This window comes from Elgaria multicarinata, chromosome 2, assembly GCF_023053635.1.
Source record: "Elgaria multicarinata webbii isolate HBS135686 ecotype San Diego chromosome 2, rElgMul1.1.pri, whole genome shotgun sequence".
Classification (NCBI taxonomy): Eukaryota; Metazoa; Chordata; class Lepidosauria; order Squamata; family Anguidae; genus Elgaria; species Elgaria multicarinata.
In genome coordinates, this window is record NC_086172.1 from 132,089,320 (window position 1) to 132,228,842 (window position 139,523).

The 139,523-nt window shown below is 44.7% G+C and overlaps 2 protein-coding genes across 2 annotated transcripts; one reads left to right on the forward strand and one right to left on the reverse strand.

Annotated features, from left to right (window-relative positions):
- The first annotated feature begins 33,199 nt into the window (after positions 1-33,199).
- Positions 33,200-113,610, forward strand: CCDC9B (coiled-coil domain containing 9B). The gene is made up of 14 exons (XM_063117729.1): positions 33,200-33,461; positions 41,117-41,230; positions 43,237-43,341; positions 47,660-47,824; positions 53,553-53,705; positions 61,381-61,455; positions 77,379-77,563; positions 79,202-79,257; positions 79,896-79,949; positions 81,307-81,412; positions 89,623-89,680; positions 90,767-91,505; positions 111,933-112,513; positions 113,034-113,610. Exons 1-12 carry the CDS (start codon positions 33,441-33,443, stop codon positions 91,466-91,468), a joined length of 1,794 nt encoding a protein of 597 aa, XP_062973799.1. The 5' UTR covers positions 33,200-33,440; the 3' UTR covers positions 91,469-91,505; positions 111,933-112,513; positions 113,034-113,610.
- Positions 113,611-129,176: 15,566 nt separating this feature from the next.
- On the reverse strand, positions 129,177-129,594 carry INAFM2 (InaF motif containing 2). The gene has a single exon (XM_063118463.1). The coding sequence runs from the start codon at positions 129,531-129,533 to the stop codon at positions 129,177-129,179; it is 357 nt and encodes a 118-aa protein (XP_062974533.1). The 5' UTR covers positions 129,534-129,594.
- Positions 129,595-139,523: the final 9,929 nt, after the last annotated feature.

A 139,523-nucleotide genomic window follows, 5' to 3' on the forward strand; every position in this document is an offset into this window, starting at 1 on the left:
GCTGTATGTCTCAGACATTGGTTAGGGTTGCCAACTTGGTCTTCTTTTTTATTGATTCCTATTCCTTTACCGCTAATAACAGCTTCATAGGCAACAAGTAGCAGGAGACAATCCTGTTTGTCCTGCCCATCTGAACATCCTTTCCTCATGCAAATATCACATCCATTTCCCATCGCCAGCGGTATGGGCTCAGCCCCAAAGTGCTTGTCGGCCGCTTCCCTCAGGAAAGTTTGTTTATCATATTGATGTGAATGTTGGGAACGTGTTCAAGTCCAGAGGAATATCTAATATCTAAAGGTTGTTACCACAAACACTTTAGGAAATTGCCAGGCACCACCATCCGTGTTGACAGGGAGAGGCTCAGAGATTTCAGTGGCCTCTTCTTCGCAATGAATCATTTATATAGACTACACTTTGGCAGCCCATCTCTCATTCAACCTTGGAACTACCACATGAGGTGGGCTTTTATTGGGCTCAGTTAGTTCTACTTGGAGACGGAGGAATTGACAATAATCAGACACAGGTTTGGACCAAGGTATAATATTATTATAACAGTGGGGTTGGGCAACACATGGCCCACATGATGCATGACCTCTGCTGGCCTCTTCTATAGCCCCTGCTGCCCCCAAACTTGCACTGCCAAAAAACTGCTGCATTTTCAGTCACACATGGGGAGTGCATGCCTTGTCTGAATGCAATTTTGGTCTCCCCTGGGGCTTTCAAGAGCATGATTCTGCATTAAAACCATTTGCATGCTCCCCTCACGCCTTGTTCTGAAGTGAAAATGTAGCTTCCCACCACCACCACTCTGCTGCTAAAATTTGGGCATAGTTTGACAGTGGCAGTGGTTTTGGCAGGGTGGTATGCGTATGGGCTGCAGTGGGTTCTGTGGGGTGGCAAATGGGCCTCTGGACCCCCAGACGTTGCCCATCCTGTACAAGGGCATCCCCGTATGAACTGAGAATGACCTTGTACAGGGTGAACTGAGAATGTCTCATGGACTTCTGTACATGCAATAAAAATGTAAGAAGAATCCTGATGTGTGTCATGACTAGGCCTGTTCCCCTTAGGTTGGGGGAAGGAGTTTCAGGTGATCAATCAGAATCAGATTCTGAAGCAGAAGAGATGGTGCCTATACAGGGAGTGGAAGAGGTGACTCTCATGGGCTGTTCACCAGCTAGGAATACACTTTCTCCAGACATTATCTCTGAAAGTGTAAACAAAACACAGTCTGTGGGAAATCAGTATTCTTCTGAGGGGGAGGGCACTGCAAGGCTAGCTGATCCTAGAGTATGCCGCAGACTAAAACGGGTGGAGCTAAAGGAAGGTGAGAGAAGGTCGGCCCGTCTAGCTTCTCACCAGAGGCCTCTCCCTGAAGTTAAAGCGTTCTGGGAAAAGGCTTCCTGTTCTTCTTGAAAGGACAATTGTCTTGCTTAGTTTGCATAGTTTTGCCTAGAGGAAAGTTCCTAGAGCTTAGACTCTCTTCAGGTGGGAATAGATGTTTGTTGCCTGAATAAAGCTTTGTGGATTACATGGCAGACCTCTTTATTGTCTCCCAAGAAAGCGGGAGGTTTCCGGAAGCAGGTGACAGCTGACAGCAGGTCAGATGGAAGGTCTCTCTAGTCCACCACTCTGCCCTACCCCAATATTATCTGGCCCTTCGGATTGGTCCGTGGAGGCAATCCGCCCCCTGGGACCAATCCAGTTCCCCACTCCTGGTCTACATTGACTAGCAGTGGCTCTCGAAGATTTCAGACAGGCGTCTTTCCCAGCCTAACCTAAAGATGCAAAGGACAGAGGCTGCAACCTTTTGCATGCAGAGTACATTCTCTACCCACCGCACTTAGTAATTTCAGATTCAATTTCCCTATTGTGATAGTTTACAGTTTGGTTTCAATATAGCATTGTGTCCTTTTCTTTTGTGCCCAGCATTTGAGCTTTTGGATTGGATGGTATTTTATAAAAGGGTTGTATTCCAAACAGCACAGCACACTTCAAATCCTTCCAGCCTATCATGCAGTAATTCCCCATTTGTGACAGGCAAGGGGTGTGTGAAATGCATGTGAAGCTTACAGCATCCTTGGTTTTAGGGCATATGAAGATTTTGGTTCGCAGTTCAAATGTTCACAAAGTTCCTCTTCCAGCGGGGACAGTTTGAGGAAGAATCTCTTGACTTTGAGGCCCTTGATAATATATGTCAAATCATAGCCAAATTGGATGAACACATGGCCATAACGGATTAACCACCCTAATTCATATTTAAAGGCTAGCTCTATGGAGTCATGTACTGCACTTGTATTACAGGTCTAGGAGGGCAGAGTTGTAAACCACTTCTTTTCAACTTTTGAGATCTCTCTCTCTGTGTGTGTCACACACACACACACACACACACACACACACACACACACACACACACACCCTTCTGAATGCTAAAGAGTTCTTTTGAGCTGTGTGTTCCAGCGGGCTTGCAAATTCCATTTCCTGTCAAACAATCTGAATGGCAGAGCCTTGTTTAAAGGCCCTTTTGTATTGATTAAATGGAAGTACATAATTGCTTATCTGTAAAGATTAATGCAGGAGCCAAGTGAGTCAAGATCTCAAGGCTCTCTGCCAGCCCCAGGGACAGAGTTCAGGGCTTGCAGTGTGTAATAGGCAATGTGTAATGAACCACTGCTTAAAATGCATTTATTTATTCATGACTGTCAGCATGACATCAATGGATCCTGCAGCTTTTGCTCAGATCCTGCAAAGAACCCGGTTTGGAGACCCTTTCCCCCAGTTAGGATGGCCAGGTCACAACCCAGAAAACTAGCCACCACCTCTAATATTAACAATGCAGCCATGAGATTGTGCAGCTGCTAGTTCTTCCCCCAATTCTTCTACTGCACACCTGTCAGGCACACCTGTCTATTGCTCAAGTCCTGCTTGCGGGCTTCCCATAGGCCTGTAGTTAGTAACTAGACCTTGGGAGAGGCATTGCAACCTTTTAGAATGGGGGAAAACAGGGCTGGCCCTACCATTAGGCAGAGTGAGGCAGTTGTCTCTGGCGGCAGATGCTAGGAGGTCGCAGTAAGGTGCTGAAGGAGACAGCTGAGCACCAGGCGGCCTGCCCTGTGTTCCCTAAGCTAACCTGTCCTTCAGGTGCAGTGGAGAATGTTGTTCCATTGTCAGTGTTGAAGAAACAGTGCAGTCAGCTTTTGTACATGGAATGGGAGTGGGTGCCATCTTGTTCTTCACCTCAGACAACAAAATGTCTTGTGGGGGGCGGGAGCAGGGGAAGCACAGCACAAAAGCCAGGAAACCACTAAATGACCAATGGTCTAGGGGAAGGGGGGCTTCTGGGGAACTCCAGAGGTCTAGATTGGGACAGCTGGAGGACCAGATTTGACCCGAGTGTGAGATTCTGCACACCTAGGCCTTGGGTCTGATCCAGCAGCGCTCTTCCTGTGTTCTTATGACCTGATCCTCCCTCAACCACTGTGGAACAACTCTGACGCTCCACTCGCACAGCCGGTGAGGATGTTGATGTGGAACATTGGACAAGGAACGGCTGCACACGGTCCCGCAGCATGTGATCATTAAAGGGAAGAAAGCCTCTCCAGATTGCGTCCTGGCAACCCAATTCATATTCGTCAGTACTCATTATTATGATCACAAAGAGGAGCACTGAAGGGAATGTGACTCTACGACATCTGGGCTGATGGGTAGCAGGTAATATGGATGCGCTCTGATGAAGAACGAGACCAGCAGGGTGAAAGGCAATCATTCCAAAAACATCAAGGGGGCAATAGCGCTGGGGAGGGATATTTCAGCTTTGCTCAGTGTCACATTTTTCCACTGTTCAGTCCATTCTGCCCCATTACCACATTTTTAAAAAAACTCTACATGAAAATTCACATGCATTTTGTGTGCATCTTTTGTAATGTAGGCATTTTTGCATGCATTTTTATCTAATATACACATTTTTGCAAGCAATTTTCTCCAAAATATCATATGTTTACAGAGTTCAAACCCCTATTTATTTGTTGACGTGTGAACATTCCTAAAGGAGCCAGATGGATTATTTATTTCTGGTACGTTCATCAAAGCCGTATTCCAGTCAGCCAATTCTGCTGAGGTTTCTGGTCTAGGGTTTGGGGCTCTGTGGTGAATTCATAAATAAAAAAGAACTTTTATGTTCAGAAAATGCTGGGAAATTAGAAAGCCAGGTTATTTACAAGCTGCTCTTGCAACTATAGTTTGGTTTTACCTGCTTTGCATCCTTCTGTAAAGTGTTTGTCCCCTTTTTCAGTCCCCATCTCTGGCAGTAACACAGGGAAATATATGCAAGGCCCAACTGTGCGATTATGTACAACCTTTTCACCACTGGAAACACAGAATGCCTCCTTCCAGTGCCCCCCCCCCACTAATTCTGCCTTGAGCCCCGACGACTCCAGATTTGGAGCATCTTGCTCTGTCACCCGTGCCGGCGGGGTGCTCTGCCTTCCGCAGGAGAACTGGAACAGCTGAACCGACGGCTTTGCATCCATCACTCTCAACATGCCTTGACTCAGCCACCGCCACTCTAGGCAGCCATCCAAAAAAGCAGTCACTGCCAATGGTGCAGGGAAGGAACAGGCCGATGCAGATGGACAGCCCGCCCCCTCCGCCTTCTCAGCCCGTACTTATGTCACTCTCCAGCTCCCTGACTTTGATAGATGCCAGGACTGTGCAATCTAATAAATGTCACATTACTCACTCTCTCCTGGCAAGCTCTGTGTCTATAGCCGGTTACTCATCCTTCTCCCATGATTCACTTGCCAAGGCACTGGCAGGTGGCCATTTTCTGACTGTCTGCAGACAAAACACCATTGGTGTTTCCTTCATTCTCTACCTGTGGCCGTTTCTCAGTCACCCCCTTTTGGCTCCCAGGAATCCTGGGGAACTCTCTGGCATCATTTTCTGGCAAGGAGAGATGACTTATATCAATTCCCATTTCTCCCCAAGGCAAAGTTACTGCACAGCCCCTTTCTGCATGAGTATGTAAAACGGAGAGGTAGGCCTGATTATGTGAGGCTGAGAAAAAGGCAAGTCTGTGAGAAGAGGGTGACATAATTCCAGGCAGCTGAAACCATTTCACATGGGTTATTGTTGTTGTTTTTCATCTGGGGGAGGGGGGAGAACTGATTTTGCTGTCCTACTGAATGGATCCTGGATAGATAGGCATCATCCCACGTGAAATCTTGTAAGGTCTTTACATGGTTGGGCCCAGCTCGTAGGAATGGATCCTGCTTCCCCAAGGCTAAGAGCTCCTTCAGATGGGGGTGGGGGGAATCATGTTTCCTTACCATCTAGTACCAATGCTCTGCTCCTCGCTTGACTTCCGCATTGAGGACGAGCTCCAATTACATGGGGGAGTGTGCAGAGATCACATGGCCCCAGTAGAACAATGGGAACAGCACCCTCTATAGCAGAACTTTCCTGCACGTGGCAGGAAATCCCGACAAACCCCAACTTATTTTAAAAGAGTTGGGTTTTCTGAGGCTTGTTTTAAAATGGGAAAACTGGCAAAAGGAGTAGGAGAAGAGTGGCAGGATTGCTGCGTCGTCGAAATGTCCCACGAAGAACCGTGAGTGGCCAGTCATGAGCCTGCTATGAAACGCTCATCTGATGATCCTCTCAGGCTTGACTAGCAGACTGAGGTCAATAACCAGGAGATCTTTGGGAGATTAGACAGCAGAGACAAGGCAGCCAGAAAGAGGACCAAGGTACCACCACAACAGGGTTCAGGCAGGAAGCAAGGTCCAAAGGTCCTCATGAGGGGTTCAGTCCAATCAAGAGCCAGGGATGCAAGGGCAAGAACGGCTGCTGTCAGAACAGTAGGGTGGACGTTGTTTCCGGCTCCCAAGTGCTGTTCTCAAGTAGAGGCTGTCAGAACCCCACCCAGGAGCCAGCTGTGGCTTGTTAGTAGCTTCTGGACAGAATCTCCTTGTGAGGAGCTTCTTTACTCCTGACTTCCGAGGAGTCCCCTGCTACAGCCAGGCACTTCTCCCAGGCTTGAGAAGCCTGGCCTGCCTCTTCAAGACTTGGGGGGTCTCTCCTTTTCTGACTCCAAAGCAGATCCCCCTCTCTTCCTGAGTGGGTAGGCCCTGGGTGGACATTACTGTGGGTCCAGGCTCCTCCAGGCCTTCTGAGCTTTAGTAGCTGCTGGAGCCTCTGGGTCTTCCTCTGAGGTGCACTTGACACCCTCAGGGCATGACAGATCAGACATCAGTGGGTATTCAAAATGGGTTCTGTTCTAACTCCATTGAGCTTGCTCTGTTGAACTGGTGATGGTCACCAGAAAGACGGCCATCTTAAAGATTAGGCCGCAATCCTTTGTCCCAGGGGCCAGAAGAGAGGTCATATCTCCCCCTGTCAGGTTGGAGGCAGAGCTGTGACTACAGACGCGGAGACCTGATATCAGATACCGTCTTCCTGGTTCCACGGATTTTTCCACAGCCTTTCCCTCTCTGGTGTCTGAGCTCTGATGTTGCTGGGGCAGAATAGGCAAATTGGAAATGTGACATGAGTGGAGCAGGGGAAGCCCCTGGATGTGCAGTATCCAATATCTTCCCAGCCCTCTGACATGGCCCCTACGTGGGGAAAAATTGGACTAGCCCAAGAATTTATTTTTTATACCGCCCAATAGCCGAAGCTCTCTGGGCGGTTCACAAAAATTAAAACCATCATAGAACAACCAACAAGTTAAAAACACAAATACAAAATACAATATAAAAAGCACAACCAGGATAAAACCACACAGCAAAATTGATATAAGGTTAAAATACAGAGTTAAAACAGTATAATTTAAATTTAAGTTAAAATTAAGTGTTAAAATACTGAGTGAATAAAAAGGTCTCCAGCTGGCGACGAAAGGAGTACAGTGTAGGCACCAGGCGGACCTCTCTGGGGAGCTCATTCCACAACCGGGGTGCCACAGCGGAGAAAGCCCTCCTCCTAGTCTAAGAACTGGTCTAATGCTGAGCAGCTGGAGGACATTGGTGTTTTTTTTTATTTTTGTTTTAAAATGGGATGAAGAGCAGCGAGTGCTTCTCCTCCCTCCATTCTGCCCTGCTGGCAGGAGCCTGACAGGGCTCTGGAAATGTTGGAGTAATCTGGCCTTGAAGCGCTCTCTGAAATGAGGATCAGTTTGCCCTGCCCTTCAGCCACAAAGGATAAAAATATGCAGAGTCGGCAATTAGATAAGAGAGCAGTATATAAATGGAAAAAGTAGGTACATGTCATGATAGACTGGGGGGAAATTAAAATAAACTTCAGGCCTTGCTTTGGCATTAAACAGAAGAAGAAGAAGAAGAAGAAGAAGAAGAAGAAGAAGAAGAAGAGGAGGAGGAGGAGGAGGAGGAGGAGGAGGAGGAGGAGGAGGAGGAGGAGGAGGGATTGGGAGGGAGGAGAAATAAAGCAAAAACTCAGACATTAGTTCTAAGTTTCAAAGTTTTTATAAGGATTGTTTCTGGCAGAGAAGGGTGAAACAAGCTCCCTGAAGCTGTTTCTTCTCTGGTGAATGATTGGGACTGATCGATCTCCCCCTTACCATGAAGGTTCTTTCTGAGAGCCAGAGGGTACGGCTGCCTCCTGGTGGCCCTTGGTTCTCTGGCCAATGGATGAGGCCAGAGTCCGCAGTCCAGTGCCGGGGAACAATTAACTATTTTTTTTTCATAGAATCATAGAACAGTAGAGTTGGAAGGGGCCTATAAGGCCATCGAGTCCAAACCCCTGCTCAACGCAGGAATCCACCTTAGAGCATACCTCATCCATTCTATTCCATAGCCTCCGTCTCCAGTATGCTTCACCCCCTCTGATTTGTATGTACTTGTAGACCTCATGATATCCACCCTCCCAGCCTCTGTACCCTCTTTCTACATCTATACCAGTGCCATGTGCCCCAGCCTCCCCCAACCTGGTGTGCTCCAGATGGGTCATATCCCATGATGTTCCTGGCAGGACAAGCTTGGAACCAGAGGAGGCCTCAGAGGAGGATCCTTGTGTGAGGGTCAGGGGCAGTTGGAGGATGCTGACAGCTCTCCTGAGAACCACCATTACGAGTGACTTGAGGAGGTTGTGCCATCCCCTTACTCCAGGCCACCAAGATCAACCCCATGACCCCAGGAACAAAAACAGCAGTAAGTCCAGACCAAAACCCAGAACTGTCTGGCAGCATATCAAATATCCTTAAGCCCTTCATATGAGGAGGAAGCATTGCCTGGATTGGGGCCCTAATGTCAAATAGAAAGGAGTGGAGCAACAATATCCCCTATAAAGCTGCTCAGTTTCAGCCTACCCCTCGCTGAAACAACATCTCTCTTGCTGTGCTTGTGAAGAAGAAAGGGGGGAGTGTACAGGGCCATTGCGTCCATAGAGGCCACTAAGGCAACTGCTTAGAGCGCCAAGCTCAGAGGGGAGCCGCCGGGCGCAGCTCGCAGCACTCACCTGTGCGTTGGCTGTGAGGGTGGCCTGCCTGGCCCGAGGATTCAGTTGGGGACGCTGGGGGAGGGGCGGCGCTCCATGTTTGGACTTCTGAAATGCACCTAGAAGCTACCCCTCCCCCCCGCTCCCAGAGCCGCTCTAGTCGCTCTAGAGAGAAACGACTGGGCAGGCGAGATTGAGATGGTGCCCTGTGCCTGCCCAGCTGAGCAAAGCAGGGACACTGGCGGGTGGGGGTGGGGGCTCCATTCGTCAGCGCACACGTTCCATTCAGACTTCCGGAATGCGCCCGGAAGCCGCCCTCCCACAGCCGCAATAGCCTCAGAGCAACACGAGGTGACAGGCAAGGGCAGCCAGCCATCGTCGTTCGTCGAAGAAGCGTAAAAAGTAAGCGATTTTCTTGGTTTCTTCCTCGTCGCTGTTAGCTTTGCTCTGGGACTGCCAATAGTGTCATTGGTCCCCCTCGCTTTGACAGTTTCTATCTGGCGGTGCCTCGTGTTACCGGTTGAGCCTGCTGCAGAGAGGGGCTCTGTGATGTGTTAGCCAATCCTGTTATAGCCGTATACTGTTGTTTTTATGTCTCTGATGTTTTTTAAATTTTGTATACATTTTAATGTTTACTGTTTTAACTTTTGTATACTTCTTACCGAGCACATTTTAGTTCAAAATTATTTATGTGCCAAAATATTTTCCTTTGTATTTGTGAAAGATAATCAAAATTTGATTATTACTTATTCTTGCACTTTAAAATAAATTTAGCGGTTTCAAGTTTTGTGCTTCTTATTTTTTTCTACAAAACATCTGTTCTTAAAAATCAAAGTTGGTCATTTTTCGGGTGTGTGTGTGAAAGTAGCTCACCTTGCCTAGGGCGCAAAATAGTCTGGCACCGGCCCTGGGAGTGTAGGAAGGTTAAGAGGGGTTACCCCCAAACATCCAACTGCTCTGTGGACAGCAGGCAAACAAATTACTCAGTAGACTGCCATCACCCCTTAACATCCCAACCTGGCCTGAGCCAGGAGATAATCAGGCCTTTCAGGACACACTTAGGGCACAGAAATAAGGGTTCAAGCTGGCACCCAAGACCAAGGCAGAAGGCTCTGAATTTAGTACTGAAGGTTAAATGGATTAAAGCACACACGAGCTTGAAATGAATGTGAAATTTATTAACAACAAAGAAGGGGAAAAGGAGTTTTAAAAAGGTGTACCAATACCAGGGGAAATCAAGAAACCCAAAACTATCAGAGGAAACTTTTAAACAACAGAACAGCCTTTTGAAGCAATGCTGCAGGCAAAAACAATAAAGTACTACCTATCCTATCCTATCCTATACTTTATATAGGATTCAGGGTCTTCCTATAGGACTGGATCCAAAAAATCCTAGGCCCAAAAGCCAGCTGACAGACAAAGACTGAAGCTCAAAATGAAGACTGGATTGAAGACCAGATTCACAGATGAAAACCAGTGTGAGGACCTGAGTGCAGACCTAGGTGAAGAGCAAGTGGGAACAGTAGCTTCCCCTTGAGACGTGTGAGGTGAGCTTCCATTGCCAATCACTGTTGGTTGGATAACTACCTTGTCTTCCAAGATGAGAGGGGGAAATTAAAAGCTCTCACTGCAACCTGGCTGAAATCAGTCCATCTAATATTGGCAGAAATTCAGGTCTGACCTTGAAGGCCTGGAGACTAGAAAACCTTTCAGTAATGCACACAGGTAATTTTAGCGAGTGTGTGCAAGCCCCTCCTCATGAAATGGAGTTTGTTTTCAGCAGCTAGACCTCAACAAGAAACCGGAATTCTTCACTGTGCTCTCTGTTGAACAGTTCCCTTGCTAACTGGACCCTCCTGTTCCAAGACCAGGTAATTCAGAGATTGACCATCATGGCAGGAATGGGACAAGATGCTTTGGACTACATCACCCAGCATTCCTTGCATTCACAGCTGGCTGGGACCATTGGGAGTCAAAGTCTAAAACATCTGGGAAAGGCTTCTTTGCGCCTCTGACCACCAATGTTGGCTCTGCTGCCTCTCCCACTGCAGAGCACAGTTTCCAACCAGGTAGTCCTGGCAAAATGATTGGCCAGAAGAAAGGTGGCATACCCTTCAAGCCTATAGTCTGAAACAAATGTCCCATCCATATAATGAGCCGGCTGGTGCTATGTACACAAGTGCCAGTCTGGTGGAGCCTTTGCATGGGGAAACTGCACTAATCCATAAGGTTCAGTGTCCATAATCTAGTCACCAAACGAGAAAAAAAGCCACGTATGCCACCTGAGCTCCGTAGAGGATGGATAGACAGACAATTCCTGGAAAAAAAATGTACAAATGAAGAATTCGAGCGTCATCAGATAGGGGGGAAATAATACATCCTTGCAGTCGCTCCCCCCTTTGTTCCACAATACTTCCTCTTTCTTCAAACAGGGGAAGAAAGAGGAAGTAAACAATGACATGTGGCCTGTTCAGCTGTTTTTATCACTCTAGTTTTCCTGCACAGAGCAGGAACTGGAGGTGCATTTTTTTAAAAAAAAAACACGGATTTTGTGACAGGAAGAAGGCAAGTAGGAGTGGGAGACGCATGGGAGGTGAACAGTGTCATCAAAAGGACCCGCGAACATCCATAAGTGGGCAGTAATGAGTAAGCAATAAAATGCTTGTCTGATAACACTCTTCATTGGCCTTGAGTCAACTATATCATTGTCTAGCATCTCTCCTTGGTGCCATTTTATGTATTTGTTCAAGGCTCTAAAGCCGAGGGTAGTTCATAGAAATAGATTTCCTTGCTTGGTTTCACATTTAATATACCACTGAAATCATCCTTGCAGATCTACCCTAAAGTCATCAAAACCATAGAAGCTGAATGAAATGATGTAACTTCGTGACCTTTGTAAGACATTTTGCACCCATGCTCAAAAATCACACTCATTTATTTCAATTAAAAACCTATACCATCTTTAAATGCCAGAGATTCATCTGGAGCCATTTTCATATGTGTGACGTCTTCACTGAAATGATATACTGCTAATTCAGCCTGTACTATGTCCTACAGTGCACAGCTGGCCTTGCGCAATGTCTCCAAAGGTCTGGAAAAACGAACTAGAAACTATGGAAGGAAAGACCCAGAAGGCAATGTAAGAGAAATATCTTGCAGCTCTGCTAAGTCAGGGGTAAATGTAACTTAGATTCCAAGAAAACCAGCATCATTTCCCAAAAATAGATAACTCAATGCAGCAATTTGTTCTGGACATGGATGCTCCATGTGAACCGCCCAGAGAGCTCCGGCTATTGGGCGGTATAGAAATGTAATAAATAAATAAATAAATAAAATGTCCCATGTAAACCAGGGATGTGCGAATCAGCAGTATTCGAGCTCATCATGGGCAGGACCTACACTACTGCTTTAAAGCGCTTTATAACAGTTTTGACAACTGTTGGGGCCCAGGACACACGCCAGATACAGTTGTCAAAACTGTTTATTTATTTATTACATTTCTATACCGCCCAATAGCCGGAGCTCTCTGGGCGGTTCACATGGAGCATTATAAAGTGCTTTAAAGCAGTAGTGTAGATCTGGCCCATGGTTCTACAAATTCCACTTCAAAACATGCATCAATTGTGCACATTTTTTGAAATATGCACATTTTTGCGCATTGCTTAAACCGTACTGATGTGCATATTCAAAAGTACATATTTTCCATGCTTATTTTTTTCAAACCTATGCATTTTTGGAAAAAAAATTTGTTCCATAAATCGCATCGCAAACTTTGAAATGTATGAACTCCAACAGCAGATGTCATTTGGGTCCGCATTTATTTCTGGGAGGTATGAATTCTGGTCCAATATAAATGGATTACTCATATGTCCCTAATGCAGGCACTGAATTCAGGTTCTACAGCTGAGTCTTGTCATTATTATTATTATTATTATTATTACATTATCATTATCATTATCATTTATATACTGCCCCATAGCTGAAGCTTTCTGTGTGGTTTACAAAAATTAAAACATTGAATAAAAAATTTAAAACCATAAAAGCATTTGCATTTAAAACAGCTATCAACTCTCAGCAGATCCGGGGTCAATTACAATCAGCATTTGCTGTTAAATGACTAGGAGAAGAGAAGGTCTTGACCTGGCTCTGAAAAGATAGCAATGTTTCTTAGTGTGACTCACCTCTCTGCTAATTTTTCCAAGGTGGTTTTTCTATGGCTTTTGGGGTGCATATTTCTGCTGGAATGTTTTCCCATGTGACTGAAATGCTGAAGGCCAAGCTGGTGACAACAGGTGGGTTTCATGGCTGCAAGGGGCCACGTCACTCTCACCTAGAGCAGCTGAGAACCAGGTGATAGGCAGAGAGAGTTCTTGGAGGCCTTTGTGGACTTCACAGCTGTAGGAAGGCTGGCTGAGGCACAGGGGCCTGCCATGCAAATCACCTGGGGTGTGTAAGGTGAGAAGAGCGTGTGCCACCCCATGCTGGTTCTAAGATGCAACACTGAGGGCTGGAAACAAGGGTGCTTTAGCATGTATCTGTCACATCTATGGATCTTCAGTTGCGTCTTTATTTATTTATTTATTGCATTTCTATACTGCTAGGGTGACCATATTCTGGAAACCAAAAAGGAGGACAAAATGGCCGCCCTCAGGAGGCGTGGCCACCCCAACGTGCCCACCCCCAAGGTGGAGCCAACTCAACATGTCCGCCCCCCAAGGGGGTGTGGCCTCGGTCACATTTATTTATTTATTACATTTTTATATGCATTATTATTATCATCACCATCCATTATCAGCATCACCAAGAGAAGGAGAAGCATTGTTAATATTACCATCACCATCCATTATCATCATCAACAGCAAGAGAAGGAGCATTATTAATATTAGGATCACCATCCATTATCATCATCAACAGCAACTGGAGGAGCATTATTAACACCATCCATTATCATCAAGGTTATTTTTTTTAGGGACGTCTTGAAAACTTGCAAATAGCCAGTTTTAAAGTGGCTGAAGCAATGAAGCCCCCACTCTCAAGCTCTAGCCTCCCCCCTAGCCCTACGTCCAAGCCTCTCCCCCCTCCTCCTCACCACCCCCATGCCAAGTTAAGGAGGATGGTGGCCTTGCCTCGGCCTACCTTTTCCCACGTTGCAGCTGCCTCCTCTGTGCGCACCTCATGTCCTGCTGCTGCCTGGTCCGTGGCCGTTCGATGTCCTCCTCCTTCCTTCCGCTTCCGCTAGCCTGGTCCCTGTGCTGCTGCTGGCCCTCTCTTCCGGCCTTGCCCCACCACGTTGCCCCGCCACATCCAACACCAGAAATTGTTGCATCACATGACTAGAACTGGATCAGAACAAATAAATATTATAAGGGAAGCCATATTGATCAAATGTGAAGTCAATCCTATATTGTATGTCATGATTATTGCAGCATGCCAAATTCTATTTATAGTGGATATTAAAAAATGACATAGTTAATTAATTATCTGATACCAAATTAGTCTCATTGGATCTGGCTGAGCTGGAACAAATTTATTAATTTAAGGTATTTTTTTTTTATTACACTCCTCAGTCAAAAAGGCTCTCTGAGCAGCTTATGTACCATCAGTAAAGCAAGACAGTCTATAAAGTTAGTTCTTGTATACCAATTATAAGGTATGCAACAAACCATGGATTGCTTAATAAATTGCCATTGAAATCTGTTGAGGGCAACAACCGTATCAAGAACTTTACTGCAAAACATTCATGTCTTAGGCAAGTTAGCGGTGATGAAACTGGTAGGCAGAGCAGAATGTTTTTTTGTTTTAAAAACAAAACAAAACACAGAGACATTCACTGGCTGTTCTGTCCATGCAAAGCCTCACCTATGCCTGTGCTCAGTGGTTTTCCCAGCAGCTGCCAGATACGTAGTTAAAATAGCAGCTATACCTAAACCTCTGATCCATTACCATTATCAATTTAAAATGAGAGGAAAGCTTTAATTGTTTTCAGACTTGGCTCAAGCTCATTAAAGAAGATGGATAATTTAGAATTTCATCATGTTTGATGACCAAGCTGTAAATCCCAAACACATTTACTAAGAAGGAAGTCCCACTGCTGGGGCTGTTTACTCACAAGTAAGTCCCATTGGTGGGGCTTACTTGTGAGCAAATATGGTTAGGATCTAGCTGTAACAACAAACTATGACACTGCTTACATCCAGGCAAGCTTTCAGAAAGTGCTGTGTGCAATAAAACCAGTACTCAAAGGGCTCTCAAGCTATACAATGCTAAAAACTAAGCAGATTTAGTATTGTGTATACATATATATGCATAATGACATGTGTTTGTTTATGCTACCATACAGCTGTCCTAATTAATTGTTGATAATATTTATTTATTTATTATTTATTTATTGCATTTCTATACCGCCGAATAGCTGAAGCTCTCTGGGCGGTTCACAAAAAGGCTTAGCACAGGCACAACAGCCACTTAAAATCAGAACTGCACATCAACTGCACAGAACTGCACAACAAACCATAAATTTGACCCTCACCCACCTCCGTGGCTGCCAGACCGCGTCCCTCTTGCACCGCCTCAGACGCCGCTCCTGCCCAGCCACAAGCCGACGTGCCGCGTGTGTTTCCCAAACAAACCCCCGGCTTAAAACCCGCCTTCCTACCTCATCCAATCCGGTCTCTCCTTATGATGTCGACATCATAGGAGAGACCCGACTGGATGAGGTAGGAAGGCGGGTCTTAAGCCGGGGTGTGTGTTTCCTTGTTTGATTGGGAAACGCGCCGCTCTGGGGGCTTCTATTGGAGCATCTCCTCCATGGAGACGCTCCAATAGAAGCCCCTGAGAGCGACGTGTTTCCCAAACAAGGAAACCCCCCGCCCGGCTTAAGACCCGCCCGCCTTCCTACCTCATCCAATCGGATCTCTCCTATGATGTCGACGTCATAGGAGAGACCCGATTGGATGAGGTAGGAAGGCGGGTCTTAAGCCGGGGTGGGGGTTTCCTTGTTTGATTGGGAAACGCGCTGCTCTGGGGACTTCTATTGGAGCGTCTCCTCCATGGAGACGCCCTAATAGAAGCCCCGAGAGCCGTGTGTTTCCCAAACGAGGAAACACCCGGCTTTAAGACCCGCCCACCTCAGCCATCCAGGTCTCTCCTATGACGTCGACGTCATAGGAGAGACCCGATTGGATGAGGTGGGCGGGTCTTAAGCCGGGTGTTTCCGCGTTTGGGAAACAAGCGTTTTAATGATCCCCCGGCTTCTATTGGGGCCTCTCCTTGGTCGCCATGGTGACAACGACCAAGGAGAGGCCCCGATAGAAGCTGGAGGAGCCTTTTTTTCCAGGGCAAAAGGGGGGGGGGAAGGCCATTTCCGGCCGGATGGGGATTCCCCCCCATTTCCGGTCATGTCCGGGCAGATCCAGACGATTGGTCATCCTATATACCGCCCAATAGCTGATGCTCTCTGGGCAGTTTATGCAACAAAACCTTTTCTTCCATGCCAGTTGGACACTGCAACGTCTTTTTAATAAGGGATTGTCTAATTTGGCTTATTGCAGGTGATGCAATACAGCTATTGCTTTTTTTAACCTTATATTTTGGCAATGTCCAGTCATTCTTGTTCGGAGGAGGCTATTATACAGTTTTGTTTTGTTTTTACTGGAACAGTAAATCTTTAATAATCGCTGATGTACACACTCTTTAAATTATATACTTGCTTCCTGGAAGTTGGGGTCAGTGCAAATGGATTCTCTGTGCCGTTCTCTGACAGCTAAAAGACTGATATTACAACACTGGATGGATAAACGCTCATCTCCTATAATGCAATGGATTGAGGACCTTACAATGCTTTGATATTTGAATAGCTGGCGTATAGATGATGATGATGATGATGATGATGGTGATGATATTTATTTGTATCCCGCCTTTTGCCCAATGCTGGGCCTCAAGGCGGCCTTACAAAGTTGCCACCTTCAAATGGATACATATTTGGATGTCTCCTCCATTTTGTTGAAATGTTTAAACATATATTATATTAGGGAAATTGCTTTCAAAAATGTATATATGAGGCAAAACTATGTACAAAGATGCATGCATCAGGAGGACCACACACACAAAATGCATAGAATGTTTCATGGAACTTTAAAAAAAATCTCAAAGTTAGGATGCAACAAACTTGAGACTGGAAAAGTGAGAAACTGAGAGAAACCAAAATTAACAAATTACACAGGACTTTCTGAAAAAAACTTCTAGTATGTTCACTGCATAGAGTGTTTCATTACAGAAACACTCCCTCCCCTCACAGTATGTTTCTGGGAAGGATCTATACAAGGTCCCAGGCAAATGCCACAGTGCCGAAACTGAAGATCCTAGAGCCAGACATGGAAGCTTATCTCCTCTACCCCTTGGGCCAATGGCACAGAGTCTGCCACAGGTAAGGTCGCAACCTTCTTGCCTTCCTCCTTCTCCCCTGCCTTTAATAGTCCTCACAGCTGAGGGCCAGTTCCTATTTAGAAGCACCATCTTAGGGAACATTAGAAACATTCAAGTCCTTTGAAATCCGCACCTTTATGTGACAATGAAGTCACTAGCAGCCTGGCCTTAACCTTGTTTACTCAGATCTCAGCCCTCCTGATTCTAAATAGGACTTACCTCAAAGCAACACAATCCTATTAATGCTTGCTTAGGAAGTCTGTCCTGCTGTGTTAAGCGGGGCTTAATCACAGCTACTTGAGTAGGATAGGATGGCAGCTTGAGTTCCACCCATTAGGGTGGGATTGAATGCATGTGCTTTCCCTTACATTGTGCCCTTTGTGGTTTCATCCTATGGGGAGCGGTGGCATGAAAAAGATGCTGTGTTCTGACAGACGTGTCACAACGCCTGACCCGGGAATTGCACTAACCTGACTCTCACAGCTTCTGTAGCTCCAGATGCCGGCAGCCTTGGGCCTTGCTAGACCTACCTAGTAATCCAGTGGGGAGTAGGGGCGAGACTGCGCTGCAGCTAGCGCGGGCCGTCGCCCCTAACTAGACGTAACACGCGATGGGGTAAAGGAAAGCCCCGTCGTGTCGGGCATTTTTTTAACACTTAAAGGGGCCATATGCGCAGGAGTGCACCAATGAAAAGGTAAGTCTTTTTTTTAAAAAAATAAAGGGTTCCCCGCTCCCCCTGCTCCCGATTCCCCCCCAAATGTCTGATCCCCCCGCCCTCTCGCTCGCCCATCTGTCTGCCCCCCCCGCTTGCCATGTCCGATGCCCCCTCCACCCCCCCAGCCACTCTTTCCCCCCCGGCTCTGCTCTTCCCCCCATCTCTCTTGCCAGGTCTGCTCTTCCCCCCTGCCTCCCATCTCTCCCCCCCCGCGATTCCCCCCTGGACCGATGGGCACAGCACTCCATAGGAGCGCACTCCATAGTGCGCAGCTTTTCCTGGCTATGCGCGAGTAAGCCACGTAGCCAGGGAAAGCCACGGAACCAGCTAGACCTTCCGGGCTCAGCCTGGGGCTGCGGAAAAACCGGGCCACAAGTGGATCCGGTTATCCCGGGTCATGGGAGGGTTTAGCCTGGGCTGACCCCAGGATCCCCTGTGCATCATCTGCATGCACAGGGGTGAGCCCAGGTATCAACCCAGGCTAAACCCTCGTCTAGCAACGGCCTTGCTCTCTGAGACCTGGCTACACGATCTCCCTTTATGACTCCTGAGGAACCTGCCATCTGTGAACAGCTGCCCTAGAACAGATCTATGGGTCTGCCTAGACAGTGCTCTCTGTTCTGACAGCGGGTCCCCAGGGTTACAGGCAGAGGTCTGTTCCACCACTTTCCACCGGAGTCTTTTCTCTGGAGATGCCAGGAATCAAACCTGGGACCTTCCGCATGCAAAGCATGTGCTCTCCTCGTGAGCTACTTTCCCTATACGCCTCTGACATTCTGCATCAGACTCTCCTGACATCTAAGAATATGATGCCCCCTCCCTGCCACCCGTCAAATGGAAGCAGAGTCCTGATCATTAGGGGTGTGCACAGACCCCCCGCTCCGCCCCGCGGGCTGATCCGAAAATTTCAGATTGGCCCGCTCCGCTCCGCGCTGCTCCGCCCATACTCCGCTCCTCTTCGCTGTGAAGCTCCGGCTCCGAATCGGAGCTCCGCAGTGGAGGGGAGTGGTGCCAGGTAAGGCCGGGAGAGGAGGGCGGGGGGGGGGGGTTACCGGGCCCTGCCACCATCGCCGCCCATGCAGCGACGGCGGCAGAGCCCGGTAAGGGACCAAGGGGGAGGGGGACCAAGGGGGAGGGGGACCAAGGGGCAAGTGCGGCCCAGACTTCCTGATTGAACCGTGGGCTCAATTGAAGAAGCCGACAGACCGCGGACGAAGGCAGGTAAGGGAGAGGAGGGGGGGTTACCGGGCCCTGCCGCTGTCGCCACATGGGCGACAGCGACAGCGGCAGGGCCCGGTAAACTCCACTTACCTTTCCAGCGGAGCTCCGGATCGAGGCGAAGGATCCGCCTTCACCTCGATCCTCTTCGCCACGCTCCGCCGGCCCCCCCAATCCTCTTCGCCTCTGCCTTAAGGGGAGGCGAAGCACCCCGCTCCGCTTCTAATTCGCCGGTCCAATTAGAAGCGGAGCACATCCCTACTGATCGTGTTCCTAAGCTGCAAGGAAATACAAACTGCATCCATCATGAGGGACAACACCTGTAGTGCGGCTTTTGATACAATTATGATGTGAACTACCTAGGCCCCTAATTGCCCTGTCTGTGCTATTCCAGTGCTGACAGAGAAAAGTACAGATATGTGCAGCCCCAGATGAGGGTTTATCTTAGGACTTTACTATCCCTTTAATGCCCCCTTAGATGTCTCTAGTATCTAAAAGAAACCAAACATCGTGACATGCAATAAAATAGAGCCAGAAAAGATTTTACAGACGCATCATCATTGCGATCTTCCTTCCACCATTCAGAATTCAGACCAGTAGAGGCTGATGGCTCTGATATCTGCTCCGGGTTTGAGTCAGAACCAGTCAGAACTCTAAAGGAGATTTCCAAGGTGCTGAAGCCATGGGGGGGGGGGAAGCTCCTTTAGAGTCGTATTTCTGACTGGAACACGGAGCAGATTCATTGTCCCGTCGACTTTGGAAGCACCAGCCTCTACTGGTTCAGACAGTTTTACACTAGAATGTAGCATACAGGTGGCCATGTGTCCTATTGTACAGAAGATGATCCTGTATTTAAAGGCTGTTGGAGGACAGTCTTCTATATAAAGGCATCTTCTATTTGAAGAGTTGTCCAGTCCAAGTTCAATTTAAACCTATGAAGGGAGAGCAGAAGCCTCGAAGTTGCCTATCAAAGCCGACTGAGCAGGCATCCAGGTCATCTGGCCACAGCCTTTCTCACTATAGTAAAATGTATTTTCTCCCATTTAATTTATACTGATTATTTCTAAACATGCATCTATACCTAGTGCATGCATCGTTTTTACAAATCAGAATTCTCTTTTGTCCTCTTTTTCGGTGATGCACTTCCTCCTTTTTCTGGCAAGGTGTTAAGCGGCCGGCCACCCTAGTGCAGAATCTGATCTGAAAAGCCCTATAAACACATGCACGTTAGTTTGTGGCAGGTAATCCCAAAGGCAATCTTTGATGACGATTCGGTTTACAATTTCCTACTCCTTTGGTGCCCTCTGGTGGCTGTAGTATGTAGTTTCATGGCACAGGTTTTAAAATCTGAAAAGGCCGAGTCCGTTGCGGTAAATGTACGTTTTCCTATACGGGGAAGGCAAGACGCAGGGCGCCAGGCAGGGTGCGAGTTGCCCTTGCTGCACAGCTCACATTAGCCGTTATAGACTGGTGGAGGACAACACAGGCTGAAGAACTCTGACATATATTGTGCAAGTTCCCCATTTTAAGTACCATTTTGGCAGTAGGGGTGCAGCCCATGGGAGGCGGGGGGTTTCCAGGAGGCAAAAATGTTCCCCAGAGCTCCTGAAGTTGCCCACCCCCCATCCTACAATATTAGAGCCAAGACTGCCTTTGCTCAATTTGGCTGGTGCACCATCTGTGCCCTTTCCTGTGAAAAGCTGCTCTGGCCCCAGTGGTCAAGCTTGAACCACCTTACGCTTAGATTACTGCAAAGCATTCTACGTGGGGCTGCCCTAGGAAAGTGCTTGGAAACTAGCCAGTGCAAAACACAGTCTGATGTGCATTTTATAGGCCATGAAACAACAGACTTGAAACAGATCCACTGGCTTCCTATTGATTTCTGAGCCTAATTTAAGGTTCTGGTTTGCACCTTTAAAGCCCTAAACTAGGGTGACCGTATGAAAAGCAGGACAGGGCTCCTGTATCTTTAACAGTTGGAAGGAGCAGGGAATTTCATCAGGTATCATTTTTATTTATGGAGAACCTGGTGAAATTCCCTCTTCATCACAGCAGGAGCTATACTAGAGTGACCAGATTTAAAAGAGGGCAGGGCACCTGCAGCTTTAACTGCTGTGATGAAGAGGGGAAATCCCCAGATTCCCCATATATACAAATGACACCTGCTGAAATTCCTTTTCTATGCAACTGTTAAAGATACAGGAGCCCTGTCCTCCTTTTCATATGGTCACCCTACCTAAACAGATTGGAGCCAGGCTATCTGAGAGATCAGGCTATCTGAGAGATCAGGCTATCTGAGAGGCTATCTGAGAGATCAGGCTATCTGAGAGATCGGCCCTGGTTAGGCCTCATCTAGAGTATTGCGTCCAGTTCTGGGCTCCACAATTCAAGAAGGACGCAGACAAGCTGGAGCGTGTTCAGAAGAGGGCAACGAGGATGATCAGAGGTCTAGAAACAAAGCCCTATGAAGAGAGACTGAAAGAACTGGGCATGTTTAGCCTAGAGAAGAGAAGATTGAGGGGAGACATGATAGCACTCTTCAAATACTTAAAAGGTTGTCACACAGAGGAGGGCCAGGATCTCTTCTCGATTCTCCCAGAGTGCAGGACACGGAATAACGGGCTCAAGTTAAAGGAAGCCAGATTCCGGCTGGACATCAGGAAAAACTTCCTGACTGTTAGAGCAGTGCGACAGTGGAATCAGCTACCTAGGGAGGTTGTGGGCTCTCCCACACTAGAGGCATTCAAGAGGCAGCTCGACAACCATCTGTCAGGGATGCTTTAGGGTGGATTCCTGCATTGAGCAGGGGGTTGGACTCGATGGCCTTGTAGGCCCCTTCCAACTCTGCTATTCTATGATTCTATGATTCTATGAACTCCTCCTTTATGAACCTGCCTGGAGCTGATGTTCTTCAGTCAAGGCTCTGTCATGCAGAGCTGGCTCCAGGTTTTGCGGAGTGTCTTTGGCCTGCAATAGCCATTGACACCATTGTCACCATCTGCAATTGCTGCTGCTGCTGCTCTTTCCCATCAGTGTTCGCCTTTGCTTGCTTGACAGGCAGAGAGCAAGTAGGACGTGGCATCTACTTCTCCTCTTTGTCATCATCGCTGTCGTCTGGTCCAGAGTAAGAGGCAGATTGCAACGAAGGAGCACATCCTGAGGGCTCTTGTCAATGGGCTCCTGCTGGAGTGTGGGCCCTCAACAGTTGCCCAACCATGCACACCTTTGATGCGGGGCCTGCTGCTATGTGTCCCACCTCTTGGCAGGGACCTGACAGGGCCTTTTCTGCTGCAGCACCCAGCTGTGGAACTCCCTTCCAAAGGAGGTTAGGCTGGCTCCTTTGTTATTGGCCTTGAGACTATTCATCCGTTTTGTTCTGGCCTATAAAATCATACACAAGACAGAGGAGTAGAACCAGGGAAGACTTCATTCCTTTTGTAGCAATTGCCAACTATATATTTTGAGAACCAAGATATGAGTGTATAATAGTCTGCAAGCATCAGTTCTAGCAGTAATGAACTTCTGTGCAGGCTGAAGTCAAAGAAAGAAAGAAAATAGCTATCTAGTATTTTAAATACATTTTAATGGCCAGATTGCAAGTTACGGCTCTTATTTGGGCACATGATGCTGAAATTGATTGCTAAATACCAGCTCCTTATTTGTGCAAAAGTTTGAAAGAGAGTTCAATCAGCAAATTCAATAAGGACCGAAACTTTATATGCCACTGCACCCCAAAATAAGCTTTAGAGTTGCATTATGGAATTCAATGCCCTTCATAGAAGATGCTGTCCTGGGGTTATGGGTGTATCATTTGGGATGGACCAAAGCCATAGGTCTTTATTTGTAACAGTCATCCGGAGTTATCACACATTAATGATCGTTATGCAAAATCAATGGTTTTGATGGGAGAGAATGACTGTTTATCTTGAAGGGGACAGTGCTACATTCATGAGGATATATAGTATGGGGTAGTCCAAAGCTTATTTTGGGGTGGACAGGTATATCGCATGTAGGTTGCAGGATTTACAAGAGAATTAGCATGGGTCTCTGATTTGGAAGACTTTTCTCTGCACGCAATACAGGCAAGCAAGCAAACCCAGACGAAAAAGAAGACGCTGAAAGACACTCTGAAACTCAGATTTTAAAATATGCTGCCCCCTCCCCCTCACTCACACCCACACCCACACATTTCTGGCAACAGCATATTGTCTTTCTTTTGAAGGTGGAGGAATTTCCCAAGTCTGACCTCTTCATTCCAAATGTGTGTTCTTAAAACCAACTATTAAATTTGGGACAGGATTATCCGGATCTTGATTTGGATATTTGGTACACTTATTTGCTGATGTTTTGTCTCCAGGGCAATAACAAGTGTAACAAGTTTAAGAGAATGTATTAGCCAACTAGTACACTTAACATAACAAACAGGAGTCAAATTTTAATTAACTGCAACACAAGAGTTGACAGAAGTAGCTAACTACAACATATTCACTGTACAAAGACCAAAGTTGGTTGGGATTGTAGCAGAAGTATGAAGATGCCTTTAAGCTATTCCGTCGCCACTGCCCCCCCCACCACGCCTTTATTCATTGCTTTCATTCCCCTCCATCCCTGAGTTGCAACTATGTAATTTTAGCAATTTATTTATTTATTTAAAACATTTATATCCCGCCCTATATCAATAAGTTATCAGGGCGTCGTACAGATAAAAGCATACAGTATAAAACAATAAATATACACAGCTAAAAACAAATTAAACCATAAACTGAGTTAAAATGATATATAATTTAAAAGCAGTAAAACTATTAAAACAGTTAAAACAATGTGCCTAATGAATTCAACCATTAAAAGCTTTGTTAGAAAGCCATGTTTTCACTTGGCACCGGAATGAAATCAGCGTTGGCGCCAGTTGGGCCTCCAAGGGGAGGGCATTCCACAGTCGGGGTGCCACAACAGAGAAAGCCCTCTCCCTTGTCCCAACATAGCAAATGTGTTGTGCTGGTGGGATGTGGAGAAGGGCTCCTCCAACAGATCTCAAGTCTCGGGCAGGCATATATAAGGAGAGACGCTCCCTATCCTTATATATGGACAAACATGGACAAATTCTCTGGAGAACCTACCACCAACACCACTTGCACTCTTGGCTGCTGCAGCTGGGTGCCATTCTTTTTAAACAACTACAAGATTCCAGAATGAGGGCAGGAAGCATTGTCTTCACTCTGTTTTGGCTTCATGACAATATACCACATGGTGATATCTGAAGCCACATCGGAATGAGGGCCATGTTTCCTGTCTCAACTCTGGAGTATTATCAATAACAACAACAAAATCTTGTGCGTAAAAATTAGGTGCCCGGTAGCATCCAGAAATATAAATGTCGCCAACGCCAGGATCACAAAGCATCACCAGCGTGGTAAAGCTGACAGCCACAATTAAATCTTAGATTTAACCTAGTCCTTAACTATTTGTGTTCATTAAACCAGCACTTCCCAAAAGATAGGGCATCTTTGTCTTCATGTTTCAATGATTATATCTTGATCTTCCTAAAACAGGTCTGGAGCTTGTACCGCCAAAGGTCACCCTGAATATACCATTCAAATATTTCCATGAAACGTATGTTTAGGTTTGGTCCTAGATCCTTTAGGATAAAATGGGTAGCGGAGTACCGTGTGTGATATTGAAGGGCGTCATTATCTCTCCCACTTCCCACCTAGCATGTAGGAAGCTGCTTTGGACTACATCCAACTCAAGCCTTTTCTTTCCTTTGCCCTTAGCAGAAACCAGTGCAATACTTTCCACTTTATCTCTGGTATCACCACTCAAGGCCCAATCCTATAGCATCTATCGGTGCACTTATTAGGATGCGGGTAGTCAGGTGCTGAAAGAGTCCAAGAACAGCAAGGGGGCAATCCAGAGATGAGTCAGGCCATGTCAGGTTAGAGTCGAGGGAAACACTCTGCACATTAGGTCTGAAGCTGGTATTTCAATTGTTGTGAGCTGCCAGGGTGCAGTGTAGAATGGTGACGATTACAAACAAACAAGGGTGTGCATATTCTCAAAGCACACCAAGTACAGGTGACTCCACCAAAACCAATCTCCTATATATAAGATAAATGCTTTTAGGGTAGAGGGTGCTGAGAATGGGGCATTTAAACTTTTCCTCACAACGTTTTGCAGCCTGTGTGCTTTCACAGGAACATAGGAAGCTGCTTTGTACCAGTGGTCCATCTAGCTTGGTATTGTCAACGCTAAGTAGCAGTGGCTCTCCAGAGTTTCTCTACACCAGGCTTTTTATCCCACAATTTTACTGGGACGTCTGCATCCAGATTCTTTGCAGGATTAAGATCGACTCTTTACATGGGCTTCCCTCCCACTCCTGGGGATTTCATTTTCCTGCCAGTTCTATATGTTTCATTATTCAGCCACTAGATAGCATTGTGGTTTACCTGAGGTTATAACACAACTCCATAATTAAACGGAGTGATTCAAATCAACATTTTAAAATAGTGCATTTTCCCTGTTCCAAATAAAGCTGTGGAAATGGTCACAAAGCACAGGAGAGGTCCAGGAGGTTGACGATGTCATGTAAAGGACTAACAAACTTCTGTGAGTAACCCATCTCAATTGCAGGATAAAAGCCTAGTGTAAAGAAGCCCACTGAGTGTCAGGCAGGATTTTCCCCAGCTCTGCCTGGAGTTTTTGGGGATTGAACCTGAGACCTTGCACATGCAAGGCACGTGCCCTACTAGTGAGTCATGTCCCCTTTCCTACAGGGACTTCTTTATTTTTCCTCTGTGGATGGGAAAGCAGTTTGGGGGTGATTTTGATCACAAAACTGGCCCACAGGGAAAGGGTTAATCACTTGACCAACTGCTCCCTTCCCTCCCACCATTCTCTCTCTCTCTCTCTCTCTCTCTCTCTCTCACACACACACACACACACACACACACGTACACACACACATACAGAGATTGTTTAGGGACCTCCGTGGTCTGAAGCCACAATCTCCAAACAATTGCAAATATTTGTGGGGGGAAAAACTATTGAAATAAAATGGTATGAGTTGTGTGGTCTTATGTCAACTCCAAACAGCAAGTGAAGCTACCAAATCAAACCCAAGAATTCATTCCAAGGTGTCAAAGCAAGTCACAAAATGAGACTGAAGGAGGTGGGTAGGTGTTCAATGGGGCTGCACTGCTTTCATTGGAAGCTGTATCACATCCTACTGATGACACTCGCGAAAACGTAACATGTCTGCAAGGGCTATGAATGTGCAATACGTGCACCACATTGTCTCAGGTACATGATCTCGCTCTTTGACTGCTGAGGAACCCCACAACTAAGGCTCAGCTTAATCAAAATGCATTTGGACAAATTAAATAAATGGGAAATATCGATGCACCGTCATCATAATAAAACATGGCCACGGTGCATCATAATAAAATGTGATGATGATTTTATCCGCAACCAGATGGAAAACCAGTGGAAAAGAGAGAAGTGTAAAAAAAGTAAAGAAAGAATAAGCATTTGTTTCAAATGAAGTTATACATTTGGGGACGAGAAGCTCAAGCCATATTTTGAATTCAGGCACAAAAGGGGAGGAGGCACGTTCTTCCCAACGCCTGCAGCAGACTCTCTGTAATCTGAGCCTGACATACGTCCCATCGCTGGACTGGTGCTGTAACATGCTGAATCCACACACCTGCTTCTGCCAATATACAAGACAAGTGGGGAAGTGATGAGAATTTTCCATCATGATCACAATGCTACTGGCCCTGAACGGTGGGTTGCTCCTACTCAGGAGACTGTGAGCCGCACCTCGAAATGCCTGTCCCCATCATCACGCTGCGTGGATAATGGCTGTATGTGATTTTCTGTTCACAATAGCACTAAGGAAAGGGAACACAATCTGGCTCTCTCAACGGTCTTTTTAATGACCTGAACCCCCTCCCCAACCCCCGAGAAGAAACAAAAGGAAAGTAAGAGCAAGTCACAGTGGGCCAGGCTAGGTCCCAGCAACAGTCCCCAGGAGGTGCCTTTGATATTTTTGTTTTAATTCGAAGCTGGTGCTGGAGGTTGTGAGTGTGAGTGTAGCAATGGCAGGGGGAAGGGATGCTTGCTTAACCCTTTCCCTCTAGCTTCTCTTCCCACTCAAAATCGCCCCCTTTCCACAAGGGAAAAGTCATGTCTTCTTCCCACAAAGGGAAAATTATGAATGCTGGGGCTCATCTACACCAAGCAGGATATTCCACTATGAAAGTGGTATGAAAGCGGTATATAAAAGGCAGGAGCCACACTACTGCTTTATAGTGGTATATTGAAGTGCACTGACAACTGTTGCAGCCCATGACACATAGCACATACCGCTCTCATTACACTTCCATGGTGTTATATCCTGCTTGGTGTAGATGTGTCAATGGGCCCCAGCAGTGGTCAGTGCACTTCAGTTCCACTATAAAGCAGTAGTGTAGATCCTGCAGTGCACTTCAATACTGCTATAAAGCAGTAGTATGGCACCTGCCTTTTATATACCACTCTCATAGTGGAATATCCTGCTTGGTGTAGATGAGCCCCAGATCTCTTTTTCCCTTGTGAGTGGAAATACAGGGAGTAGGGCTGATCTAGAAGAGCCAAATGGCTAAATGGGGAAGAGTTAAGCACTCCTTCCCCATACTGCTCCTCCACACAAACTCACCGGACGTCTGATGCGTGCATCTACCATCCACCTCAGAGTGTGGTGCTAAGCAGAAGTGCATTGGTGTAGAATAGGGATGGGCAACTTGTGGCCCTCCAGATGTTCTGGGCTACAACTCCCATCAGTCGTGGCCAGCATAGCCAATGGCAGGGGATGATGGGAGTTGTAGACCAAAACATCTGGAGGGCCACAGGTTGCCCATCCCTGGTGTAAAACATATGAAAGGAAAATAAGGCATAAAATAAGTCGCAACGCATTTACTGAGAGACAGAACAAGAAAAGGTTTGACAACGCTGCAGGGTAGGTGGCGGGGTGGGGTGGGGTGAAACAAATGGTGCATTGGGCCCACCTGTTCATTTATTTATTTATTTATTTATTTATTTTATTACATTTATATACCGTCCCATAGCTGAAGCTCTCTGGGCGGTTTACAAAAAATCACCCATGGAGGGGTACTTCAAGGGCTTCTGAATTAATGTTCAAATTGCACATTTGTCCTCTCTGGCTGACATCCTATGAATTGTGTACACACACACAACCAGGGCTTCTCCAAACCTGAAGCTGTTTGCGCTGCTAAGGAGGCGAGCCACTTTTCGGGGTAATTAACAAGCAAAGAAGCAGGTCGCTTCTTCAGGACCTGGCAGAAAACAAACAGCTGTGCTTGTTCAGCATCCTCCTCTTATATTTTCCTTAGGGCCTCATCTGAAATTGTGCTTCCATGGACCATCCGTGGTCCCTCAATCACAGAAGTGTTGTCGACCGAATCAGCTCCCTGTGAGTAGCCACGCGTACAGACAATAGAAACACTCCAGGTGGTTTGAAAGAAAACTTTACTTAGCAACATTTAACTTATATCCTACAATGGGAGGGCTTGGTTCCCCCATCGTGGTCAGCACGCCATGCAGGTGGGTAAAACAGCAGAAATAGGAAGAAGGAGGGAGGAGACAGGAAGTAGTAAGACAAGCATTGTAGCGATCCCCTCCCACCCTGTAGGTGTATGTTAACCCTTTAGCCTCTTATCAGTGACCTGTAGCCTGAATTCTGCTAACACCCCTTCTCGAGGGCTACAGGGCACTGTGCCAGTCCAAATAGGTCATTGCATCAGTCCTATGCCCGTCACATGCCGCTGGTGCAGTTCCTCCGGTAAGGGCTTTGTCAGTACATCTGCCACCATCTCTTCGGTTGGACAGTACTTTAGCTCAATCACTCTTTGCTCTACTAGGTCTCTTATCAGGTGATGCTTCACATCGACGTGCTTTGTCTGTGGTCTCAGCTTCTCACTCGATGCTAGCTTTATGCACCCCTGATTGTCCTCATGCAGCACTGTGGCTTGAGTGATCACCAGCCCCATGTCAGTGAGCAATCGCCTGAGCCAAATCACCTCCTGACATGCACTGGCCACTGCCACGGATTCCGCTTCTGTGGAAGACATGGCTACAACCGCCTGCTTTTTACTGGCCCAACTGATGGCTCCGCCATTGTATATGAATAGGCTTCCCGACGTAGACTTACGGTCTGACTCGTCGCCTGCCCAGTCTGCATCCACAAACCCGACCAGTCCCATGGATGCGCTTCTTGGAAGTTTTAGCCTTGCATCCGCAGTGCCTTTCAGATAGCGCATCACACGCTTCACTCCGTTCCAGTCACGCTGAGATGGGTTGGCTACCTTCCTACTCAGGATGCCCACAGCTGCAGCGATGTCTGGCCTGGTAACTGTTGCAATGAATAACAGCTTACCGATCACCCTTCGATACTGCTGGTTGTCCAGTAGTGGAGTGTCATCGCCTCGACCCTTCAGATGATCTGTGGTCATGGGAGTCTTGACCTGTTTCACCTCTGCCATTCCAAACTCTAGCAGCATCTCTTTGATCATTTGTCTTTGGTTAAGGAGAAAGCTCCCGTCTTTCCCCTTCTCGACCTGTATGCTCAGATAATGTGATATTGGACCCAGATCTTTAATCTCAAAGTTCTGCCTCAACTTGAGCATGATTTCTGTGCTGTTGCTTTCCTGCTCATAGCACAGGACTAAGTCGTCCACATACACCAACACATATGTCCATCTGTCCCCCTTCTGCCTGGTATAGAGGCAAGGGTCTGCTTTCCCCTTGGTGAAACCCAGGTTTACTAGGACTCCATTAATTTTCTCATTCCAGGCTCTGGCTGCCTGTTTAAGTCTATAGATGCTCTTGTGCAATTTACACACTTTCCCTGCCCCTTCTGGATCTGCAAATCCTGGCGGTTGCATCATGTACAGGTCCTCTTCTATCTCACCGTATAGGAATGCAGTCTTAATGTCTAGATGTTTGACTTGCATCTCTCTGCTGGCTGCTATGCTCAGCATGGCTCTGATGGTCATGTGTTTTACTACTGGGGCAAAAGTTTCATCATAGTCCTCCCCATACTTTTGAGAGTATCCCTTTGCTACTAACCTGGCTTTGTAGCGCTCCACTTCGCCGCTTGCGTTGCGTTTCACTTTGAAAGTCCACTTGCAGCCGGTTGCCTTGCGATTGGGTGGGAGCTTGGCCAGGGTCCAGGTCTCATTCTCATGTAATGAGTCCATCTCCTCCTGAGTTGCTTTCCTCCACTTGTCTGCCTCATCTTTAGGCAGGTGGGCAATGTCCTCCCAACTCGCTGGCTCCTGGACCTGTTGTGCCTTGGCTGTGAAGTAATAGTCACCGTATTTGGCTGGTGGCACCCCTTTAGTAGCCCTCTCTGACCTCCTGGGTTCTTGTTGCTCTATTGCCTCCAGGTTGGGCTCCTCGGTGTCGCTGGCCTCGCTGTTGCTTTTGGGCATGTTGGTCGCCCCCTCATCTTGCTTGAACACCTTGGGCTCCCCTTCTCCGCTGTCAGGTGCACTTAGATCCACCTCTATGAACTCCATAGTCCCAGCCTTGCAGTCTCGTCAAACTGCACACTTCGGCTGACTATGATGCTACAGTCTCGTGGAATGAGGATTCTGTAGCCTTTGCTGTAGGGGCTATATCCCGCCAGGAACCCTTCAATGGCTCTGTCACCTAGCTTAGTCCTCTTCTGCTCTGGGATGTGAGCATAGGCCTTGCATCCAAACACTCTCAGGTGGCCCACTTTTGGCTTGGCTCCATGCCACAGCTCAAAGGGTGTCTTATCAGTGGCTCTGGTTGGCAGCCTGTTCTGTACATAGGCTGCCGTCGACACCGCCTCTCCCCAGAATTTGAATGGTAGGTTTGCATCTGACAGCATGCTTCTTACCATGTCTAGGAGTGACCTGTTGCGCCTCTCAGCCACACCGTTCTGTTCCGGCGAGTAGGTGACTGTCGTCTGGTGTCTGATGCCTTGGGCCCGCAAATATGCTCCCATCTCTTTTCCTACATACTCTCCTCCATTGTCAGTGCGAATGGCACCCAATGTCCTATGGAATTTGTTCCTGGCCGCTGCAACAAACTCTTTCAGCTTACTCAGCACCTCATTCTTATGCTTGATGATGTACACTGTTGTGAACCTGGAATAATCATCAATGAAAGTAAGGAAGTACTTACCCCCTGTAGGGGTTACTGCATTCATTGGCCCACAAAGGTCAGAGTGGATGAGCTCCAATGGTTCTTTGGCTCTGCTCTCGCTTGCCTTGGGCAGTGGGGCTCGCGTGAACTTGGTCTTGATGCAGCAAACAGTTCATCTTTGACTTGTACGCTGGGATTTGTAGGTCTGCAGTGAGTCCTTTAGTCACCAACTCTTTTACTGCCTCCATACTTCTGTGCCCCATGCGTCTGTGCCGGAGGTGGATGCAGCTGTCGTGGGGTATGTGCTCTGCCCTTCTGGCCTCTTCTCTGCCGCCGGTGACCTCATACATGGAGTTCCTTGCCACAGCATTGCCCCACAGGCTTCTGTCTCTGCTGATTTGGCATCTGTCCTCTTGGAAAAGCAAGACAAATCCATCCGCTGCAAGCTTTCTCACTGAGAGCAAGTTCCCTTCTAAGTCTGGCACAAACAAGACTTCTGCCAGCTTTGTCTTCCCGCCATGTGGTGGGGCTATGCAGTCTATGGTGCCTTCTCCTACCCCGTCTGTTCTTATCTGTTCTCCATTTGCCAGGCAAACATAACTTTGCCTTCGACGATCCAGTTTGGTGAAGAACTCTCTCTGGCTAGTCATGTGGCAGCTGGCTCCTGAATCCAATATCCAAATCAGATTGTCCCCTTGAGAGAGGCCAATTTGCAAAAGTTTGTCCGGGCATGTTTTTCATTGCCCTTCATCTCCCTCTTGTGGCCATTTTTGGGACAGTCCCTTTTAAAGTGTGTTTTCGCCCTGCACGTATATCATTGCTTGGTCTTTGCCTTGAGGACCTTCTCAGATTCCTTTGCGGCCTTCGTTTCCCGCCCAGCCTTTGTCCTGTTACATGAGGCGTCGGCCATGTTTTCCATCCTGCGAGTCCACTCACTAATCAGCCTGGCCTTCACATGGTCCAATTTTAACTCTGCTTCGGGGCGCACTTCTAAGGCTGTTATGAGGGGTTCGTAGGAGTCATCTAGGCTGCACAAAATGATGGACACGACATCCTCTTCCGAGGTCTCTGAGCCAATTGCTCTTAGTTCTTCAACCACTTGCAGGACTGCATTTACATGGTCTGGAAAACTAGCACCTCTTTCCAGCCTCATTTTAAACAGCTTTCTCTTCAGAAAGAGCTTTGTGTTTATACTGCTAGGCTGATGTATTTTCTGCAATGCTTCCCACATTCCCTTTGCTGTTTTCTCATTTCGCATGTGGAGCAACTGGTCGTCTTGGACCGACAAAGCAATTGTTGCCCATGTTTTTCTGTCCTTTTTATCCCAGTCCTGGGGTTTTTCTGCAGGTCAAGCTGATTCTAAAACTTCCCACAAGTCATCTTTTACTAGCACCATTTCCATCTTGAACTTCCATGTCTGGTAGTTCCTGGTGTCTAACTTTGCCATGGTTGCGTATGTGTTGCTTTCAGCCATCGTCCCACACTCCGAGAGTTTTCTTTTCTTTTCTTGTCTAACCGATAAGCAGTACTCACAGGTTCCCAAGTGATTCCTTTCACGGGTTATTCTTTATTTGCGTCCTGAGCCCATAACCTGTTGTTGACTGAATCAGCTCCCTGTCAGTAGCCACGCGTACAGACAATAGAAACACTCCAGGTGGTTTGAAAGAAAACTTTACTTAGCAACATTTAACTTATATCCTACAATGGGATGCCTTGGTTCCCCCATCGTGGTCAGCACGCCATGCAGGTGGGTAAAACAGCAGAAATGAGAAGAAGGAAGAAGGAGGGAGGAGACAGGAAGTAGTAAGACAAGCATTGTAGCGATCCCCTCCCACTTATCAGTGACCTGTATCCTGAGTTCTGCTAACAAGAAGAACCATTGCTTTAAATACAGGATATCCTACATCATGGGTAGGGGTGTTATTGATCTGCCCAATGGGATTTTGTGATTTTAAAACATGGGGAGAATGAAGAGCAAGCATTTCCTGATGAAAAATGATTTGGTCTCAACTTTGCAAAACTCTCTGGGTTTGCTAGGAACGTTCGCTCACCAGCCAGTCTGTTGTATATTTAACCCACGACACAAACAACCCCCATGAACAGGCCACATGTGAAGTCCAGCCACTGAAAGGCCTGGGTGCCCTTCTGTATCTCCCAGGGTTTCCTCACTCTGAGGTGTGGGTTAGGGAGTGATAAGATGTCACAGGGAGTAGCAAAGAGGTTCAGGATTCCCACAGAAAGGCGGACGAAGAGAGGAGGACACATACGCGGCGCGGTGATTGCCTGCCTGCCTGCCTGCCTCTGCTTTCGTATATTAGGCAGCAGCCAGTGCTTTTGGCTGTGAGCCCAGACAGGGCTTTTGTAATCAAAACATGATCTTGTATGCTGTGCAGCCAGTACTGAGAGAGGCCGACGGATGGCTCTCCTCTTTTAGCTCTGCTCTGGAATCCGCCTCACCTCACCTCTGATGTCCAAAATGCACCGATCTGTGAGTGCCGCCTTTGTTGTCAGCGGGAGGGATCTTAGGGGAGTCGTTTGGGCATCCAGTGAGCCAAGAAATGACTTCTCCTTTCTTTTCTTGTTTCAATTGCAGTGCCGTTTCGGGGTATCTTGTTTTCGGCTAGCAGATATGTGGCCGGCAGATGTGGGAGGTGGTATTCATGCCACAGATTATTATGTGGCTCTCTTTCAGGAGGGCAAGTGAGCTCCCACAAAGGAGGTGGAGGAGAAATTGTGTGTGCGTGTGTGTGTGTGTGTGTGTAGGGGGGGTAATTTAAAAACCATCCAGTTTATAGGGCAATGATGGACATTGCCCACCCCAATACTGGGAGACTGGAGCTGCTGCATCTGTCAGTGCAAAGACCGAGGACATTTATTGTGCATTAGCTGGCACAGCAAATAATACTAATAATCCTGGGCTGCGGCCCTGTCCTTTTCTGCCTTCCCCATCCCCCAGGTTTTCTTTCTCTCGTGAACCTTGCTTCTGGCTGAGTCTTTCATATCATAAATAGCTGACTTTGAAAGCATGCGGGGAAATCCTGTAGCCAGAACCAAAATCTGTGAGAAAATCCCATCCTCCCAGGACTGGCAGTGGGTTTACAGACTCCAAGGGGGTGGATATACCGTGCAAAAAATTAAAATGAAATAAATCTCCACAAAGCTTCGATTAACTGCCCCCTTGCTTTGCTTCCCCCCCCCGCTTCTGTTGCACGTGAATAGAAAAAGATCTCTCTCTGTGTCTGAGTCTCCCTCCCAGCCTCCTCTCCCCTCAGCCCCTCTGTTTCTTTCCATGCAACCAGGCGTGCTTTCTGATTCACAGCCACCGCACGTTTGTTCGGCTGAGCCATTTATAACTCCCCTGCTCTAGTCACTGTGGCCTACGGGTGCCGGACTCCCCGGAAGAGCTTTATGCCGGAGAGGGCGAAGGGAGTGTGGCTTTCCATCCAAGGGAGTGTGGCTTTCCATCCAACGGGGCAGCAGGGCCCACGTTCTTCCCAGCACTGGCTTGGCAGCAGCAGCAGCATTCACTTGTCACTGACAGACTGCAACGCAGCAGCAACAGCCGGGAAGAGAAACGCTGACCATGCTTCAGTGGGCTGGCCGGCGTTCCCCCATGAATCGGTGTCAGGCTGCAAAATGCTGTTTTGCAGTTCTGGGGTAATTCAGTGGGTTTTCTGTTGCTGCTGTGTGTGCATGTATGGAATGGAGGAAGGAATGGAATCTCCTGCAGATTCGTCTTTGGGCCCAAGTATGGGAGAGATTTCAAATAACAAAAGCAGGTGGGGCCTGCAACAAAAGGTTGCAGTAGTATATTATCACCCTCTAACAGGAATGGTCTTTTATAGGGTTCCTGCTAGCTAACCATGCCGTTCTCCAAGATACTGGCCCCATTCAGAAGACGCCTTAAACTATGGCTTTAGCCATGGTGGTTAAGCCAGAAAGCCTTATTCACTGTGGTTAAAGCCATGGTTTAAGGTGTCTTCTGAACATAGCTGGGCTTTCTGGCTTAACCACCATGGTTAAAGCCGTGGTTTAAGGTGTCTTCTGAACGGGGCCACTATATGTTAGGGGCTCAAGTGGGACAATTCACTCTTCCCAGACTGCCCCACCACCACCACCAAGCTTTCCAGTTTTCTTTCACAATGGATGCCCAATATTCGGTGGCTCCTGCAGGCTAGTGCAGCATGTACCGTCCTTATTGGGCTGTTTTGGAGAGTGGTGCAGATGTCACTTTGGGTTTTAGTGTGTGTTTGTTGTTTTAAAAATGCGTACCTTTGATTCACCTGAGCATGCTTATTCTTGCCTCTTGTTTCTCAGTTGTCCTGCTTTGGCTCCAATCCCGTTTGCACAGGGGCACTTAGGAGGAGTAATATCTGCTGTGATGGCCATTCCAATGGAAAACTTAGAGCAGCTTTTCCCAACCTGGCCCTCTCCAGATGTAATAATAATAATAATAATAATAATAATAATAATAATAATAATTTTATTTGTTACCTGCCTCTCCCTCTGGATCAAGGTCGGGTACAACACAAATGCAAACACCATAAAATACATATAATTGATTAAAACATATAAAACTAATACATTATTAAAAGTACCACATTATTAAAAGGCATCTTAAAATTCAGCTGGGTAGGCCTGCTGGAAGAGATCAGTCTTTATGGCTTTCTTAAATTCCGGAAGACTGTTAAGTTGACGAATCTCTCCCGGCAGCCCATTCCACAATCTGGGAGCGGCAGAAGAAAAGGTCCTCTGGGTAATAGTTGTCAGCCTTGTTTTTGTTGGCTGGAGTAAATTCTTCCCAGAGGACCTGAGTGTGCGGGGTGGATTGTACAGGAAAAGGTGATCCCGCAGGTAACCTGGACCCAAACCATGTAGGGCTTTAAAGGTGATAACCAACACTTTATACTTCATCTGGAAACTAATTGGCAACCAGTGAAGTGATTTTAAAGTTGGTGTAATATGGTCACCCCTAGGTGTACCGGTGACCAACCTGGCTGCCATATTTTGAACCAGTTGAAGTTTCCGGACTAGGCACAAAGGTAGCCCTTTGTAGAGTGCATTGCAGAAGTTGAGCCTCGAAGTTACCAGCACATGCACTACTGTCTTTAGGTCTTCCATCAATTCCCATCATCCCCAGCCAACACAGCTAGCAATGGGAATTGAAGTCCAACATTTCTGGAGGGAAACCTGGCTTAGAGGATACACCAGTTAGGAAGCTAGACAGGACCTTTATTTTGTTTCTTAAACAAGAACACAAAGGCAAGAGGAAACTGCTAATTCAACCCAGATATGACTGTGTCCAGTAACATCTAGCGACTAAACCATATAAGGACACTATCCACACATCTCCTCCGCTTTTTTTTAAAGAAAAAACAATGAAGGAGATCAGTAGTGCTGAAATGTTTGGTAGTTCAAGTAATATCGAAGGCTTCCAAACAACTCAAACTTGAGTGAACAACAATCAGGGCTGGTGCCAGGCTTTTTGCACCCTAGGCAAGGTGACCTGCTTTCACCCCCTCCCACCCCACCGTATCCCCCACCACCCCAGGTAGGCGGACAGGTTACCTGTCCCTCTCCCGAAGTCCTCCTGGCTTGGTGGGACACTGCGGTGGGGTGGGTGGGTGGGCAGGCAGCTCCACTTCCGTCTGTTCCCCTCCCCCAACTTGGCTTTGGCTGCGAGGGCCCAGCCGAAACCAAGCCGGGATGCTGGGGGAGGGCAGTCATACGGCTCCATGTTCTGACTTTTGGCGCGCGCCAGAAGTCAGAACGTGGAGCCGTTCCTCCCCCCCCCACAGTGTCCCGGCTTGGCTTGGGTGCTCAGCCGAAACCAAGCCGGGACGCTGGGGGAGGGCTGTCAGACGGCTCCACGTTCTGACTTCCAGCGCGTACCTCCCCCCAGCATCCCGGCTTGGCTTTGGCTGGGAGCGCTCAGCCGGGAAGCTGGGGGAGGGCAGTCAGACGGCTCCACGTTCTGACGTCCGGTGCATGCCGGAAGTCAGAACATGGAGCCGCCCGCCCCCGCCCCCCAGTGTCCCAGGTTGGCTTCGGCTGCTGGGCGAAAGCCCAGCTGAAGCCAAGCCAGGGATGCTGGGGCGGGGCGGAAGGCTTTGGAATGGCGCGCCCGGAAGGTGCCCTCACTCGGCCAGAGCGGCTCTGGGAGTGGGAGGGCGACTTCCGGGCACGCCGTTGGGCACCCCCTTACCACTGTGGCGCTCTAGGCGGCCGCCTAACTGGCCTCTATGGAAGCGCCGGCCCTGACAACAATCTGAACAGCAACACGGCTTTCAGACTTACGAGATGGCTCAGGCCAACTCTTGAAGATGAACTTGGGCTCACACATACTACTTCCACATTTGGTGATTGCACCTTTTCAGGAATACAAAGAAGAGACCAGAGGGTTGTATTTTTACCTTTTGTAATTTCCCTCACAGGTGGGCAAATGAGAAGTGCCTCTCTTTCTGATCTTAAAGTGATATGGCCGATATGGGTGAAGGCGGTCCTTCAAGTAACTTGGTCCCAAACCATTTAGGGCTTTAAAGTCAAACACAGCATGTTGAATTGGGTTCGGAAACACACAGGTACAGCTGGCACAATATAGGTGTTATGTGGTCAAATCGCCTTGCCCCCAGCAATACTCGAGTGGCCACATTCTGCGTAAGAGAAGGAGGATTCTGCACAGTGTTCTTATGCTGTATGATTTGGCATCAGTTCATAAAACTACATGCACGGAATTGCCTTTGGGTAGACTGGGTCTCCAAACACTACCTCCATTTCTCCCTTTCCCCCCATTTCTTCTTCTTTTTTTGGGGGGGGGCAGAACCATTTTGGTCCCATCATCTCCAGCCAGCTTGGCAAACACCTGGAGAGCAGCAAGTTGCTGTAGACAGTATGGAACAAGACAGTCCAATGGTAATGAGGCAGCTTTCTATATTCCTAATAGGTCGTGTTGTTATATGACATTATGTCATCTGCTCAGACTTGATATGTCTTTAGGTAATTTGGATATGTAATCCACCCAGAGAAATATGGTTATTGGGTGGATTATAAATAAATAAATAGACTTTAATGACTACCTCTGCACAGATTCACAATGTCTCCTACACTTATGGAATGTGGCTGGGCCACTCCATATTTTTGTAATGTGCAGAATTAAAGGTGCGTATTTTGGAATGCACATTGCGCTGGTTCCGTTCTGCATATGCGCATTCCTCCCTTCTAGCTCCCCTCCTAATTATGCATGGATGGAGCTCACCCATATAAAGAAGGAGATATGCAAATCAGCAGGGACTCTGAATATTCTGGTCAGGTAGGATTCAAATCTAATTTAAACCAGTTCTGCAAAACTGTCGTGACAATTTATCAACTTGCAAATGTCAGTAACTTGCTTGTGTAGCTGGGATGATTGATTATAATAAGAGAAGCCTATATTTCATTCTCCTGCAGGAAAAAATATTCCTCATAACAAAATTTGCATATTAGACTTAAACTGAGTCAGCACTTATTTATTCATCTATCATCTATCTATGGATCTATCTATTTCTTGGGAGCCTGGAACAAAATAAGAGATTGGTATGTGAAATTTGCAGGTTTGCCCCAGAAAGGCAGGGAACTGGTGCAAATATTTGCTCCAGGCCCCTGTAAAGCCAGCCTCTATGCATACCATTGCCCGCCCCCCTGCCTGGTTGGCCTCTGCTACATTGTTCACCAGGACACCCCACATACATGGGACTTTCTAGGGGGCAGTGGCAAGTCTCCCAACATCATATCTGTCCCAGACCCATAGCCCCCTGGAAACGTGGCCTTTGCCCCTGTGTTTTTTCACCCTAAAGACTTGCCAGGGTTTCCAGACTCAGGCCTTTGCTAGACCTACCTGAAAATCAGGGGGAGAGGAGGGGAGACCACACGTTGTGAATAATGCGAGATCTCACCCTCGTTTACACGTAAGATGCGACGGCCTCAAGAAGAGAGGCGTCGTGCCCGCCATTTTTAATTTTTTTAAAGGGCTGGCTGCACACGAGTGCTGGAGCGACTAAAGGTAGGGATTTAATATATATATATATATATATATATATATATATATATATATATTTCCCCGCTCCCCCCACCCTAGCCCTGATGGGCACAGTTCCCGGCTCCATGTGAGTAATTGCGTGGAGCTGGGAAAAGCCACAGAAACGGGCCACATGCTGGTGGTCTCAGGCTCAGCCTGAGACTGTGGGAAAAACCGGGCCCAAGGTGTAGGGCTTTATCCCGGGGCCAGGGAGGGATGATCCCTCCCTGATCTCAGAATCCCCTGTGCGTCATCTGGACACACAGGGGCGATCCCGTGTATCAGTCTAGCTAAGGCCTCAATGCTTTGGGCTGTAACTATGGGGAAAGGAGGGCCTAATGAACAGCCCTCAAAGGGACGGGACCACTTTCAGCGTGTGGCCTGGCAGTCCTATGCTCCTTCCACTCACAGACCCACAAATATTCTGTTTCCAAATCATCCTTTCCAGTCCAATCGCTTCCTGCCAAGAGTTCACTGCCTCCCGTGCCCAAATCGCCCCCCTTTTTTAGGTTTTCTGCATTTTCTTCTTAGCTCTCTCTTCCTTCAACTGAGTCCACTACTTAGCCAGTCTTACACTTTTCATCCCTCTTGACAACCTTCATGCCTGCTCAGCACTCCTGTCTCCCCTTCCATCCTCTCTCCTGCCAAAATGTGTAGCCATACGTTTGGCCCCCATTTATTGGACATTCTTTCCCCCATTCCACTGGCTTTGTGAACAGCTTATGTCACAAATAGATGCCAGGAGTTCACCAGCATGATGAACAAACATTTAATGCATTAAATACAGATTGAATGTTAAGCACCTTTTTTTTAACGGAGAGATCTCATGACTAGACAACATGTTGACATTTGAGTGCCTCCTGAAATTATAGGGTAATACAACTGCTATCATCTTTTAATGCAAAATTCCAATAACATAGGTGTAACACGCCTTAATTACTGGTGTATAGTTTCTAAAAGGGGTGCGGGATAGTCCTTAAATTGTAGATTCGTTACACCCTAAATGCTTCAGGTGTAAATGAAACATAATTCCTCCACTGCAAAAGGTATGCTATGGGAGAGAACAGGAAAAAAATGCACTCCATTTTTCTGGCTCAAAATCTACATCAAATTAGAAATCTTCATATTTACAGGAGAATATTCAGAATCAGAAGTGCCTTTCAAACTGTGGACACAGACTTCAAACTCTACATTTAACATTAAACTGAGTATTTGGCTAAGGAAGAATGGGGGTACTTACACCCCCAGGGGCCTCACCAATTCCTTTCCACAAACATCACACACTGCTAGTTTCTGGAACAGGACAGGTCAGTGCAGCTTGCATAAGGGAGCTCCATCAACCCAGGAATGAGCATCTCTGCTAGTTTTGGTTAAACAAACTGGAATTCGCCACCATATTCTAAATATTTTACATGAAAGCCATGCTTTGGCCAACAGAGCTTAGCAGTAGTAAACTACTGCTACTATATTCTATGAAATTCAGGTTACATCTTAAGCATGCTTGATTAAAAATGAATGAAAGAAAAAAAGGTGCTGTTCTGTTTCTATATATTTATTATATTATTTTATTTGAAAAATTTCAATTACAGAAAAGCAATACATTAACCAAGATTAGCCACTCATTTCAAATATAACTACCGATTTTTACTTACATATCCTCTTTTCACTGTTAACAGACATCATAATCGTTGATGAAAATCCACCACACAATATAGTATAGATCTGTATCACATTCCCCAACAACTTTTAAACTCGATTTTTTTAAAAATAAATTAAATCTCAGTGTCAATATCACAATAACGGATGGAGTCTAGCTGACCTTTTATATTTGCCTATCTTTATCAATGTATATTTTTTTTCATTTCAGCTTTTAATTAAAACATTACTTTATTACATCACTTCAAAAGTGGATGCCGGGAACTGATTTTCTGTGTCTTAAAACCGTAATACGTAGCAATTTGTTCTTGGCGTGGGTGAAGTAGGGCCACTGGCATTCCCTCTTCCTTCGCCCCTGTTCAAACAAAGACGGTGAACGGTCCTGCCTATTATTGGGCCATATGTGGATACCCACTAAAGCTCTTTCCTATTAGGATGCCACTGTGGATGATGCCGTGCTGCGGAAAAAAGAACAAAAAGATGTTGAATTGGATAAGAAAATCACAGCACTGCGCAAAAAGAACGAAGCTCTTATGAGAAGATATCAGGTATGTTCGATTATAACTTCTTAGACACGGTGCTGCTCTTTTAGTTTATTTTCAGACACTTCGGAGTTAAACTTGGGGGTGTGCCCAATTTGCCAACCATGTCTTAACCCTCCTTTTATTGTGGGCCTGCTTCAAAGCCACATGTTTGTTTAATTTAGCACCAGTAATTTCAAGCATGGTTGAAATGACCCGGGATTGAAATTTGAAATTCACATTCTTTTAATATTGCCCTGTGTGACAAAGCAGAGAAATTATGGGAAGTATATAGGTGTCAGCATCACACTACTTGGAACAAGGCTCATGGGATCTCGCCCCCTCCCTTTAACCTGGTTTGCATTATGTGATAAAATCTTGAAGGGAAATTTTGGACCAGTTTCTGGACCTGCTAACCCAAGAGAGGCACCAGCACGGAAAATAAAGCGAGGGAAACCGTCTCGTTGGTTCAGACCCAAAAATGCTGTGATGCCTCCTCTTTCGATTTGCAAGTGTGGGCTGAAATGTCATTAAGGATGAGGTCTCACTGTGTTATGCACGTTTTTGAATCATGCCCAGCCAGGGCATATTTCTAGCATACAGAAACCAAGCAGGGATAGGAGTGGGGGTGCGTGGGGGTGGGCATTTTATCCAGGCCTACAGGTCCAGGGCCCCCAGTCTATTACCATGTGGAAAGAAGAGGCTAAAATAGTAGATTGTGCTGGGGGGATGTTTATGCAAACCTATTGTTTATTAGAGGTGAAAATAGATGAAGGGCTAAACTACATGCTCTGTTAAAAGTGTCTTGTATAGCCAATCCTAGTTGTTTTAAATTTCAGAATAAATTAGTGGGGGCCCACTCTGGATTAGAACCACAATGCATAAGTAAGGGGGCTTAAACTTTCCCATCCACTTGCCTCCTGAATTTCCCCCTACTCTCTCACTGGTGCAGGGGCTAAAGAAAAAAACACCCTCAATTGGTTCCAATAGAAGTCCCCCCACTTTCTTTAGCCCCTACCTGGGCTGGGGATTTAGGGTGGGAAAGTGGGACCGTGGGAAAGTTTAACTCCACAAACACAGGCGTGGTGGTCCCAATCCAGATTGGCTCTATGTATACTTCCAGTGTCTTGTTGAGGGGTTTGCCCCAGGGTGGATCTGCAGTGGCGGCAGGACATTTATATGACGCAGCCGCCATTGCGGAGCCATCCCAGGGCTTTCCCTCAAAGCTCCAATTTTAAAAACTTGGGGACTTCCCCCAATTTTTTCCAAAGCTGCTTCGGAGGTGTGTCTGGTCAGATGGCGAATCCTGACTGGTCGCCATCTGCCCAGAAAGGGGGGAGGGGGCGGGCCAGCGAGCTGAATGGCCATTGGCCTGCCTCCGCGCTTCTCCGGCACGGGGAGAAGCCCAAAAAAGGTAAAACAAAACAAAAACAAATGGGGATGTGGGGAGGCACAGGTGTGCCTCCTCCAAAGAAAAGGTGAAAACAAAACAAAACTGGGATGCGAGGAGGTGCGGGCGCCCCGGTGCATGGGCGCTCCTCCTCACATGCACCCCCCGCAATCGCTCCTTCCTGTGGGGCCAACACGAAGGAGTGCAAATGTGGGGGGTTGGGGGCTCACGGGCGCCAATGCGCCATCATCAAGATGAGCCCTAAAGTGAAAAAAGGAAGAAAGAAGAAAAGAAGACGGTAGGATTAGCTGCATTTAATGTAGTTTAGCCCTAAGCATCCAAAGCACATGAACTGAAGCCTCCTTCAAAGCACCTGCAACTTTTGGAATAAAACCTGTCACCTGTCCTAGTAAAGTTTTGGTGTATATAGAAGGCACAGGAATATGGCTGTTCTTGTGAAATGTAGCAATGGTGACAGCCCTCTGCTCGAGAATGTGCCACTTCTGAAAGCTTCCCCACTGTTCTCCCTTTGTTTGAGACCATGTGTTTTGTCTCTAGCGTTCAGCTCGTTTTATTGTCGTAATGTGTGTAAACTGATCTGATATTGTTGTAATGTAAGCTGATCTGGATGTCACTTTTTCAGGAAATAGAAGAAGACAGAAAGCGAGCAGAGCAGGAGGGAATGGCTGTAACCTCAAGGAAAGCAAGGCCAGATGGTCTGACCATCACTATCACCAAAGCCCATAACGTAAGGCCTTGCTCCCTTTTCTGCTGAGAAAGGGACTTTTTGACTATTCCTTTCTTACAAGGCCAGAGAAGTCTTAGATTATGTGTTAGATTATTCTGCCTTCCCCAATCTGGCAGCCTCCAGCTATGTTGGACTACATTCCCCAGCATCCCTGGCCGTTGGCCATCTTGGTTGGGGCTGGTGGGAGTGTGGAGGGAAGCCTAGATTACATTAACAGATATTCAGAGCAGCATACTTTGGGTTTTCTCAGCTCTCAGAATGATTTACAGGTTTTTGAATGTAATCGTAACACATGCAAAGGCCTGCAAGGAAGACCATCACAACGTCAGGAAAAGCACACATGCATGAAATCCAAGGTGGAAGGAAAGAGACCTTGCAGATATATTCCAGAGTTTTACAATAGGAATTCAAAAAGCAAGTTCAGGAGGCAAGACATGTGCTAAGCAAGAACATCTTCGATCCAAACAGGATATTCTTCTTATTTAGATCATGGTTGGTCTTTGCAATGAGCCTTTCTACATGAGGCATTTATTGTGTGCTCGTGATTCCCCACTCTCAGTAGTTTGTGGGTGCTTTACACAACGTCATTATCTTCCAGGGCCTCTCCTGTGCTTTGCAACTATTTTAGCATTTTTCCCCTAATGAGGAAAGTCTGGTATATTCATGAATGGCGGCATGAAACCCTAGTGTATTTGTGCAATTCCTCTACACCACAGCTGCACCTAGTGGATGTGTAATGGAACATATAGAAAGGCAGAGAAAGAAAGTCCCTCCCCCCCCGAAGAAAGCACATATAAAGGAGCCAACCTGAATCCCACAAAGAATCCGAAAGCAGAAGCTTTGATAAAGTAGTGGGTTAAAGCCTCATGTAGAAAAGCCCAATGTCATTGAGATGACATGCCTCAGCTTGTTGTGGGTTATTTAACCCACATCAAGCTGCGGTTTCCATGGGCTCCAAGTTGTATAGGCGACCCCCACATGGGGATTCCATATCGTGCAAACGTGGGTTAGGCAAGGGTTATGCAAAGGTTGTTTAACCCTCATGTAATCCAGTTTGCTGGGTTCACATGACATGAAAACCTCTGAGCAGGGTTTGCATATTCATTCCATAATTGGGGGGCCACCACTGAAAAGGCCCTCTACCTTTCCTCCCCCCCCCCGACCTTCTCTTGCATCCTCAAAGCAACCCTGTGAGGTGGGGCAGGCTGAGAAATCGTGACTGGCTCAAGGTCATGGAGTAAGCTTCATGGCTGAGTGGAGATTTGATAGCAACTAACGAGTGCCAAAGGCACACAACTACTATAGTAATATACAATATACTAATTACTAAAAAAGGGGTGAACACTAGGGATGTGCTCAGCTTCTCGAAGCAGGAGCGAGGCGGCCTAATTCGCCTCCGGAAAAGGCGGAGGCAAAGAGAGTCAGGGGGGCTGCAGATCGAGGCGAAGAGGATCGCCTCAATCCGGAGCTTCGCCTGCAGGTAAGTGGGGGGGGGGAGGGGGACTCATCTGGCGCTGCCAGCGCCGCCATCCATGCGGCGGTGGCGGCGCCAGGTAAGGGAGCAGGGAGGAGGGACGCTTACCTTCCTCCGTCGCGGGCTTCAATTGAGGCCCCGGTTGAAGACAGAAGTGAAGGCCGAGGCCTCTTCCGGCTTCAACCGGGGCCTCAATTGAAGCCCGTGACTGAGGAAGGTAAGGGGGCAGGGTGGGTGGGTGGCTTATCTTGCGTCGCCACCGTCCATGTAGTGATGGCGGCGAAGCCGGATCTCGCTCTGCGGAGCGGAGCGAAGAGGATCGGGCCACGAAGCGGATTGGGGGGTCCGTGCACACCCTAGTGAACACTTATATCAAACAAAAGTTTATATAACATAATGAACAACCATAAACGGTCATAGCACACATTAGAATATAACAGGCTACCAGTGTGAATTAATCCTGTTTTCGCTGTTTGCTTCTTCAGAATTACACCAACCATAGGGATAATGCCATGGCCCAAAAGGCAGAGGTTCCGAACTTCATTCTATATGTATCCACTTGAATGCTTAAAGCCCGGCAGAAAAACCTTAAACAGATTTCTTCTTCTAACAGCTGATTCTTTGGTGGTTTCCCAGCTTTTCTGCAGTATTTTCCCATTCCAAAAGGTGGAAATGCTGCCCCTGAGGCTTAGTTACTGGCAGTAAAAGCTTTAAGGTAAAATATGCTGGTATTTTTGGCCCCACCCCTTTTGCTTTTGGCCCCACCCACCACTGTTACGTGGGCCCTGAGAGCTTCTCTGAAATGGAATTTGGCCCTCAGGCTGAGAGAGGTTCAACATGTCTGTTCTAATTCATGGAGGATCATGTTACAGACCTGATCTGTCAAAGCTAAGTAGGAGAGAACAGTGGGGTTGACTCAGGTTACTGTTGTGTGATTTATCACCTTGGGTGGCAGCCAGAACAGCCAATGAAAAATGCAGAGGTAAGTGAAGAGCTGGTGAGGCTGCAACCAGAACCTTGTCATCACAAATGGCTGGTTTATGCAGGGCAACAGACCCCCCTCATTAATACCGTATTTCTTCTATTCTAAGACGCCATCGATTGTAAGACGCACGCTAATTTCAGTACCACCAACAGAAAAAAAAGCTTTGATTCTAAGAAATAATAAACACCTGCGATTCTAAGACACACCCCATTTTTAGAGATGTTTATATGGGGGGAAAAGTGTGTCTTAGAATCGAAGAAATACGGTAGATTCCACTCATCAGCTGCAAGTACGGCGCTGAGGCCATATATTGTGCCATCCCAGCAACTTTTCAGGCCTCAATGAATTCTCCATGAAGCCATGGGCCAAAAGTATATTCACTGATGGGATAGAGGTAGGGTGACCATATGAAAATGAGGACAGGGCTCCTGTGTCTTTAACAGTTGCATAGAAAGGGGGATTTCAGCAGGTCCCTTTTGTATATATGGAGAACCTGGTGAAATTCCCTCTTCATCACACCAGTTAAAGCTGCAGGAGCTATACTAGAGTGACCAGATTTAAAAGAGGGCAGAGCACCTGCAGCTTTAACTGTTGTGATGAAGAGGGAATTTCACCAGGTTCTCCATATATACAAATGACACCTGCTGAAATTCCCTTTTCAACACAACTCTTAAGGATACAGAAGCCCTGTCCTCCTTTTCATATGGTCACCCTAATAGAGGCTAGTTTGATGTAGTGGTTAAAGTGTTAAACTAGGGCCGTAGCTAGACCTAAGGTTTATCCCAGGATCATCCCGTTTTCGTCCCTGCCTGAGCGCTGGATACCCTGTGTGGCACTTAGATGAACAGGTTTGACCCCAGGACAATCCTGGGATAAACCTTAGGTCTAGCTACGGCCTAGGAGTGAGAAGACCTGGATTCAAATCTCCACTCAGCCATGAAGCTTACTCCATGACCTTGGGCCAGTCACAATTTCTCAGCCTGACCCACCTCACCGGATTGCTTTGGGGATGCAAGAGAAGGTTTATACAACTATTAAAGATACAGGAGCCCTGTCCTCCTTTTCATAAGGTCACCCTATATAAAATACAATATAAAAGCACAACCAGGATAAAATCAGCAGTGGTGCAGAAATACAAATTTAAAACAGCAAAGTTAAAATTAAATTTATAGTCTCTTAAAATGGTGAGAGAATAAAAAAGTCTTCACCTGGAGTCTGAAAGAATATAGTGTAGGTGCCAGGCGAACCTCCTTAGGGAGTAAATTCCACAGCTGGGGTGCCACAGCAGAGAAGGCCCTCCTCCTGGTAGCCACCTGCCTCACTTCCTTTGGCAGGGGCTCACGGAGAAGGACCCCTGAGGATGACCTTAGGGTCCGGGCAGGTTGCTCCTACAGGGGATGTCTCTCAAATTGCTTGGCATATTTAAACATGTCTGTGAACCATGGGTCATTGTTTTTATGAGGGGAAAAAAGAGTAGACTATACAAGACTGAAGTCAGCTCAGCACACTCATGCTGTAACACCATCTAGTTCTGATTAGGAAAGCCCCACAGCATGGTGACTCCATCAGTGTCCTCAGCCTTTGACATTTCCATCAAATGTCAGCTTCATAAGTGTGCAATGTGTGTGTTTTTCCAGAGGTTGCTCTGTGATTTGGACAAAAGGACCAGTTTGTTTCTTTGGACAGAATTTCACGGTGTTTGCATCACTGGCCAGAAAAGAAAAGAAGAAAAGTGTGTTGGCGTAGATCCCTGCCTGACATTTTCATCGTTTCTTCTCTCTGATTGTTAAGGCAAAAACAGATTCATAATATGGAAGCTTGACAACCAGTTTTCCTAGCCAGGTGTGTCCCATTTTCAGGAGAAAAGAGTCGTGAGTGAGAAATGGGAACCCAGCTGCCTTCCTCCCTCAGGCTTTGGGATCGGCAGTGAGGAGGAGGAAGATGACGAGGAAGCAGATCATTTGTTTACGTTCAGGATGGGGAAGAGGGTTCAATTGGCAGTTACCATGGACAATAAAGCCAAGGTAAGTCTTTATAATGGAAAAAAGTGGTATATTGCAACAAAAGGAGCTGGGGAGATACCTTTGTTTCCCCCCTCAGTGCAGGCTTCTTTCAGTGCAGGCTTGTGGATCCAATGCCAGTGAGGCAGAGCCAGTCAGAACTCACAAGGCGCTATCCGTTCCATGGTCCTTTGCATCTTAAATAGTTCCTTTCGAGTTCTGACTGATTCTAACTGAAACCCGGAATGGGTTCACCACCCAACTGACACTGGAGCCACCAGCCTCCACTGAACTGCGTTATTTCCCCCATTTTTCCAACGCTCTTGGATTCCATATTAAGTAAAATAATTGATCTATGTATTCATAAAGATTTGCTATTTCAAATGCCTTCCCATATCTAGGAACCACAAATTCAAGAAAAATATTAACAAATTAGTTCCGCCTTCCCCAACCTCATGTGTTGGATTACAGCTCCCTTGATCCCTAGTCATTACTACTTGGATTAGAGCAAGGGCTTCTTTGTAGTGTCAAATACCCTGCTTGGGAGATTGGTCAAGAGCTACCTTTGATTTCCTTTCCCCTGAAGGCAGGGCTGATGAGAGGGTGGGGGGAAGCCGGTACAAATTACTGGGGCCCGGCAGTCCGGAAGGGCCCCTGGGACCCCACTATGTTGCATATGTTTTTGTCTTTCTTGGTAGTATCCTTATTTGTCGATTGTTTTTGACATCCATTGTAAAATCTGTGAGTTTCAAAGAAAATAATAATGATAATATATGAAAATTTGCTTCTGCGTTTTGACAGGAGATGTGGGGGTGGGGTGGGGTGGGGCCTTCTCTGGCACTTGGGGGGTTGGAGGGGCCTGGAAGCACTTGGGGAGCAGGAGAGGGAATGAAGGGGGAAGAGGCAGCCAAGGGCCCTGCCCCGAGGGCCACGGGACTCGCAGCACATCTCTTGCCATGGAGCGTCCCTTGCCAGCCAGCCGTGTGGCCTAGAGGAGGCTGCCACCAAGGGTCTGCCAGTCTTGCTCCCCGGGCTTCATCGAGGGCCGGAGTGGGGGAGTGGGCATCCAAGCAGGCCTGCCCAAAGCAGGGAGAGCAAGTGGCACTGGCAGGCCTTCCAATGGTGCTGGGGGGGGGGGCGCCTGGGTCTCGGGTGGCCTTCCTCCTCCGGGAGCCCTCCTGCTGCTTGGGACAGCCAGCTTCCAGCCCACAGGCCATGCTGGTTAAAGAGTTTTAGCTGGTCTGCCCTTGCTGGGGGGGCCTGAATTTTTTTCCACCAGGGCCCGAACCCCTTCTCAGCTGCCTTGCCTGAAGGTAATGGTTCTCTCCACACTCCCCCCCCTCTCTCTCTCTTGCAAGGTTCTTCTGGTTGCTGCTGTTCTGGTTTACTTATTTTTATTATTTAATTTTTAATGTAACATTCGACTGCTATATTTCTGTTAATTTTCTTTATATTGCAACTTACCCTGACTACAAGTTGCCTATAAAAAGGCAAGTTGTGTTGCTGTTATTGTTTTTTCATCATGCATGTTAATGATATATTATTAATATTAATCATAGATGGTTCAAATTACTTTATTTAGCCTAGTGAGGTTAATCTGAAATCTGAAGTATACTTTCCTGGGAGAAAGTTCCATTGATCATAGAGGTACTTCCTTGTGAGTAAGCATGCATAAGAATGTGTCATTTGTACTCTGCCAAAAGACACCCATTTCACATTTCATATGCAAGCAGGTCCTCTGTTTGGTTCTCCAGTGTACCAACCCAACATCATCCATAAGATCATCCATTGTGTTTCATGTTCGGGCAGGTTCTAAATTTGGTTCTCCAATGCCCTAACTCAGACCAACCTCCAAGGCCACCCAGCAAGCGTCATGTGCAATTGGACTTATTTGCAATTCACACACCACTGATTCAAGAGTAATTTCCATTTTATTGCAGACTAAAATAGCATTTAGATGGTAATCTTTGTGAGAATATTACACCTATATAATAGGGGCAGGCAGAAGGTAGATCAGGATCTACTAGTGGATCCCTAGGCAAGGATTTCCAACTCCCAATGGCTTAACAATAGTGCTAATAAAAAAGCCCCTTTCCCCTTTCTAAATTAGACTGCTAAGAAAGTTTGGAGGAAAATAGGAGTAGATTTCACATGTGAAACGAGTGTGAGCTCCAGTTTTGGAACTGAAAGCAAATTGCTAGTCTGAGCATGTGCTTAGAGGCACCGTGTTCCTAAATTCTACTCTTATACCACTTAGCCTGATGAGGAGTTCTGGAGAATTTAAAAGCTTGTACAATCTTTAGTGGCATTTTAATTGGCCTCAATAAAGGTATTACCTAATTGTGAATTTTGGATCCCCTGCTGCCCCTGGATTATGGATTATTATTGTGTACTCATGGACCAGCACAGCCATCTTTAGGCTTTATTTTGCATCAGACTCTGGTTGGGGGGCGTTGGGATTCTATTGAAAATGTAGATCCTGCAAGCTTAAAGTTTGCTTATTATTGCTCTACAACATGCAGGTTTTAGCCAATTATAGATCGTTGTCATGGATGTGAAACTCCAGCAGTTACAAAAAATGGCTCACACTTAGACAGGCGTGACCCTTCAGTCTTTTACTGCCAGATCGGATTGCAAATTCATTTCAACCACTTCAGAAAACTATCTAGACATCTTTGGGGACTGCTCAGTCGAGACATATGCTCTGTTCACAGTGGCAGTCAAAACAACACATCGCATTAGGCTGTGTTGACATATGAGCAGAGAATTATATGAACATTAGAATAATCGTAAAGCAATAGCAGATCCTTGACTTGAGCAAAATGTTTGGATTCAGCTATCTGATGTCAGAATCAACACATCAAAGGCAGGGAAGAACTCATGAAGGATGACTGATGCTTAGAAGCCCCAAGAGTGTGAACAGTTGCAACAAAAAAGGAAATCTACCAATTCAAACACAGGTTCAAATATGAGAAACGATTGGGAGTTTTCAAAATTGATTATAATATTTGTTGCAATTGAATCAATCCAGGGTGAATCCAGTTATTAATCTTTTAGATATTATATTATAGTAAGGAAATGCTTTCGAATCCCTTAGTTATTTCCATGCATGCCTGTGAAGTAGGTCATAATTATTATCAGAGTACCAATGAACAGGGCTCTTCTCTGAGATCAGATGTGCCTGTTCATGTAAGTCTGGAATCCTCTGCACACTCACTTGGAAGTAAGCCCTATTGAACAAGGTGAGAGCCAGTGTGGTGTAGCGGCTAGAGTGTTGGACTGGAAGTCAGGAGATCTGGGTTCTAGTCCCCACTCAGCAATGGAAGCTCACTGGGTGACTCTGGGCCAGTCAAAGACTCTCAGCCCAACCTACCTCACAGGGTTGTTGTTGTAAGGATAAAATGGAGAGGAGGAGGATTATATATGTTGCCTTGGGTTCCCTGGAGGAAAAAAGGCAGGATATAAATGTAATAATAAATAAATAAAGTGGAACATGCATACGATTGGGCTGCACAGGTGCATTCACACCAGCAGGCCTTTTTGCATGCAATCTGATATTCATATGAGAAGGGGATGTAGTTCGCAGCATATCCTGTGATGTATTTTATTTATTTATTTTAAAATGTTTATATACTGTCTGTCACGCACATCAGATTTAGACAGTTTACAACAATAAAACCATAAGTTAAATACAATATAACTAAAACATACTAAAAGTAATCCATGAACATAAACTACAAATCAAAATGTCAGGCATCACAAATCATCAAATGTCGAAGTGAATAGAAACATCTTCAACTTGCACTAAACTGCGTTAAGGTTGGCACATGTTTTATTTCTGTGGGGAGGGTATTCCAGAGAGTGGGTGCCACCACAAAAAAGGCCCTCATCCATCTGGCAGCAATCAGGAAATCTGCAGGATGTGGCATAACCAGGAGAGCCTCTGATGATGATCGCAGCAGTTGAGTAGCTTCCTATAGGAAATGTTTTATCAACTTGTGTTCTGTGCTTCCTGGTTTGATAAGGAAAAGTACCTATTAAAAGAGGTATTAGCTGGACTGGAGTCTGATTGGACAACTTGTACTGTCCCTCTTCCTTGCTGTTATAGCATGCCTCTTGTAACCTTCATCTCCCTTTATGGTGAATTTGTACCATTGCATCCATGCATCCATTTCCCTACGGCAGAATTAAGCATTACAAGATGCACAGGGCTGCCACCTAAAATGGCAGCCTTATCCGAACCTGTTTGGTGGAAGAGAGAAAGAGAGAGACCAGAATACAATTTTCTCCCAAAATGTTCTTGGCTTCTGAAGATATTGAGGACAAGGGATATAGGAAGAGGAATTGGAAAGTGTCTGTAAAGCCTCTTCCTTTTCTCTGTTCTATTCTGTATAACAACACAACTGCTAGGGCTGTCCCACACTGCTCTTTCTCTTTCTGGAGAACCTCAGATGGGCAGCATGCACAACTGTGTGGATGATCCCCACCATGCTTCTGAGGCACCTGGAACAACTCTGAAGCACAGCACAGTGGCAAGGATGATCCACCAACCCCGGTTCCAAACTCAGGAATACGTCTGTAGTTAGTTGCTGCACTGCACTTTGGCTGTGCTTGTGTGTCCAGCTTAGAGATGAAGTGTGTGTGTGTGTGTGTGTGTACTGTCTCTGATTTCATGCTGTGTTATTGAAGAGAAAAACTTCACCCCCTCCTAGGGTTGCGGGAATGGTTGGAATCCTGGCAAGTATAAATTCTGGCTGGCTGACAAGTCCAGCCCAAATTTGTGGGCTGCTGTGCTTGCCTTAACTTGAGCCTCTGGATGAAGTTTTAACTGTAATATATAGTTGCAAAGATCAAATAAAAACTGGCTTGGTTTTTTGGTGGGCTTGCAAAATCGATGAGTCTTATGTGATCTGTGTGCTGCCATCAGAACCTGTCAAGACTTTCAATTACATGGAATAAAATCAACATCATTTCTGCTGTGTTTTGCTTAGTCATGCCTGTTTTCATCCAGAGAAACAATTCCAATGACGAGAATCTTTTTTGGCATGAAAGCAAAAGAAATTCATCAGCTCTAATGGGCATTAGTTGATCTTTACATCTCTCTAGTAGAGGCCTGGAGCAAGGAAAATTACATGCTGACAAAATTTTAAAATTAGTTTAGTACTGATTAGCTTAGCACAGGGTGGGCAACCTTCAGCCCTAGAGTTGCATGTGGCCCTTGACCTCATTTCAAAAGCCCTCTGCAAACGATCAGTTCAGACCTCTCGAAAGAGTGATCTGTTTCTTCCCATGCCGCTTGCCAGGCAGGGAGGGAGAGGGAAGGAGAGCGGGAGAGAAAGGGGTGGCAGAAAAAGAGAGAGAGAGAAAGGGTTGGCCCTGCCTTCTTTTGGCTCTGGCCCCGCCCACTGCTGGCATGCAGCCCCAACAGATTATATCTGAGGGAATGAGCTACTACAGAATTACAGTGCCATAACAGAGCCATCTATTCATTATAAACATTAGTCCAATCTATTGAGTTTATCACTGAAATATTTTTTTCCTCAGAAATTAAATTGGTTGCAAGTGGTAAATTGGTAACTATCAACTATCCTGCCAAAGTGGAATTTGCTAGCCGTTATTACTGTTTATTTAGCACCAAATACACGTGCTTGCCCTAAATATGTACATTTAAACATGGATTGCATAGGACAGGAAACTGAGTACACCTTTGGGTGTTCTTAAGAATTTGTAACTCTTAATCTGTCCTTTCTAGGGAAAGCGGCTTGTCAGTGAAAAACGGGCGTCAGAGTGTCTTGTGAGCCCTGTGGAGGCCCCGGACATCAGCGAAGAAGAGATGGATCAATTGGTTGCTTTCCGCAGGGGAAGAAGAATGCAGATTGCTATTACGATGGACAACAAGGGCCGGGTGAGTGTTTTCCAAAATGGCTCCCGAGGGTTCTAGTTCTCTGTTTGGACTGTAATGTTAATACATGTTGGCAGGGCTGCCCGCTCCTGATACAGAGATGGTGCTTGTTACCTTGACAGCATCTGGGAAACAAAACATTGTTTGGAAAACTGTCCTCTGCTCCTATGCTGCAATGATCCAATTTCCCAGCTGCCTCTCCCATGTATTGTAGGGTGAAATTGAAGTCTGGCTTTGCTTACTAGAGAAGGAAGAGAAGGAAGATGCATAAATGGATTCTTGCTGGGACATTTGGTACTCATTTTGCCCAGTACAGGCAGCGGTTTGTTTAAAACAGGAATGGGAATTCGCCACCCCTTGGGCCAAAATCAGGCTGTGTATGGTGATCTTGTGACCTCTTTTACAGAGGACACTCTTCAATTTGAAGGAATATCTAGTCCGATTCCGTTTTAAAGATAACCGTAAGAACTGCTGTCCATCCCCAGATAGCACCTGAACAGTAAGGCACCCAGGTCACAGGTGCCATAGTGAGATGTACTGTATTTCTATTTAAATTATAATAATTATTTCTAAATTTGCATTTATCCATACATGTAGATTTTATGCAAGTTTGTGTTCTCCTTTGTCCTCATTTTTGGTGATGCATTTCCCCATGGTGGTGGAAGCGCTTGACAGTTCTTAAGTGCTCACCCTATCTGAATGACACTGTTCAAGTCAGGGGCCTCTGATCGAATGGAGCGCTTCTTTTCTGAGGAAAGCTGCTTCTTCTGGAGTGCATGTTATTATTTTGTGCTTTCTGGGTCAAAGATTTTCAAGCAGATTTTGGAGCTGAGCTCCCGCAGTCTCAAACAGACAGTGCCCGAGTGACATCCTGCTGAAGGAGAAGAGGATTAACGTGAGAACGGCACAATCTGTGCTTCATATTCGGCCAGTGGCAGGCTGTGCCTCAGCTGCTGGGCCTAACTCTCTCAGGCCCACTCTTAGCGAGGGGTGGAAAGGAAGCCTGCTGACATGGTGAGTGGGGGCAGGCAAGGGTTTTATGCTGCCAGATGGGGGCAAGGCTCTTTCTCAGGCAAGATGGATGACGGGCCTGCAGGGACTGCATGGACACATTGAAACGGAGAGTGTAAATCACGCTGAGAGCGGCGGCGAGCTCAAGGCTCTCACTCACAGCCAGCATTTTCCCAATAACAGTGTGCCATTGTCCTCGAGTCCAGGGCCTGTAATGCCTCCCAGCGTGAAGTACATGCACATTTAGGCCTGGAGTTTTAAAAGGGTTTTAACAGTACATTTGACAGTAAATGCCTTTTTGTGTAAAGGCTCTGTGAGAAACAGGGTGGTGCAGACTTTGGCATCCGCTTGACGTATGTTAGAGAAACACAGAGATGTCAAAGAGGGAAGGCAAAAAAGGGGGCAGAGGCAGGACCAGGGACTTTCCTGTTTAGATCCCAAATGGACTCCTGCTAGGGTGGCCACTTGTACATGATCCCCCCAAAAGAGGGCTGAATAATATTGATACAACACTTCATTATTATTTCCCCTAAGTACTGCGATAATTTCCTTGTATCATTCATGTCGCAGAAAACATATCTCCCATTACGTCTGTCTCAGGCCATAGAGCTTCTCGACACGAGCAGTTTATTGCATGATCATGATTTGTCACCTATGGAGCTTTGCAGGTACTTTTCATAATGTTGTCAACCTGTGTCTTGGTAAACCTGGGCTCCTCTACACCACTGCAATCCAAGTCTAACTTTCTGGCCCTTTACTCCATCACCCTGGCTCCTTGAGAGCCAGTGTGGGTGTTTAGTGCAACTTTGAAATATATTGCTTTGTGGCTGCCAGGCTGATAAGTGTATCCTATGCAAACCAATGAACCATTTGCATCGTCTACACACTCCCCCTCCCCCCCCACCCCACCCCCGCTTCAGTGGAGACTAAACAGGATTGGCATCTCATTTCCCTCTCCCATAGAAGGTAATAAAGCAAATCCCCATGGTCTAAGAAGCAGAAACATTATTACGATCATACCCTGCACTCCTTCATTGCCCAGCCAAGACTTTTCCCTGGCACCAGTATCCTCCTTGTCAGCCGAGAGTTGAGTAATTCATCTCTTTCTGGGTCTTTTAGTATCATGTTTCCTGGGAGACCTCTGCACACTGGCGTGGTGTGTGTGTGTGTGTGTGTGTGTGTGTGTGTGTGTGTGTGTGTGTGTGTGTTTAATGGCTGCATTTAATAAGCTGCACTTTTATGCAACAGTGCATTTGAGCTTCAAGTTTCAGTATGTGTATCCAGTGAAGCATAATGGTTAATGAGCATGCTGCAAATCATCTTTAAAATTGGACAACCTATATGGTTTGTGGGCTCCTTAAATGGATATATATATATATATATATATATATATATATATATATATGATGTTTATAGAGTTAATATGCTTCCGTCTAAAGAAATCAGTGCTGTGTGACATGAGGGTAAGGATGCAATGCAGCTTTCCCAAACCTGATGCCCATGCTGGCTGGGAATTATAGGAGTTGTAGTCCAACACATCTGGGTGGCGCCAAGTTGCGGAAGACCTGATGTAATCAAATTGGGGGCTGATAAAGAGCTCCATCACACCAGTGGTTTAGTGCCCTCTCACCATGCCTGGTGTGTGGATTTGCAGCACAGTACTCGCATGACGTGGTGCCTGTCCTGCTGACACCCCGCCTCTTCCCCAGCCTTTTCCGTCTTTTCCTCGAACGCCACAATTCTGGATTACTTCCCTAAGTGCGTTTAATTCACCCTTAAGCCTCCGTGTAGTGCTGTACTCTTATGTTTTCCTTTGTTGGGGGCGTGTGCTGTGACAGGAGACTTGCTGTTGGCTTGAATAGATTGCATCAGGGCCTGGCAAGGAAAAGCGATCTCTCCCAGCAGCCAGCTCCAAGCCTCAATAGAAAACCCAGTCTTGCATCCCAGGCTCAAAAGCTTTTTTTTTTTTTAATCGTAGAATGCCTGAATCTCTGCAGAGACAGGATTGTACTCCCTCAATGGTCCCCAAAGAGCCAGACTAAAGGGTTGTTCCATTTTTGCTGGGCAGAAAAGCAGTCTGGTTGAAGTATTCATCTGACAGGACCTGTCTTGTTAAGGGGGGGGGGGAGAACAACCAATGAACTGGTGGGAGAAAGAGAAGGTGCGGGGTGGAGTGGAAGAGCAAACCAGTGAAAGAGCAGTGTGGGACCATAAGCTTGACACACTTATGCATTGGAGGTAAAAAAAAAAAGTGGAGGGAAAGCAGGGGGGAAAATATGTGTGATCAAGCTCAAAAAATGGAGCATACAGAGGCAAGGCATTCCAGGAGACCCAGCTCACAGGCTTTCACTTTTGAAAAGTTAAAAAAGAAAGGAGGGGTGCTTCCAGATGGAGAGCTGCTAGCACTGACAGTCAGAAAGCATTGTGAGGCCATTCTATCCTTTTATCCTTCATGGATTTTCCGCAGTGTGAAAAAAGATGGAAGCAGCTGTAGGAAAACGTGGGAGGGCTATGAATAGAAGATGACATTACCTGTACCCCTTAAAATTTTTTGCAAATGACTCAAGGTGATTGAACTATAAAAGCCTTGTCTAGAAGCACCCACGGGCTGATTGGGAGGAGGACAAATAAATAGTTAAGTAAACTTTTCTCTGCTCCTCGAATTTGCAAACACCCTTGGCCTGCGTAATGTTGCTATCTTTTCTTCCTGGCATGGCTTTAATAGCGATGTGACTGTCAGAAATCCAACATTTAAAGCTTTCCTCCATTACTGTCCAAGTGTCTTTGACCCTTGGAGGTGGGAAAATGTTTGCCTGTTGAATTCCTGTCTGCCATTCAGCTGCTTACAGGTATGCACAGCAGGCCTACTGGAGAAAATGTTGACAACTCTTAAGACAGCAGTCCTGTGCATGTTTCCTTGGGATAATGCCCAGTTGGGATAACACCCACTTACTACTGAGTAGGGTGACCATATGGAAAGGAGGACAGGGCTCCTGTATCTTTAACAGTTGTATAGATAGAAAAGGGAATTTCAGCAGGTGTCATTTTTATGTATGCAGCACCTGGTGAAGTTCCCTCTTCATCACAACAGTTAAAGCTGCAGAAGCCCTGCCTGGGATGACCAGATACAAAAGAGGACAGGGCTCCTACAGCTTTAACTGCTGTGATGAAGAGGGAATTTCACCAGGTGCTGTGTCCATACCAATGACACCAAATTAAATTCCCTTTTCTACAGGACCCCTGTCCTCCTTTCCATATGGCCACCCAACTACTGAGTAAACATAGGTTCATGCTGGACATCTGTGCCTGTTGAAGTTTTAAAGAGATTCTGGTGGTTCTTAACCCTTTGACCCTGTTACTGTCTCTTATCTCCTTGCTTCCTTTGCCCCTCTGCCCCTAATATCCATGCATTGTGCTTTTGTTTCCTTCAAAGAAAGAAAGAAAGAAAGGGCCTAAGGGTGCTTTATCCAAAAGGAGAGAATAGTCTCAGGATGTTGTAAAAGATTGTATCAATGAAAAGCCCTCAAACAGCAGCTCCTTCTTCCCCATAGATGTCACAATAAACAACAGTGGACATAATCTAGAAGTGGCATAGAAAGACACGTCATGAGAGACAGGAGAAATAGCAACTCTCATGTTTCATGTTTTATTTGGCGAGTCTTGGACTATGCCTCCTGTCTTGATTCTGCATTGTCAGCTCTTTGGGCACAAATCCTCATGAAAAAAGTGGGATACAGATAATGATGGTGATGGTGATGTATACTAATAGCTAGCTTTGTTCTCTGAGTACTTCTCCTTATGTAGCCAAAACAGCTCCATCCACAGAGAAGAGAGAGCTTTCAGCAGGCTTTGGGGAACCCCGAACTTCAGAGAAGTACAATAGAACTTTAGAAAAAAACTAACAGGGGAACCCCAAAAAAACAACCAATGAAGACAGAGCATGCTTAGAGGCCGTGGAATGTTGACAGATTGTTGGGAGGAAATAAACTCCATTAAAACGGGGAGGGGTAAAGGGGAACGGAATAGAATAGAATGGCTGGCACCTGGATCAGAAGCACTCCACGCTGCAACATTTTGTTGCAGGTCCCAGGTTGCCAACTGACTAGAAAACAATGAACTTGCTTGCTTTTGTGCCTTTAGCAGCACCTTGTGGAGCTTTTCACAGCATGGAGATAAAAATTATCACTCGCTGGTTCCTGGACAGCAAATTGCTGGAGCAAAGGTTGGCAACCCTACTATCTTCTGCCACCCATCATCACAGGAACTGGCACAATACTTGATGTCTAAAAAACCCTCCATCTGGAAACACATGGATGAGGAAAAGGACTCTGTACATGCTCAAAGGTGCTCTGTTTCTAATTATTATGTCATATATTCTAGGGTTCTGCCAGGAGGTAGTCATATGTTGCTTCAATACCACTATAAAGCAGTAGTGTGGCTCCTGCCTTTTATATTGCTTTCATGGTGCAATATCCTGCTTGGTGTAGACTAGGACCAAGTCTGATTTAAAGATAAAGGACCATCAGAAGGGAGAGCCCAGGAGCCGTGATGTTAGCACCAGGACAGCAGACTTAGCAGGCACACAGGTTACTGCTTTTCCCACTGTGTGTGTGTACTGTGGTGAGAAGACCTTTACCTCTGTTTAAATTATAGTATATATTTCTAAATTTGCATAAATTAGCACATGCAAATGTTATGCAAATCGGCACCCTGCTTTTGTCCTTTTTTGTCTGATTCACATCTTCTTTTTTGTGTGTGGTGGTGAATAAGGGTCTACCCTAACTTCAGGAGTGTTTTTATATGCTTTTGCTGTAAAGATAGGCTAGTTTATAGGCTATAAAATAAAGTTGTAAACCATCTTTGGGGGAATTTGCACTTTAAAGAGTGCAAAGAATCATAGAATAGTAGAGTTGGAAGGGGCCTATAAGGCCACTGAGTCCAACCCCTGCTCAATGCAGGAATCCACCCTAATGCATACCTGACAGATGGTTGTCCAGCTGCCTCTTAAACTTTAGATATAACCCTGAAATGGTGTTTCTACCAGGCTATTACTCTCTCTCTCTCTCTCTCTCTCTCTCTCTCTCTCTCTCTTTCTGTGTGTGTGTGTGTGTGTGTGTGTATACATATATATATCTGGGTTTTGATGTTCAGCTAAAATAAGGCTGTAAGCAATTAGGAGTAAAGGTTGTTCATTCAAGCTGAGACTTGCCTTCCCAGCACCCTTGGTTTCTCTAAAACGGCTCGAGGGAATTGGCGTCTTTGTATTTTAGCCTTCTCTTCATGTTTAAAGCTTGGGAGAGCTACTGACTTCATACCACATGGAGCTTTCAGAAACTGCCACTTTCAGACGTTGTAAAATCAGTTTAAGAATACTTTTCTTTAGATAGTCTTGAAGCAGTCTAATACATTAACTCATGAAAGGCGCAATCCTATGGAAAAACAACAACCATGACAACTCCATGGCTAACTGGAAAATAGCATGGCTAACTGGAAAATGCATGGTCTAAACATGCATAGGATTGCACCCTAATCCTAAACCTAGGGCAAGGCAGGTGATGACCTTAATTTCCTGCATAGTACAAGGACTACTGTCGATACACTCAGCAGCCTGTCTGTTCATCTCTACAGTACATTTATATCGGGAATGAAATAATCCTAGACTGCTCTGTGCTCTGTTTTGGAGAAAATTATGTGATTCCAGTGTCTTTACCAGCAGCCTACTATGTAGATATTGTAGGAGGAGCTAGATATGGTCTCTTGGTTGATGCATAACCCCAATCTTGCACTGACAGCAATAACAGGAATGTGGTCATGGGCCTTTGCATGGAGGATTGAACAGGTGAGATGCTTAACCCCTCCTGCATCTGCCAATCCTCAGTCTACCTGCCCTACTACTGGAAAACCTAAATAGCATGTTAGACAATAGGGATATTGGAATATGCTGGCAGACAGGAATTATGAACCAGCCAAAACAAATAATGGTTGACCAGTAAAAAGGAGGGGAACAGAATGTCAAAATCTATGGCACAGCTGGGGAACCTCCAGCCTGTGGGCAGAGGTAGCCCCTGGGGGTTGTGCATCTGACCTGCAAGTTACTTTTGCAGTTGTCTCTGACCACTGATCAGAGATATTAGGATATTTAAAGGCAATTAAGCCTGGTCACAGCCTTCCCCAACATGTTGAAATGTGTTGTGTTTCTATTTAAATTACAGTATCTATTTCTAAATTTGCAGCTGTACATATAGATTAGCATATACAAATTGTGTGCAAATTTGTGCTCTCTTTTGTCCTCATTTGGGTGATATGTTCACAGTCACCCTAGTTGTGCAGAAGCTGTTTGTATGCGCTGATTTTGGCTGAAGGTGCTCATATTGATGGTAAAGGCTGAGCTTTTAACTACAGACCTTTCTTCCCCTTTCTGGCAGCAGGGTGGAATAGAAGGAATTTGGTAAGAATTTTGCTCTTCTCCTTCTTTCTTCCCTACACTTTCCTTTTCTCTGTCCTCTCATGGTTACCTTCACCTGACCAATGCCTTGGTCCTTTTGGTTCTGTCTGTTCCTAAACAATGATCCTTGAGTTTTCCTGGCAGGGTCCTCTGGCTCTCGTAGTTTGTACTGAGGCCTTGTTGTTCCTGAATGAATCAATATCCCCTTCCGTGTCCTTGCAGGTAGATGAAAAGAGAACAGTGGAGAGGAGGTGGTCAGAGGGCGACAAGCACTCTGAGAGTGCGCTCGTCAAAAAGGTAAGAGCAGTTTTTAATGACATGGTTTCAGCAAACTGGGAGGGTGGGGGCAGAAGTGACTGTGTCCTAGGAACTTAATTCGCTAAATGCCAATAGCACCTTTGGAGGCTCATAATTTATAGGGCAGTACATTATGCTGGGAATGGAGAATTCGTAAAGTCAGGTTGGAGACATTTCTCTTTCCCCTTTTCTCTTGGTAATCTGTGAACCCTCAGTTCAGATGTGCAGCAGATTCTGCTCCTATGCGCACATTGTAACACACATAGAGGGGGTTCGTGGATCAGAATTCCCCGGTGACATACTAAATGAGGGCTTTACCAGGGTGCCTACATACATCCCCCACATACACCCTTTTGGTATCGTGATGCACCCTGAGTCTGATGAAGCGAGGTCAGGCAATATCTCTGCATGGGCTAATTCATATGATTTGGGCTAATCCATGGAGAGGAGAGAGGACAGGTGTGTCCTCCTTGGGCCTGCAAAAACTTTCCTAGAGCATGTTCTGTCCATCTCTACAAGAAACCCATGCACTTGCAATTTTCTGGATTGTGAATTAGGTATCTTTCATTCCATAGTGCGATATAATAATATTTTGATTTAATAGACAGGAAAGGCTAGTATCAAGATCACTTTGACAGCTCTTCACTTGGGGTTGCTTTACCCTCCTAGCTTTGTACTTAGGATGCAATTGATATTTTCCTGTTTTGATGTTCATGCCAAAAGCAATGCTTTTGGGAGGAATCATTCCCCTAAAAAACCCTAAATTTTGAGAATGCATCAGCACCACCACTTCCTCTGTCCTTGCTCTTTACTCTTTATCTTCTTCTTCTTTGATAAACTATAGGTGATCCTGGCCAGAAAGGGATCAGGTAGTGGATAAGAAGCATCACAAAATTATATGGCCAGTTTGTTGTGTGGAAATGATGCCAATTCTCAGGATCCCAGCCTGCTGACTATCACAATGCTACATAGCTAATCAGATCGGGCTGATGTGACTGAGGGCAAACAAAGCCAGTTCAGAGTGCAGGCAATGCTTCCTGGGTAGGCATCCCCTTTTGGGGGGGGGGAAACACAGAAAGGGGGCATTTTTCAATACTGCTGAAAACATTTGTGAAAAGCATCTCTCTTTTGGTTCAATATAGAGTGTGCATGTCTCTGTCTGTGTGGGTCTGTGTATGTATATGTATCCCACCCAGTAAATGATGTATTCATTTTGGTTCACATGCACAGATGTTTCAATTAGGACAGACCTATTTTGCACTAGCTGGCAAAGCCTCAGCAACAAATAATGCAGCTGAACTGTCCTAAATGAGTGAGAGGGCCTTGTGCTCTGATTTGCTACAGAGCACCCATTGGCTCGTTGGCTCCAGTGTTATCAGGATTACACCGTCAATGGGATGGGAAGAGGGAGCTACATGAATTCCAGCATAAGAATGCTTCCCCCATAAGTGGATTCAGCAGTTTCGCTTGCTGCTATTCAACCCGGATTGAGGTGACTTGAGGGACCTTTCAGAGGCTGAAGAGCAGGGTGGGGTGGGGGAGTAGGAGGTGGGTGGTCCCGTCCACTGCGCCCAGCGAGTCAGGCCTCTGTGTGGCGCAATGCTAACTTATCTTGTTTTAATGGAAAGCTGTCACAGCGCTGTTCCGCACACAGTCCGCCAGAGGGTGCAAGAAGCACAGCACAGCCTAAAGCCGGGCATCTTTACCTGACCGTTACATTTTTACCCACACAGCCAAAGGACAGGAGATGGAAGTTGCTTGCCAAGCCCAGCTGGTTGTGGTTAACTTAACAGTGCTGCAGCCCAGATGCGGCGGTGATGGTGGTGGCGGGAAGATCAGCTTCATTTGAAGTACAGGCGTTTCGCTTGTGGTTTGAAAGGTTTGGGTCGCGTTAGCCCCCAGCTGACAGAAAAAAATGCTCAGGCTGTGCGGAGCAGGTCCTGTGCAGGTTGCTTCCTGCGCCTTTGTTACCGGGCCACAGTCTCAGCTCCTCAAGCCACGTGACTACGAGCTGTCGCATGTGGTTCATTCTCACAGCTGTGGTAAAGCTCTTTGGGAAGTGTGGGGTGACTGGGGAAGAGGGTTGACCCAGAGGCGGTTAAGCGCCGGTGTCAAGACACACCTCCACGCTCAGAATCCGCAGAGGGGGTGGCTTTGCTGTGGTTCTGGCCCACTTGCACTTGAGCCCAGGCCTGGAGGAAGGCCCAGCTCCCTCGAGCCAACCCGCGCTCTTAATTAACGAAGCACAAAGTGAATAAACCTCCCTTTCCCGGTGATGCGATTCATTAGGAGGACGCAGATCAGCCTTGGCAGCAGCTGCAGCCGAGGGAGCGCTGTGAGGAAGGCTTGTTTCGCTCCCTTATGGCCCAGGAAGCACAGCTGTGGCCTAGCCGAGCTGTGCCCCAGGTTGGAATGGTAAACAGCCTCCCCGCCTGTTGGGGACTGTCTGCTGTTCACTTACTTGACCCAAAGCAGAGGCAACCGGTGAATGCTGGGACTCTTTGATCTCATACCGCCCAGCAGATCGGTGACTCAGCCGGCTAGTAGCCCATAAGCGTGAGATTCCTCCTGCAGTCAAGCAATGTTTCAAATTAAGGTTTTATATTTGACTCCGTTCTACAAGCAGCTCATCATCCTACCCGACATCAGCCATGTATTTATTTCCACCCCTATCGCCCTTTTAGACTGAGAAGGGAAGGGCTCTCAGAAGCCATTTCCAGGATGTGTCTATCTAGAGTCCTTATTTCTCCAGGGAAAGAAGAAAATATGATTTTTCCCTGGGAGAGTAATGTGCTCACTGTGGGAAGTGACCGAAATCGATCTCCCTGCCTGGGCTGACTTCTATTGGTCATATGTCCAATTAGGGTGGCCCTATGTTCTGCTTTGCAGAGAACATCATCTGTTTGAAGAGCCGTCCAGTTCAACTGTGGTGTAAAGACAAAGAAGCTAGGAAGGGAGAGCTGCAAAGGGCATGAAGCTGCCCAGCCACAGTAAGCACTGGACAGGAGATTTGAGGTGGCACACAGATCACCCGGTCACAGCCCTTACCTGCTATGGTGTGGTGAATTGTGTTTCCATTTAAATTATAGCCAAGCAGGATATAACACTTTGAAAGTGGTTTGAAAATGGTATATGGAATGTGTCATAGGCCCCAACAGTTGTTAGAGCACTTCAATATCGTTATAAAGCGGTAGTGTATCTTGCTGTAGTTATTATTTCTGTTTTCATTTCAAAACCTCACTCAGGCTTTCCTGTGCAGGTGGGCGGGGGGGCGGGAGTGGTCTACTACCGCCCTGAATTAGCCTGAGGCACCCTGAGGTGCTTTGGAACCAATCTGGTGCCTCGGACCAACCCAGTATCACCTTGTATTTGAGAGTTCGGCCTGGGGCAGTGCACAGCCCTAATACCAGCATACTGCTGATCTTTCTGGTGGCAGCCATGATGAACAATCCACCACTCAACATGGACGCCACTCTATGGCATCCTCTAGAGCTGGGATAGGCATCCTGGTGTGGTGCCCCCCAGATGTTTGGGACTACAATTTCCATAATTCCTGACCATTGGCCATGCTGGCAGTGACTGATGAGAGATATAGTCCAAAACATCCTGTGGCATCAAGTTGCCCAATCTTGCTCTAGGTTCACTAATAATAAGCGTTCATCCCTGGCCCAAATCACAACTTGGTGCCATTCCTGTTGTCTATTGGTGCTCTTAGCTTGACATATCAGGAAGTGCCTGAGTCAGCTCTCAGGCACCGTGCACTCCATTTCCTGTCCAGCCTTGCCTGCAGCAGTCGGCTGTGTGGCCTGTTCTCGGCAAACATTCATTATTCATGCTGTTGGTTTTGCATCCTCTGTGTGGCCTTCCTTTCCCGACCAACTTCAGTTACAGAACAAAATGTACTGTCTCCGACAGTGACGTATGTGCACCTTTACCTCACGTGTCAGCATTTCTCTGTTGTGAGAAGAAATAAATAGGACAGCCCCCAATATTCCATGGAGGGAGGGGGAGTCTGCTGTGACTATGAGGATGCCCCTCCTTTCCTTTTGGGGGTTGCAGTGGAACTCCTGAATGTGAGGATTGGTGCTTCCCGTGTGTGTGTGTGTGTGTTAGAGCAATAGAATTCAAACAAGACACAGCATTCACATAGCGGAAGGGCAGGGAGGATGGGGAGGAGAGTCATGAGAAACTGCGGCAGCCATTACACATCGCAGCATGGATTCCCCCTTCTCTTGCTTACCTGTGTGGGGCGCTCTATCCGGGGGGGGGGGTCTACACTACTGCTTTTAAAGCACTTTAAAGCACTTTGAAAACGTTTTGAAAACTGTATATGCAGTGTGTCCTGGGCCCCAACAGTTGTCAAAACTGTTATAAAGCACTTTAAAGCGCTTTAAAGCAGTAGTGTAGATCCTGCCCTGGTACTCCCAGTTGTTGGAGTGGATTGGGGTTGGGTGTTTGTGCCTTGAGTCCCAAGGTGAGATATCTGTTAGGATTCTAGGTGGAGAAACGTTAGCAAGTGTGCTCAGGTTCCAACGGACATTCTAGTGATTAGCTGTTTTGTGCAAAGTGCCCTTTCTCCATGGTTTCCTTCAACAGTTTCCCCTTATGAGCTCTAAGCATGTATCACATGGAGCCAGAAAAAGACAGCCCCATGCCTGCACTCTGGCGGCAGGTTGCCTTGCTATTGCAGGGTGGCAGTGGCTAATGCATGAAAGCATGGGGGTTCCGCCACTGGGCTCACCCCCTCTCCTCTGCCCAGGCAGACGGCGGCTGATCAGGGGTTGCCATCTGCCCGCCACTCCTCTGCCATGACTCTGGAGTGAGGCTAGACTGTACTGGCCTCACCCTGGAGAAAAAAAATCAGGGTAAATCCCTGACTTTTCTTCAAAGTTTCAAAGGACACAGCGCATATTTGCAGCCACTGTGGGGCTTTGGGCACATATAGCTGCCCCCCGCCCCGTCATCAGAGTGTGGAGTTTACATGGAGATGGTGGTGCTTTATGCCTGGGCGCTAAGTTACACTGTATCTTCTGCTCCATTGTGGCAGTGTGGGTGGGGTGGTTATTGATGAGGGTGACCATTTCTTCTCCCCACTTCCCACTGAAGTCAAAATTCTGGGGTTAGTGTAACGTTGTACTATGTTGAGAAAGGCATGGTTATGGACTGAAAGGTAATGGGATGTGGTATAAATGTTCTGTGTGTTCCCCACCCTGTGCCACCCATGAGTCCACTCTGTTTGGACTGTTCTTCCACTGTATCTTCACATGTGGAGTGTTTCACCATCGTATCTGAGACGTTCCACCAGTGTATCTGTCATGGCAGTGGTATATCTGGCATTCTGCTGGGATAGCAGGGCTTGTACCAAATAATACCGTATTTCTTCGATTGTAAGACGCCATCAATTGTAAGACGCACACTAATTTCAGTACCAACAACAGAAACCCCCCCCTAAGATTCTAAGATGCACCCCATTTTTAGAGATGTTTATATGGGGGAAAAAGTGTGTCTTAGAATAGAAGAAATAGGGTACATTCAGGCTTCAGTAGTAATATAGCGCTTCATCTTCAGTAAATGATTGTGCTTTACCACTATTATTTCTCCCCCCCACCCAAAAAAAAAGAAAGGAAAAAAGCACTTTGAGTTAAGTCCACCAAATTTACAAATTACAAATATTGCCCTGTTGAGATTGTTGTTTATTTGTTCAGTCGCTTCCGACTCTTCGTGACTTCATGGACCAGCCCACACCAGAGCTTTCTGTCGGCTGTCGCCACCCCTAGCTCCCCCAAGGTCAAGTCTGTCACCTCCAGAATATCATCCATCCATCTTGCCCTTGGTCGGCCCCTCTTCCTTTTGCCTTCCACTTTCCCTAGCATCAGCATCTTCTCCAGGGTATCCTGTCTTCTCATTATGTGGCCAAAGTACTTCAGTTTTGCCTTTAATACCATTCCCTCAAGTGAGCAGTCTGGCTTTATTTCCTGGAGTATGGACTGGTTTGATCTTCTTGCAGTCCAAGGCACTCTCAGAATTTTCCTCCAACACCACAGTTCAAAAGCATCTATCTTCCTTCGCTCAGCTTTCCTTATGATCCAGCTCTCGCAGCCATAGGTTACTACGGGGAATACCATTGCTTTAACTATGCAGACCTTTGTTGTCAGTGTGGTGTCTCTGCTCTTAACTATTTTATCAAGATTTGTCATTGCTCTCCTCCCAAGAAGTAAACGTCTTCTGATTTCCTGGCTGCAGTCAGTGCCTGCAGTAATCTTTGCGCCCAGAAATACAAAGTCTGTCACTGCCTCCACATTTTCTCCCTCTATCTGCCAGTTATCAATCAAGCTGGTTGCCATAATCTTGGTTTTGTTGAGGTTTAACTGCAACCCAGCGTTTGCACTTTCTTCTTTCACCTTTGTCATAAGGCTCCTCAGTTCCTCCTCGCTTTCAGCCATCAAAGTGGTGTCATCTGCATATCTGAGATTGTTAATGTTTCTTCCTGCGATTTTAACTCCAGCCTTGGATTCGTCAAGCCCAGCACGTCGCATGATGTGTTCTGCATACAAGTTGAATAGGTAAGGTGAGAGTATACAACCCTGCCGTACTCCTTTCCCAATCTTAAACCAGTCCGTTGTTCCGTGGTCTGTTCTTACCGTTGCTACTTGTTCGTTATACAGATTCCTCAGGAGGCAGACAAGATGACTTGGTATCTCCATACCATCAAGAACTTGCCACAGTTTGTTATGATCCACACAGTCAAAGGCTTTAGAATAGTCAATAAAACAGAAATAGATGTTTTTCTGGAACTCCCTGGCTTTCTCCATTATCCAGTGGATATTGGCAATTTGGTCTCTAGTTCCTCTGCCTTTTCTAAACCCAGCTTGTACATCTGGCAATTCTCGCTCCATGAATTGCTGGAGTCTACCTTGCAGGATCTTGAGCATTACCTTACTGGCATGTGAAATAAGTGCAACTGTCCGATAGTTTGAACATTGAGCACCTCAAATTTGCTGGCATATGGCATGCATCACCTTGACAGCATCATCTTGCAATATTTTAAACAGTTCAGCTGGGATACCGTCGTCTCCTGCTGCCTTGTTATTAGCAATGCTTCTTAAGGCCCATTCAACCTCACTCTTCAGGATGTCTGGCTCTAACTCACTGACCCCACCGTCTGAGCTATCCCCAATATTATTATCCTTCCTATACAGATCTTCCGTATATTCTTGCCACCTTTTCTTGATCTCTTCTGTTTCTGTTAGGTCCTTGCCATCTTTGTTTTTGATCATACCCATTTTTGCCCGGAATTTACCTCCGATGTTTCTAATTTTCTGGAAGAGGTCTCTTGTCCTTCCTATTCTATTGTCTTCTTCCACTTCTGCGCATTGCTTGTTTAAAAATAATTCTTTATCTCTTCTGGCTAACCTCTGGAATTTTGCATTTAATTGGGCATATCTCCCCCTATCACTGTTGCCTTTTGCTTTCCTTCTTTCTTGGGCTACTTCCAGTATCTCAGCAGACAGCCATCTTGCCTTCTTGGTTTTCTGTTTTTGGGGGACGTTTTTTGTTGCCACCTCTTGGACAATGTTGCGAACTTCTGTCCGTAGTTCCTCCGGGACCCTGTCTACTAAATCTAGTCCCTTAAATCTATTCTTCACTTCCACTGCATATTCATTAGGAATATTAGTGAGCTCATATCTAACTGATCTGTGGGTCTTCCCTATTCTCTTTAGTTTGATTCTAAATTGTGCAATAAGAAGTTCGTGATCTGAACTACAGTCAGCTCCAGGTCTTGTTTTTACCGTCTGTATAGATGTCTGCCACCTTTGGCTGCAAAGGATGTAGTCAATCTGATTTCGGTGTCGGCCATCTGGTGAAGTCCATGTATAAAGCCATCTTTTAGGTTGTTGGAAGAGAGTGTTTGTTATGCACAGTGAGTTGTCCTGGCAAAATTCTATCAGCCTATGTCCCGCTTCATTTTGTTCTCCTAGACCATGCTTACCTGTAATTCCAGATGTCATTTGACTGCCCACCTTAGCGTTCCAGTCTCCTGTAATGAAAATAACATCTCTTTTTGGTGTATTATCCAGTAGGTGCTGCAGATCCTCATAGAACTGATCTACTTCTGCTTCTTCAGCATCTGTGGTTGGGGCATATATTTGGATCACTGTGATGTTAAATGGCTTACCCTGAATTCGAATTGAGATCATTCTATCATTTTTTGGATTGTATCCAAGCACTGCTTTAGCCACTTTATTATTAATTATGATGGCTACTCCATTTCTTCTGTGATCCTCTTGTCCACAGTAGTAGATCTGGTGGTGATCTGATGTGAAGTGGCCCATTCCAGTCCATTTCAGTTCACTGACACCCAATATATCTATATTTAATCTTGACATCTCACCAATAACCACATCCAATTTGCCCTGGCTCATAGATCTTACATTCCAGGTTCCTATGGTGTGTTGATCTTTAGAACATCGGATTTGTCGTTCACCACCAGTACTGTCGGCCGCTAGCCGTCCTTTCGGCTTTGAGTTAGCTGCGTCATCACATCTGGGGCTAGTTGAACTTATCCTCTGTTCCTCCCCAGTAGCATTTTTACCATCTTCCGACCTGGGGGTCCCATCTTCCGATGGTATACCAACATATCTCTGGTTGTACTGATCCATTTAGTTTTCATGGCAAGAATACTGGGGTGGGTTGCCATTACCTTCCCCAGGGATCGTATTTAGTCTGACCTCTCTACCATGACCTTCCTGTCTTGGGTGTCCCTTCATGGTTTAGCTCATGGCATCCTTGAGGTGCTCAAGCTCCAGCACCACGACAAGGTAACGATCTCTTTTGCTGGAGCCTGTTGAGATACTTCTAGCCTTTATCATCTTGTTTTAAATACATCTATCTCAACTTTTCTGATGCCTTCTGTACCTATGAATCACATTAAAGTTTTAATTGTCTTTAAATTATTGTTTTACACTTTTGAAAGCTGTCTTAGGCTCTGAAATATGGGCTCCAAATTTATTAAATAATTAAATAAAGCAATTTCCCCTTAAATTGGTTGATATAAAATATTTGATATCCTGTATAAATACAGACTCCCATTCATGTTCCATAACATTACACTTTAAAACTTTTCCTACGGCCAAATTAGATGACACACAAGGGATACATGATCATATCTACCAGTATTTCCTTTTTTCTCCTTTTTCATATAGAACAGCTGAGGTGGACTCTAATTTTGATTTGAAAAGACTTACTAAGGGATGTTTTTTCAGTCTAAGAGTTCCATCACACCAGCGTTTTAGTGCACTCTCACCATGCCTCGTGTGTGAATTTGCACAACGGTACTCACATGACGCTATGCCTGTCCTGCTGACACCCCACCTCTTCCCCAGCCTTTTCCGTCTTTTCCTAGAACGCCTAAAGTCTGGATTATTTTCCCTAAGCACATTTTCCTTGATGGGAGCCTTGCTGTTGGCTTGAATGAATTGCATCGGGACCTGGCAGGGAAAAGCGATCTCTCCCAGCAGCCAGCTCCAAGCCTCAATAGAAAACCCAAATCTTGCATCCCAGGCTCGAAAGTGTTTTTTAAAATCATACAGTGCCCAAATCTCTGCAGAGATAGGATTCTACTCCCACGATGCCCCCAAAGAGCCAGACTAAAGGGTCGTTCCAATTTTGCTGGGAAGAAAGGCGGACTGGTTGAAGTACCTATCTGACAGGACCTGTCTTGTTAAAGTGGGCAGGGGGGGGGAAGGAGCAACCAATGAACTGGAGGGAGAAAGAGAAGGGGTGAGATGGAGTGGAAGAGCAAACCAGCAAAAGAGCATCGGAGGTGAAAACAACAACAACAAGGAGACAAAGCAGGGGGGAAATTATGTGTGATGGAGCCCTAAATCTCCAACAAGTTGCTATTTGTTCCACTGAAGAATACATACTGGAAATGTTTATTTGTTTATTTATTTTATATCCTGCCTTACAACCAAGAAATGCCAGTCAAGGCAACTAACAATAAAGTATATATTAAAAATGAAAACTTAATTAAAATACAACATAAAAACAAATAAATTAAAAGCACAATTAAAAACACAAAAGTAAACATTACCAAGGAATCCAATTTCCCTTCGGCAACAAACCAACTTAGATGCCAGAGGCCTGCCTAAATAAAAACATCTTTGCCTGGCAGTAGGACAACAGAGAAGGAGCCAATTTAACCCCCATTGCCAGAAAGTCCCATAGCCTGGGTACAGTTTCCAAATTTGAAATATTTGTTCCAGCTCTCCTGTTGACACGATTCCAGGCCCAGAGGCACAGCATCACCCAAAGAGTACTCTGAGGGTGATGAGGCTCTGGTCATCTCACTCCAGGGATAACCCCCAGCATCCCCTCATTCACCCTCTGGGCTGAAGGACTTGGCTATCTCCACAACCTCAGCCTTCAAGGACGGCTCTCCCAAAGAATCTCAAGACCCTCAGAAACGGAGGCGTTTGAGGCTACAAAAAGGAGAATGGACCCTTTATGGTTTGCAGTCATTACTGAGCAGGGATGGAGGTTCTGAAGGACCTGAGCTATCAGCCCTCAGTTATTATTATTATTATTATTATTATTATTATTATTATTTATTTATTTATATAGCACCATCAATGTACATGGTGCTGTACAGAGTAAAACAGTAAATAGCAAGACTCTGCCGCATAGGCTTACAATCTAATAAAATCCTAGTAAAAGAATAAGGAGGGGAAGAGAATGCAAACAGGTACAGGGTAGGGTAAGCAGGCACAGGGTAGGGTAAAACTAACAGTATAAAGTCTGCACAACATCAAGTTACTGAGAGTGTCTCAGTAAATCAAACATGATTTCCTTTACTAGACATGACCTCACTGTACCCAATGTGTGTTGGCCTACTGGACATAACTCTTGTCTTACCAGTCATCATTTCTCTATACCAGAACCTTCGCAAGTACCTGAGTGACCGGCCACTTCTGGGTCTCAACCCAGCCAGAACACCTGTAGTATAATATCCTAGATTTCCCCCAAGGACATAATAGATTTCATACGCATAGTGTTTCAGTGCTCCAAAAGTTTCTCTGATATAAATACATCTCTTATTTCTCACACTGCCTTCGTGAGCCCTGAACTCTCAAGTCTGGTGGGTGAGGGGTGTGTGTACAGTCATGGAAAGCAATTAGGAGGACGGCAGAAATTACACTGTTGGAGGGTGTCTTAGAACCAGCATGTCTCCGAGGTGTGAAGAACCGAGGCCTACAAAGCCCAGCAGGGTTTTTCCGGTTGCTCACAATAGAAGTCCTCACCCCTTGCTTCTCCACCCACACGTTTATGGGCCTGCCAGGCCCCTCGGCTCCCTTTGGTAGGGAAGCAAAGCGTTGTTGTTCCTTCCCTCCTTTGCCCACCCACACAGGTGTGTCTCCTTGGCAACAGGTTTCTCAGTCTCTAATTTTCTTCCCGTCTATTTTGCACTGCAATGAAATGGCAAGGCGATTAATTCTTGTTTGGAGGAAGGGTGGAGGTGGCCTCCTTTGAAGGGGAGAAATATGGGATATTGAATTCCCCACAGACAATTAACGTCATTGGATATTCAGTTATTCGCTCTGGGGCCTGACTTGATACCAGAGAGCTGCTGGTTGGCTCCCACCTCTAGTGGAGTACCTAAATACTTGCTGGGTTGATGGCTTCTCTCTCAAATGCATTCTCCTGTGTTCTGAGCAGCCTGTTTTGTTTTATTTTGCTTAAGGTCTTAAACATTCAAGCAAGACGAGTGTTCAGCTGTTATGACACAGGATGGAACAATAAATCATGAGGCCACAGGCAGCACAAGCAAACAATTCCCTGCTCAAAGAACATTGTTCTGACTTGTATACTTAATGCTCATTATGCTGGGTGTTCTGAGCTCACTATACTTAAGGGACTAGGTATACAGGTACACACATTTATATGTCGTGTACCTCGGTAGAATAGAACAGCACCTAAGTACCTGAGCTACGAAGAAGAAAGACCCTAGTTCAAATCCCATCCTCAACTGAGACCTTGTGAGGCTGCCTGCCTCAGTCAACACGCACACACAGCCTTAGTATCCCATCTGTAGTATGGGTATAATTATGCTGGCCCACCTCACCCTATGCACAGATTCTTAAAAGGCAGCTTTCCTCAGCCTGGGATCCACCAGATTTTTGGCCTACAACTCCCATCAGCCTCAGCCAGCATGGCCAATGTCAGGGATGATGGGAGTTGTAGGCCAAAGCATGTGGAGGGCACCAGGTTGGGGAAGGCTGTTGCAAGGGTTAAACAGGCCTGGCCTTGTCATTAGGCAGAGTGAGATGATAGTAGCTGATTTGGGGTGCCATGAATGGGCAGGGGACTATTAGTTATTTAATTTTACAATGATTGTATTTTTACTGCCAGGACTTGTGAGATTTTCTGCCTCAGGGGCCAGGAATAACTTGACCGGCCTTGAGTACTCTGCACCTTAACTTGTGGGGAGAGTGTCATTGCTGCTGTTCCACGTCAAGCAGCAGGGTATCTTGGGCTGGCCCTGGTTACCGAGGCATGCAAAGCACTTTTACTGCAGTAAAATGCTGCAGCAATCTTCCTTAACAAGTCTCATGAATGATAAGCTTTGCAAACTGATTAGAGATATTTTTGATGTCGTAAGCAGTGTATAAACTGATTAAATAAATTAATTATAAATAAAACCCATTAATGTAGCTGGGTAAGCCAAGTGGACTATTAGCCATTTGTATTTTCCACCTCAGATATGGACACTTTCAACTGGTTATTAATCCAGCATTAAATACCTATGCAGAATGACCAGTTCTGACTAGTGATATATGGGTTTCGTTAAATTCGTTCAAGATTAATGATATGAAGGGTCTTTAGCAGGACTGGAATAGGGAACTGGATTGTCCCATTTTACCTACTCAGTAGGGTGTTTTTAGGGATGTACGAGATTTCCCCCCCACCCACTTGCACAAATGCACTTTAGCGCAAGTGCAATTTATGCAAATCCTCCCAAAAAGTTTTTTAAAAAATGTTCTGCAAGTTCACGAAATCTGTAAGTTTTAGAAAAAGCCAGTCCACTGCAGAATCTGCAGGTCGGAATCACTGAAAACTGAACTCACTTAAATCAGTTGCAGATTTTGCCGACATCGCTACTTCTGACATTACATTTTGCAAGTAGGTTCTGAATCCCAGACTTTGATCCCTATGACAAAATTCACACAACTATATGCTGTTGGAATGGATCATTGATGGATATAAACACATTTTTCTTTTCTTGCAGCCTTCCCCAACCTGGTGCCCTCCAGATATACTGTACTACGGCTACCATCAGCCCTAGCCAATATGGCTGATGGTCAAGGATGATGGGAGTTGTAGTCCAAACCATCTGGAGGGCACCAGCATGGGGAAGATTGCTGGGGTCTTGGATTCCTAAAATAGATGCCTCCACCTTGTAGCCTCCCTCTAGCTTAGGGTTAGGCAACCTGAAGGCTGTGTAAATATCTTTTAAGCTGTGCAGTGACTGTGAATTATCACTGCGTCATTGACTTGTGAACATCACAGGGCTTTTCCCTGAAGTTTCACGTTGGAAAAGTCTTTTCCTGAGGAAGGGAGGCTACCACGATACTTCTGCCATGTGACCACACTCCAGGGTTGATCCAGGGGCGTTCTGGGTGGATCCCTGGCAGATGGCGATCGGTGGTTGGTCACCAGAAGCCAGAAAGAGGGTGCTCCCTCCTGGCATGGGGATTTCCCATCCCAATCCCGCAGCAATTTCAGGGGGAAGGAGCAGTGAAGTGGCGCTGTGAAGACAGCCCCCTGGTATTCTCCAGGTCTTTTGGACAACTCCCATCCTACTTGACCATTGGACATGCTGGTTGGGGCTGATGGGAATTGTAGTGTAAAACATCTAGAGAGAACCAGGTTGCCTAGTCCTGCTCTAGCTTCTTTGGCTCAGCCAGCTAAATCATTACTATAACACAATGATGCAATTAGGAAATGAAGAGCCTTTCAGATGCCCAAGGCCCTCTATTTACTCAAGCAGTGGATCTGTATGGTGGATAGGAATAGAAAGAGAGATGATATAAGGCCAGTAAATATGTTTTAATTTCAGTTGGCCTTTTATTTTTATACAGTCTTAAAAGTCATGACACAAGGAAAAAGGAATAGGAGGGGAAGAGGGGGGAAATAGGTTTTTCAGCAGGGATTTTTAGAATTGACTGCTATATTCCTTACTTAATATTGTTTTATTTTCCTCTCCTTTTGTTGTTTTTTCCTTATTGTATTTTTATTGTATTATTGTTATTATGGTTTTGTAAACCACTGTTCGCACAATATATCTATTCATAGAACTATCTCTGAATAGTGGTATATTAATATATTTTAAATAAATAAAAATGAAGTGAAATGAAAAGGTAAACAGTAAATTGAAATGTTTGTTTTAACCATAGATCTCCCAGCTTTTGACCACATAGTCCTTGAAGTAGCTTTGCAATATTAAAAACCCAATAAACTCAAAATTACAATGACATCCAATTAAAACAACATAACACAGTGGGGGGGGGAGATATAAGCAATATAACAATTCCAAAATAGCAGCAGATAAAAATAGCATCCAAAATCACAGCAATGAATAGCAACAGCAGGAGAACAACAGCTTAGCCATGAAATGTCTGGATGTAACCAAACTGCCTTAACTTGTTGTCTAAAAGCTAATACAGTTGCTGCATACAAATATATATGGGGAGGGGATTCTATCAATGGGGCACCATTACAGAGGAGATCTTCTGCTCAGTCCCCACCTACCTAACCTCTGGAGGTGATGGCACCTGGAACAGGGTCTCTGAAGTAAACTGTAAAGGCAGGTAGGTTTATTTGAGGGAAGGCAATCCATGTTTCACAATATTCCCTCCTGTATTTGTAAATCATGAAGAGCAGGGGTGCACAACCAATGGCCCATGTACCCCAGCCTCCAGGTGGTCCCCCAAGCCCTGTTGTCCAGTCCTTCAGCCACTGCTGCTGAAAAAACACCAAGACCACCACTTTACCGCTGCTAATGGTGAGAGTAAAGCGGTGGCCAAGGTTTTCTCCCCAGCAACCCCAAGCAGACCGAATTGCTGCTTGGCCACTGCTAATGGCAGTGATAAAACAGCGATCAGGGTTGCTGGGCTTCCCCAGTGACCCAGAAGGAGCTGGTATCACTGCTTCTGTGCCACTAGTGGAAGCACAAAAGCAGCAATGCCCCTAAGGTCACTAAGAGGAGGGCAACCCCAAAGCTGCCTCCGTCACTACTTTGCTCCTGCTAATGGTGGTGATAAAGAAGCAATCAGGCTCACTGGTGTGAAAAGGAGGCTTTAGCCTCTTCCTCCTCCTGAAGGCCTAATGGGCATTGCTGCTTTAACTCCGCCCCTTCCTATTGACCCTATGGGGGTTGCTTTGGTGTGTGTGTGTGTGCAGCTCCCTGAGGCTTCTGGTAATGTTAGAAAATGATGGGGTGGCCACAGCATAAGAAAAACAGAGGGCTGATCAAAGCAAATGGGAGTAGCGATAAGAGATTGCTCAGTCTCTCGATACTACAGAATTGTTGTTGTTGTTGTTGTCGTCTCTCACTCATGGCGGTTTTTCTAGATGGACATGATGGGCATTGCCAAGTTATGCTGCCTTTTACAGATTCAGGAATTTCCTGACAATTGAGCATGTTTTAATTATGACTGCTTTCTGGATGGTGGTGTGGATATATTTTGGTAGGCCCAGTTTCTGAAGGTTTTCTGATTATTATTATTATTATTATTATTATTATTATTATTATTTTATTGATTTCATAGCCAAAGAATGGCAGCAATAGCGCAATCTCCAACTTCAACTCTGTGCATCCCTGGGGGTGCTGCCATGTTAATTAGCTGCCCTTTTGTTTCAATTAGGAGAGAGGTAAATCTCCCCAGAAGAGCCCAGGGGAGAAGGGTTCAACCCTGACTGGGAGAGAGCGGTCAGAATACATGCGATGGAAGAAAGAACGGGATCAGATCGACCTTGAGCGTCTGGCACGCCACAAGAATTCAAGGGGAGAATGGCGACGGGCTTGGGACATAGAAAAATCAGAGCGCATGTAGGTCGTCTCCACATCCAACCCAACAAACTTTGCTTGCTGTAGCCTGTGCAAAGAGGTCAATGGTAGAAATAATATCCTGGTACGGGCTAGGAAATGGACGGGAAGCAATCTACCTAATTACACTCTTGAGGCTGTGTGTTATATGTGGCATGTGATTGCTAGACAAAGAGGATAGTCTGTCACTGTCTCTGCCTTAATAGATGGCTCAGATTCAATGACCCACAGTGGATCCATTAGAATCCCTGGTGTATCCAAGTGATAGAGGAAGGAGACATCTCAAGTTGTTTAGAGAAGAGCCCCTTAGAAAGGAAGCCTCCATAGTTTATTTTCATTCTAGCAAAAAGTTCATCTGATTTATAACCCCTGTTATTAGTGAATGCCCTTGAGGCATCCTACAATTATTCTGGTGGGGTCTTGATCATGGTGTGTTTGATAACCCAAGTAGCAACACCCACAGATTATTGAGGATTTAGCTGAGACTGACAGTACTAGAACTTGCAGTCACTCAGTGAAACTGATTGGCCGTAGGTTCAGGACAGACAAGTGAAATATTGCCACAAGTCCTGTTGCACCAGCAGGATGGAAGATTGTAAGCCTATGCGGCAGGGTCTTGCTATTTACTGTGTTATCTGTACAGCACCATGTACATCGATGGTGCTATATAAATAAATAATAATAATAATAACTGCTAGTGCAACAGGAACTCGCAGTTCCTGAAACAAACCCGGAAATTATCAGAAATGCTCCCTTCTGTGAGCTCTGCTGATCTGCCCCATTCTGGAAATGAGTATTTCCACTCCTTTCGTGTAGTTTCAAGAATGCTACTTCCTGTTGCGCTAGTGGTCCATTCCACTAGCATGGAGGCAGCATAGGATACTGCCCAATGCCTAAAGTGAGTAGGTAGCTCACAACTGCATGATGTCTTAATAGCCATTGCCATAGATGGCTTTTTAAAAAAGCAGATTTATGGAGGATCAGTCTTTTAGTGGATTATAGCTAGGAATGATAGCTAAATGGAACCTTTCTATTCAAAGGCAGTCTACCTTTGAAATGCAGGTGGTGGGGACATAAAGAAGGGAGGCGTGTAGCAAGAATCCCTTCCTTGTAAGCTTTCCAGAAGCATCTGATTTGCCCTTATTGGAAACAGAGGTTTGGACTAGAATAAGTGGTCCCAACTTTGGGTCCTCAGATGTTGTTAGACTACAAATCCAATTATCCTGATCAAATTATCCCATGCTGACTGGGGATGGTGGAAATTGTAGTTCAGTATCTGGAGACTCAAGGTTGGGAACCACTGGACTAGACTGATCTTGGTCTGGTCTGGCATGGATTATTTTTTTTGGCATTCTTGCAGCATGATTTCCTCGCAACCTTTGCCCTGCTAAGCTATGTTGGGTACAGGTTTTTTTGCAAGAAGGAAAACATTGAGGATTCAGGAGGGGGTGGATTTTGAAGCAGAGTTTATTGCTTACAATATTCAAATGGGTTTAATTTTTTAGGCCAATCCATTACTTGTCATACAGATAGCATGTCAGGTTCACAGTCATTTTTTATGTGTTAAAGTCAACGGGAGTAGACCACTCCGCAGATTTTTTCTGTGGCATCATACCTGAAATGTTTTTTTTTCATTTGCAGGTTTGAGGATGTTAAGGATGGGGAACCAGCCTTGGATTGTCCCCACAGTAAGAAAGGTCAGCAAAAGGACTGGGTACTTCATTGACCCCAATATGTTTACATCAGTTGTGAAGAATGCAATCTTTGGATATCTTCTTTGCTATAGTCAATCTTAGAATTTGGCTGCTATCTATACTGGAAAGATTTATATTTAGAAAAGAGTTTGCAGGCAATGCCTGAACTATGTATGATAGATAAATGTTTAAAATTCCATATCCTAATCCTCATAAGAAAAGATATTTTGAAGGCAAAGTTTCAAGGAAAGCTCAAACCATGAATACAAATACATCACACAAAAATGTTTTGCTCACTTTCTTTGGCTACTGCTATTATACCAGATGTTTTCTCAGTTTTCTCTGTCCTATGGTACCCTTTTTCATGATGGAACCAGTCAAATCTTTCTTTCCTAGATGTTTCCTAGCCTTACCCATCCAGGTGCCCTCCAAATGTGTTGGACTACAACCCCTATGGCTGGAGATTATGGATGCTGTATTCCAACACATCTGGAGGGCATCAAGTTGGGGAAGGTTGTTGTATATACTTCTGTGCAGTCAAATTAGGTGATCTGGGCTATGTTGTATTTCTTTTTTGGTGGGGAAAGAGTGGAATTTGCTGTTTCATGATCTTGTTGTTTTTCGTGCTTTTTTCTTTCCAGGTGGAAGAAATGCCCGCAAATCCCAGCACCGTCCATTGCCTTCTGAAGGAAAAGGTGAGTAGAGCCCAGGAATAGGCTTGAGTTCAGTTCAGCTGTAATGCAGAAGCTGACTTTCTTTTCATAGCAACCAGCCATCAGTAGAAAACCTTATGGAGAGAAGACATTTTATCCTAAGAGCATTTTTTCTTTGCCTGCCACTCCAGGATCAGAGTAACTGTGACCTAGCTAGTTATTGAATTAAGGAGATATATGTTTCTGAATCCTCAGAAGGCAATTTTAAACCTATCCCTGAAGAAGGCCCCTAAAAATATCAGGGCTGAAACATGTTGGGTTTTATTGAAAATATAATAGTATTTTCCAACGTCTTGAGATGTGTTCTCTCTCTGTAGAGCTGGGTTTCCTGCACCTTTCTATGACATCACTTTTTTATGCAACCTTAACATAAAGTAGGAGGACACACACACCCTTCCACAGCCCCAGCAGGTTTGATGAATCCTATAGAGTCTTGTCTCTTTCCCTGGGAGGCCATAGCTGGGCTATCAACCAAAGAGAAATCTGATCAGTAGGACAGCAGAAACCACAGGGGCTGGAAAGCATGATGGAAATAGTACTGTAGGACAGAGAGTGTGGGCACATTGCAGGGATTATAGTTAGATACCACACGTATGTAAAAGAAAGCTGTGCAACCAAGGAGAATGTTGGGAATAGCTGCAGAAGACAACAGCATGAGAGGGTTGCATAGCCTTTGTAGCTGAAGAGCTTCTGGAGAGATGGTGCAAGGTGAGGTGGTAATAACAGTGGTGTTTGGAAAGCCAGAGGGGGGACCTATTTGAAGCAGTAGAGAAAGGACCATGAAGGGCACCCTCCCACCATTTAAGTTTATTATGATATTTATATCTAGCCTTTTTTCCATTCAACTCAATGTGTCAGACATAGGCTATCCAGACAATCTCCCAGACTGGCTTAGCTTCAGCAAGGTTGTTGTAGCGTGTGCTTTCCCTGGGACCCGATCAGGGCCAGCCCGGGATATTTTGCTGCCTGAAGTGAAGAACAAGGTAACGCCCCCTTCTATTCCATGTACAGAAGCTGACTAGACTAGCAGATGAATCTGTCTTCATCACTGATGATAGGAGACCCACCTTCACTCCATCTGAAGGCACAGGTTAAGATAGAGGGTACAGAGTAGGCACATGGCACACAGGTCTCTCCTCCAACACCTTGTTGATGCCTCCCGGCATCTGCTGCCTGAGGTGATGGCTTCACTTTGCTAACTGCAACTTTGTATGATTAAGTGGACGTATTGTTACTGGGCCTTCCTTCAATCATGGGGGTCAGGCTTATAAGGCAAAGCTCTTGTGGCATGGCCTGACATGCCTAGCCTCTTGCTCTATGTATGGCATGTTTTGTTCAGGTGGAGGACAACACAGAAGGAGCACCAGTGAATCTGCCTCCAGAACATTGCCAGTCATGAGCAGTAAAGCCAGAGGGAAGGACAGACTGACCGGCAGAGCCAGAAGGTAGGTCAGCAGCTGTACATGGGATCACTTTATCAGCTACATAAAATGTTGTCCTCAATTGGTCGTTACTGTATATTAGGGGTGTGCACGGACCCCCCAATCTGCTTGGTGGATTTTCCGGATCGGGCCCGATCCTCTTCGCGCCGCTCCGCCCGTCTCCCGCTCCGCTCCGCGGAGCGAGATCCGGCTTCACCGCCGTCACTATATGGGTGGCGGCGGCGGCGGTGCAAGATAAGCCACCCACCCACCCCACCTCCTTACCTTCCTCTGTCGCGGGCTTCAATTGAGGCCCCAGTTGAAGCCGGAAGAGGCCTAGGCCTTCACTTCCGGCTTCAACCAGGGCCTCAATTGAAGCCCGCGACGGAGGAAGGTAAGCGTCCCTCCTCCCTGCTCCCTTACCTGGCGCTGCCGCATGGATGGCGGCGCTGGTGGTGCCAGGCAGGCCAGGCCCCTGCCCCCTTACCTTCCTCCGTCGCGGGCTTCAATTGAGGCCCCGGTTGAAGCCGGAAGAGGCCTCGGCCTTCACTTCCGGCTTCAACCGGGGCCTCAATTGAAGCCCGCGACGGAGGAAGGTAAGTGTCCCTCCTCCCTGCTCCCTTACCTGGTGCTGCCGCCGCCGCTGCATGGATGGCGGCGCCGGCAGTGCCAGATTAGTCCCCCTCCCCCCCCCACTTACCTGCAGGCGAAGCTCCGGATTGAGGCGATCCTCTTCGCCTCGATCCGCAGCCCTCCTGACTCTCTTTGCCTCCGCCTTTTTCGGAGGCGAATTAGGCCGCCTCGCTCCTGCTTCTCTGAACCGAAGAGAAGCGGAGCACATCCCTACTGTATATGTGTACTCTTGAAAGTAAAGACAGAGTAAAATAAACAGTGGGGTCAAAAGACCGTGAAATGCAATTTGTACAGTCTATGCAACACTCAAATATATTCATGATAAGCCAAGTGGCAATTTAAAACAGCTTTGCCAATAACATCTGGTGAGAATTATCACTATGCTTTATTTATTTAAGCTCAAATAGAGATATCCCAGTCTAAACCTTAAATACTTTACTGCATTTGGCCTAATATATACATTTATTCTCACATATGTGGTGTGTGTGTGTATAACACTTCATGCATTTGATGAAGTGGCCTCTAGTCATTGAAAACCCATGACACAATATATCTGTTAGTCTTTACAGTGCCACAAGAGTCTTCTTTGTTATCAAAATATTAAAATAACCAATATTATGCATGCTTGCCTAGTAAATGAGCCTCATGTGGCGCAGAGCGGTAAAGCAGCAGTTTCTGCAGCTGAAACTCTCCCCACGGCCTGAGTTCGATCCCAGCGGAAGCTGGTTTCAGGCAGCCGGCTCGGGTCGACTCAGCCTTCCATCCTCCCGAGGTCGGTAATATGAGTACCCAGTTAGCTGGGGGAAAGGTAATAATGGCCAGGGAAGGCAACGGCAAACCATCCCGCTATAAGGCCTGCCAAGAAAACATCAGCGAAAGCTGGTGTCCCTCCAAGAGTCAGTAATGACTCAGTGCTTGCACGAGAGGTTCCTTTCCTTTTTCTTCTTTGCCTAGTAATATACAAAGATCCATCATAAGTACACCTATAATATGCAATGAGACATGACACAGCTTAGTTTAATGTGTGTTTAACAACAGCCTTTTGGGGCAGTATCCAATGGTACCCCTACATGGAGTAGATCCATTGAAGTGAATGGGCCTAGTTTATGTAGGGCTACTATTGCATACTTCCCTTCATTTTCTTGGTATATTTGCTGGACTGTGGTTGAACTCAAAGGGTGTTAGAAATAGGGATTGTGGGCCATACTGGAAAAAATGATTAGTCAGAGAATACCTGGAAATGTATGATGTTGTCTGTGTGACTTTTCGCTTCTTTTCTTTCTTGTGTTGTGTAATGACAAAATGTACTTTTGCAGCCTAAAGTTTAAGTTAATGAAGGTAATTATGTTGTGTTAGCCTATAATTAGCTTTGGGACATCTCCAAAATTCAGTCAGAAAGGTAGTTGGGTTCTGAGTTGTCTCTTTCAAATCTTGTTCATACTACTTATGAGAATTTTGTCCATACTACTTATGTTGAATTAAGTAAGGGTAGCTTAAGATTTGATTATAACAGCCTATGTTGTAGCTGCAAACAATTAAATTAGTGCAGTCTAATTTTATAGCACTCATTCTTTCTTAGTTACATTAGTTTTTTAATCTGCTCCAAAACTAAAGGTTTCCAATGATGTGTGTGTGTGTGTGTGTGAGAGAGAGAGAGAGAGAGAGAAAGAAAGAAAGAAAAAGAAAAAGAGAGGAATATTTTAAAGATTTTTAAAGCTATTATTCGGTGAAAACAATCAGAAATGTTCTCCATACCTTCTATTGTGTTCCACATGGGCTACTCAGAAACCAAGTTGAGATATCAAAGCACAACAGGAAGGGGATATATTTTTCCATGTGGTCAAAAACTAAATGTTCAGGGTTCAAGTACACACTTGCAAATATATTTTTGTCAGATGATTTAAATGTAAATGAGAATAAGCACTCTCTTATAATGGTAAGAAGCGCAAAAGGGCATGCCTTACTCGAAATGGAGCCTTCAGTTAGATGAAATAGTAGTTCAGAATGCTACTCTCAGTTCTTATCCAAAGTAAAAGTCTAAAACACACGTGAAGAACGTCTGCCCCACAGGTTGAATTAGGCCCAACGAGCCTCCCATCCAGCCTGTGAAGACCTTTAGAGAGGACTCTCCCCTCCTCCACAGAGAAGGGAGAGGGGGCAGGAGAAGGGCTTCCAACTGGGCCACCGTCTCAGAGCTTCATCCCTCTTTCCTCAAATTATCCCCCACAGCGTTAAGCTGTCGCCGTTGTTGTTGTTGTTGCTATCGGGTGGCAAGATCCTTTGCGTACCAGGAGATGGGGTTAAGGGGGGAAATGTATAAAAAAAATCATAAAGAATCAACGGATGACTTGATCCGATTCAAATTTGGTATGCTTAAAGCTCTCCTTAATATCTATTTCTGTGCCAATTTTGATGTCTTTATCTTTAAAGCTTGTGCAGTTGTAAGCATTTGTTTAATTTTCTTCAAATCCTGCTCCCCAGTGGCTGCTCGGATGATATGCTTGAAAACTAGTAGCAAAATACGGCGAGTCTTTTGCCTTTATAGCACAATTAAAGCAGGATGCATGGGAGTACTTCACAATAAAAGCAGATTATAAGCTGGAAAACTTCGGAGTCCTTTGCATGCAATTCGCAGTGATTGCACAGTAGAATGCTACTGTGATAAAGCTGTCAAGGAGCACACCTCAAGGCTGAAGCTAAGTTGGGGAAGGCAAGGGGTGAACCAAGATTGCTCCAGACTGAGCCGGGGTGTGTGTGTGTTTGAATAAGGTGTGAGTGGGAAGTATATACGTGTGTGTGTGTGTGTGTGTGTTAATGGGGTGTGTGAATTGTATGTATGTATGTGTGTGTGAATAGGGTCTAGCCAAGCATGTTGGGACTACATGTGAGCAGTGGGGGGGTGGCCTTGCCCACTTTAGGCTGTGCCCCCCTCGGGCTGAGAAAAGCTCTGCATCCTGTTCCAAAATATCCTTACAGTCTTAAGTCTCAATCCTATACCCACTTACTTTGGGAGTAAAACTAATTAAATTCAGTGGGCTTACTTGTGAGTAAATGCTGGCTGAAGAATGCTGGGAATTGTAGAACTTTTTTCCTGTCTAAACATGCATAAGATTGTGCCCTAATTGGCAGAAGAAACAGTGTTCCACTCATGAAATCATCTAGCACTTCATAGAATGCATACTGTCTTCATATTCACTGCCACTACCTCCAGTACATGATTTGTTTAATTGGTTGCTATTCTCAGAACTTTTGCAGCCCATTCACAAATGTAACTTACAGTGGACAAGGAGTTATTTCTTTAAAATTTACCAATTATAATCTCTATCTTTGTGGAGAGCATGATAGGTGACTAATTGTTTCAAGAATAGATTGTATCACTGAGGGAAATGCCCATAATTCCCTAGGGCTATAGTTCTAGGAAGTTAAATGCAACAAACAAATTTTTATTCACCTTTTTATTCACTCAGTATTTTAACACTTAATTTTAACTTAAATTTAAATGTTACTGTTTTAACTCTGTATTTTAATCTTATATCAATTTTGCTGCATGGTTTTATCCTGGTTGTGCTTTTTATACTGTACTTTGTATTTGTGCTTTTAACCTGTTGGTTGTTTTATTATGGTTTTAATTTTTGTGAACCGCCCAGAGAGCTTCGGCTATTGGGCAGTATAAAAATGTAATAAATAAATAAATAAACAAACAAACAAATTATCCAAGCCATATTCAGTAGTGCAGCTGGGGCTGGACCACGGGGCCAAAGCTCTAGATCTTGGGTAGGGGAAACTCAAATGACCCCCCAGAGAGTGACAGGTGAAGAGGGCAGCAGAAACACTCTCTGTTTTTATTCTTTTTTCTTGTTCTTTGTTTGATTTAATTATTGTGCATAGTACAATGAGCTTAGCCAACCAATGCCATAAAGGCCAACTATTCAAACAAAATAAAAGAAACTGTGTTCCCATTCTTGTCTGAGTTACATTAACAATAGAATTCTCTTAGAGCACCCGTCATTTAATTAGATCCCTCCAGAATGATGCTTGGAGTATTGGAGGCTTACAGGTCACCATCCCTTTGTTAAAAAAAACTCAACAGGGAAACCAGATTTGACAGTTCTATGATTTAAAAAGAGTATAAAATGAAAAAATGCACAAGCTCAGAATGTGTTTTTTTCTGTTTTTAAATCAGGATTGGCAAGCAGTTTTGTTGTTTTTGATCGAACATTTCAGGAAGGTAGAAGCAGTTGTAAAGCATAAATGATGGTTGGGGGTCCAAGAGAAATGTTAGTTGTGTCCTTCACATGAGAGGTATGACACATACTGTAGCTGTTTAAGGGCCAGCCCCCACCCACCCCCAACACCATTAAGTCCAGGGTTTGAAATTACCTAGCTGTACCACTGATTAGTTACACTGAGAATACGAGTTCAACCATATGAACAATTTTCTGTTCCAGTCTACCCCAGAGTTGTTAAACAGCAATCCTGAAAAGGTGGCTCGGTGGGGGGTGTTAGATTCACATAACTTGTAATCAGATTTATATTGATGAATAAAAACTATACATTTATTTGTTTGTTGATAACATTTTAAAACCGCCCAATAATCCCATCCACCCACAGGTGTTGAAATTTATCCAAAGTGGCAAGGAAATAACCAACATTCTCTGGACAATGTACAAATTGTCTCACCCTCCACTTTGGGCCTGATTTTTCTGCGGTCCCGGGCTGAGGCCAAGACCATGGAACGTGTGGCCTGTTGCCGCGGCTTGACCCAACTCCGCGCGATTACTCGTGCGGAGCCGAGAGCCGCGTACAGGCCACAGCACTCCTCAGGAGCGCAGCGCCCATCGGGGGTAGGGTGGGGGAAGTGGGGAAATTAAGTTATTTTTTTTAAAAAAAAAACTTACCTTTGCACATGACCATTCATGTGCTCCGTCTTCTTTTTTTTAAAAAAATGGCAGGCGCGACTCCTCTCCTCCTGAGGTCATCGCGCTTTACGTGTAAATGGAGGAGGGATCTCGTGTTAATCACAATGCGAGATCTTCCCTTCTCCATCGTGGGATAGAAGGTAGGTCTAGCTAAGGCCTGTGTAAATAATAATAATAATAATAATAATAATAATAATAATAATAACAGCCTCAACCTCACCACATCACTTTTTTTTAGCAATCATACAGATGTGATTAGATGCTTTGTAAAATCCAATTAAAGTCTGGTCAAAAACATCAGATCTGTTCTTTAATGTGCCCTTGACACATTACCATCTGTCTGGTATGACTTTTAATCTTAGAATTGTCCACATGTGGACAATAACACAACAGCGGGGGCATTTCAGTAATGTTATGACAAGCTGTTGTTATGCATGGAAAGTAAAACTTATTCCAGGAGAGAGATGATGTTGTTTGGAGTTTTCTGGCCATTAAAAGTAGTCTGTTTGTTATACGAGTACATATGCCCATAATAAATCACACTTGGGTTTTGTGTCATTCCCTTATTTCTAAGTTAGAGTTTTCAAAGGAAATGATTATGTTTGGACTCATCTTTATAAACGAGCTTGTGCCTGAAACTTCAGGCTTGTCTGCATTGTAAACTTAAACCATTTGCTTCTTCCAGTTATTATGATTGTTTCTTCTAGCAATTAGGCCCTATTATATCATTCTCATTTCTCAGAGCATATAAATAGGATAGAAAGAACTTGATATTTAAACAATTTGAATGTGGAAGGAGATGCATGAGTGACAGTAATTCAACTGGCAAACTTTACTCTGGCCTTAGCTAGACCTACTTGTTAGTTCGCGACAGAGGGGTGAAGATCTCACGATGGTTTTATCACGAGATCCCCCCTCTGTTTATAAGTGGCACACGGTGACCTCAGACAGAGAGGCATTGCGCCTGCCATTTTAAATTTTTTCTTAAAGAAGCAGCAGCGCACGAACGCTCGTGCGCAAAAGGTAAGGTTTTTTTTTTAAATTAAAAATTCCCCGCGCCCCCCACCCCCATGAGCGCAGTGTTCCTAAGGAGCTCTGCCCCCGTGTGCGGGTCTCAGCTCCTCGTGAGTAACCATGAGAAGCCGGGACAAACTGTGGTGCCCAGCTACACGTCTGCGGTCTCGGGCTCAGCCTGAGACCATGGAAAAACTGGGCCTAAAGGGGAGGGTGAGATCCTGGGGCAAGGGAGGGATCATCCCTCCCTGATCCCGGGATCCCCTGTGTGTTATGTGGATGCACAGGGACGATCCTGCAGATCACCCAAGGATTTCGCCCGGTCTAGCTATGGCCTCTCTCTATTCATTTGTATACTGAGAAAACCTGAACCTGTTGGATTTCTGCTTCTCTGGGTTTCTGCCTGTATATTGAAGAATATGAACCACACATTTATAAACTGTTGTTAAATTTTGTGCTGTTTCAATATAAATAGAACAAACTGTTCATAGTTAACCACTCTTAAGGCATGGAATCTGTGTCAGGAAAAGGGATAGCAACTTGGCTTTCTTGATCTTTTTCCATGCTGGTGTACGTGAACCAGAAGATACTCTGGAGTACATTTCTCTTCCTGGGGTTGTTCTTCTCAAGCTGTGGCTGTCTGCTTCGAAAATAACTGGTACATGTTATTAGTCAAATGACAAATGCCTGGGAATAGAAATTGGATTTTATGATTTTTATGACATTACAGTCTTAATAAGCTTCTTGTTAAAGATTAATGGACTCTGATGAGCCTCTGGAAGTAAGATAAATATGCTCTGTAGATGCCATGAGTGCAGATGCTGAGGTGAATCTGATGAATTTAAGCTTCTTTATAACAGAGATTGCTGTTATAGGAGCTAACATGTTATAGGAGTTAACATGACTTATGGCCAGGGTTCTCGCAAGAGGCCTCTTCAGCTACACCAACTTTGCTTTCGAGCATCTCTTGAACAAACAGTTACAGGGAGTACCACTGGGTATCCCCAACTCAGAACCTCTCCTCCCAATATCATAGACTGTGGAAGTTTTGTGGTTATATGCTTTAAGATGCAATCCTATGCATGTTTAGACAGAAAAAAGTCCTATAACTTTCAGCATGGGAGTTGTAGGACTTTTTTCTGTCTAAACATGTATAGGATTGCACCCTTACTCTTTCATTCCACTGATTGTTCATTACTGGTGAGATGAAGGAACATCTCTGGCTTTTGATTATATTCCAACACTTGACAACCGTAGTTCTTGCTATGGTTAATCTGTACAGTACAGCAGGAATGGAAAACTTTGCATAATTCAACAAATGAAAGGTACAGTCAAATCTTAAGAGATTTGTCATTGTTTTCCTGACACAGTGTTCCATAGTAAAAGTTTGTATGCCTAACAAACTCCTTATTGTTGTTCTTGACTACTGTGGATTTAATGACTATGAAAACCTAAGTATAGCTAGCTGAATATGCCCCTCTTCCCCTAAACCTAAGAACAGCCAAGTTCTGCCCGAATAAGCTTTCTCCAATCTTAAGAAAGAAGTTGGGGCCCCCAAAACACTCTGAAGTTATGCAAAACAGCTATTCCCCTACAGGGACAAGAAGCCCTTTTTATCATCAGGAGATTTGACACACCCACCCCTGTGTTTTATCTGCTGCTTTACAGATGGGATGCCAAGGAAGGTGAAGAAATGCCCTTTGTAAAGGATGAACCTGATAATCAGGTGAGTCTGCTGAATGATTTGCTCAGATACATGTAGCAAGCAAAATAATACATTTAGAGCTCCATCAGACGACTGTTTTATTGCACGCTCATTACTGGGCACTCACGGATTTTCATGGGTCCCTCTCACAACGTCGTCTGCCCCCCATGCGCCTCCCACCCCTTCTAGCCTTCTTTGCACCACAAAAAACCTCCCACCCCAGTAAGTCCGACTTATTTTTAAAGACAGAAGTTGCCGCTTTTTAAAGACACAAGCTGCTGCTGTGTGCAGGAGAAGGAGCATGATCAAATTGGTCCGCTGAATGGGCCACATGCACGGCAGAGGGACAAACATGTGGGCAGAGAAGCAATGGTAAGCAAACACAATTTCACCCCGTGTGATGACACTCTCGGTCACACATCATCCAGGTAAACTCCATTAATTCATCCAGAAATACTAGCCCCTGGTTCTTAACTTAACATAGTAGAGAAGAATCCTCAGTTAATTCAAAGCCAGAATAGATGAGGCCCCTATTGACACCTGACTAGTTTTCCTGATGGTGTGTGTGTGTTTTTTTTAAAAAACTGATATGCAGCTACAAAGGCTTGTGAATCTGATTTGAGTAGTGGAGTGGGACAGAGAAATAAGATGCTTAGCCCTTTCCCTTTGGGCTGTTTTTCTGACCAACATCTCCTCCCACCCACCCCCACCGGGGTAAGCCATAGTACTGTAGGATTTTCAGATCCAGTTCCATCACAGACTGCCCGAAACTACAGACTTACCTTGCTTATCTTGCACACAGAGCCTTGAATTAGCACATTCCTCAGGAAACTGGAGGAGAAGGGACAGAACAGTCTACTTATGGCTGTCTTTGAGGATAGACACTTCTCAACTAATCTCAGGCTAAACTAGCCCAACTGATTTGACCCATTCTAGCAGTCTGTTTTCATAACTGCAGACTCACAAGGTGGTGGTGGTGGTGGTGGTGGTGGTAGTTCATTGAAAGGTCATTTAGACCAACCCCAAACTCATAGCACTAGCTTTGGATGGGTAATCTGTTCTTTCTTTAAATGAATAATGGAATACGCACTAAACTTCTTATTCTAGAGATCTGCTAGCACTGAACAATTAAAGAATCAAACTGTGGCTGGTGAAGAAGTCAAGGAGCATAACTGCCCAACAGGGTTAGAGAAGAATGAAATGCCACACTCCATGCCACAAGCCAAAATAGATGGAGTGAGTCCATCTGCAGGTGAAGACCAGGGTGCAAATGAAAAAGCCAGGGTGTGTCTTACCCAAGATATGTCTACAGTCATCATGGATGAGACGGAGGCAGATCCCAAGCTCCATAAGACAATAATTGTGGTTGCTCCATCCCCAGAGGGCAACTGTATAAAGAACAGCTCTTGCCAAGAAGGGACCATGGCACAGGTTTCTGTGGGTGCCCTCAAGGAAATCAATTCTGCTGTCTATGAAGTTGGCTTAGACAAAAATGAACATTCTGAAAGGAACCCTAGTGAGGACTGTGCAGAAAACCTTAGCGAGTTGCCAGTCAAGGAAGAAGTAGGTGGTGGAAGCCAAGGACTGTCAACAGTAAAACAAGTGGGAGAGATCCAAACTGCTGCTGTCAAGAAGCAAATAATCCCTGTGAAAGAAAGTGTTGCCCCTGCCTGCCTTGGACTTCGGGAGGAGTTCAGGTCTCTAAGTAAAGAAATGCCCAACAGAACGAATGAATCTGCAGAGGAAGGGACAGAAATGAGGAATAAGAAACAAGACCAACCTCAGCCATGCAACGAAGAACAGAATTAATATGAGGTAGAACACACTGGCTCCCAAGAGCATGAAGGTAAGTGAACCCTAACCACTCTACATGGCCTTTGATTTATTGATGTGGATGTTTAGCCTTTCTTATCTCAAGGGCTCAAGTCAGGTATGATTGTGCCTCATGTTTTTTTAGGCATAGGTGTGTTCACTTACACCTAAAAGACATGGGGCACAATCATCCCTAAATTTCTCCTACACTGGCCCTACTGAAATGAACCCAAGGGTGCTTCCATTCACTATTCTGGGCCTTGAGCAGGGAAACATCCTGCTGGACTGTAGTGAATCTGTCAATTTTAGTTTCACTCAGTTTTCCATTTCCCCTGACCATAAGTTCATTTTGGCCTGTTTCAGCATCAGTATGCAAATTCAGCATGAAAAAGTCATTTATGCATTTGTATACAGGAAAAATATGTATACAAATGCATATATTAGAGGAAATGTTCATTTTCATGCACATTTCCTCAAATATATGCATTTTATACACATTTTTCCTAGTGCAGTTTTTTCCTAATATAATGAGTCTTTGTGCACCCTAATATACGTATCTTTATTCTGATTTTTTGAACTGCAAACTGTACCTCAAAATTTTGAAAAGTATGGATTTCGGTACACAAATGTGTTGCAGTTCATGCATAGTTTCAGGAGGTGTGAATTGGGTAAGGTTGCATAAAAATTCAGATCGAACTAATGTCTCTTCATTCTTAGTGATTTAAATCCTCAATTACTTGTCCCTTAAGAGTTCTGCTCATCATCTTTCAAGTGTTCCCAATTTCAGTACAGAATGTTAATAATCCCAGATGCCTTCAGGCTGGTTATTGGTGTTCTTTTTAGAGTACACTTTATTGTTAGTTGCTGGTTATTCATTTTGAAGGAATTTCAAAAGTCAACATGCTTATAGGGATGCCAAGATTTTGAGAAATTTGCCGCATGTATGCTTCGCGGATTGTGCGGTGTTGTTTGATTTTTTCCCCATTATGTGGATAAATATATAAATAATTTTATAAGAACGTTCACAACAGTTTACATTATTTATTTATTTATTATGACATTTATATCCCGCCTTTTCTCCTCCAAGGAACCCAAGGCAGTGTACATAATCCTCCTCCTCCTCTCCATTTCTATCCTCACAACAACAACCCTGTGGTTGGGCTGAGAGTCTGTGACTGGCCCAAAGTCACCCAGTGGGTTTCCATGGCCGAGTGGGGACTAGAACCAGGATCTCTCAACTTCCAGTCCAACATTCTAGTGACTACACCAAATGTTAGTATGTAACATTTAGCGTATTGTCCACCATTCTATTCAGCTTTTCCCCACGTATATTTTCCAGCCTTCCATGTCTCAGGAGAAACTTGTGTATTTCCCTGTGAATAAATTTGCATAAAGTTGGAATATTTTCCGACTTTTCCCCAGCCATACCTCTCAGGAGAAAATTGCATATTTCCCTGTGAATAAATTTGTGTAAATTTTGGGAAAGTAAAAAATAAATTAAAAAAAAAAACATCCAAAAGACCGCATGTGGCCTGGGGGGTAATCGGTATCAGAATAAATATCAGCTAATCAGTATATGAATAAATATCACGTGAATTCAAAGTCTCAAACTTTGGAATGGGTCATGTGGGATTTCAGAAGTAAAAGAAAAGAAACCATGGTTCTCAAATGTTGAGGCAATGAGTATGTTCAAACAATCATATCTTGGCATAATAAGCCAAGATCAGATCAAGCCTTTTGCCTGTTCGTGCCTCTTGCCTCTTACTTTCGTGCAAACCAGCAAACAAACTAGGAAATCTTCAATTAACTATTGTTCCCCATTTCATCCGAATTGGGACACTATGATTGACCGTTTCAGAACAAGCAATAAACAATGGTTGACAAAGTGGAACCTGTTCAGAGAAGGGTGACAAAGAGGGTGAGGCGCCTAGAGCCAAAGTGCTAATGTGGAAAGATTGAAGGACTGGGTTGCAGAGAAGGGGCTCCTAAGAAGTGATATGACAGTATTTTCAAATATTTGAAGGGCTGTCGCATAGATGATGGAACACATTCCTTCTCTGTTGGGCCAGAGGATAGGACCTGAACTAGTGAGTTCAAATTACAAAAAATGAGAATTTAACTAAACATTAGGAAGAAATTTCTGATTGTACTAGCTGTTAAACAATGAAACAGACTGCCTTAGAAGGTGGTGGACTCTGTACTTTCTTTGGGGAGCAATCCTATGGCCTCTAGACAGCGTCTGGGGGGGGGGCATAGGATACTTTGCATTCCCAGATCCAAGGTCGGAGACAGCGCTCTGACATCTGAGGACGGAATCCATGCTACTTCCCTTTCCCCTTGCAGCCAGCATGGAAAGAACCACACTGGCTGCCTCCCTGAGGTTGGAAACTCAACCTTAGAGAGGGGGTAAATGGGATGTTCCATTTGGCAGGGAGGTGGAGGAAACTGGACAGGCTGGGATATGAGATATCCTAAGCTTCTCCAGTCTCTTTCCCTCCCTTTCCAAAGTGCTGCAGCTAGTCGGGCAAAAAAAGCCCATCCAGTGAAAATCCAGAGAGGGAGAACAGGGAGGTGACCATCATCTCTGCTGCTCCTCCTGCTCTGCACTGGATGCTGGTAAGCCTCCGAATTTGGAGTCTTACGAGCATCAAGGTTGGAAGCAACAGGATTGTGGCCTTAGAGATTGTTAACAGAGGCTAGGTGGCTAAGCTATCACAGATGCTGTAGTAGTGGATTTCCTGCATTGGCAGGAAGTTAGATTGATGATCTTTGAGGTCATTCTAACTACATCATTATATACACACAAAAAATCAATATTGATGCAGGTTGTTAAAAACACACATACACACACGCTATAAAGCAGCTTCGTATACTAGCCCTGGTCTGTTGATCTGCGGATGCAAGTGATTGAGCTAAGGGGAAGCACAAGTGAGAAATGTTGGGAAAATCCTTTGCTCTTACATGCAGTTTTTTTTCCCATCATTACAATATTAATACTTGTTTAATCTGAAAATTGCCATAATTTAAGTATTTTATGGCTTCATAGAATGCCTAAGTTCCTTCTGATTACAAATGGTATAAGTGGTACGGCCATCTTTCTTCACACTAGCGTCCATTAGTGTGCCAGTGACAGATTTCACATGCCAAGCTGCTAGCTGTGATCTATTTCTACAAGGAAACAGCTCAGGAACACTTGGCTTTAACTCTTTGCTACCAGTGTCTAATCCATCACTACAATGTCTGCAAAAAAATGATGAGCTGCCTGTGGCCTAGCATGACATTGTGAAACTCTGCTCTTTGCTCACATGAATCAGAATTGCTCCAGAGGTGCTCAAGCATTTCCCCAGGCTTAAAGAACTTACCTCCTCCCCTTCCCCTTGACATACAATTGTGGCTAGTAATAAGTAGGGACGTGCACATTGCCCCGGAATTATCTGGTAACTGCGAACATCTGTGGAGCATTCGATCTTCCAGCGCAGAGATTGGCCACTTCCAAACCCATCAATTAATATTGGAGTGGAGACGTGCCCAATCAGAGATTCTAAAGTCTTCGCAGTTATCCTGCTCTCTCTCTCTCTCTCTCTCTCTCTCTCTCTCTCTCTCTCTCTCTCTCTCTCTCTCTCTGTGTGTGTGTCTAAACTGAATATCTCCTATTTGGAAGATGCTGAGTGGGGTGAGAGGTAGCTTTGATATTGACTTCTGTGGCTAACCAATTAGGAAAAGCCCCAGCACTGTCCCTGACCGTGTTCTCCTCCAATCTCAGTGTTCAGGGAAGTGGGAAACACTAACAGGCTGCTGATTCTGGCCATGGGGGTGGGTGCAGAGGGAGCGTATTTCTGCTCTGACTCATAGAAATCAATCATCCACATTTCCTCATTGTGACAGTGCTGGGCTGGCTGGCTGGCATGGTGAGTGAGAAAGCTTCTACACCTGAGTCAGGCACAGGCAGGCTCTTTATTTCAGTGGCTGGGTGCAGGGCGCGGGGGTCGGGGGGCCGTCCAATAGATCTGGAGGGCACCAGGATGAAGAGGGAAAATATTTTAAAGAATTCCTAAAAAATCAAGGCATGAATGGATATGATTCAAATTTAGTGTAGCTAAATTTTCAATGGGGAGTGGTATATAAATATTGTAAATAAATAAAATAAATAAATAAAGTAATTATTATTATTTTTATTTATTTATTTATTTATTTATATAGCACCATCAATGTACATGGTGCTGTACAGAGTAAAACAGTAAATCGCAAGTCCCTGCCGCATAGGCTTACAATCTAATAAAATCATAGTAAAGCGATAAGGAGGGGAAGAGAATGCAAACAGGCACTGGGTAGGGTAAACAGGCACAGGGTAGGGTAAAACTAACAGTGTAAAGTCCAAACAACATCAAGTTTTAAAAGCTTTAGGAAAAAGAAAAGTTTTTAGCTGAGCTTTAAAAGCTGCGATTGAACTTGTGGATCTCAGATGTTCTGGAAGAGCGTTCCAGGCGTAAGGGGCAGCAGAGGAAAATGGACGAAGCTGAGCAAGGGAAGTAGAGACCCTTGGGCAGGCGAGAAACATGGCATCAGAGGAGCGAAGAGCACGAGCGGGGCAATAGTGTGAGATGAGAGAGGAGAGATAGGAAGGAGCTAGACCGTGAAAAGCTTTGAAGGTCGACAGGAGAAATTCTCTGCCCTCATTGGCTGAGTCCCCACTAGTCTGATTAGTTCAGATTGCTGCTACTCAAAATGTAGAGGCTCAGAAGCCCCAGCCCTTCTGAGCCTCTTGGGCCCTTGGCAGTGGCCCGTCTATGCTGACTGCTGGTACCAGGCCTGCAGCTCCCTCAGCATTGCCAACAGTGGCTGGTTAGATGACTCTTAACACACAAGCAGCGGGTGAAGGACATAAACAGCAAGGAAATGGTACATAATAACAATATATTTAATTTTAATGAGCTTGTAAGTATAATAAGTCAACCTTCTTATCCTTGGGAAGGTATTAACCTGGGCCATCACTGCATCCTCTGTGCGTCCTTCCTAAAAGCTTCCAGTATGATCTGCACTTATGTTTTGCACTTGTGTCTATTGCCAAGAGAATTGCAGGTGTTAGCACTAGAGGATTTAGTCACCAGATCCATCTGATAATGCACTCAAGTCAGTGTTAGTAGCTTGAACTTTGGGCTGGAGTAGAAGCAACACAGAGAGGTGAAATTACATTGAAAGCTTGAATATAAAGGTAAAGAGTCTTTTAATGGCTATAGGAAAAGGGAAGATATTATTTATTATTATTGCATTTATATCCTGCCCTTTTTCCTCCAAGGAACCCAAGGCGGCGTACATAATCCTCCTCTCCATTTTATCCCCACAACAACAACCCTGTGACGTAGGCTGAGCTGAGAGTCTGTGACTGGCCCAAAGTCACCCAGAGGGTTTCCATGGCTGAGTGGGGACTAGAACCTGAATCTCCCGTCTCCCAGTCCAACACTCTAGCCACTACACCACACTACACCATATGACAATACAGAAGGAAATGAAGAGTATGGAGGTGCTTTGGTATAAAACCCCATTCCTCAGTAGGAAACCTTTAGGCCACTGAGGGTCTCCAATCGGCCTTCTGAACTTCTGACTCTACTCTGCCCACTTATTCTCGTATTGCTGTTCCACTCTCCCTGCTCATCAGAATGCTTGATGGCACCAGTGGTGTTGTGGTAAAATTTGAAGTGCAGGCGCTCATCATGACATTCTCCATAGCCCCCACCCCCCAAGAAGAGTTCAAACATTCAGACAACTGTGTTGATCCATAACAACAAACCAGTAGTAGCAGTTTTCATTTCAAACAGGAACAGGTCTTTTGTAAACCTAAGGGATCTTAACTGCCCTTTCAAGACAAAGCCCCCCCCCCCACTCAAATACTTTGCACTACAACAGGGAAACATATATTGTTGCTGGGGGAACTCAACCCCCCCATCCCCAGCTGCTATAAGGATTGCAACTAAGCTCAGAAGGAGCAAGGAATTCTGAGGGAGGAATTCTGAGGTGACACCAGTGTCTCTGCTAATCAAAATGTGCTGGCACTTTGTTCCTGTCAGCCCTGGCCGTACTACACCACTACATGGCATCCGTTTTACCAAGTCTCCTAGAGCCTCCCCCCCCCCCCCCGCATTGAAAGCAGACATGCCCAGCAGTGGTGCAATTTGGACTGAGGTATTCGGAGATGGGGGAGGGGAGGGGAGGGGAGGGGAGGGGGGCATCTGCACCATTTCCCTGTTTGCAATCACAAACACCCTGGAGCAGTTAGCCAACCCGGGGACTGAGCAGAGGCAGGTACCCATATCATATCTCTCCAACCTCTCTTTCGGTTGTAGTAGTTGGGGGGTGAGGTTAGGTTGGAAACATCAGGGGGAGAGGAATTAAGCACCCCCCATGCTGTTGTCCCCAAGCCAAATCCTCCCATCCCTGGCTGCTTTTAATGAAAGAAAAAGATAGCGGAAGAGCCAGCCCCAGACTACAGCAACTGCAGTCTCAGTAGTGAGATCTTTCTGTCATAAGTCAGCGGTCCTTTTCTTTAATGAAGCGGAATCTCTGTGGGATTGCCTCTGGAAGCGACCTGAACTTGCCACAAATTAAAAAAGAAAGGCATGGCGCTGGCAAGGTAGCAGACATGCGATCAGCAGGGAAGTCTACAAAAGTCATATGTGAGATGGGCCTACTGGGAAAAAAAAGAATCACAGAGAGATGTGTGTCTGCAGGACTATGTCCAGGCATTTCTCCACAATAGCAGTTTTGCATGTTTTTACTTAGCTAGTTCTTTCTTTGACATAACCGATTTTGATCTTCACGTTTCATATCCCAAACATCTCCCTATAAGGCAAACCCATCCTAAAGTCCACTTCAGCACAAATCTAAGAGCACAATCCATGCATGTTTGGACAGAAAAAAAATTCCTACAATTCCCAGAATTCCCCAGCCACCCATATTGGCTGGGGTATTCTGGGAATAGCAGGATTTCTTTCTGTCTAATCATGCATAGGATTGCACACCTAAGCGACACAATCTTTTCAGATATTATAGACCAGTCTTCCCCAACCTGCTGCCCTCCAGTTGTTTTGGACTACATCTCCCAGCATTCCTAGCCATTGGCCATGCTGGCTGGGGCTAATGAGAGCTGCAGTCCAAAACATCTGGGGGCAGCAGATTGAGAAAGACTGCTACAGAATCTTGATTTCTATTCGTAGTAGGAGCTGCCAACTTTGCTGGCATTTTCCGAAATTGAAATGCTTTCATTTTCCAACAGAACTCCATACCAGAGCTAAAGGAGTGATACAGCACAGTGCAAGTAAGAATGCTTTCATGTAACCATAAGATTGAAAGGGTGAGGAGCTGGAGTGACAACCCGATGATATAAAACAGGAGGCATTCCCAACAGATGATGTTAATAATATTTCCCTAAATCTCTATCGCTTCTTTACTCGGCCCTAATAAAAGTCTTTATACTACTGCTGCTTTTGAAGTTCTGTGCTAGTTTTCTTTCTCTTCTTCTAACTGTAAACAGCAATAGACCTCATGGAAAAAGATGAAAAGTTTTCTGCTTCTTTCAGAAACTTTTTTTTAAGGGCAATTGTCATACTGCTTTGTCTTATTTTCTCTAAGGCCCTTTCTACACCTAAGGATTATCCCAGGAAAATGGAGGGATTGTCCCTGCCTGCTCCTGGGATCCTCTGTGTGTAATTTGCATGCACAGGGATGATCCCGGGGTGGGGGGGGAAGGCAGGTGTAGAAATGGCCTAAGTCAACTGTTTTCATTCTTTTAACCTTCAGGGAACCCTGTCCACACTGACTTGTCCATTGAGGAAACCTGTGTGCGTATCGTGACGCGCCGTATAATGTTCTTTCGGAGCACAGTCAGTTTGTGTAGAACTTAGGCCGGGCTTATTTGGTCTTACCACTGCCCAGCATGGACTGAGGCCACAGCTAGACCTAAGGTTTATCCTGGGATCATCTAGGGTTTGCCCCTGCCTGAGCACTGGATCCCCTGTGTGTCACCTAGATGAACAGGTTTGACCCCTGGACGATCCAGGGATAAACCTTAGGTCTAGCTATGGCCTGAGAGTGCAACCTAGAACAGGGGTAGGCAGTCTTTATTTTGTTTGTTTTCACTAGAACCCCATGATCCACCAAGCAGAGCCAGGTTAGATATACACTTAGAATTAAAAAAAGAGAGTTCAGACGTTATATCTCAACAAGGAACTGCAATGTATAGGGATTGGGGGCACACAGGCTGGCCCCTCCTCCAACATCCTCATATGTGGCAGAATCTCCACTGTCACCCTTCCTTCACTGAGTGGGAAGATCCGAAGGGTTTCACATGCGTTCATTTGAACAGGAATAGAAGCCTTCGCTCAATCAGGAACCCTGATAAAGCACAATTCCTGACTGCAGAGAGGCTTCTAGGGTGAGAGGTGGGACATCAATGGTGGGGCTGCTGTGCTTGGCGCCATGCCCCTACACACAGTGCAGTTCCCTGTTTAAGAACAATGCATGAACAGGGCTGATGTCTCCAAGCACATTCTGAGCCTAGGAATTCATTTTCCATACCAGAAGTGAACTGAGCTCACCGTTCTTTCATACTAAAATTGGGAATCACAAAGCCTTGCCAAACTTTTGCAAATCATCCAGAGATCTACCACGAGATCCTAGTCTACCTTTAGCCCACTCCTGATCTAGAACACATCTCACACTTAGCTGTGGCTGCACATTGCAAAGGAAGATCAATAGTAGCATGGAAGCTGTTAGTATTTGTATTGTATGTGTAATTTTACAAAGAATAAATTCACTGAAGAATGAATTAGGCAAAAGATTGAACCAATCTAAAAGCAGGTGTTTAAAACTAAGGCACAAGAAACGCTGAATCATTCAGTGTCAGCCTGTTAACCATTTAAATAGGGGAGTGTCTCAAACAGAGTTGTAGGGCAGAAGTGAATAGGAGGTGGAATGTACATGCTGCTGTGGGAGTTTGTTTGGGAAGCTGTTATCTCGTTGTTCGGTGGCTGCAAGAGTGAAGACCTCAAGCAAGTTCAGCCTGAAGGTATTCAAGAAAGACTTTTACAAAGGAAAGAAGGAAAAAGGATTCGTTGCAGAGGAAAAGAATGTAACTTAGAACTGTATGTATGAAAGGAATACAAGTTGTTCATATGCTGCTAATATGAAAAGTAAAGCTACTCATCCTTAAACCTAGAGTAAGAAATTTGTTCCAGCTCATAGGTTTAAAGGGTGAATCCACTGTGTCACTCTGTTTCAAAAGAAAAAAACCCTAACAGAAGGTTATGGGCCCAGGCATTTACATTGCTGGAGCTATATAAATAAATAAGTCAAGCCCAGGCATGCTAAGGTCAGCAGATAGCAGAAAAGAGCAACTTTAAACTCAGTGTTTTTTTTGAAAGTAACCCAGAGGTGAATTGGAGCTGTGAATACTGTGTCTGGCTGAGTGGTTTGTGAAAGCAGCAGAAATTTAACAGAAGCAAGGGGGAGTACCAAGTTTTAAAATGGCTATGTCTCTAAGTTCCAGTATGCCACTGGAGAGGCTAACAGAGAAGAATTATGCAAGTTGGTGTGTTAAAATGGAAATGCTACTCCGGAGAGAAGATTTATGGGACCCCATAATAAAAGACCCACCTACCGACCCTCCTTCTCCTGAATGGCTCCGAAGAGAGGAGAAATCAAGAGCTACAATAATCCTAGGCCTGGATGATAGCCAATTACTAACAATTAGAGGGCTAATAACTGCAAAAGAAGTTTGGACTGCTTTAAAGAATTTGCACGTGAGGAAGACAGCAGGCAGTAAGGTGTATTTGGCCAGGAAGCTGTACCAAACAAGGCTGAGCAAAGGAGGCTCAATGTCTGCACATTTACAGACAATGAAGGGACTCTTTGCAGATCTACAGGAGAGAGATATGCCTTATACTCCTTTACATCAAGTCTATATAATTTTATCCTCCCTAGATGAATCATGGGATGGAATAATTTGCGCCATGGAAGCAATGGCAGAAACAGACTTGACACTAGAATTTGTTACAGGAAAGTTGCTTCAGGAAAGGGAACGAAGACAGGAGCAAGAGAAAGTGTTAGAAAATTATTCTAATGCACAAATACAAAAGGGAGGAATGAATGTAGGAGAAAGAAAGAGTGAAAATGTATCAAAAGTTTATGGAATTCGTAGATGTTATAGATGTGGATCAGAAAAACACCTTAAAAGAAATTGCCCCAAGAAACATTGGGATCATGCATCTATAGATAAAGGAAAATATTTCCAAAAGCAAAAGGAGCTTTTCTCTGCACATATTGCAACGGTAGATTCCAAAAATGCAGATAAGAAAGATAATATAAAATGGGTAGTAGATTCAGGTGCTACGCATTTTTTATCTAATGACAGAAAAATGTTTAATAAAATAATCCCAGCAAAAGAATTTGTAACCCTTGCAGATGGTACTCAAAGAAAAGTGGAAGGGAAAGGAAATGTTTATGTAAAGTGTATAGGAACAATTGTAACTGATGTTCTGTTTGTTCCTCAACTTGAAAATAATTTGATGTCAGTTTCAAAACTTGATACTATGAATTTTGAAGTCAGGTTTCTTAAAAGGAAATGTGAAATACTTCAGAAGGGGAAGGTGTGCATAACAGGAATGTTAGAAAATTCATTATATGTTATAAGGGAAAATTGTTTGAATTCTTACAACAAAGAAATTATGAAAATAGGTATGACAGTGACAAATAAGCCTCCACATAATGATTGCATACATTTATTTCATAGGCGTTTAGGACATGCTAATTTTAAAACAATAAGCAAAATGCCAGGATTATGCTTAGATATGAAACTAAAACCATGTAATTCTTTTATGGAGTGTAATGCTTGCAGAGAGTGCAAATCAATAACAGCTCCCATTAATAAGAAGTGTGAAAGAAATTCCAAACGAGTGTTAGAATTACTACATATGGATTTGGCAGGTCCGTTCCTGAAAACTCAAGGAGGAGCTAGATATTATCTTGTAATTGTAGATGATTTTTCCCGCTTTGGTTTTATTTATTTGTTAAAGCATAAGGGAGAAGCTGAACAGAAGTTAAAGAATTTTGTAAATTGGGTGGAAGCAAAATATAGTACAAAAATAGCTGGATTGCAATCAGACAGAGGAGGTGAGTTTACCTCTAATTCCTTTGAAAAGTTTTTGTCAAATAAGGGGATTAAACACAGATTAACTGCACCATATTCACCACAGCAAAATGGCATTGCTGAAAGGAGAAATCGTTATTTACAAGATATGGTCAGAACAATGATAAATGATTCCCCCCTTTACACAAAATTTTGGGGAGAATGCATAACTTATGCTAATTACATCCAGAATAGAATTTATTCAAATGCAATAGATTCTACACCATTTGAAAAGTTCCATGGAGCTAAACCAAAGATTAGTCATTTGAGGGCATTTGGATCTGACTGTTGGGTGAATGTCCCAAAAGCACAAAGGAAAGGAAAAATGGGTGCAAGAGCTAAAAAGGGTATCTTATTAGGATTTGAGAATTCAAGTTATAGAGTATGGCTACCACATGAGAAAAGAATAACAATAAGCAGGAGTATAAAAGCGTTTGAACAGAATTGGGAAACAGTAGGAAAATTTACTGAGGTACATTTAGAAATAGGAGCAGAAGGCTCACAGAGAGTGAATGATTCTGAAATAAATAATGAAACTGATTCTCCTGAACCAGTTGTTAGTCAACCATTTGAAATTAAGCAAGAGGAAATGGAAGAGAACTTATCTCAGAAAATGCACGAAGAGGAGGGGGAGGGAATTCAAACGAACTCACAATTAGTTCCATCCCCAGAACCTCTTCGAAGGTCAGAAAGATCTAATTTTGGTAAACCTCCTGAAAGATTTCAAATAAGTGAAGTAAAGGCATTTTGTACAAAAGTAGAACCTGAAACATATACAGACATAGAAAAATTACCTCCTGAAATTGCTAAAGAATGGCAAAGTGCCATGAAAGATGAGATTGATGCCATGGAACAAAATTCCACTTGGACATTAACCACTTTACCCCCAAACAGAAAAGCAATAGGATGCAAATGGATTTATAAAATTAAAAGGAATGCAACAGGTGAGATTGAAAAGTATAGAGCACGATTAGTAGCCAAAGGTTACAGTCAGAAATTTGGTAAAGATTTTGATGCAGTGTTTGCCCCAGTAGTTAGGCATGAAACAATTAGATTGTTGTTAAAGATAGCTACAATGGAAGGATTACAAGTGTTCCATTTTGATGTTAAAACTGCTTTTCTATATGGAGAATTAAAAGAAACATTGTTCATGGAACAACCCCCAGGGTTTATAAAGAATCCCAACCTGGTTTGTAAATTAAACAAATCCATCTATGGTTTGAAACAAAGTGCCAGATGTTGGAATACTAAGATAAACAAAGTATTAAAATCCATAGGATTTAATCAAAGTACTGCAGATCCATGCATCTACATAAAACAAAGTGAACAAAATGTTGTTTATTGTTTACTTTATGTTGATGATATTCTCTTAATATGTGAATCAGACAAACAAAGAGAAGAATTTGAAAAACAATTAACAAATCATTTTGAACTAAAATGTTTAGGACATGTAACCCATTATTTGGGAATGGAAATAGAAAAAGATACTGATGGCGGTCTTCTCCTTCATCAGAAGAACAAAATAGAGCAATTGTTGCAGGAATTTGGAATGCTAGAAAGCAAACCTGTAAAAACTCCAATGACAGTAGATTTTCAGAGGAGTGATGAGAGTCCACCATTTGAACATACTGATTTATATAGGAGTGCTATTGGTAGTTTATTATATATTACGAAATTAACAAGACCTGATATTAACAATGCAGTCAGCATTTTAAGTAGAAAGGTAGAAAACCCAACCCAAAAAGATTGGAATGGTATTAAAAGAGTATTTAGATACCTTAATGGGTCTCGTGATAAATGTTTGAAATTAACAACTTCAGGAACAAGTGAACTAAAATGTTATGTTGATGCAGACCATGCAGCTGATGTATCATGTAGAAAATCCACCTCAGGAATGATAATAATGTATCAAGATTCATTAATTGATTGGCATAGTAGAAAACAAGGAATAGTTGCCATATCCAGTACAGAGGCAGAATATATAAGTTTGTCTATAGCTTGCAATGAAATTATATGGTTTAGACAACTATTATCTGATCTCAATATGGAAATGAAAAAACCTGTTATAGTTTATGAAGATAATCAGGCGTGTATCAAACTAGCGACTGCAGACAAATGTGCTAACAGAACAAAACATGTTGACATTAGATATCACCATGTTAAAGATAGTGTAAAGCAAGGTTTAATAGAACTAAGATATTGTGACACAAATATGATGGTTGCAGATATGTTTACAAAACCTCTGAATATTGAAAGACATGAAAGATTTGTAAAGCGTATAGGAATGATTGAAAAAGAAAAAACAGGTTGAAATATAGGCTGAAGATTGAATACATGTTTCCAAGATTTTCATTTATTCTATTGTAAAATAAGGAGGGGTTTGTTAGTATTTGTATTGTATGTGTAATTTTACAAAGAATAAATTCACTGAAGAATGAATTAGGCAAAAGATTGAACCAATCTAAAAGCAGGTGTTTAAAACTAAGGCACAAGAAACGCTGAATCATTCAGTGTCAGCCTGTTAACCATTTAAATAGGGGAGTGTCTCAAACAGAGTTGTAGGGCGGAAGTGAATAGGAGGTGGAATGTACATGCTGCTGTGGGAGTTTGTTTGGGAAGCTGTTATCTCGTTGTTCGGTGGCTGCAAGAGTGAAGACCTCAAGCAAGTTCAGCCTGAAGGTATTCAAGAAAGACTTTTACAAAGGAAAGAAGGAAAAAGGATTCGTTGCAGAGGAAAAGAATGTAACTTAGAACTGTATGTATGAAAGGAATACAAGTTGTTCATATGCTGCTAATATGAAAAGTAAAGCTACTCATCCTTAAACCTAGAGTAAGAAATTTGTTCCAGCTCATAGGTTTAAAGGGTGAATCCACTGTGTCACTCTGTTTCAAAAGAAAAAAACCCTAACAGAAGCTTCCTTACAGGGAAGCTTCTCTAGTGTTCTTTATGTTCTCATTGAGGCAGTGGAGGCTGGTAGCTCCAATGTTAGGAGGTGGTGAATCGACTCCAGGTTTCAGTCAGAACTCTAAAGGAGGTATCCAAGGTGAGTTCTGACTGGTTCTGATTGAAACACAGAGCATATTCACGGCTCCACTGACATCGGAGCCACCAGCCTCCACTGCACTGAGGAGCCCTGATAAGAGTCCATGAAAGCCCAGAGTTCCCTGGCACAAAGTTTGAAATGCCACAGCCAGTACCTCCAGCTTTTCTTCACATGATTTGTTTTCCAGGAAATTTTATCATCCTTGTAACTCTCATCCTTCAAAATGACAAGAAATAAATATTTACCCAAAAACACAAGCCTAGAATCCCCTGCAGAATTTTTAGTGGCGTGCCAGGGAAAGCAATAAAGGAAACAAACCACAGAGGCTTTTTCATTCAGTTCTCTCAAGACTATTAATTTCAAGATCTCCAGAGAAAATACAGCTGGGGTAAATTTCCAAAGCACAGTGGGGTGCTGACGTCAACATTTTCCCCTGACGTAAACAGCAGCAGTTTGGCCAAAGCCTTGTATGCTGCGCATCTGAGGAGGACGTAGGAGGAAGTCAATTTTATAATCCAAGGCAGTGCTGAAGGATTTTGCATGATTGAACAACACACCAAATTTCTCTTCTCAACAAATCCATTGGAATTTAGGCAATGAAATGGTTGTTTTTTCCTCACTAGAAAACTAGGTTTGGAAGGATGTGGGTAAAATATTGCTATTGTCAGATTTCATGATGTGGAGAAACAGTGATGTAAAGATTTGAGATGTGAGGTAGGCCAAATGTGAAACTGACCCAGCAATTCGAGTAGAAACAGTTTCATGAAATGAGCCCTTTCCTGATTGTGTTTCTCACAATTTTGTTTCTCTTAAGGGGTGTCTATATGCAGGGAAAGCCCTGTGGTGGCTGCAGATCTGCGCTGTGTCAGTTATACTATGCAGGCGCAGCTTCACAGCCGTCACGGGGCTTTCCCATGAAGCTGCAGATTGAAAAAGTCAGGGATGTACCCCGACTTTTTCAATCAGAGCAATATCAGTACTGCTGTCTGACGTTGCTCCAGGGCCGCTCCAGGGGCAGTCACTGGTGGACTGCGACTGATACTGGGATCTGCCGCCTAACTGTGTCCACTCTCTTAATCCAAACTGAAGCCACCACTGACATGCACACAAAAAACGTGGTGACATCGGAGCAAAGAAAAACTCGCGGTTAAACGAGACATCGAAAACATACAGTGTTGTGGGGAATAATACAATATGGCTGCAAATTGGCAGCTGTGTCATATAAACAACAGAGTGCAACTGTGCAGCCATGACAGCGCATATATCGCATACTCAAAAACCATTTATCACCCATCCAGGAATGCCAGATCTATTCTATACCTCCCAAAAAATGAAAATAGGCCATCTTCTTGGCCTCAGTGTGATCCTGAAGGAGTCATCCAAAGGTCACTTTGTGAGAAGTAGCTCCCTCTTCCAGCAGCATTAATAGGGCTTCAACAGAGGCAAAAGCCCTTCCCCCTCCAGCCATGGTTGGTTGCCGGTTCCTCAGTCCTTCTCAATAAAGGAGTGGCAATGAGAGGTTCTTGGAGCCAACGACTGACACAATAGAAAAAGAGTTCATAGCATGACTTCCAGCTGAGAAGCAAACCTGGTTTCATAACTAAAATGACAGACATGCATACCAGTGAGTCTCTCCCTCACACACACATACACAGCGGATTTGCACCTCTCCACAACAGAACAGATGGACTGTCTATCTTTTTTATTTTTAAAAGTGTCACATATGCGTTCACGCCTGGATCGGCTCATTGATTTCCTTATTAAATAAATTATGCCTCCACACTACAGAGCTATCTGATTCCAAAATTTAATGAGGCTACCGTGCATGCTCAGGAGTGTCATAGTGGCAAGGTTATCTGTGAAAGCTAGGCTGAGAACCTGAAAGCTACCACAGATAGACAAGCTGAGTGAACCACGTGGATCTTTATTCAGCTATTTTAAGTTTTCATTCTGTAGAAATAAGAAGGAAGCAGGGGTGAGAAGATGTGGAGGTCCAGCTTTATGTTTGCTCATGCGCTGTCATGCATACTAAAACAAGGGGAAAGGTTTAGAACAGGGACAAATTGAGCTTTTCTACACAAGGCTGTTAATCGCTGTATCTACTTTCGGGTTTGTCACATAATCGAGATCCGAGCTCTACACAAAGAGCTTTTCCTTTCATGCTTTTCTGCTACATAACCTCTAGGTGGCAATGTGCTATAGCAGAATAGCACAATTGCACAATTAGTTCTTTCACTTTCAGAATAATACCCCATTTTCCCTGCTATAAAAAAACCTCAAGAAAGTGCTCTTAAAAACAGAACTGAAACAGGAGGATTGTGGTGTCATCTAAAGAATTGGTAAACAAGTGTGAGTAAAGAATCATGAGCAAAAATAAATGTCTCGTGGAGAAAAGCTCATTGTCTCTGTGTTAAGAAACCTTGCCTTGCAGAAGGACCTCTTCTGACAAATAATCCTTTGGTAAAGTTTAAGGTGCAGAAATCATACACAGGGGACCATATATTTGTATACAAATAGAATAGTTTGGTTACTGTAGTACTGACTAAAAAGCCAGTGTGATTTCAGTTGTGCTGATGAGTAAACAACTGGTTATTATTTTTCTGTAACGTATGGCATCTACCAATAATCAATTGCAAAAAGTCAACTTTCCAAACATAATGTGAATTTACTCCTCTTTTTTCTCCTGAGCAAAATGTCTTCCCAGCAAGCCATACCACTAGAATAATTTAAAAGGAAGTGTGTTTTTACATGCTGTATAAATACATTTCTCACTTTTAATATTTCAGAGCCACATGTTTTCATCTGTTATGTCACCTAAATTATCGTTCTCTGTTAAAGGAAATGCAGTGGATTCTAGCTTTCATGTTCTTGCTTCTCCAGTGAATTGATAATTCCAGTATTGGGACTAAGGGAAGATAGTTCAGGCTTTGTTAAAGTGGATGGTAAAATACACTCCAGGGGCATGTCTACATGAAGGGTTTGCCCCAGTGTGGCTTCAGGCTTCATCCCATGTACCTGTTTCCCTTGAATTATCCTCTACAGTGCTAAACTGTTGTTGTTGTTGTTGCTAGCTAATCACACCCCGGACAGCAGCGCTCCTAAGATCCTTTGCATACCAGGAAAAGGGTTTAAGGGGGGAAATGTAAAAAAATCATTAAAAAATCAACAGACGACCCAATCCGATTCAAATTTGGTATGCTTAAAGCTCTCCTTATTACTGTGCCAATTTTGATGTCTTTATCTTTAAAACTTACGCAGATGTAATCATTTGTTTAATTTGAAGCTTAAGAGTATCAAATCCTGCTCCTGTGCCCCCAGTGGCTGCTCGGAAAACAACAAATTATTCTCTCCAAAAGTAGTAGCAAAATAGGTCAGGTTTTTTGGCTTTATAGCACAATTAAGGCAGGATGCATGGGAGTACTTCACAGTCAAAGCAGATTATAAGATGGAAAACTTCGGAGTCCTTTGCATGCAATTTGCAGTGATTGCACAGTATAACACTGGTGTGATAAAGCTCTTCGCCGTAGCAGCATGTCATCTATGTGACGCAGCTGCCATTGCAAAGCCAACCGGGGGCAAACCCTGGAAACTCCGCTCCAAAAAAGTTGGGCACTTACCTAGGGTGGCCATATGACCAGATTTGCCCGGATTTGCCCGGGTTTCTGATGACAAATCCGGGAGAGGGAGGGGAAATCCGGATTTCCCCCCAAAGAGCAGCTCTAATGGGAATTAACAAAAATGCTTATAACCGTCATTTTTTAAGATAAAGTTATGAAACTTGGCACGATGGTAGCTCTTAGGAAGGGCTTTAGTCATACCAAATTTGAAACAGATCCGTTCATACATTGATTTTTTAGGAGTTTTTTAAAAATTGAGGTTTTAAAATTATTATTTTTAAAATCACCATTTTTAAAGATAAAGAGATGAAAGTTGGCACCATGATAGCGTTTAGGTAGAGCTTTAGCCATACCAAATTTGAAACAGATCTGTTCATCCATTGATTTTTAGAATTTTTTAAAAAATTGAGGATTTAATTTTTTTTAAAAAATGTTATTTTTAAAGATAAAGAGATGAAACTTGGCACCATGATTGCTCTTAACAAGGACTTTAGCTATGCCAAGTTTGAAACAGATCTGTCCAACCATTGAGTTTTAGGATTTTTTTTTTAAAGTTTGAGGTTTTAAAATTATTTTTTAAAAATAATTTTAACATGGCGACCATGTTGTCCTCCTTTTTGGTTTTCAAAATTTGGTCACCCTCTTACCCCGACTTTTTTTGGTAGCGGAGGCTTGTCACAGCTCATGGCACCCCTGATTGGTCGGAAAGGGAAGGGGGCGGCCCCGTGCCTCTGTAAAAGTTTTTTTAAAAATGGGGGGAAATGGGATTGCACTACTTCTGAAGGACCAAGTGTACAACCTAAGAGTCTTCCTGGATTTAGCACTAACTGGGGATGCTCAGGTGACTATTGTAGCCAGGACTACTTTTTTTTTGACCAGCTTCGGCTAGTATGCCCCATCTTTAGAGGTCTGGTCTTGCCTCAGTTATCCAAGCTCTAATGACACCCAGGTTGGACTATTGTAATGCTCTCTATGTGCCTTTAAAGTTTTCAGGAACTTTAGAAACGGTGCAGAATGCAGCCACCTGGGTATTTATGCGACACCAATATTGTGCCAGATGCACTGGTTGCCAGTTTTCTGAAGCCAATCTAAAATGATGCTTTTGACCTTTAAACAGGATTGGGGAACCTGTGACCCTCCAGATGTTATTGGACTCACATAATCCATGACCATTGGCCATGATGCCTGAAGCTGATGGAAGTTGGCGTCCAAAACATTTGGAAAGCTATGTGTTCCCCAACCCTGCTTTAAAGCCTTAAACTGTCTGAACCTGAGATTCTTCAAGGATTGCTTTCACCCATGCCGGCCTGCCCACCTTTTGTCAGCAACTGGGGCTCTTCTTACTTGTTCACCACCAAAGGCAATTCAATTGGCAAGTATAATGAATGGGGCCTTTTCTATAGTGGCCCCAGGCTTCTGGAACAAGTTGCCCTCTGGGGTCCATCAGGGCCCACTTCTGCAAACTTTTAGGAAAGCTCTGAAGCCATTTGTTTTTCATGACCTTGTCTTGAGTTGGGTTTTAGGCTGATGGCTTTCAGCTCTGTTTTAGCTTTCAGGGCTGGGTATTCTTTGTTGTTACTATTGGCGTTGTTTTTAAAAGTGATTCTTGTGTGTTGTCATTATTATTATATTGCTTGTTTTACTATGCAAGGTGCCTTGAGAGGGTTTTACCCTTGAAAGATTCTAAAACTATATTTGAATGAATGAATAAATAAATAAATAAATAAATGGGCAGTGGTGAGGAGGAGGTGGGTCTACTCAAGAGAGGGGGCATTGAGAGGATCTTGTCCAATGATGTCCCCCACAAAATCTGGAAGCCACTACTTGAGCCTATGTTAAGCTTCTCTCCTAGCTTAATCATTGTCTGTGATAGCAACATTTCTTCTGTTAATTATGGCATTTTAAAAAACAACAACCCATAGGTTCACAAGAAACACTGAAGATAAACCGCATGAACAACACAAAAAGCATCAGGCAATGCCCAACTGAGCTAAATACTAGAAAGAAAAAGGCTCCATGCCTGAAAGGAAGAAGACAGTATGTGCTAATTTCCTGTATGGTCTCGACAGTCAGAGGAGAACTATGTGGGAAGACATGGATCCACTCCTTGGGAGGGGCCTGAGCACCGGCTCCCTAGTGAAAGCTCTAAAATGTTCCCAGAGTCTGCTTTGCACAGGCACAAAGCCCATGAGCAGAACTGCACTGGGACCACGAAACAAAAAGAGTGGGGAGAGGCTCTCCCAGACCCAGTGTCACCATTCTGTTCACTAAAACACTCGCTCCCAGAGTTACTCAGTTGCTATAGATAGGATCACAGTAAGAATAATATAATGTAGGTCCTTGATGAGTGAAATCTTTCTGTCAACATTTGCCCAGGCATTGACTTGGGGGATGGGAGAGGAATGGGAAAGGGTTCAGTTTCTCCCTTCTGTTTGGGGGCATTTACAACATATTCACCACAACATCTGAACTTCTAGATAAGCATCTGGGCTAAATGATGTTGGATAGAATCCTGGCTGGGCAAAGAATTCACAATTATAACCCAGCTGCCGCTTTCATTTACTGTTCAGTAGTCCCTCATGGGATTGTCATTTTGATGTTGGTTTTTGTTTGTTTTCCAGGGCAGCATGTTAATAAAACAAGGCTGGGTACAAAAGATGATGAGCACAACCTATTCTTCAAGACCGGGCCTTCACCCTCCAGCTCCCAGTTAACACCAGCCACTGCAGGAGACGTTCACCTGCCTAGGAGCCAGTTGTGTCCTGAAATTGTCTACTCAGTTTTGGCATCACTCCCCCTCAGAGCACATCTCTGTGCCAAAGGACAGAAAAATCTCACGCAAACAAAATGCCTCCCGAAGAGAAAGGAAAGGAAATGCTGACACTTTTATTTGACACTTAACTTTGGTTCTCTTCCCCTCCCCCTATTGTGGGCACGTGACAAGCCATGAGTTATCTAATGTATGCACTTTATTTTATTTAATAACTAATTTTATTTAAAACATGAGTTTGCTTTGAAGGTATTTCCCCCTTCTTTTTCTTCTGTATACTGGTTGATGGACAGACTTTCACTTCCAAAATGACAGGGCAAACCTTACAGAGCCTGGTTGTGTGCTTGATTTTTATGGATGGTTGGCCAGTTAGAGACTATTACGAAGACGCAGCCATCTGCTTAGTAATAAAGATGGCTGAGGTTATAGTTAGTCTAGGACCATAGCTAGATGGGGCGAAATCCCAGGGTGATCCCCGGGGTCGTCCCTGTGCGTGCACATGATGCACAGGGGATCCCGAGATCAGGGAGGGATAATCCCTTCCTTGCCCCGGGATCTCACCCTACACTTTAGGCCCAGTTTTTCCAGTCTTGGGCTGAGCCTGAGACCACGGAACATGTGGGCTCGAGCCGCATTTTGTCCTGGCTCCACATGGTTCCTCGTGATGAGCCGGGACCCGCACACAGGGCACAGAGCTCCTCAGGAGCTCTGCGCCCATCAGGGGTGGGGTGGGGGGGAGCAGGGAATTTTTTAAAAACAAACAAACAAACCCTTACCTTTTGCACACGAGCGCTCGTGCGCATCTTCCCCTTTTAAAAAATGGCGGGCGCGACGCCTCTCCCTCTGAGGTCATCGCACGCCGCCGCGTTGTGAACAGAGGGGGGATCTTACGATAAAAACATCGCAAGATCTTCACCTCTCCGTCGCGCAATAACAGGTAGGTCTAGCTAAGGCTTGGGAGGCAGTGAAGTTATATTGTGATTTTGTACAAGGGTGACAGAATGGTGAGGAGGGACCAGTGGTAGAGCAGATTAAGGGCTACAGTTCATTAAAGTTTCTCTATAATACTTTTTCTCTTAACCTTCCTGGTTTTGAACATGTAACTCATTTATTTTCTAGTTTAATATATTAATGAAAGTACCTACCTCCCCAGGTGTTTCATTAGAGCAAGTTGTTGTTCTTACATATGCAAAGGAGACCCTCAAATTAGCATCATTTCTGAGAGCAAAATATCCAGGGTTTGTCTCTTAAGATGTAGCCTTGTTCATATCAGAAAACACAGTGGATGGAGATAAACAGACATGAAAAAATGCCTCTTTGTAAATGGTTATGTCGTGGGTGACTGTGATGTTGGAGCAGAGACATGTAAAATCCGAAATTTGATTTTGGCATCTCCTGTGAAAGTACACGAAGTGTTTTTTAGATTGCAGACAAAAGTACTAGATGGGCCATTGGGCCAGGTAGGGTTTTACATAGCAACAAGATGTGACAGTGCGAGTTGTGTATCATTTCAATTATTGGTCTGTAGGGTTCTTGGAGGTTAAGGCTATCAGTGGCTACAAGTTACGATGGCTATGTGCTTCCTCTAGGCTCAAAGACTCAGTTCAGATCAGCCAATAGCAGCCAGGGCTTTCATCAACCCCTTTCCCCCACCCCCAGCAAATTACAATGTTGATGTTTAATGTGCAAAAATGCCTCTTTTTATGCAAGTGTGTGAATATGCATGTGTGGAGAATTACACATAGACTTTCAGGTTGTTCAGAGTTTAAATTCCAGATATCACAAAGCATTTAAATTATTAACACAGTCTTTCCCTACCTTTTGCCAGGGAAGGAGGTTTCAGTGCCAGCATTCTGTGAATTAGAACTCCACCCCCCCACCCGGCCAGCATTAAGAAAATGAAAACAAGGGAACTGGATGACTCTGATCTCCAGCTGACTTATATTTGTTTATATCTACTAACTGGCCACGGACCCTTAGAGAAAATGTGAAAGAAGCATTTTTAGAGGTAGGTAAGAGGGTTTGTTTTGGAAGGAATTAATAGACTTCCACAAGAACAAAGGAAGGGCTGTGCTTGATCAGGCTAAACTCCTATCTAGTCCAGCAATCTATTCCCACAGTGGCCATCCAGATGCCAATGGGAAATGCACAAAAGGACATTAATGCAATAATACCTTCCTAATTTTTGTTCCCCAGCAACTGGTACTGAGAGGCCATATACTGCTCTGTGCTGCTGGAGGTAATACATAGCCATTATGACTAGTGGCCATCTTGTAACCTGAAGCATCTGCTATTCTCTACCGAAGCAAAGGAGAATGTGTGGAATATACATGCAGTAGGATCTACTTGGCTTCCTAGAAACATGTCATACTAGCCAAAATAGTAAGTGTGCTTTAGTTTTGGCAGGAGTGAAGTGAAACACCATATTTGGCTTTAAATGCACAGAAATGTGATTTAGTTTTGCCGTTAATTAAAAGGCAAAGCACCCAGTTGTCCTCGATTCTGGACAATTCATTCTCCACTATCTGTTCAGGAGGGGTTTACTGCCCCTCACTGAAGTATGTGAGCAAGAAAGTAGAGCTTGCAATGCAATTAGCATGTGCTTTATTGGAAATAATACTGGTGAGAGGCATCATTGGCTTCCTTTGGAAATAAACAGATTGAAGGATTGTTAACATAAGAACAACCATGCTGGATCAGACCAAGGGTCCATCTAGCCCAGCGCTCTGTTCACACAGTGGCCAACCAGCTGTTGATCAGGGACCCACAAGCAACAGCACCCTCCTACCCATGTTCCCCAGCAACTGGTGTATATAGGCTTATTGCTTCTGACATTGGAGGTTGCACTTAGCCATCAGGACTAGTAGCCATTGATAGCCTTCTCCTCCGGGAATTTATCCAACCCCCTTTTAAAGCCATCCAAATTGGCGGACATCACCACATCTTGTGGTAGTGAATTCCATAGTTTAATTATATGCTGTTCAGAGAAGTCCAGATTTCTTGATCAGAGCCATCCAGATTTTGATATTCTTGACTTGAAAGGCTCAATTTCTATATCATTTTATATTCAACATAGATTGGTTAGCGAGTGAGTACATAAAACTAATTACTAGATTACAAACTTGTAATCTCATGGTACAATTGAAAGAAAAACAAGCACAATCCACATTTACACTCCCTTGATTTTCAGTGGAAGGTAACACATAGAAAATGCTTTAGGATCATTATGCATATCGCTTAACAGGATTGTGAGAAGGATTTCCACCAGTTGCTCTTCCAGCATAACACTAAATCATACTAATAGTGCTGTGTGGAAAGCTTGAATCCACTATGTTGCCTCATTTGCAAGAGTAGATCATTTTCTTTTCTAATATGCTCCATTAAGTTCCATATTAGCTTAAACTTAGTTAAGGAAGAAGAAGTATTATTCAGCCTTTTGTCCCTGGATACCAAAATAATGTAGAATCTAAAAATAAGTAGCCTGTGGACAGGAGATGATGCTGAAATGCACAAGAAGCACTGTAAGATGGTGCCTGCTAAGTTAATGACCCTTGAATGGACACAAAATTATATTGATTTTATACCAGTTTAACTGTTATAGCTTTCCCCAAATAATCATGGGAATTGTAGTTTGGTAAGGAGGCCAAGATCCTTCCCTCTGCCTCCGCTCCACCATGCACAAAAACTCTGGGCGGTTTTTGTGAACCGCCCAGAGAGCTCCGGCTATTGGGCGGTATAGAAATGTAATAAATAAATAAATAATAAATAAATGCATGAACTACAGTTCCTGGGGGAGAGGGAATGACTATTACATTAGCTTAAGTCTGTTAGGCTGATACACCCACTGAAGGGTCTGCAATCATTAACTTAGCTTGACAGCATTTTTGAGAAATCATTATAGTGGTTATTTCTTGCTTTCCACAATTTATACAAGGTGGTTGAGGGGTGAACGAGATGGATGAGAAATATTGGGATTATTTTTATTAAATAAATGTTGTTTGAGGAAAAGATAAAGTGTTGTGGCTTTTTTTAAAAAAAAATGGTTAGAGGTTTGAAAGAAGAGCAAATGCTACATTGTTGGGCTAACGAATGAATGTAAGATTCAGATACAATGCAGGTAAACAAGTTTTCAATAGCAAGAGTAACTTATTGCCATTTACAGAGCATTACCAGAAACAGGAGTTGTGGCTGTGCAGGACATCCTCCAGAATCTCTTCTGTTTAGTTCTTCAAAACGAAATGGTGTGTCCGTGTGTGTGTGTGTGTGTGTGTGTGTGTGTGTGTGTGTGTGTGTCCGTGTCCGTGTGTGTGTCCCCCTGTGTCCCTCTTCAGGGGTACCAGAGCGAATTCATGTTATTCGTGTAATGAAAGAACACATACAGTCAAGCCACCCTCTGCTTGCGTTGGCCTCAGACAGAAGAACAGAGCAGGCTCTTCCCTGCCGGTAGCCAACATAGGTGGTTGCATCACGGGAAGGCTTCCAGCACTTACTTACCAATCTTTCCATGGCCCTGACCAAGACCAAATGCCACCTATCTGGATTCTGATTAAGGTCCTTAGAGTCACTAATACCTATAGGCTGGTTCACTTTTCTTACATATATCAATTCTTACATGTATCAAATACTCGGATACATGTCAGCTATAATTGGGCAACAGCTCTCTGGTATGTGACTATGTGTACCCAACTGTGCGTTTCGCCCTTGTACTTTACACTTCCTAGTGCTGCAAACACTCATGTACACATGGCAAGTGCACTTGAGGCATAAAACCATTCTGCCCTTCAGTGCATAATTTGGAGAAACTAGTACAAGTTATTGTAGTTCACTAATTCAAATTAGTGTAGAAAAAGGTATCCTAAGGAAAACTGCCGGGTACTTCCTGCATCAGCTCTTGCCATGTAGTCTATGAGGACCATATTTTTTGAAAATGCCGCTCAGTCCACAGGGCTATTGTTCAGCTATTCCTTAAATTTCGTGGAATGTTAAAATGGATTTGTGGTGACAGCTGCTGATTCAGGGCAGGAGCTAGACTGAGAGACAGTGTGGCATACAGGTGTCTCCCCTGCCAGGTAAATTCCATGAAGTTTAGGGAATACAGGCTAGAATGCTGGAGGTTCAGCTTTAAATACTCAGCCATGAAGCTTCATAGGTGACCTTCAGCCAGACACCAAATAAAGATACCAATCCAATCATCATCATCTATTAGCCTACACAACAGAAGTGGAATCGGAACCCAATGAGGCTATTATTGACTCTGAGAAAGAAAAGAGGCAATATCACTTCATTCTCCTGATGAGGAAGTAAGTGATGGCTCCCCCCAAAATAATAATAATAATAATAATAATAATAATAATAATAATAATAATAATTTATTGCATTTATTGTATTAAGCTCTCTGGGCAGTTTAATCTCCCTCAGGTGATATCAGTTACACAATGTACCAGTGACTTGAATGGCAAAAACCTTATCTCTCAAAAACCAGGTGAAGAGACTGATCATGCATGTGGAATTGTAAATCAAACTGGCAACCCTTTAGTGGTAATGTCAAACATATTTAAAAATTGGCAGTCTTTACTGATCTCCTCAGTGATAGAAGCATTTTAGGAGAGGGTTTTGCTTTTCTTTCAGTATACCCGATCAGGATGATAATGATAGCACAAACACAGCGATTGGATACAATAAAGAGCAGGAGCCATCTGGTAAAACCGGATGCCACTAACAGCATGGTACGACTACTAGTTCCAGAGGCATTGAGGTGGCAGTGTTTACACAGATGGCGATGGTTGGCTTGGAATGGCAAGTTCAAAGGAGGATTTTTTTGCAAAAAGTGTGCACAGTTCTTATATATAAAGAAACGCTTCCAGTCAAATGCTATGCATGTTTACCCAGAGCTGAGTAGAACTCTGTTTAAGCAGGGCTTGCTCCTGAGCAGGAGCGCTCCATCTACGTGCAGTATCCAGCCAGATAAATGGAGTTGGATGGTTCTCAAGAGTCAACTGAGAGTCACAGGGACCTCCCACTGCCATGCCCTGTGCATAGTTCAGGGATAGGCAACAGGAGGCCCTGCCCCTACAAGGGTGCCCTGCTATCCCAAATGCCCCCCGCCCCGCTGTGCATGCTGCTACCCCACTACACAGAAAGTGCAAGAGCCATGCTGGTTCTGACCAACAGTCCATCTAGTCCATCACTCTGTTCACACAGTGGCCAACCAGCTGTCAACCAGGGGCCCACAAGCAGAACAAGCTCCTGCTAATCAGCTCTTTGGCAGGCTGGCAGAACCCCGCTTCTACTGGGAAATGGGCACATGGGGATGACTCTCAGCATGCAGCTGTTCTCGAGCCCTTGAACCCTCAAAACTGCCCATCCCTGACATAGTTTTTACACTCACCTGGCCACGACACAAGTTTCTCATGTACATATATGCACTGCAACGCTCTGAAAAAGAAGCCCTGCTCTAGGGGGAAACGTCCCCAACAGGAAACTTGGCAGCTGCACATCTATTAAACCGATAATCCCACACAGAAAGCTGCACATCTTCTGAGCAACGGTCCCTTGTTTCTGGTTGGAGTTAACAGGGACACAAACTGGAAGAATGGAAATCAGGTCCCACTCATTATCTTGGAGGGATATAGCTGTTTCGCCTCACTATGTTGGCTGGCAGCCCAGAGGTTCTTGCTCCTTGCTCTTTGAAGCTTCCTGCAAAGAGAGGAAAGCAGCCAGGACTGTGCTGCATGGAGCAAACACCAGCCAGAGAACACGTTACTGGATGGGGGCTGTTCAGAGTTAGGGAGATTTATTATTGGCTCCAGCAAACAATCAGAGCAAGTTATCTTGTGAAAGAAAGACTTTAGGCAGGAGAGCAACAAAGGCCTGTCCCAATAAGAACAGATTTCTAGGGAAAGGATGTGGCATTAGTGGGACAAGTAAAAGATAAACTCATCTAACAAGGTGTTGAAAAGTTTGAAAGCACTTTGCTGAGTTCAGACCAAAACTGGATGGATTTGAACATTCCAGACTGATAACACTTCTGAAAACCTTACTCAAGTAAAAACTGTGTGATCTTGTTTGTATATGTGGCATTTGACTGGAGGGCATGGTTCAGTTCAGTGCTGTTTAAATTAGGGTTTGGGGAACCTTGCAGGTCCTCTTCTGAGGAATTATCAGGAATTATCAGGAAGATCGGTAATAAGAGACAGGATTCTTGAAAGACAGCTTGCCCTCTTCTATTGATTCTATTGAATGTTTGTGACAGACAAACATTCAGCTGGTGTTGGCATAACCTCCCACGATGGGAGCTCAAGGGATTCACAGTAGAGACGCATTAGGCTGGACAATTTAATCTCAATATGTACCAACCCACCCTCTTGTTACAATTCAGAAGGTTCATCTTCACATTTAGAATTCTCCCCTCACCAAAAGATATACTTTAATTATGCAATCACAGCTTTCCATAAGAAGCCAAACATTCCAGACATTCAAAATCCAGTACACAACAATAAAATCCGGAGCGCAAGTTCTCCAGGCAGTCTCGTGTCAGAGAAAGGATTGGCAGGAGATGTTGTTATATTGTTAAAGCTACACAGGTTTCATCCTGGTCAGTGTCTGGATGGGCCCAAACAGATGTCCCAAGTAACCCTCTGTAAAATCCTTGACGGAAGAGTGGGATATAAGTGTAACAAATACATAGACATCCTTATCAGAGAAACTCCAGTACTAGGCAGTATTTAATCTTTAATACGAAAGATTAAATTTGGATTTGACTTGAGCCTAACTGAAAGCCACATCTTCTGGACTGCAGACCCAACCCCTTAATCCATGATGCTTCAGGATTGTTTTCGGTAACCCTGTGTTGAAAAATACTTTGCACATGCTCAGAAGACTACATTATTGCTTCATTTACAATAGCGTTGAGACGCAGCATTAAAAAAAAATTAATTACCAGGTAAGCCCAGGGTAAAACTAAGATCTAATATGGTATCTGATGATATAAATTCAATATACGTCAGCAACTGATTCAAAGATAGATGTTATATCAATGCCATGAATACAGTCAGAGGGTATTAGAGAAGGCTGCTTTTGACATTCTTGGCTCTTTGGCCTAATCTTCAGGTCATCTGCATATGAAGTGCTCCAGTAGAATTAGGTACTTCATTGCTTCAGTATAAATGACAGCTCCTTGCTGTCTTTTATACCTTATGACTACTAAATGCGGTTATATTTTAAAACTGGTATTTCATTGCAAGTATTTCATTGCAACTGAGATATTAAATTATTTTCCACACCAATTCCTCCCTGGACAAACTGACAGTAATTGGTTTGCAAGCCTGAAGGAAGCTATAAAGGCTTTTAATTAAAGGCACACTTCAGCATTTAAATGACATAATGTGAAGCTTAAATAAAACATGGCGAGAAGCTATTTAAAGCCAACTACCCAGCACAAAGCTTGTGTAAGGCATCATTGTACCCTATTTGTCATGTAGCCTTCAAAAGTAGATGCTTGCCAGCAATTCACATAGGCAGCTATTCCATCCTTAGTCTCAAAGGCACTCAGTATTCAGGGCTGATTCTCTCTTTACCTTCTGTACTTCGGTACACATAATTGAGCAGAAAAAATGCCCAGTCAAATACGGTGGGTGCGTGTCAAATTGGGTGCATGTCTAAAAAAGAAAAGAAAATCAGAAGCAGCAAGCAGGAAAATGATCAAGCCACTGTTTCTGTTCCCCTTCACACAGCTGATGGAAAACATTAATATTTTCTGCTTACCTGCGTATAAAACATGAATTCTACCCACTAGCGCCTACCACCATTCTCAAAGGAACTTTAGTATTGCCATTCTGTTACTCCATAACGCCAGGCACTTTGTCAGGGTTATTTTATAAACACTATTTTATAAAATTTAGGATTGAAAATATCCCTAAATAGTTGCGGGGGAGGACACACAAGAATTGAAACATCTGTCAAAGATTCCTCTAAGTATGTACTGACTAATCTCTCCAGTAACTTTGCCTAGAATCTCTAAATTCAGCACTATGTTTTCAAAATTAGAAGGTGCCTGACTGCAGGCAATCAGATTATGTTTAAAACAAAACAAAACAGTAAGGTACCTCGTCCCTAAGCCTTTTCATGTTATGTGAAAGGGGATCATTCAGGAATCACTTCAGCAGATATTATTACCCTATGTACTCATAAGGAAATTATTCTCAGTGGAGGCTGATGGTTCCGATGTCAGTGGGGTGGTGAATCTGCTCCGGGTTTCAGTCAGAATTCTGATAGGTCCTTTAGAGTTCTGACTGGTTTTGACAGAAACCCAGAGTGGATTTACTACCCCACTGACATCGGAGCCACTAACCTCCACTGCATTCACCAAGTTTGGGTCCTTCTGTAGGCAAAACAATCCACACACAAGAGAAAGGAATCAGGAGGCATAGGGGACCCCAAGTTTTGCAAAGGTACAGAAAACAGTTTAGAAAAAAAAACTAAAGTGGCGGAGAATCCCTAATGATCCAATCAAATCCATTCAAATTTATTACGGTCATAGACCAGAAATCCCCAATGATGACATAGCATGAGCAGAGGCCATGGTTGACTGTTGGGGTGGGGGTGGAATGGAAAACTTGGAAGGGGGAAGGGGAATGGAATGGAAGTGGAGTATCCTGGAAAAGGGCATAGCTGGATAGAATAGCTGGATAGAACCCTGAACAGGAGCACTTAATGTTGTACAATTACACTTGGTGTGCCAGCTGTGCCCCTTCCTGAATTGGTCTGACTTCGCAACAGTCTATGTCTTACATCGTGTTGGGCTCTATGTGGGGCTACTCCTGAAAAGTGCCCAGAAGCCTCAGTTGGTGCAAAATGCAGCAGCCAGGTTGCTAACAGCGGTGCAGGGGCAGGACCATATTACACCTGTCCTGAAAGCCCTGCACTGGTTGCTTTCCGGGCTCAATTCAAGGTGTTGGTCTTAACCTATAAAGCCCTAAATGGCTTGGGACCTGGCTATGTAAGAGACCACCTCTCTCCCTATGAACTTGTCCAAGTATTAAGCTCTTCAGGAGAGACCCTTTTGAGGGAACTGTTACCACAGAGGCCTGTTTGTCAAGCATGCATGAAAGGGCCTTCTCCTGCGTTGCCCCCAAATTATGGAATGCACTCCCTCCTTCAAGAGCTAAGACTGGCTCTTTTGGCCTTTAGAAAGGGTGTAAAGACACATCTTTTCAATTTAGCCTTTTAAAATGCGTAGTTTGCTAGTGATTAAAATGTTCTTGTTTTTATTATTGCAAAGATTTTTTGTTTTATTTTGTTGTACCCCACCTTGACAGCTTTTTAGCAGATAAGGTAACATATAAACATTAGCAAAAACAACAAGGTCTGACTTGTGTAACATAAAATTGAGTCAGCTCAACATATCCGCTTTAACTCTGCTCCTCTTCTTTATAACATGACTACTTCAGCTACTACAGCAGTACTAGATAACAATTCTGTTTTTTCTGTTGTTGTTTTTTTCAAAAGGGAAGCGCAGCTGCCACCCCACTGCAATTCTATAGCTACTATGGGGAGAAGCGATGTGGCATCACTATCCCTGAAAAAGAGCTCACCAAAGTATTGCACAAGGGCTAGCATGCAGACGGATCATTGTGACAAGGCCTGCAAGGGATGAGTTGCAGGCGCTGCTCCATCCTCCGACACTGATGAGACCCACGTAGTTTCATGAGCCATTAAATTGTCCACGCAGCTGTTAAAGTTTATACAGTTAGCTCATCTTCTATGAAGTTAGGCAATCCTGGATGTGTTAAAGCAATTAATAAGCAGGAAAGCTATTTCAGTTACATTAATTGTTTTAACATGCCCCAGGCGAACTGAAACAGCTTGGATCATAACAACAGTGAACACCAAGTTCTAAAAAATAAAAAAGTATTAAAATTCTCATTTCTACATGATTGCACTCTATGAGGAGGGCCCCGTGCATCCTAAGCACCAACTGATTATTTCAGGCAGGAAAAGTCGGTCCAGACAGCAGAGAAGAATGTTCACAAAGAGTCAACAAAGGCTTTAATCATCTGAAACAGCCGTGAAATTCACAGGAATTACCTTGGATATCTCCCACGACATATCTCAGCCCTTACAGATGTTCTTTAGCTATATTACTTGTAGAAAAGCAGCCAAGCTCAAGGAAAAGGGAAATCCCTTTTCCTTGGATGTAATGTCATTATGTAATGCTTTTATGTTATGTATGTTTGCAAAACCATAAAAAATGGATAACCAAAAAAAAAAAAAAAAAAAGGGGGGGGGGGGGAGAAAAGAAAAGAAAAGAAAAGAAAAAGAAAAGCAGCCAAGCTCATGAACAGGAATGATCAATGTGTTATTGATAATAATGATCCTAAAAATCATACCACCCTGAGATCTTAACGATATAGGGCGGGATACAAATGTTTTAAATAAAATAAATAAATAAATAAATCATACCCACATGGCTATAATGCTGTGGACGGCGTGATCCTTGCCATTCAGCCATGTCTGGAGGGTTATCCTCCACTGACCCCATGCTGATCCATCGGGTGCAGGATTGCCACAAAAGCTGTGCAGGGTGCACAGCTGGTTCCTAGGATGAGCATAAAGATGGCCCAGAATGGTACATGCCTCCCTGTCACCCAGGATGCTTGCGATGCTCCTGGTTTTGAGCACACCCTACCAGGACCTGGGTTCCAATACGGAATGGACAACGGTTCATTTCAGTTTCTATCAGTTTCTCCTTTTTTCCAGCCTTAAGTTTGGTTCCATTGTGATCTTCAAGATTTTTTTTTAAGTTTGCATACAAATACATAAACATTTTTGTGCCTGATTCTCATAAGACGTATATTTTTGGAAGCATTTTGCCTCACAGACACATTTCTTGCAACCAGTTTTCCTACTGTAATGCACTTTAACGTTATTTCCCCATATGGATGCATGCTTTTGATTGGAGAACCTTATTACAAAATTCAGAGAAGTGTGAATTGCAAAAGATAACTGAGTTTCAGTTCACAGAGTGGTTTGAAATTTCATAACCAAGTAAGTGAATGAATTTCTCCCTCATTCCGATTAACAGCCAGATGATATGATCAAATCTGTTCAAGAGCCTGATAGAGATAAAACAGAGGCCACTGCACTTGCCAGCATCAGCAACTGAGGAAGAAACTGAAGGAAAAGCAGAGAGTTGGGGGCAAACTGGCACATGAGACCACGACAGTATTTCATCACAAAAGGATCCTAGTAAAATAAAGAAAACTCTGGGAAAAGAGATGGTGGTTTCCCAGATCTCCTGCTCCACTTGCAACTGCCTGGCCTTACACCTTCACAATTATCTAATGATAAACACCCACCTGAACTGTCTTATAAATAAAGACATCAACTTCACATCAGCCATAATTCCACCGTCAAGCAGTGTGGAATGATGGGAACATAAAGACATTCCGTACATGAAAGCAGCTCTGTCAGGGGTGTGGAATGTATTCATTTCCAGTCAGAAACGAAAACTGTTTTCGGCTCCCATTTAAATAGTGCAGTTGTTCACCTGTTCACAATGGGTCAATAGGACTCCTGGGTTAAACTGTTCCTGTACAGCAGGCAGGTTTTGGGAAGTGCCTTAAAGCTCCGTCCGACGAGCATTTTATTGCACGCTCATTACTGGACACTCACGGAGTTTGCTCAGGTCCCTCACATGACGTTGTCTGCCTCCCGCGTGCCTTCTGCCCCTTCTGGCCTTCTTTTCACGATAAAAAAAAAAACCTGGTTAAGTCCGATGTATTTTTAAACATGGAATCGCTGCTCTCTCCTGCTGTATGCAGGAGAAGCAGCGCCATTAGAACAGCAGACTCAATGGGCCTCGTGCTCATTCTGTACTTCCTCTTTTGAAAAGAGGAAGTAACTGAGGCCTGAAAACTCGGGTGGAGAAGCGAAGGTAGGGAGCGTGTTTCCCCCCGGTGTGACGGAGCTCTTAGTCAAAACATAAAGGGAAATCTCCAACTACAGGGATTATAGTCTATCTTCTCTACAGAGCCATGACAAACGAGTGCTGATTTAATTCAATTCAAAGTCAGGATAAACTATGTTGATTTAATCCAATTCGCTTCTCTTCACCTTCCATCTGCTTTACCCAGTTGTCTTTAGAAAGGCACTAGCTGTTTGTAAAAGGAAAACATACTAAATGGTCGTAAGCTCCTGCTTCCCTCGCCCCACGCCACACACACACACAAGCATGCACTGCCCAACGCAGTGTGGTCCCAGCTTCAGCAGATTCCTATCCAGACTTATAAAATACATTTTAAGAGGTAAAAACAAGGAGTAACTCAGTAGAATGGCTTCACAAGAAACACAGGACCTTGGGAACGCAAACGTCTCGTATGCTTAACTACCAAATGATGGGAACTGCCTGGTGGCAAATGAGTCCACTTTCGTTCTCTCCCACTCGTTCCCCTTTGAGAGCAAGAGATCCCAGATCAAACCATCGTACAGGCACCATTGCCCAATAAGTTTGTTCCTGCCGACTTCAGAGGACCAAACTGTACAAGAGCCCAATCCTAATTGCAACACAAACAGAATGGGCCCTTTCACACATCCCATTTTGCATAGGAAAAGTCATGCAACATACATGAAAACAGTCATGTGGGGTGATCACACCTACGCACACACTTCTCCCTCTGGGCACACATGCAAGTACACACACAGGCACACTCGGAAACAGCAATCTGCCATCACACAAACAAACATCACACTAAAGCAGTCTTCTTCAACCTGATGCCCGCCACATATTTTGGACTTCAAATCCCATTTGCCTTAGCCAGCATGGCTAATGGGTGGGAATTCTGGGAGTTGTTGTCCAAAACATCTGGGGGGCACCAGTTTTGGGGGAAGGTTGCACTTAATCTATAGGCGGAGTAACCTTCCTATGCATAAATGCCTTCCCCATCGGAATCTTTATATAACACATGAGGCGGTTACATCTTTGGGATTCTCTGAAGATACGTCCTCAAACATCCAAGCCATGCAAAAACAAAAAAGGAAAACCAGCACTAAACATCTGGCTCCAATCTACAGAAGATCAGTCATGCTTTAGTCCCAGATATAACTAATTTGACTCAGTTGGACTGAAGTACAACACAGGGGTTGGAGCCCCTGTGCCCACAAAACCCAAGTTTTCTGCTCTTTGAACAAAGTGCTTCTACCCACAACCCCTCTCACATGCACTCCTTTCTGCAGCAACAGAAATATTTGCCCTCATGTCTGGACTAATATATAAAGCAAATAGGTGGTTACAGGATCAAGAGTCAAAAGAGTGAGCAGTTTGCTCACCATGGGTAAAGTTGACAAGCTGTTCCCATTACCTGTTTCTGCAAATGAGCAAAGGCAACCCTCTTTGAATAAATGCGATTTTTAAACAAAAACAAAGGCACATGGATTTTAGGCAGAAATCTCTCAATGTATTTTTTTCACCTTAAAAATATTTTTCTTAAAAAATATACAGAACTTCTGAATACAGACATAGCTTACATGGCTGAATTAGATATAGACAACATTAGAGCAGGTTTACAACTTTTAAATTTAAACCTATTCAAGTCTGACGTTCAGTGACGACCGTACAGAGCTCTAACGGCTTGACGGCCCAATATTAAAGCAGTTTTGCCAGCGTTTTATTTAGTTCATTCCAAGAGTTTGATCATTCAGAATATCACATATTTGTCCTTACATGTTCAAAAGGTCTGACTAGCAGTTTTAACTATACAACATATCAAAAAATATACCAGAAATCCCTCTAAGGGCACATATTTTGCTATTTACTTGAATTAATAAAACGGGGAGTTGTCTTGTATTTTCTCTCCAAGGCCTGTAGCCGTCTCACACAGCACGCCCGTCAGAGGTCACTATCATATCCTTCAGTTGCAAAACATCAGCAATTTTTTTTGGAGTTTGCTCCTTCAGCTGCTGCATATAGCTGAGCAGAAGGGAGAAATTCAAAGCAGGGGGAAAGCAGTAACCACTGAACCTCTATTAAACTGTTTCAGTGTTTTTTATGGGGCAGCATGGTGCTGTCAATGCTCATAGCCATTAAGGCTGCAATCCTATACACACTTATCCCACTGAAGTCAATGGCGCTTGCTTCTGGGGAGACATGTAAAGGGTTGCAGAGCACGTTTCTAAACTCCCATGTACTGCTGCTGCATAGTGAGCTTAGAGCTACTTCAGAGGTTACAATTTCCCATAGAGAAATGAATTTTCTTTCTGCTCTAAATTCACAGACCCAGCAGCTGAGGTTATGAAGCAGCTACCCCCACCCAGAGTACTCACAGCAGACAAAACACATGTGTGACACATGACAGGGTTCATGCTCCAAAAGGGCAGCCATATTAGTCAGTTCCAGCCAAACCAGCAAAGAGTGTTGTGGCGCCTAAGCAAGTAACAAATATACTGTGGCATAAGCTGATGTATCCACTGCACCCGGCACATTAAGATTGAAGGGGCCACAAGAATCTTCGTGCAGTGGGTGCTTTTCCCGACACTCAGACTGGTTTGCCTGTTAAAATTTGCAGTGTGCAAAGCAACCTTTATAAGGGTCTATCACCTCACCATGTTGAAAATGGTCAGATTCTTCTTAAATTAATTTAGAGAACTGTGAGGCTCATAGCAGCTACACAAAGGCTTTCAGCCTCTTAAACCATGTTCTTCTCTCATAAGATTCTTCGACACCATCATTAATTGTTGACAGCTCAGACACCAATATATTTTAAATTCCCAATAGACAAGATAAGAAAAGAAAATGCTTCTGATATAGAATCAAGGGCTGAGGAAACAGTAAGCACATCTCTGAGGTTGGTTGCACCAGCTGCTTTACCGCTGATCTAATGCTGGAACTGCTCATATTACTGTTTCATCTGCACCTGCAGTAAGGATAATATGACGTTAAAAATCCATTTCCTTTATTTCTGGAAGCTCGGCAGTAGTTCCAAGCATCCACAGAGAATAAAAGGGGCAGAAGGATGGGAGTCTCAAACAAAAATATGACCGGAGGGTAGCTACTCCCACACTCTCTTTCTTCTTCAGTGCTGGGAAGAAGGAGTTAGCCATTTGCAGCTGGAAGGGTGACATCAAGCCTAAATCCTGGGATCAGTGAGCTTTACTCTTAAGATTTAGGTGTAAGACTGAAACAGCAAGAATGAAGTTAAATGAGAATCAAATCTGGTGTACTCAGACTGGGGAAAGGTCAGGAACCAGCATTGCAAAAGTTAACTCTCTACTGAAGCCCTAGCCCTAAGGCTGGAGTGTACAGGAGAACAGTAAAACCTCAGGAATACATTCCTTTCTGGCATGTTTACAGCAAAAGATGAAATCCAGCGCCTCTTTCCCGTTTAAATATTTAACAAAATATGTGCTAAGCAAGCAGTAGTAAAGCTCAGACAGGGTCAAACCAGCACTGCTACTGGGGTGAGGGGTGGGGTGGGGGGCTTTGGGAAGTGGTATCCGTTTTTGCCGCAGGTTAGCTGTGCCTGTCAAAGCAAGCGTTCCCCAATAGCCCTTTAAACATCATTCAGCATCTGCTGTGTGTGTGAGTGTGTGTGTGTGTACAGAATATAGATTATATAGCTCCTCTCTATGCGTTAACTAAGTGCATCTGTATACAAAGAATTTATACACAAGGATACAAAGGAAATGCATCGGGGTACATTTCAGATAGGCTGACATACCTGAGCTCCATTCCACGTGGCTGCCCCCCTCCCCAATAGTTACCGATTAATAAAGCGCATTTGTAGAAACTAAAACCACGACAGTTTCCCTTGCCCGAGTCCCAGAGGGGGGAGGCCAAGGGGCAAGACGAGGAGGAAAGCGTCTCTACCCTCCCGGCGCGCCAGAGTCCGTGGCCGGGCGCGGGGGCCTCTGTCCAGGGCGAGGCGATGGCAAGAGCGCGGGGCGAGGCCAAGGGCGTCCAGGGTCCCTGCTCGGCCCCAGTGGCCGCGGGTCTCTCGGTCGGCGCGCTCTCCCTTGTACTCCGCGGTCGATGGCTCCCACGCCGGCGCAGCACGGCGAGCGGGGGCGGCGTGCCTCGGGCCTCCTGGGCCGGATCGAGTCCCTACGGCGCCGCAGCACCGGCGGCCTTCCGCGGGGCGGTGGGGGCGGCTCCGGCTCCCAGCGCCGTCGTGGCTTCTCCGGGGTCGGGCGCGGGCGCAGTGGGGCCGGGCCCAGTGGACGATCCGGGCGGCTGCGCCGGGCTGTGCGGCTGCCCGCCGCCCCGCACCGGCTGCCAGATGAGGCTGTAGTAGACGGCCAGCACGATGGCGGCCAGCGAGACGGAGAGGACGTAGGCCAGCACGGTGGCCAGGCGCACCCACTTCTTGTTGGTCTTGGCCGCCATGCGCGCCTTCTTGTCCCCGGTGTAAGTGGCCGGCTTGCCCCGCTCCCCGGCCGCCCCCGCCTCCTTCTCCTTCATGGGGGCGCGGCCCTTGGCCCGCTGCTCCACCGCCCTCTCCGTCGTGCTGAGGCTCCCGATGGGGATGGGCCCCCGAGGGACGCGCCGCCGATCACATCACGACATGCCCCCAGGCGGCGGCGGCGGCAGGAGAAGGAGGAGAAGGAGAGGGAGAAGGTGGCGGCGCGGATGCTGCAGCGGTCAATGGAGCCGGCGGCGACGGCAACAACCCTCCTGCAGCAGCAGCAGCAGTAGCAGCAGCAGCAGCAGCCGCCCTCGGAGGCAGGCAGGCAGGCAGGCGCGGCTGGGAAAGCTACTCGGCGCCCGGCGGCGCCCGGCCTGGCAGGCAGCGTCCCTCGCTCCTCTTCTCCCGCCGCAGATGCCGCTCTCCGTGAGCGTCGCGCTCGCGCTCTCTCGCACGGGCAGCAGAAGCGGCGTCTCCGTGGCGCTAAACGCCGGGCGGGGAGGAGGAGACGGACCCCGGCAGGGCAGGCGGCTATTAAAGGGGCAACGCTGGGAGGTCTGATGAGGCGGTCGGGTGGGAGGGAGAGTAGAAACGGCGGACGGGTCTTAAAAAGGCAATGGAGAACAGGAGGACCACCGGCCCCCGTTTTGGCGGAGTGCCAACCATCAACGCACCGTCCGCCGCTGTGGGCACGCGCATCTCCGTCCTGTCCCTTCTTCCCTCTTTCTGAGCCCTCCAGCTCCGAGCGCAGGTCCGCTCAGGAGCGCCAGTCATGATGCCCGAAGTGCTCCGATAAAGATATCCAGGGGAAGCGACTTAGGGGCAGTGGGAAACTGGTAGCTCCGATTTCGGTGGGGCTGTGAATCCATTCTGGGTTCCAGTTTGAACCAAACAGAACTCTAAAGGAGCTATCCGAGGTGATAAACCCGACCACCACCACCACCACCCTAAATAGCTTCAGCACCTTGGAAAGCTCCTTTAGAGTTCTGTCTGGTTCCGACTGAAACACAGAATGGCTTCACAGCCCCACCGAAATTGGAGCCACCAGCCTCCACTACTTAGGGGGGACCAGCTGAAGGAAATGGAAGATACCTCATTCTTGTGAGCGAGAGAGGGAGTCCCACTGAACAGAGTGACACTTTACTTCTGAGTAAACACACATGAGATTGTCCTAAACTGCTCCAGATATTTCATTTCCTTATTCGGGTCTTAAAAACCTTAATGGCGGGGCAAAGGGAGAAGAATGGCCACTTGCCTACCCTAATGATCCGGAGGTGGGGCCATGTATCAAAGTTGGCTCAAAAGCCAGGCAAATGGATGTGGAGATACACTCTTGTTTCCCAGCTTCTGCTGTAATGCCCCACCCAAATGGGACCCCTGGATGAGCTCCTGAAATCGTTTGGGGCACATTGAAAATTTTGACATTGGTAAATATTTATTTATTTATTTATTTATTTATTATATTTCTATAACATCTTTCTGGGAAGTCGGTTTACAAAAAGTTCTCAACGTAATGTTTACTAATGTTTTAATAAAATATTAAAAAAATGTAACAATGATTTATCAAGCAAGTTAAAAAGATGTATCTTGACTCCCTTCCTGAATATAAAGAGTGGGATCCAGTCGCAACTTTGTGGGAATCTATTCCAGAGTTTGGGAACGAAGCAGGAGAAAGCTCATTCTTCCATGCCTGACAAGTGAGCCTCTAAAAGCAAGGAGATCAAGCAGGTTTCAGTAGTTCAGTTAGCCTGGCCCCAAATCATTTATTTATTTATTACATTTCTATACTGCCCAATAGCCAAAGATTCTGGGCAGTTAACAAAAATTAAAACCATAAAACACAGCATTAAATACAATATAAAATATAATGGATTAAAACTGCAGTATAAAAGTGCAACCAGAGTTAAACCAGTACATAGATTTAAAATGCAATAGTAGATTCAAAACAGCAGGACTAAAAAATGGAATGCTAATGTGTTAAAAATGCTCCAGAAAATAGAGGTCTTCACCTGGCACCAGAAAGAACACAATGTAGGCACCAGGCAAATATCTTTAGGAAGCTCATTCCATAACCAGGGTGCCACAGCAGAAAAGGCCCTTTTCCCGATAGCCACCAGCTTCACTTCTTTTGGCAGGGCTCCTGGAGAATGACCCCTGACGGATGACCGTAGGGGCCAGGAAGTTACATATGAGAGGAGATGATACTTTAGGTAACATGGCCCAAGCCATTTAGGGCTTTGAATGTTAATACCAGCATTTTGAATCAGGCCCGGAAAGAGACTAGCAGCCAGTGCAGATTTAGAGTTTAAAGCTTAACACCATCACCTCGCATTGAGTCCGGGAAACAGTGCAGATCTTTCAGAAATGGGGTGATATGGTCACAGTACCATCCACCAGTTAGTACTCTAGCTGCTCTGTTTTGCACCAATGGAAGTTTCAGGATGCTCTTCAAAGGTACCCCGTGAAGTGCACATTGACATAGTCTAACCATGATGTAACCAAAGCACAGCTGTTGCCAGATTAGGCTGCCTCAGGAATGGATGCAGCTGGTGCACTAGACATAGTTGTACAAAGGCACTCCTCACCACAGGAAGAGCCGAGGACAGCATAGAATCCAGGAGCACGCCTAAATTATGAACCTGGTCTTGCAGGGGGAGCGTGACCCAATCCAAAACAGATTAAATTCCAGTCCTTGAGCTGAGGAAGTATAAAACAAATTAAGCATATGGTCAAAATAGGATTAAATTTATGCATTGATAGGAATTAAATAGTAGTTATAGTTTGTTTGTTTGTTTAACATTATGTAGAAGCATGTATGTACCAGAATATTTACCAATCTTGAAAAATGTTACTTGACTTACATTAATCATTTGAAAAAAAAAGAGAAAAGGTTTAATATTTTCTTTCTTTTAATATGATCGGTATAAACTATTTCAGGTGTGGGCTGCTGTGTGTTTGTTTCTGGAACTGTGAACGCCAATCAAAGGAGCTATCCAGGGTCTTTGCACTCCTTGGAGAACTCCTTTAGAGTTATAGTTCGTTCTGGCTAAAATCGGGGGCAGATTCACTGTTTCTCTGACATCGGAGTCACCACCCTCCACTGAGTTAATGGTCATCCAGGGTAGCCGGTTAGATGATAATACGTATTACTTCAATATCTGGTAAACCAGTCCTGCTGCATTTGGGGGTTCTGTTGCTTTTTCTGCTGAATGGGTCTCCTTCTAAAAATCCTCCCCTGAATTTATTTATTTATTTATTTATTTATTACATTTCTATACCGCCCAATAGCCGAAGCTCTCTGGGCGGTTCACCACTGCTCTTCAGTAAAGCTAGTTGTCATATGACCAGTGGAAGCTGGTGGCTCCGATGTCAGTGGGGCATTGAATCCACTCCAGGTTTCTGTCAGAACCAGTCAGCTCTCTAAAGGAGCTCTCCAAGGTGCTTCATTTACTCACTAAAATCCAGAGGGGATTTTACAATCCCACTGACATTGGAGCCACCAGCCTCCACTACTTATAGCCATCCTCCATTCTACACAGCTGCCTTTATTCTGAGGAACTCTCCCAGACTTCTGATCATCTTTGCCCTATGCAAACACTCTTGTTGCAATTTAAAGACAAACACATTTATTATGGCATAAGCATTCGTGGGCAGATAAAACTTAATGATTGTTCTGGATCTCAGTAATTATAGTCCTGGAATAACACTTGTCTCTGAATTTTTTGAGCTAGCCAAATGGAAAGCCATGTTAATCTCAATGGAATTTCTTTGGCATCAGATTTAAGCAATGGGGGGGGGGGATTTGTCACCAGTTGTCAGGCCTGGTGTCAGCACTCAGCATGGGCCCAATAATGCCCACCATGGATAACACAGGGCTCCCTTGGCATTTGCTCTTTTAATTTTTACCTTGTTTTAAAAACATTTTTATGGCCCAGCAGTCCGAAGAGAAGCACCAGGTGAGATGTAGGGCCCAGAGGAAATCTGGGGAAATTAAAACGACTGCTCCATCCGCTTTGTCCAGGACCAGTTTGCCTGCCACTGTCCATCCCCACTGCTTTATGCCTGTCCACTTCCCCCTTGACTGGCTACTAGGGAAGGAACTCTCATTAAACAGAATTGGTCTTCCGGTTCCCAGGAACCCAGCAAATCTGTCTTAAGTGGGCAATGTTACTGAAAGGGACAGAGGAAGAGGAGTACGTTCACAGGCACATTGGGTCTGTAAGATATCTGCAAACGGGGCTCACAGCAGCAGCAGGATGTGTAATTATTGATTTCCAAAAGGAACCACTCCTTAGAAACCAATGTTTAAAAAGCTGATTTCCAAGTGGAAACACTCCTTTAAAAACTCCTTAAAAGGAACCACTCCTTAAAAAGCTGCACAAAAGCCTGAAATTATTGATTTCCAAATTAAACCACTCCTTAAAAAGCCACTGGGAAAGCTGGAAGATTAAATTAAGTGGATCAGGAATGGGCTGTAGAGCTATGGCTGTCAGCAGAGAGGGATTCTGTATGATGGGTTCCTACTTATAATATTACACAGCAGCCTTTCCCTGATCCAGTTCCTTCCAGATGTGTTGGACTACAACTTCTTGCATCTTGTAGTGTGACACATCTGGATGCTACCACATTGTGGAAGTCTGGTTTACATTCATCCATCCAAGTTTGCTCTAGAAGTTATAATACAGGGGTATGTGGCCCCTTTATCCCAAACAGTAAGAGTCTGTGAAGGCAAAGGCATAATAGTTTGTGTTTTACTTGCTATTTGTCCCCAAGGATGCCACAACTGAAAGCCAATGGAGTTTTGCCATTGATTCTGACAGATATGAATTGCATGTCAAGTTGTGGACAAGGGCGCTTCCATCTCTTGTTCACAAGGAGAGTAATAGTGTTCCTCCGAGTCCTGGCAGAGCAGCTAAATCTGTCTGCTAAAGTAACAAAGATAAGATTGATTCAAAAGATGCTTCTCATCTGCAGGGTAACTTTTATTGCTTTGGCTAAAGTTAATCTCTCCTTCTGGTTATTAGGACATGACTAAGATTGAAATGCCACCTAGTGTATGTTGTAGATAGGCAAGGTATAAGTAGAATATAAACTGACCCAACTAGGTCACTTCATGCTTCCCAAGTGGACTCTTGCATGCCTTCTCTTGAAGAACCCAGAATTGGTCACGATCAATGACAGAACTCCAGCCCAGATTACCTAAATGTCCATTTCACTCCCCAAATCAGAACCCATGGCAGTTTCTCCCTATATTTTTTTCATTGAGGAGCTCACATCAGAAATCCAGTAGGCATTTCCCATACCTAATATTATCCCAATGACCCTGTGAGGTAAGATTAACACAGCTACTATCACACTGCTTTATATATATTTTCCCAAATCAGAAAAAATACATGAAAGTCAGCCTCTGGCTGTTAGAGAGAGAGAGAGGACAAAGGGAGAAAAAAAACTTCAAAAATTGAAGGTTTAGATCTAGAAAGGTTCCCTGCACTGCCTTTGAACTATTGGAAGTTGGATTAAAAAGAATAAGGTACTTCCTACATCAGGAGATCTGTCTGCTCATTGTCTGTCCTACTTGTTAAGATGCTTTTATTCCAGCAGGAACCTGAACCGTTGGGTCAAGGAGTTTTGGTAGACTGATCTCTCATTTTTAAACTTTTGCATATGACGACTTCGGCCTCATCTACACCAAGCAGGATGTTGCACTATGAAAGCGGTATGAAAGTGGTACAGTATGTAAAAGGCAGGAGCCACACTACTGCTTTATAGCGGTATTGAAGTGCACTGACAACTGTTGGGGCCCATTGACACAGACCACAGACCACATTCATACTGCTATATCCTGCTTGGTGTGGCTCCTGCCTTTTGAATACCGCTTTCATACTGCTTTCATAGTGCAATATCCTGCTTGGTGTAGATTAGGCCTTTGTCCTCTGTTTTATTGTTTTATTCTGTTACTTAATGTTCTGTGCAAAACTTTGTAGTCATTTTTAACTTGGCGTACGCCACCTTGAGCATTTTGCTTACATTGGAAGGATGGGAGTATAAATCCTTTAAAATACATACATACATACATATATCTCAGACCGCCACTGAAATTCTATAAAGCTGTATTTAAATCTTAGAAGAGATGAAAGGCATAGAGAATCCCAAGGGAAAATATGAGTAATTATACATTTGATGTAGTGGCTCTGTTAGGTAATTTTAGAATCTGGAGGTAATAACTTTACGTTCCCCGCACTTTGAATGATAATTGCATGACTTTACTTACTTCAAAATGTGGTAAGTCAGCCTTGCTGCATTCAAAGGTCCACCTGCTTATTTGACGAAGTTGGGTCTTTAGCGTCTGCCCCCAAAATTATCCCCTGGTGGCAGCACTGGTGCTATTATTCAGAAAACAGAACTGAATTAAACATAAAAACCATGAAAGACTGCAAATATAAGGCAGCTAATCTGGACTTTGGCTTAGCATTGATCCTAGATGCTAACAATCAAGGCACAATGCTTAGGTTACCATGGTACAAGAGTTTACAGATCCCTAGTCAAACAAGATTCAGTATCTCACAGGTAGAAATTTCCTCTCTCTGCTCGAGCTGCATGAATCATTGGCAATCCTGCAAAAACTAAATCAAAGACAAAAACTTAAAACTCTCTCTGTTTTAAATTCAAGAATACTGCATGTGGGAAGAATTGGCAATATTAATTTCGAACAAATCCAAGATTTTTCTCTGAGGATTCCCAGAGTCACTTAAGAAAATGCAAAGGATGGACACACACACTTTTTTTTTTTTTAAGGAATTCATGCATTGTTACCATTAGGTAGAGTAAGGCAACTGTCGCAGAGAGCAAGTGTTGGTGTGTGTGTGTAACAACAGCTCCCCAGCTGTTCCCCTCTGTTAGAGGACAGAGCTGTGTATGCCAGATAGCATGTCCTATGACCACTAAACTAGTATACTGCCTCAGTGGAGGACACTAGTTGATCACGAGGGTTGAAGTAAGATTCAGCTGCCAGGCTTCTGAAAATGGAATGCCCTGGCCCAGCCCACTTACCAAAGTGTAAACCTGGCAGAAAGTTAAGCTTACAGTTTGTACTACTTGTATTTGTGAGCCATCCAGAGAGCCCAGATACTGGGAGTTGCAATCCAACACAATTGGATTGCAGAAGACTGTCTTCAATGAAGAAGGTCATTCTCTCTCAGCGTAACCAAGCCTACTTCAAGGGTCGTTGTCAGGATAAAACGGGGAGGGAAAGGACTGTGTGCAGAGAGATGACAGAATGTAAATGGACGAAATGAATGAGTCGAATCATATGTCCTTGTTTAAGCAGGCGTCCACCTCCATATCCATTTGGAACGTGTGAGTGCAAGATGGCTGCCCCAGGTTTGTGTACAATTCGTAACATGGTCATCACCTTTTTTTAAAAAAAGAAAAAGATGGCAGCGCATGTCTCTGTGCCCCAATCGCCTCATCTTCACCCCCAATTCTTAACACTCACCCCACCTTCTTCACATGATCCGAAGGGACTTCTGGAGGTATGCAGAGCTGAAAGATGGGGGTGGTGGTCTTTGTTGGCCTGAACCCCCTGAGGCTGGGCTTTATTTACTCGACTTACCCTAGCTTGAAAAGCAGCAAAGAAAACAGACAGTGCCAAAATTATTCTGATGTCATAGAAACTCAGCCCCACCGGGTTTCATCTTGCTGGCCCCTGGCAGTGGTGTGTTCTCCAAAGGGTAATTATAGCCTTGAGCAGCGAATCATTCATTTTTACTGGTTAGAAATGTACTGCCTTTACATTTCACAAAATCGCTTCATTCTTGCACTAGACGAGGAGGAGGACTGAAAGCTGTTCTGTGTGCTTCCTAATTTGAAGCCCATCATGTCGCTTGGAGTTCAGCCTCTTTTTAAACCGTAGAACTAGAGCCAACACTTGAATGCCTAATTTTGAGGGGTTTGCTACCCATTTAGCTGTCAATAAGTACACTTAAAAGTGCACAATAAGCCATTTTATTTCACCGCTATCGCCACAAAACATTCACATTTTGCCATCTGATTTTCTCTCATTATACTTCTAACTCAGCCCAGCCAGCTTGGAATTGCTTCTGGAAGGGAATACTTTCTCACATGCTACAATCCCCTAATGGAATCTTCCTCAACGTGGGGGTACTTCACATGAGTGAAATAAGGCACGCTCATGCCTGGCCGCTCATGGAAATTTGCGGGTCCTTTTGATGATGACATCAACCTCCTGCACCTCTCCCACACCTTCCCCCGGCAATCCTGTTTTAAAAGTAACCCTGGATATCTCAATTCTCCTGAAATATCATGGGATTTCCTATCACATGCAGCCAAAGTTGCACTACAAAGCACCCACCAAAGGGTACTGTTCCATTCAAGGCTATGAGTTGGGGAAGTTTTAAATTATAGACATTGTGGTTGCCCCTCTTTGCCCATGTAAAGCAGCACAATTGTGCAAGAGAAGCAGGAAGCAAAGCCATGGTAAGGCAACATGATTTCCCCAGGACTGGTGCCAGACTATTTTGCACCCTAGGCAGGTGAGCTGCTTTCACCCTCCCACCCCCACCCCAGTGTACCTGGGCGCGGGGCACCATCTCGCCCACCCAGCCAAAGCAAAGCCAGAATGCTGGGGGGGGGGACGGGCGGGCGGCTTCGGAACGGTGCGCCCGGCTGAAAGCTGCTCTAGGAGAGTGACTGGGGGATGGGTGGGCATGGCTTCACTTCGGCTGAGTGGGCGCACAGCCGAAGCGAATCCAGGACGCTGGGGCGGGCGGGCGGGCGGGCAGCTTCAGAATGGCTCACCTGGAAGCTGCCCTCTCAGAGCCGCTGTGGGAGAGCGGCTTCCAGGTGAGGTGTTCGGCGCCCCCCTTACCTTGGTGCTCTAGGCGGCTGCCTGAGTGGCCTCTGTGGTAGCACCGGCCCTGGATTTCCCCTTAATCTATGGCTGAGTGGGGACTAGAACCCAGATCTCTCAACTCCCAATCCACACTAACCACTACACCATGTTGGCTCCCCGTAGTCTAGAACATCTGGAAGACACAACCCTGGAAGTGCCATTTCTATGCCCAAAGATGGAAGAAGAGGTCTGAAAACATGGGAGGGTTACAAATGGAAGACAAAGTTATCTAGAAACACACACACACACCCCAAAAAATCCCATGAATGAGGCAGAATGATGATACAATAAAAGCCTCTTCAGGATGCATGCACCACTGTTTCAGTCCCAAGGGCAACATCCAATGTCAGGATGGGGGCCTGGGAACTGCACTTGTGCGCGCGCACACACAACGCACACATGCATACACACACACCACAGAGAAAAGTTGGCCGGAGAAAGTTAGCAGGGTCCCCACAGCCATACCAGCCACACCAAGAACAACCAAAGGCTGTGTGGGTTCACCCCTGCCTTATACCCCGCAGTTATTCTAAGGATCATTGTTATAAAACATATGAATGGACTTGAGCACGTGGGCTGAAGAAGCATTTTACAAATATATCATCATCATGATGTATTTGTAAATCATCTATGCTTCATCTCTCATTCCCTTTTGCATGATGATGTGATGATGATGATGAAGATGATGATGATCCTCCAGGCAGGTGAATGTGAAAAAGGGAATGCTCACATGATTTGGTGTTTGCAGGTTAGTACTGGGAGAGGAAAAAGTAAGGTTTAACTGGAGCCAGGCCTCAGATCTTGAAGCTGTGAGATAATAATAACTATTATTATATTGTCTGAGCATGTACAGAGTGCTGTTGTGTGTGGAGAGCTTTGAACACTCAAAAGAGCTATCTAAATGCTAAATTCTGCTGTTATTTTTCTGTGGTTCTGGTCACTCTCTCCAGATGCTCATGGTTCTTAGGGCAACATTGGTGCCCATTGGTACATGAGACTGATAGAGACAAGCTCTGTCCATTGCAGGGCAGTGACAGCCACCCTACCTGGAACATGTTTCAGCATAAAGGCTGCTTTCCCTGAGAAGAAGCTTATTTCCTGTAATGACTAAGGGCAGATTGGCTGGACTCATTAA

Bases quoted from the DNA above. Each gene is read 5' to 3' on its own strand.
- INAFM2 (XM_063118463.1), bottom strand. From the start codon at position 129,533: ATGAAGGAGAAGGAGGCGGGGGCGGCCGGGGAGCGGGGCAAGCCGGCC.
- CCDC9B (XM_063117729.1), top strand. From the start codon at position 33,441: ATGTCCAAAATGCACCGATCT. The intron at 61,456-77,378 runs GTAAGAGCAGTT...TGTTTCAATTAG, and splicing joins AGAGTGCGCTCGTCAAAAAG to GAGAGAGGTAAATCTCCCCA. The intron at 81,413-89,622 runs GTAGGTCAGCAG...GCTGCTTTACAG, and splicing joins CTGACCGGCAGAGCCAGAAG to ATGGGATGCCAAGGAAGGTG.